Source organism: Nannobrachium achirus, assembly GCF_963921795.1.
Source record: "Nannobrachium achirus genome assembly, chromosome: 20".
NCBI lineage: Eukaryota > Metazoa > Chordata > Actinopteri > Myctophiformes > Myctophidae > Nannobrachium > Nannobrachium achirus.
In genome coordinates this window covers 11,601,102-11,703,601 of record NC_137827.1, presented here as the reverse complement: position 1 = coordinate 11,703,601, position 102,500 = coordinate 11,601,102, and the positions used below count along the sequence as shown (strand labels likewise).

At 42.4% G+C, this 102,500-nt stretch overlaps 2 protein-coding genes across 2 annotated transcripts; both read left to right on the top strand.

The window, feature by feature from the left end:
• Window positions 1–2,065: 2,065 nt before the first annotated feature.
• On the top strand, window positions 2,066–2,623 carry LOC308305931 (dynein axonemal assembly factor 6-like; the record flags this gene model as incomplete). Its single annotated transcript, XM_080750828.1, has 1 exon — window positions 2,066–2,623. One exon carries the CDS (start codon window positions 2,066–2,068, stop codon window positions 2,621–2,623), a length of 558 nt encoding a protein of 185 aa, XP_080606954.1.
• Window positions 2,624–10,239: 7,616 nt separating this feature from the next.
• On the top strand, window positions 10,240–74,099 carry scaf8 (SR-related CTD-associated factor 8). Its single transcript, XM_080751460.1, is given in 24 exon segments — window positions 10,240–10,376; window positions 14,690–14,773; window positions 43,768–43,812; window positions 45,427–45,588; window positions 46,584–46,743; window positions 49,774–49,863; window positions 50,403–50,536; window positions 51,728–51,904; window positions 53,335–53,414; window positions 53,526–53,646; window positions 54,563–54,694; window positions 56,284–56,399; window positions 58,613–58,806; window positions 59,508–59,608; window positions 60,463–60,576; window positions 61,025–61,181; window positions 63,297–63,433; window positions 66,578–66,722; window positions 67,796–67,843; window positions 68,430–68,663; window positions 69,459–70,332; window positions 70,334–70,759; window positions 71,011–71,231; window positions 71,833–74,099. Coding segments are annotated over 24 exon segments (4,650 nt in total). The 5' UTR covers window positions 10,240–10,346; the 3' UTR covers window positions 72,501–74,099.
• The last annotated feature ends 28,401 nt before the right edge of the window (window positions 74,100–102,500 follow it).

Sequence of the window (102,500 nt, the reverse complement as noted above, 5' to 3'; positions counted from 1 at the left end):
ACTTGCTCGTGCCCATACATGTTGACCATGATCCATGTAAAGCTATTTTTTGTTCTCCCATGTCAACCAGCAAGACTGGAATAGAGCAGAATATCCCACTGCACGGTGCACACCCTAATGCCTTTGCCTGCACAAAGCCAGTCTTGTCAGATTGGCTTAAGCTGTACTCCTAAACGCCGAGCACCCATGGTCCAACGCTGAGCAGATCATGCCATATAAAACATTATATTACTTTCTCACATTTTCTCACTGTTCTTTCCATATGATTCCTCCATGTCACTCCTTTCATTGAGGTGCATTACTACAAATCTGACCTCTTTAGCCCTCTCTAATGACTTGCTCTTTGGGGAGCATATACTGTAGGTCAGGGGTGCCCACGCTTTTTTGACTTGAGAGCTACTTTTAAAATGACCAGCTCAACATGATCTACCCGCCCCAAAAACAATGTACCTGAGGGGGCTTTGGTAAAGACAAAGAAATGGGGAAATAGCTGGTAAATGTCATTGCAAGGTAACTGACAGGTCCTATTTTTATGTCAATCAATCATGTCACCTTAATTCAAGTGGACAAGATAGGGGTTTTGTTTCTATTTTAGGGACATGTCATGTGATCTACCTGCACACAGCCTTTGTGATCTACTGGTATCATGATTTTGGGCTGGTTCAGTGTTGGGCGAGCTTCTCTGCTTCCTTCCAAAATCTTCCCTTTTCCCTGCTGCAGCCATACAGTCTCAACCTCAACTTTTCCTAGCCGTTTCTGTGTCTTACTGGTTTTCTTTCCCCTGAGGGTTCCAGGTTAAAAGGGATATTTCACTTTCAAAAACACTTTGGTCATAAATAAACACTCACAAGCTGGATATAATACTGTTTTGTATCTAATTTGAGAATTAAATATACATGTATAATTGAACTACTGTCTCCCATCACAGACTTTTTTCTCTTATTCATCTCTCTCTAGTGTCTAGTCTTACCTGCAGCCTACCGTAATTCATGTTTTGTTGCTGCTATGACACCTGAATTTCCCCACGGAGATCAAAAAAGATCGATCTGTCTGTCTGTCTGTCTTTTTATAGCAGTGGTTCTCAAATAAAACGTTTTCAAGTGAAGGATCTCCAAATTAATATGTATTTCTTTTGACCCCCATCTGAAAATATTTTGTGAAATCTTCTTTTGGTGGTGCTAAGCGCTCCTACATCTGGCTTTGTCTGTTCGTCCCGTGTCTGTCCAGACTGTCACTGGTCAATTGGAGTCTGTTTGTATGGCCAGGGTCACATTGGTCAAGCTTCGCGGGACCCTTAATGAAATGTACTCCTAAATAGCACCGCTCACTTCACACACTGGGTGTGAACACAGTCAAATCCTCACAGAAGAGAACAGTACAACACTCATCACCCTACTTGCACGCTCTGCCGGTCGCGCTTGTCGTTTCTTCGGAAAGTGACTATGAGTGCGCAAGGCGCAAGTTGGCACCTTGACAGAGCGCAGTCTAGTTTCTTGTTTTGATGCAGGGCCGGATCTAGGCATAGGCAAGGGGGGGCAATGCCCCCGTATTTGCCCTGTCTGCCCCACCAAACATGATGGCATGCAAAAATCTAAAATTTCAAAAAATATTAAGCTATTTGAAATGTTATGCTACAACTAGGTAGATCGATAGATAAACTGATAAGATATTAGAGAGAGAGAGAGAGAGAGAGATAGGTGCAAGACCTGTTGTTTGTATTGCGTGTTATAGGTGTGCCAAAATGCTTAGTTTTCTATGCATTTTGGGTGTTTTAGGGGGTTTGTCCCCCCATTTTTCCAGCCTCATTTCTTCCTGCCCCACCTAGTGCTAAAGGCTAGATCCGGCCATGCTCTCTTGGAAAGGTTATTGGTAGAGTCGGGGCATCATTACGTCATCGTATACGTCATGACAAGCCGGGTGTCCTATATACGGTCGTCCAACTGTCTAATTGCATCACCAGATGGATATAATTTCAAAATAACATGACTATGATAACCTGCATAACCTAACAGTTTGTCCTTTGTTTCATTGTGTTTCTATAGTAGATCGAAAGGCCAATTACAAAATGGAAGGTCTTGGAAAGTCCTTGAAAAACCTACGGGCGCTCTCTGCCTTGCTATCTCCTAACGACGACGAGGATGATTATCAAAGTGCGGCTCCTTCTGCGCGCTTGGGTCCAGGACACATAGGACCTCCGACCACGACCAGGAAAGAGGTGACGGCTGCGCGCGAGAAGAACACCAAAGACATCTGGAGAGAGGAAGAGGTGGCAGAGGGCCCCCGTCACGAGGACCTTGCTGACCCCCGGCCTCAGCCCGACTACGAGATCGTCCTGAAGCAGAGCGTGGGGACCGAGGACGTGTTCCTGGGCGTGAGCGGCAAGGACCCGTCGTCCGCGTGCTGCGAGGCCATGCTGGTGAAGGTCAAACTCCCAGACACCAAAGCAGCAGACGTGGTCTTGGACGTGAGGGAGGCGTTCCTCGACCTGCGGACGCCAAAGTATAAACTGGCGCTCCATCTTCCCCATGCGGTGCACGCCCGAGAGGGAAAGGCCCGCTTCTACGGTGAAAAGGAGGAACTGGAGGTCACGCTGTTCATAAACCGTACCGACATTTTTAAGTAACATTAATTACCCGCGGCAGCAAAGTACCCAGTTAAGTGTTTCTGTCAGCATCCTTGGTGACGTCACCACCAACATGTGTTACCTGATATAAATAACACTGGGCAAACAGATACACCGGACGCAGAGCGCACACTGCTGGCACACAAGTAGGCCATACATGGCCATTGGCCACGAGTGCGCAAGATGCAATTTGGCACCTCGACAGAGTGCAGTCTAGTTAGTGTGGTTTCCCCGCAGGGCAACCAGACTATTGTTCTTGGTGTTTTTACCACCTGATTTAACCCTTCACCCAATCATACATCACGATACCTTGATATTATGATGTCATCCTTTTCCCCCTCTCTGATTGGCTCCCAATTAGAGTCAACGGCTACCACACTTGCAATTTCCAATTGCATCTTTCTAGTTACATTGTTATACTGTACATTCCATTATTCCATTTCTTTTTCTACACCTAGGCCCGAAAGGGGCTGGTGTTTAGTCATTTGAACTGTTCTGTTGAGCTGTTCAGCCTGGACAACCTGACCAGCGGATGTCAGAAACCAAATGAGAATGTGAATCTGCTGCCTGTGCTAGAGGCCACTGAGCCAAACAAAGTATCATAGTGGGCGTCTTTGTTTTTTCACGGCTCTGAAAAAGGTGGTCATATATAAGTGTCTGTCTGGGCATAATCTCACAAACTGCTGGACTAATCAATGCCACATTTCTCGTGCACACTGTTACTAGGCTGACCTAGTTACCTATTACTGTGGTTGCTATAGGCAACACACTATAGTTATTGCCCAACTTTATAGAGTGATCCCCCAAAAACTTTATAGAGTAACCCAAAAGTTTGCCAGACTACTCCTCCCACAGTTTGGGCGGCACACACTCAGTGGGGTCATTTATGTCAAATCGACCGGCTTCTTCTGGAATGCGTGTGCTTGCATTTTGGGATACGTTGTTGTTGAATGTATTCATGAATTCTTTTTCCGCATTGACTTGAATGGGAAAACGCAAAAGCGGCAACCACACTTGCAATTTCTCAAAATTGCATCTTTCTAGTTTTTGATCATTTGTTCCATTCTTTTTATCTTTTTAAAAATCACATTGTATGCTGCTGGTGCAAACCAAGTCTTGCTATAGTCAGGGCTTGGAAGGTGGTTATCGACCAGAGGACCCCAACAGAGGACCCCAACAATACTTTTAGTATAGGGTCCCCAACAACCTTGGGCTGGCACTGGTTGGCACTTACAACCTGGCGGAAAACCCAGCCCAACTCTAACCCTAACCTCAGTAAAACTACGCCTAAACCTAACCTTAACCCTAACTCTAACCTCAGTAAAGCTATGCCTAAACCTAAACTCACACCTAAACCTAACCCTATCCACCTTCGGGGTAATTAGATGTCTGACTTAGAGTATGGGCAGTCGGACTTATGTGCAGAACCCACCTACCCGGGATGCCTATATATAGGATACAGCTCAGGCTAGGGTTTAAATTCCAAGGATGGCTGAGGGGTTACTGTATGTGAGGTGTGTTGTCTGTCTCTGTATGTCAGTACTCTGTTATGCTGTGTTACATGTAAGTAGTACTGTGTTATGCTGCCCCCAGATCCTGTGGCCTCGGCCCTGTATGTATGGCTACTCTGTCTGTGTGTCTTAACAGGTCCTTGCATGGTCGGAGCTGTGATGCGGATTTGGAGTATCTTACATGGACAACATCCACCTGCAACTCCCCTAACCACTAGAACATGCACCACTGATCTGACATTCACACCTCATGATGTGCTTGGCACGCATGGAAGGGTTAACCATTCAATCAGGGAAAGCATCTGTGTCATTTGTTTTTTTTATTGTTTTACTTTGGACATTCAAAGAAGAAGATACTGTGCTATGAGCTTGTAGATCTGCTATTTTCGAAAGATCTTGAAACATTTTTAACTAAAATAATTGCTTCTGGGGGTCCCTGAAACAAAATATTTTGAGATAATTTCAAGGACTCTCAAAACTATCAGGGTTACCTGTAAGGACCATTTGGACCCCTTCAAGGAACCCTATCCTTTTGATGTTTTATCTGTACATTGCTTTGTTTTGTGCATATTGTCAGTCAGTCAGTCAGTCAGTCAATCAATCAATCAATCAATCAATCAATCAATCAAAGTAAAGCTTGTAGATCTGCTATTTTCAATAGGCTATTTGTGTAGCCAACACATTTGAAAACTTGAAATGGGACATTCTGCCTATTAGTACCGACGATTGATTCATTGATTAGTTTATTTTCGTGTCCTGCACACAGAGTGCCCCACCCTCATGGGTTTATAAGACACCATTTTCAAGTTTACAGCATGTTTTACAATATAGTCATACATTAAGTTACACAGAATTAAACAAAGTGTTTTGTCTTCTCTCCCAAGCTTGACCAATACAATCTGACACAATAAATGCTCCTTTGGCAAAACATATCTGAAGTTTTTCATAATTGTCTAACTCAAGGAAATCATCACAGATGGAAGACATCTTGTTAACAAATACCTCTCTTATATCAACATATTTAGGCCAATAAAACTAAAAGTGAACCTTTCAATTTCACCAAGTTCACAAAAGATCTCTCCTGAGTGGCATTAAACCTGCCTGTCTCAAAGGCTAATGTTCCAGACGTCTTTGTGCACACAGAGATCATTGTCTTTTACTTAAATATACTTCACATAAGGTTTCTACAGTGTATATGTCCTTTATGAGATAATAAGTCCGCAACTTGGGTTTATAAGTTACCAAATATCACTACGCCACTTTTCTTTATCTGGAAAAAATTGTAGGCCTATTTCTAATTATCTGAAGAACATCACATATAGTAGCTTGTTTTGGCAAATAAAAAACAAACCATTAGAATAGAATAAAGATCTCAATTCATTTGTCCAGGGTTGACCAGATCTAAGATCCCAGTTAAAAATATTATAGTAATAGTACTCTTTTAACCAATACTTTCGTACTTTCACTCAAGTCCATTTTGAATTATTGACGTTTACTTAAAGCTGAACTTGCAGTTTAAACACTACTATTCAATAGTATACAGTGCACACCGTTGTTATTTCAATTCATTATTTATTTTTTGTCCAAATGACGGACAGCTTTTAGGTTGTTTTCTTGCTAAATGAACAATTTAGGCATAACCGGAAGTTATTTTCATGAAGATAGAATTTTTTTTAATCAAAATTGACCCAGTTTTCACGATTTTATCGAATATTTTCGCATTTCCTTACTGGCCCCCTTTCAGGACCTTATTCTGGCACGCCATTTCCTGTCTATGTGAAGATGACGTCAGCGTAGGTTTCTGTGCAGCAGGTGGCGCTGCTCTATGCTATGGCACCACTGCTCAGGCTCAGCTCTGTTGCACAACACTGACTCTTCTTGTTCCGGGTTAGAGTTTGTTTACCATGCGGGAGGTGCTGGAGCTTTGTCGTGGGCAAAACAATTCATTTCAGTGAACACACGCAATGATCAGTGTGAAAAGAACTGCTGGATAGGCACAGGAGGATGACATGTCTGGATCCAGTCGGTCGACGATCCTTCTGCAGCCGTTCACAAACTTGGATCTGTCAGTAGGCTTTGGCTTGTTTACGCTATCATCTGTTAGCATTAATTAGCATTTTACATCCGAGACTTTATTTTTATACTATCTCAATTGTATTGGGGGTAACATAGCTCTGGTCCATAGCGTTAGTGGAGTTCTCCCTAACGCTATGTTCCTCTACCTCCGTATTCCTTGGCAAAACCGGAAAACCCCGCCGTCTGGTCCGAAAATAACAAAAACTGTTTCGCCCCTCATCAAACCAAAGGTATCGGTGGACAGTTGAAAGTTTACTCTACTTAGTGGACGCGGGCTGAGCCCCCCACCACACGATTAAAATACATTTCTAGGGCAAAATGAAAAATATTCCACCGGATGGAGACTCCATTTCTTCTCGTTTTTCACTATTTGTCGTCGCCATCAAGGTGCCAACTCACTACTGCCGCGCAGGTCAGAGGACCGAATTACACTGAGCATTAGTCTCACTGGGTGTTATTCAACTCTGCGACGTTGGAAGCGCTGTTTCGTAAAAACCTGGAAGAGCGTCTCCATCCGGTGGAATATTTTTCATTTTGCCCTAGAAATGTATTTTAATCGTGTGGTGGGGGGCTCAGACCTCGTCCACTAAGTAGAGTAAGCTTTCAACTGTCCACTGATACCTTTGGTTTGATGAGGGGCGAAACAGTTTTTGTTATTTTTGGACCAGACGGCGGGGTGTTCCGGTTTTGCCAAGGAATACGGAGGTAGAGGAACATAGCGTTAGGGAGAACTCCACTAACGCTATGGACCAGAGCTAGGGGTAACAATGCTATTTGTTCCAAAAGCTTTATACTCTATATAAAATGGCAACATGCGGCATACTGTAACTCTTTTACACAATGCTGTAGGCCTACCCCCTCCAACTATATGTCCCCCCTTTTCAACCGTTTTTATTTTTGACACTTGCTTTGGCAATGTAAATGTATGTTTTCTCATGCCAATAAAGCTCCTTTTGAATGCTATAGTAATTTGGATGAAAACAAGGATACCTGTAGGCAGTGATAATTTAATACATTACTGATTTTGTGGCAGCTTACTGGACTGATGAGGGAGGCTACTGCATTGTAGAATTACATTTATAGTAGACGTCCAGAATTCAATATCTACTTGAGTAAAAGTACGAAAGTGTTGGCATAAAAATGTACTTATAGTCCAAAGGTAAAAGTTCAACATGTTTGAAAATGGCAATCTACATGCTTATCGGTTATTTTGGGGACCATATATTTATTGGTGTCAGGCATAATCGCCTATAACATTTTCGCCAGGTCTTTTCGCGGGGCACTTTTGCCGTGGAGGAGAGTCTTTTCACCTACCTGTCTGAGCCATTTCGCCTACCCTCAATTCTGCTGTCAGACTGTCCATGTTTTCATATTATCTCTTTGTCATTTAAATATTAGAGTGACTGTGACAGTGGTGTTACATGTCAAACCTACACACGGCTATCCTATGCACTCCATAGTAATCACACAAATACAGAGCTATTGGAATCAGGTGCGCCCAAATAATGAATTAATCCATGTCCCGATACTATACATTCTTTGGTGCAGTATTGAACAGTATTGTAAAATGAACAGTATTGTAGGCCTATATTGTTTTAACATTAGGCTATACAACATATATAGGCTATTAGCCTATATAGGTCTATATAAGATATGCTACACCTAAATAGCCTATAGAATCAACCTTGCCTGTCAACAGGCATAAAAAACTATTTTGCCATTTTTTAGGAATAAAATGTGATGTAAATAATAAATGTCAAGTAAACTGTTAGATTCACTTGACACCACTGTCACAGTCACTATAATATTTAAATGACAAAGAGATAATTTGCAAACATGGACAGTCTGACAGCAGAATTGAGAGTAGGCGAAATGGCTCAGACAGGTAGGTGAAAAGACTCTCCTCCAAGGCGAAAATGCCAGGCGAAAGGACCAAATGCGTGTAGGCGAATATGTTATAGGCGAAAGTGCTGGTGACCTATTTATTATATTAGATTTAGTACACCTACAACTCTATAATATTACAGTGGGGAGATATAATGCTGGAACTATCGTGGTAGATTAATAATTACATTCTCTCATTGAGTAAACATATAGCGGTAGCCGCAAATTGCAACACTAGATTTTTTTTATAATCGGATGAATCTAGGGTTGCAATACCTCCCATAGGCAGCCAATGCATCAAAACAGTTTTTTGCTATCTGATTGTATTAAACAACTTCAAACTCACCAATATTGTGGCTCTATGGAAAGCTTGGAATTTACTCTTTCTATCTGCAAAGTGTTTGTTTCAGAAAAATCCACATTAGACATGTTATGAGTTACTTTCTATCCAAGAAATTTGGTTCAGGTGATAATATTTTCTAAGTCCTGGAGTTTGGAAGCGCTCGTGGAAAATCCCTCAACGGTCCTGTGACCACCTGGTTCTAAATGTCACATTATGCAGGAGGGGGACATGGCGTTATAGAAGACAAGCGCTTCCGAAGTTCAACACTTAGAAAATAAACCATGTCTGCTCGGATTTCTTGACAGAAAATAAATCATAACAATTATACGGTGGATTCTTCAGAAAAAAAACACTTTGCAGATAGCAAGAGTAAATTCCAAGCTTTCCATAGAGCCGCAATATTGGTGAGTTTGACGTCGTTTAATACAATCAGATAGCAAAATAACGTTTTGATGCATTGGCTGCCTATGGGAGGTATTGCAACCCTAGATTCATCAGATTATAAAAAAATCTAGTGTTGCAATTTGCGGCTAATATAGCGGGACAAACAAGTAGCCTACTACCCCAACCATAGTGGTGAAACTCCATTCATTGAATCTTTGACATGCTATTTCTTTGACATGCTATTTTTTTACAACAGATACTGATAGTTTGAATATATTCCATATATTCACAGAAACATGCCTGCTGCTGAGTGGAGAATTGCAGACCTTCAGAATGCTGCCGAAGGATTGTCTTCATGCCATTTGCAAAAGATGATGAGGACAACAGAAGCACATATTGACATCCTTCATTCCACGAGAACCCATCAATAAAATGTTTTACATTTGGCAGATTATACTTGTGTTGTTTAATCTTTAGATAAGAAACTTTGTTAATGCATTTTGACAACCTGATCACAAATACTGTAGGTGAAGGGGATTCAATTTAGATAGATCAACACATGCATATCTATGTGCAAGCAATAGATGACAAATTAAAATGGTGTTGGGTTGCATGCTTAATCTCCAATTGTTTTGCCATTGTATTATCAATCCATATGGCCATATGCTGTTAAATATATAGATGTCATATAGTATTTTGTATCCTTATAGTAACAATGTTTTTCTTAGCATCTAAGCAAGGAAACATGAATACAGTAAATTAAATTAAATAATTTTATTTGCCACTTCATCAAAGGAGTTATCATTTGTAGGTTTTGACTGATTAAGAGTTTATTAGAAGGTTGCATGGAGGTGGCTCCTGGAAGAAGAATCCATGCTCCATCCAGGAAACGGAGGATGTCAACAGGTCTCTGGGAGGTTCTAGAAGGGTTCACTCCCCCTGCATCTACAGTCGTGGTCCAAGTTTGACAGCGTCCTGAAATAAAATAAAAAAAGGAGTAGTTCACCCTCAAAATGACTTGTTTTCTATTGATTACTCACACCATGAAGACTTGAATTACATTTTTATTTGTCGCATTCCAACAACAAAAAATGTATTCGAGTCAAATCAAATTATCGTCTTAGGAATGCAACAACAAAAAACATATTATTGAATTCAAGTCTCCATGGTGTGAGTAATCAATAGAAAACAAGTCATTTTGGCGGTGAACTTTTAAGTAAAACATGTGATTGTGAGTTACTTTTTTCCAACCACTGCTGGTGTAAATCATAGACTGTATGGTGTAAATACACAACAGCCAATCTCCCTGTAATGCCAGATGTCGGCCACGAGGGGCCGCTGCTCTCCGTGTAACCACTGGGTTACGTAGTGAGAGAGAATGAGGTGCGCCATATTGGCCGCCAGTGTGTGTGTGTGAGCGAGTCAGTCTCCATCTCATACATGTTTCCTCCTTCGGGAGATTGATTTTTTTCCCGTGTAAATAACTCTTCTCACCGCCAAACTGCGAGCTGAAACAACCGCCACCATGGAGGCCGTCAAATCCTTTAACCTCGAGGTTTGTTGGGAACGCACTGGGGTGTTTTAAAGCCGGAGAACTGGGGGTCGGGTTGTGTTGTGTCGAGGTTGGGGTTTTTGCGCTGCCGTTAGCATTAGCACGAAGCTAAAGCTAGCAGAGAAGAGAACGAAGGGAGAGAAGGGCAGGCTAGGATCAATGTACCAAGGACACGACCGTGACGTCACATACAACCGACACGGGTTTTTCTCCAGGCCATTATGTATTATTTTGTGTCTTTATGTCCTAATTTAGATTAGATATCTGAGGCTCAGAAAAAAATGGACGTATTTATTTCCAATACTTAATTTCTACTTTACTAGGCCCTACGTCTCGGATCCAAATATTGTACTTTTACCCCATTAGATGTATTTGAAAATTTGAGTTACTTGTTTGATTATGATGATCATTACAATACATTTATCCACTTAAGCGCTATGTTTCTTCCATTTGAAAATAGCCGATCTGCAAGTCTGTGTCGCTGTGAGCTTGTAGATTTTATTTGAAAACGTGAAATCGAACGTTCTTTGGTACTTGACTTCAAGTACATTTTAATGCCAATACTTTTCTACTTTTACTCAAGTACATTTTTTTACAGAGTATTTTTCTACATTGCAGTGTTGATATACTTTTGGTATTTGGTAACAACAAATGTGGGTATTTTTTTCCGCCACCGAGTTGTTTCCAAAGCGTAACGCCGGCGCTCCTTTGTGACGCAGTGTACGCATCCTTGGCGTCCTTGTAAGGGGGGCGACAGTCAGGCCGCAGTTAACAGTTAACCGGTGGTCTGACTGACTGACGTTAAATAAACGGTGCTTTTTAATGCCTGGCTCAAACCGTTACTAAGCAACACGCACCCTGCCGTGCACGTGTTGGACATGTCTTTATTAATATGCCAACATTTTAACGTTTGTTTCCCCATTTCTTCCCCCCGCAAACGTGTTTTAGAAAACGGTAGATCTGCAAGCCCACAAAGGCGTTGCATCGCAACGCTCTGTGGGCTTGTAGCCTAGTAGAATAATAACCCAGGCATTAAGATAGGGCAGTATGTGGCTAAACGACACAAATAATAAGCCCTTAATATCTGCAGTGCACTGCCTTTGGTGTAAAGTAACTAAGTACATTTACTTACGTAACATTTTTAGGTGTTTTATTTTGTACTTAAACTTTTGCTACTCTAAGTACATTTTGATGCCAATACTTTTGTTCTTTTACTCATAATACATTTTGAATTCTGGACTTTTACTTGTAACAAGAGTATTTCCCGCATTGCAGCATTGATAATTTTACTCCTGATAAATCCTGTTTAAAATAAAACAAATAAATAAAAAAGATACTTTTTCCACCACTGCAAATAATAAGCAAGTAAAGCAACCATCAACATTTGGCTAAGAAGCTAGCTAAAAGTTAAAGCTAGCTAAACCGCCTTGGTAAGGTTGGTTGTTGATATTATTTAGCTAGTTGGCTAATTTCTCTTCCTACAGGACATATTTCTACTACTCGTAGAAATAATGATCTTTTACAGATCTTTTAAACAGCAACATACATGACTCCCTACTGATATAAGGTCAGGTGTACTGTATACTGCATCTGGTGTGTGTATACATGTTATTACCATGGCTATTACGCATTCATCCATATATGCGTTGGAAGATTCAGCTAACTTAGCTAGCTAGTTAGCAACTGCTAACCTACTGTTGTACCACACACACACACACACACACACACACACACACACACACACACACACACACACACACACACACCATCATCATTCTGCATTGAGAGACCTGATCCTAAAATGTTGAAGTGGTTTAATCAGGCTTAAAAAGAAAAAAATGCATTCTGGGAATATGTTATGGGCTCTTTGGGATGCAACACTGAATTATATTTTTTGTTATTCAGTGTTTATTATAACCAGGGTTCCCATGGTCATGAAATTCCTGGAAATATTTTGAAATTAGAAAAATATTTTTCCAGTACTGGAAAAGTTTTGGAATTGATCAAGGGTCCTGGAAGGTCCTGGAAAAAATAGATATGCATTGTCTTTGGTTATTGATTTTGTTAATACCTCTAAAATGACAAATTAAAAATTGGCCAAATTGTCAAATATTAGAGTCAGAAATTGTGAAAATAAGCTATTTTCACAATAGAACCGTGTTATACAAAATTCTTCAACTCTTAGTGCTCGTCAGGGTGGGGGGTCCCCAGTTAAAACATGATTATTTCGGGGGTCACAGCCTGAAAAGGTTGAGAACCACTGGCACTGGTATACACTAACACTACCTGTCTTTGTGCATTGCGCATAGGAGTAAGCGACTCGTTATTGAGCTGAATTATTGTTATATTGTCCCGGAAATCGGGTTAAATATTCTGGAAAAGTTTTGGAAATTAATTGGTAAAAATGTGTGGGAACCCTGTATAACTCAAAATGTCTCCAGACGCGGGAGGTGGTACGGTAAAGGAGACAGGATATTACAGTATCTCACTGATTCATTGGACACCAAGAGCCTTGGAAGTGAACCGTCTGGCCTCAGGCTCTGTCTGGTCTGGTGCAGAACAGCACACTAAAGGCCCATTCCCACTGTGCCAGATAACAGATATCTGGAGATATTTCTCCAGATATGTTTCCATGCAAAGTGGATGGTAGATACAGATAAAAAAAAATCTACCACAGATATTTGCCACAGATACTTTTATCTGTGGCAAATATTTTTTTTATCTGTATCTACCATCCTCTTTGCATTGAAAAATATCTGGAGAAATATCTCCAGATATCTGTTATCTGGCCCAGTGGGAATGGGCCTTAAGGGATGAGACACTATGAAAATATCATGTCATGATTGTTGTGAGTGACCTAAATAATTGTGATTCTTTTAAAATATCAGCCCGATAATCAAAATATCCCCAACATCCATTATTCTGAGGCGGAACATTTGCCCCAAAATAGTAGATCTACAAGCTCACAACGCGTCGTATTTGCAACACGTGAATATCAAGTATGTATTTCCAGGTCCGTTTTACCAATTATAGAGGGTTTAAGTGGTACCGGATATGCAGTTTGGCAAATAAAAGGTGAATTGATCCCAGTGCATGAGGGAGGATAATTAAATCTCCACGATACGATTATTGTGAGTGTTTTTTATCATGATAATAACAATCGTCCCCATCTACTAAGGATGCATGGGACGATAATCGTTAAAAAAACAAACAAAAAAGCTCACAATAATCATAGCTTGGAGATTTTAGTTTATCGTGAAATTGTCCTCCATCACACCATACACGCAGCAGTACCACTCAAACCCTCTGTACTTGGATAAAACAACGCTTTTGGTACGATCTTTATTTCCCTACACAAATCGACTCGCCAAAATAGCACATCTACAAGCTCACAACGCTTTGCAACGCATTGTGAGCTTTTAGATCTGATATTTGCAATTTGATGCAATTAATGGGTAAAAAAAGTACACAAGGCAAAGTGGCGTTCTATGCCTTTCTTTAAATAAAAGAACGCAGAGGACTTTGCTGTGTAAACAATTAAACAAAGTCTGTAGCAAAACAAGTTCTTCATGCCAAGGCAGCTGCCGTTAAAGCCGTTTTGTAAAGGATTCACAAATCATATTCTCTAGTCTCAGACAATACACGTGTTGACAATAAAACAGAAATAGAAACGCTGATTGGTCTTGATAGGGGCCCGATTCATACTCCACTTTTAGAGACAAATTTATTTTAGTTAGGCTCTGTCTAATTTACAATATGATTCATTCAGAGGTTTGGAATGACCCGCCATTAATTAGTCTGTTTGGTGCCACCGAGATTTTGAGATTCCCAGAACCGAAATACATTCGGCTCTAGTGGAGTGTGAATCGGCCCTATTACAGAGGCGCTGCCGGTCAGCGTATCAAATACGATATTGGATATATATATATCCGTAATCAAAATCCTGTGCATTGTCACATGCATTCATTGTCACATCAAATTGGTAACAAAACCACTGTTTTGTAAATCAACTTCAAAGTTCTGGAAAATGAATGACAAGAAAACCTTGTAATGGCCTGACTATAATCTTGAAATCACATTTGAAATATTTGTATAATCACTCTTAGACTTTGTCAGTATTGTTTCAGCCCTTGATTCTCTCTCTCTCTCTCTCTCTCTCTCACACACACACACACACACACACACACACACACACACACACACACACACACACACACACACACACACACACACACACACACACGTGCACACACACACAAACACACAAACTATAAAAGATCGATGACTGAGATGTTTTCATTTGTGTCCTCTTCCAGCTGTACTCTCTGAATGAGTACAAACCTCCCATCTCCAAGGCCAAGATGACAAACATCACCAAGTCGGGAATCAAAGCTATGAAAGTAAGTATGTTCAGGTGAAGAATGAGACACTAGCAGGCTAAACATTTTTGTAGTGACAAAATAATCGGTTTGAAAAGAGAGATGAGAGAGATCCTTGCCTGGATAATAAATCTAAATCACTTTTAAAATATTCTTCACATATTATCCAAAACTAGAGATGTGCCGATTGATCTGTGAGTTTTCTCGATCGGCCGATTATGCCTCTATCGGCTTTGATCCGTATCGGCTTTGCCGATCTACAAGCTTAGATCAGCTATTTTCACAATATTTATCTGTGGGACTGAATGTAACCTCAGCTTCAATTCCTTCAAGTTGAATTGGATACTAAAGGACCTCAGCCTGCAATCTCCTAAAGTTTATACTTAATATACAATATCAATGTTTTGTTAGAAGAATCATTAGATATATAAATGCTGGTCCAGTAACACAATAAATAGAAGAATCTATTGATTTGATGCTGTGATCGGGAATATCTGTATCGATTCGGCAGATACTAATTCCAGTTGATCAGTGATTGGTATTGGACCCAAAAATTGCAATCGAAGCATCTCTATCCTAAACCACTATGCAGAAAGATAAAAGTCAGTCCCTTTCTCATTCAAGACATGCAAATATAACATTAAAATGATAAGCCCATAAAGGATATCCAAAACCTTTTTTTGTGTTAATCTGCTGTCATATATGGGATTTGATTCATTCAGATAAGACATTTTACGCACAGACTGCCTTTATGTCTGGTTTGAACCTTTTTCTGGTTCAAACCAGATGTGGTACATTTAGAGCAGATGTACACCATTGCCAATTTTGATGAACTGAAATAAAAGTCTCTTATCTCGTCAGTGGCACACAGGACAAAGACATATATCTTGTTTATCTCGTCATGTGGCAGTCAATGAGTTGATAGTAGGGGTGTAACGATATAGTAACTGAATCAGAAAATCATTTTTAATTTGCAATGATCTATATCGATATGCAAAAGCAAATATCGTACCCTTTGGCTCTGTGTATCGTTTTACAATGCAAAAAAACGGTATCGAATCGTTTTGCAAAGCAAATAATCGATTGTTAGGAAACTAAGTATTTGTGCCTTGTATTTAGCCATTTTAAGAGGGAAAATGTAAAAGAAGGGTCTAATTACTTTTCCATTCCATATAGCTACTCTTGGTCTATGGATAAATGTGTGTAATCTCTGTACTCATGTCAAGGTGCAGGTTTGTCCATTTGTTGTAATATAATGTCCATGTATTTGCTAAATGATCACAGTGTTTACTTATTTATATCCATAATAATAGATTTTCCCCTTAAAAACCTGCTCTATTGACACGTTTCACACAGATTTAATGTCTTGCTAAATGCTAAATAGTTACTATATCGAGTTTAAATCATTGAATCGAATCGTATCGCCATGAATGAACCAAATCCATGTATCGTATTGTCAACCATGTACGTATCGTGATGCGTATCGTATTGTTAAAACTATATCGTTACACCCCTTGTTGATAGGGTAATACTTTTCTGTTTTAAGAGTTTGTGACACTTGAGCCACCGTGGTTACCCATATGAAGGAACACCATCCATCTATTTTCAATGTGGTGGGCAGTCTGCCAACAATCTGTACTCATGACTTATTTGTGGTGCTAGACTAGCCTAGTTGATCTGATATAGCAGCTTTTCAACATCCTGTAGGCTTCATATGTAATGTCATCCTGTTTAAAAGACTAAACAGAACATGGAAAACTGATATGACATATTATGTTATTATCATGTAGCACTTTAACCACATGTTAACCGCAAAACCTTTGGTGTAGACTAGAGGTAACTACTAGAGAGCCGAGTATAGAGCCGTGGAGTACCTCGGTCAACTAAGTATATAGGGATAAGAAGGTGCTTGTACATTACCTTGTTAGTGTTGCTTTGCTCAAAGTTAACCAGTGAATAAAATTCAGCAGCTCAGGCTTTTTTTCCTCGGCTGAAAACATCATACCAAAAGCGCTTTCCAGGCTGCAGGGTGCAGGGCGCCCGAGTTGGAAAATATTTAAAAAAATGTCAAGCAGGGAAAAGCGCCTCACTTGCACATGCAAGTGCAAGGTAAAGGGCATCGCAACACCAAGCTGCTGGAGTTTACAAAAACGCTCCCGTTATACAGGTATAAGCAATCTCAAAAGGTGTTGCGCTCAGGAAGAAACATTTTGGCGGACACGGGGCCTAACATCCTTGCATAGGATAATTAAATGTTCTACAGAACAGGACAAACAACAGTAACATTTTATTCCCTATATAAAGTCTGGGGAGAATATAGTGTCACTAACGAGTGACATACTGGCATCTGATATTAGTGAATAAACAAATATGCAATGAATAGTGTCATCATCAGACACCTCTGTTATGGCCTTAAATCTATTACCTGTATGTCCTTACCTGGGGTTCAAGCCTAGGCCCCCTGTGTGAGCGCTGTCATTTTTACCGTTGAGCTGAGACAGAAAGCCCATTTGGGCAGAGGACGTTTTCTCGCTTCCGAGTTTCATGCAAAACTCTTTGTCGGCAGTTGTGGTCCTAACTAATTGCAGGATATACATTTCTCATTGTAGGAAGACCCAACTACCACCACAAGTTGTGTTCATTATTGTATTTACGCTTCCATGCAAATTGGTCAAAATAACAATTTATTTGCTAGATATGTTGTGGATTGCAGCTTTATTGCTAAGTGCTTTGATTGTAATAATGTTTACCCTGTAGAGCGGAGGTGAAAGAAAAAAAAAAACATTATGAGTTGCAGTTTCCCAACTTGTGTATTTCAATAAGATTTAAAACCCTGACATAGCTCAGATAAAATGGTTGTGTGCCTGTTGAGGACAAACTCATTTCAAAGACATGTTGCAGCAGAAAAAAAACACTATTCATCCTTATTGGAATCCTAAATATTGCAAAATCATCGGATTCGGACCTCAACATATCAAATGTATTGTTGTAGATGCAAAAAGAAATATGTCCAATTTGTTAACATGGTACACTAAAACAGAAGCCACTATCCATTTTCTGTTCTCTGTGGCCTAAAATTGGCATACAACAAAAAAAAGAAGAAAATTCTCAGTGTTCCCCAAAGATTTGTAAGTGTTTTTGCAGCTGTTGTGTGAAGAGTGTGAAATGTGAATGCGACTGGAGGCAGCTGTGTTGGCAACGTTACTCACTTAGGACACCTGTTTGTATCTAGTCCCTGATAAATATGAAAATCCCGAGCCTTCCTATTCTGGGGGCCAATATTTGGCCAAAATACTCACGTTATGAGCTTGTAGATCTGCTATCTTCAGCCAAGATATTTATGGGACCCCAGTCAACTAACTATATACAATATGTGGTTTCATGTCTATAGGAAATACTAGGAGATCAAGAGATTACATTCAAGAGTTTTAAACATAAATTCATTGTTGTTGAATATTGTCCTTTAAGTCAGCATTAGCATTGCTCTAATTTCTCTTAAGTTGACTGTTTGCTGCAAAACAAACCTAGGTTTCTAATAAGCTGGACCTATGAAAAGACAGTCAGAATGACTGATAAATGGTCTCAACAACACTATCACTGGTCACGTCCACTTGAACGTCTTGTTCGACAACCGATTGAAAGGCAAAATCTCATAGCAGTCTTTCTCGGAGATGCTTGATGGGTTCGGGGGGTGGTCTTGAGATCAGTTCAGATCAAAGATTCACGGCGAGACAAATACTTTGAGAGCATTGTGGAGGAGAATAAGAACACAGTGTGAACTACGGCGTCTCAAAATGTCTGTAGCCGGCCGACATCTCGGGGAATTAAGCGCGTTGAACAGAGTCTTATCTGCTATAGGCCGATGTATCCTTACATTTTAAACACTGCAACAACCAATCATTGTAATTACTCCATGTATACTAGGATAGGCATTCATAAGCTTTCAGCTTCAGCCTATTGCTTTTGATCACCTGTAACAATGAATAAGTGGATGTATGACCTGATAAATGTATGTGAGTGATCAAATAAACTAAACTAAACTATGTTTTAGATATGTTGGCTATGTCAGGAGCATGGCCATGTTGGTTAAAAGAATCAAGAAATAAGTTTAGAAAAAAGGGAGTCGTTAAGTAAACTGTTGACCATGTGAAATGTTTCGTCTCATTGTGAATCCTACCCAAACAGGACAGCATTCAAATGAATAGAATCATACATCTTTTTGATTCTTTTGAGTCACCAGCATCTTTGCAGCCTTGTTGTAAATCTTTGATATGAACCAAGCTAATTTCTTTGCTTTTTAGTAGAAGCGTTCTTGCCACTAACACTAGTTTACGCAGGACTGCAGCCCTTGGAGATCGATCCACGACGATACCACAGACTTAACGATTAATTTAACCCAATTAAGACATGGAACGCATTATTACACATTGATACTTTAACCATTATTTTATGCTTTAACTTTAAAAAAAAATAGCAGATACACAAGCTCACAGGGCGGCTGCAAGCTTGTAGATCTGCTATTTTTGATGAATCGTGAACATACATACCAGATTCTATAATCTATACATGTCTTCTAAATCCTTCTTCTAAATTGGTGGTTCTCAAACTTTTTCACGTTAAGGACCCCCCAAAAGTACAAGTATTTGGCAATGGACCCCCATCTCAAAATATGTTGTTCCAGGGACCCCACAGAAGCAAATAGGCCTATTTGAGTTACAAATGTTTGCTCATAAAGATATATATCCACAAGTTTCCGCGGGAGTTTACTGGAGACTATCAGGACCAAACTTCCGGGTTTAACAGCAGACATACAAGCTCACGTCGTGTCGCAGATGCAACCCGTTGTGAGCTTGTAAATCGGCGGCGGAACCTCGGTGCAGACGTTTGCGCAATGCACTATGGGGCGTAGGAAACTCGTGGATATATAAAGGTATATTCAAAGATTTGATAAGAAATTCAAGATTGTTCAAATTACAAGCTCAGAGCGTGGCACCGAGTGCCACGCTGCGAGCTTGTATATCTGCTATTTCTTTTTAATATTTAAAGCATACCATAATGGTTAAAGTGGTTCCGGGTCTTAAAGGGTTCATGCCATGTTGTCATCATGTTTAATGAATCTTTGTTTTCGACCAGTTTTTCCTTGTGAAGGATCTTGTGTGATCTCGGTGTTGTGCGTGTCTGCGTGAATAACACATGTTTCCCTTCCCTCAGCAGCTCTCCCAGCTCCCCAAAAGCACTGAAAGTGAAGCAGGAGAGGATGGGGTGGAGACTGAGAGAGAGTTACAAAGAGATAAGAGAATCCCTTACCAGCTTAGGTAGGAGTATGGGTTGTTTCACAAGGAAGACGGACCAACAAAAAAACAACAAAATGCATTGAGACATAATAATAATTTGTTCCCACACACATTGGGGAAAGTGGGGGGCTTGGCTGGCTGTGTGGGCCTCTCTCTACCCCTCTGTCTCTGGATGTTATGCATTGGTCCATGTTTGCAGCTTTTTGAGCTCGTTTTCTCCTTGGTGGAACTTGAAGGATATCAGCTTCTTTAAAGGGCGGATTTACAGATTTTTATATTGTATATACAGTATATCGTCGTTGTCGGGTGAAAACCTTGCATGTCCAAAACCGTTTGTTTTGCATTTATCATTTTAAAAACGAGTGAAAACAGCCGATCTACAAGCACACAACGCCTCGTGGTGCGAGGCGTTGTGTGCTTGTAGATCTGCTGTTTTCACTACTTTTGTGCAACGGCCTTGTATGATGAAGCAGGGCTTTACTTTGCGAAAGAACGTACAAATTTGAAACTTGGAGATACGAGGTTTCCACCCGACAACGTCGATATAGAAACTGTATATATAAATGTATTTTTATATTTCTTCCTGGACCCTCTTCATTGTTTTTGTGGACATATGCAGGTCAAACAATAAAAACACCCAGCAAGTCACCCACACACTGTCTTCACATGCACATTTATGAAAAGCTTACCGTAATCACGTTTCAGTTTCGGTCAAGGACCGACTTAAGGCATTAGGCCAGTGTTTCTCAACCTCTGTGCCTGGGGACCTTTGGTGTGCCCCTGAGAAGGGTCAAGTGTGCCCCTTGAAACTGCTTGAAAGCCAGTATTGTATTTATCATTTTAAAAATGATTTAAACTAGTGAAAACAGCTGTTTTCACTACTGTTGTGCGACAGCATTGTATGATGAAGCAGGGCTTTACTTTGCGAAGAAACAAACACATTTTAAACTTGGAGATACAAGGTTTCTTCCCGACAGTGACGATATTTACACCCACATATTATGTTGGCGTGCCAATGGATTCTTGGGACATAAAAAGTGTGCCCATGCAGAAAAAAGGTTGAGAAACACTGCATTAGACAGTGTGTGCAGGCTTTTTTTAAAGTTTTTATTATTTGATCTGTATGTGTATCTTGTCTCACATTGATGCCACAAAAACGATTGCCTGCCAGCCTTCGTAAAACTGTCTCACTCAGATGGGTTTTACGTAGACGGGGGAGGTTCTCACAATGGAATGATGACAGGATGCAAAAACACCTGTGAAGTCGCCCTTTAGAAATGCTTCATTAGTGTGCATTAGTGCGGTTGAAAAGTGTCACCTTTTCAACCATTTAGACCGTGGATTTATCCCAAAGACAACACTTTATTGTGTTTGCTCAGAAGATAGACAACGTTACATATTTGTGGAGCTTGAATGGTTGAATGGTTGATAGTTGGTTTGGGATTTCTTAGCCAGGAGTGATGGTCATTGTTAGTTGTTGTTGTTCATGTTTTTGGCGTAGGTGACTTGTTTGGTTTGGAATAGCTCGTACCAGACACAGCGAATTGACATCTTTGAGCACATTTCATAAACAACACTTAATATTACACATCACATAATGGCTGTGTTCTTCTTCATTGCTCCATGGATGTTTGATAGGAAGTGCCTTGTGGAGAACATCAGGAAAGTTTGTTTTCTTCTGTGTGGAAGATTCTGCCCATTGGCTCAAAGTGTGGTCCGGAGGCCGCCAGGGGTCCTTGGGGTGGGGGTTCCAGGGAGTCCCCAGTTAAAGTAGCCTCACAATCATTGTCACCACTATCCATTTATATGTTGGCTATTCAGACTTCAAATTGAGGATCTACAAGCTCACAGCTGCAGCACTGAGCACTCTCTTCTCTTTTGGGGGTCCCCGGCACAAAACATTTTCGGGTCCGCGGCCAAATACATATCATTTTAGGAGTCCTTGCTGCCAAAAGGTTTGAGAACTGTGCTGACTTGGCCTTTTCCCCACTGCAGTACACACATTGTACCCAACCAGAGAAGAGGAGAACGAACACACACACACACACACACACACACACACACACACACACACACACACACACACACACACACACACGCACACGCACACACACGGCTCATGTTTCTAACACAATCACTGAAATGCAACGACTACATTTCCAATGTTTGGTGTTGTTAGAGCTGATGGTGGACCTATCTACGGCTACACTGTCTGCAGTGTTTTATTGGTTACATGCATTAGTATGCTGGGAAGGAGAGAGGCATAACACACACTCTGGCTGGCTTTCAGGGCTTCTACAAGAAGTGATCAGGCACAGACGCTCTGCAGTGCAGTCTGGGGCATAGTTCCGCCGATTTAAAATGACTCCAATACGGAACTAAAACTTCCTATGATTGGCCGCTAGTTGCGCTGTTTTCCCCCCCGGCAGATCGCATAAAGAATTGTTCTCCATTGGACCCCATTCATTTTCCCCTTTTGTTTTCTAACCTTAATTAACGCTTTCATACATACTTTATGGTTCCTTTCGCTAGTTAAAAATTGCCTTTCAATCACGATGATATGCGTTTTGTGAAAATAAGGTCCCATTTATGTTAAAATTGATGATAAAGTTGAGGGGTGCGTGGCCAACTAAACTGATACCAGCCGGCTGTGTTCTTCTTCGTGTGCTGTATTTCGGGAGGCTCCGACCACATTCTCCCATGTATCTCTGCGGTTGCACGTGACCGTTGGCAGCCAATAGCATCCTCTGGTGCCTTTACAATCTATGATGGCAACACCCATGCCAAGGACCCATATTGTGTCATTTGCGCTGCATAGAAACCAATGGCTTCGCTTTGTCCATATCTTTTATACTGTCTATGAGTGCAGTCTGGTGTTTTGATGAATGTCAAAATTGAGCGTTGTCATTCACAGTACTAGGGGTGCAACAGTTAATCAAACTAAGTGATTTAATAGATTACATAAAAATAATCAATTCTACGAAAATAAAACTTTTTTTAAATAGATAAAATAGCTGAAAATACTTGTAGTTCGGACAGTTTTGCGTGTCACAGTTGTATGACTAAATATTTAGGCTATCCACCCGTTTCCGCGGGAGTTTACTGGAGATTATTTGGACCACACTTCCGGTTTAACAGCAGACATACAAGCTCACGTCGCGTCGCAGATGCAGCCCGTTGTGAACTTGTAAATCACACTCGGCTGCGGTGCCGGAAGCTCGGTACAACGTCTGCGCAATGCACTATGGGGCGTTGGAAACCTGTAGATAGGGCTTAAGTTGTTAATCAATTTAGTCTGTTATAAAAAAAAAGGTAGCCTATTAAAATGTTCTGTTTACCGTACAAACAGTATGTTGATGAAGAAAACATTGACCCATTCAGAACGGGTACACATTATTGTGTATCATTATTTTATGCTTTAACTATTGAAAAATAGCAGATATACAAGCTCACTGCGAGCTTGTTTCTATGTCAGCAATCTGGCTAGCCATCGTCAAAGAAAAGGTCCTTTTCACTTAAATGGAGCCCAGTTGAGAGACTACTATGTCAGTGGTTCTCAAACGTTTTCATGTGAAGGACACCCAAAATGATATTTATTTGGCCACGGACCCCCATCTCAAAATATCTAGTTCCAGGGACCCCCCAGAAGCAAAATTTGAGTTACAAACGTTTGCTTTGAAAATACATGTATTCAAAGATTTGCACACATTTTCACGACAGCAAATAGCAGATCTACAAGCTCGCAGCGCAGCACTCGGTGCCGCGCTGTGAGCTTGTATATCTGCTATTTTTCACTGGTTAAAGCATTCAATAATCCTAGGCCTAAATGGGTTAAACATAAAGATGTGCTTATCGGTTATGCGATTAAAATGTGAATCCTGAAAGGTCAACAGTTTTGGAAATATGAGGTTTCCACCCGACAGAGACGATATGATGGTGTCGTGCAAAGTTAGTGAAAATATTGTCGATTTGCGGCAATGTGAAGTGAAGTACATTGATTGGATCCAGGGGAACACAGGTACTTTCTTTGCATCTCCTGAAAAGTAACAGGTTTTCAACCTGACAGGAGCAACAGTATTTTATAATCGACCAGTCTCAGTCTCTTGTAGCCAGACAACTATTCCACAGTCTCTGAATGCTATATAGCATATATGAATGCTGGAAATCAATAATGGAATCTGGCATTTCCGTTCATGAAAATATATTTTAAAATATAACTTGGTATGGTTTATTTCTTAATTGAGGGGAAACATTTCTACTAAGCAAGCTAAATATGATTATATGATTTATATTTATATTGGGATAAATGCGACTGTAAAAACGAAACGGAAGTAGGGAGGAGCCTTCACATCCGCTTTATCGATCCTCACGTCGGATACTCATACTTCCGTCTCCCACACTGACTGTATGACGGGAACAGTCTGGCCACGTGAGACTAGTCAAGAATAGGATTGCGAGTGGCCCTTATGATGGAAACCTGGAATCTGATTGATTTGGAAAGCCAGATCTGTCATTCAATCAAATCATGGTGATCATGTTTCATGAACTGACCCACTGACAGACCCTGACAACCCCCATGCTGTCCTCTTTTTGTTACTGAACTCTGAACAGTAGCCTGATGCGATTTAAGCACAGCGTTTGCTCTAGGCTAGATTATGTGTTATTATTGGAATAATTGAAGTGATTAATTTAAACGGCAGTAACATTTATTAATTATTTTTACAGACGCCACTTTTCAAGCTTGTGAAGGATCTGCTACTTTGCATAACTTTTGTTTGACACTATTGTGTGATCGAGTAGGGAATGCCCTTAATTTACAAAAAAACACTGTTAGAATATGGAGATGGGCGGTTTCTGCCCCTACAGCAACCGAGTGGCGAGTGTCAAGTTTTTCTAGCTTTAAAAAAAATAGTTTTAACAGCAGTGATCATTGGCGATGGGGATCAGGTTAGTGATCCTACCCAGATTAGCGCTCCTTCTCCAGTGTTGATGAATACAAGCGCAAATCTGTCTGTCAGATGCTGTGCTCTGGTTTCACTGTGTTGGGCTGTAGTGGACACTGGACAGCAGCACAAAATGTAATCTTTCCCAGCTGTGATGCCTGTGGCATGCTAGCAACTCATTCACACCAATTCTGATTGACGGATTCAGTGGTTTATAACTTAGAGCTACAATCCACATGGATTAAAGTTCTCAGTCGCTGATTTCAGTAATTTGGATTCCATAGAGGCAAGCATGTCTCATACGGAAGCATGTTGCCCCTGAAATTAGCCTATCTATTAACTCACACTGCGACTCGTAGATAGTCTATATTTGGTTATTAGTTATTTGATTAGAGTATTTGATGTGTTCAAACTAGCAATAGAATGAAATGTAAAGACCACAAGGGTTTCCTTATGGTCTTTACATTTCATAAAATGCTGTAGAACAATATTACCAAAACATCATAACTTTACATATTGTACTAATAGTTTATTAATACTGTGCCAGTGTGGGGTTCCTTTCATACTGCTTCACAAATTGTAGATCAGGACTTTGATTGACAAAAGGGTTACCTTGCTTTAATCCATGGTATTAATTGTATAGCAGTTTTGTGTCTATAATATTGCTTCAGCCCTCAGTTCATTGCCAGTAGGAGTTAATATAACGCTTATAGGAAGAGAATGAGATTATCCAGTCTTTTCATGAAAACACAATGTTTCTAAATTAGTCTCGATATGCACTGTACTGAGGCTGTTACGATTCTCGATTTTAGAAACTAAATTGTCGTTCGATTCAGTGAATCGAAAACTAACCGCGATAGTGAGAGAGAGAGAGAGATAGAAAGAGAGACAGCGTTCCGTGTGCGTGCGTGCTTCCGAAGGGGGAGAGAAAAAAATCGCAGACGAGACTCGCAGTGAGAGAGAGACAGTGTTACTTTACGTTACGTTCCACTTCACCATTAGCCTAGCTCTAGTTAGTTAGCTAGCTGCATTAGTATCTGGGCTGGTTATACCAGTCTACTTCACCTTGTCCGCTGCGGCACTCAGCCACAGAAGAATTGGAAAACCCTCCAGCTTCAGGTCAAAAGCATGAAATTGAAAATACTTTGGCTTCCCTGTTAGTTATATGAGGACACTCGACGGGTCGTTGGCCGAATGTTCTCCACACGAGTGCCGTATCCCTCCTCAGGCGACACTTAACACATCTGGTGCCAACCCCGAGTTTCCCGAGTTTGAAAAGGTACTACCGCTGTGCCAACCCCGAGTTTCCCGAGTTTGGGCCGTTTTTGAAAAAAAGAAAAAAAAGAAAAAATGTTTTTTTCTTTTTTTCAAAAAAAAAAATTTGGACCTCCAGAAATGTATTAGGCATGATCGCGAAATTGCATGTTTAACCCCCATACCAACCCATTCTTTCAAACATGGCAGCCATGTTTGTTTACATCTGAAGAAAACATAATGGCTGATAAATCATGAATGCCTGAACGGATTTCCAAGCGGATTTTTTTGTTTGAAAGCTGTGAACAGTCTGCACACACGTGGTGCATCATCTAGGCATGGGCGTACACTTTTTACACAATTGCGCAATTACATGGAAGTCTATGGTAACCATGGCAACGTGGGACATTGAAGAGAAAAAATCATAGCAACATAAGTGTTAAAATCAGGCTGCGTGAGGGGGCGTCGCACCTTCAAACTTTTTGTTATTCTCATTCTCATGTTATCATTCAAATAAAACAGAGTTATTGAGAAACGGGTGTTTTTCCTTACAAATCAAGACAATAGCCTAAATGAATAGACATGTAGCTCTCAGTGCTGAAAAAAGGATTTAATAGTATATCGTATCGAATGGAATCGTGATCTTAGAATCAAAAGTTGAATTGAATCGTGGATTAGGCATATTATGACAGCTCTACCCTGTACACAACCTGAGTCACTTGTAGGCTAGTAATTTCTGGGTGTCAATAGGTTTCTAATTGCTGTGGGATAACTTGGATGAATGATGGTGTGCTCCAGTGCAGTGAAGGGTTAACTTTCTGACAGCCATCATCCATGCTTCATGCTGCTTTTTCCCCTAAAGCAAGGAGTAATCAAAGTAATCATATTTTAACGGGGGAAGCTGACAAGCACTTGGAATTTCTAGGCATTACATTTAGTCTGACTCTATCGGTCACAGAAATATATCGTGAAAATAGCCGATCTACAAATTCAGCGACTCGCTCTTAGAGCTGGGGTGATATGGTTCTTTATTCATCACAGTAATAAATCACTCATTACCGACGGCATTGTGGTATCGACCCCAAAAAAACTTGTTTTATATTAAATACAACATGTAACAAATAATAATAATAATAATCCCGGTGATGAACTCGACACCGTGGTATTGCAGTTATTGCACCTAGCTCTAGAGGGTTGCACTCAAGGCGAGGTGGTTCTGAACCATGAGCCCATTGAGTCGTTTAAATATCAATATTACATTTAAATATGCAACTGAATAGTCTGAAAATACAAAAGATAACGTTCAAATTCTCATGATTACAAAACATGGTTTTATTCTGCAAAAACATGTTTGGAAATTAACATTCAACAATAAACTACTCCATCAGTCATAATGGTTATGGTTGATAACCGGTACCATACTAGAACCGGAACCACCACGTCCAATACCATTGATACTGTGTAGTAGTATACTGTAGTACCTAATAGGTACCATTTTTTGGTGCTGTGCAACTTATGTGATGATTTAAACTGATCTAGAATCAGCACCAAGTAAGGCAGCACTGGCAGCGGGCTCAGAATGAAACCAGTCAATTTACGTCATTGACCGTTTTTGTTTTTATATTGAAAAGTATCGGTTCTGAGTCTTCTGACACTGCTTAGGCACTGGCATTGGATAAAACCCAGTGGATACCCTTCCCTAATAAAGGGGTTGCTAGCATGCCACAGACATCACAAGAGAATTCTAGCTTGAAAGATAAGATCTGTGTGCAACAGAGTCACAGATTCTGACAAACGGATAAGCTTTGTATTTCATCAACACACGAGAAGGAGTGCTGATCTGAGATCACTAACTGGATCCCCATCACCAATGATCATTGATCGTTGCCACTACAGAAACAATAATTCTAGATTAGCTCCCATATTCTGGTTTGGAGTCACATTGTTTTTATTTTATGCAGTCTCAAAAGCATAAAATACAATAAATAAAAAACATTTCTGTCAGATAACTCATGAAATACATAGAGAACAATAATAGCTTTAGAACATGTAATTATTGTGTGAATATTATATTTTATCTTGGCATTCAGGCTCTGCTGACAAATGAGATTTGAATAACTTTCCTTTGTTTTGCATGAAACCGATTCTGCTCCAATCTGATTTGTGCTGCCTTAAATAAGAGGGTCTTAAATACTCATTGATTAAAGTTCTCAGTCACCACTACTGATTTCAGTCATTTGGAAGAATCTTGCGCACCGAAAATCTACAAGCACACAACACATTGCGCTGTGGCTTGTTGTGAGCTTGTAGATGGGCTATGTTCAGTTATTAGTTATATTAAGATTAAAGGAGTATTTGAAGAGGTCAAAATAACAATAGAATACATGTTTAGAAGAAACTTCCATAAACCCTGATATGTCATAAAAGGCAATGGTTAAAAGTTAAATCCTAAATGGTTGGCTGTGTTTAGTTTGTAGAGCAACAGGAGTGCAGGTTAGGTTTAGAACGATAATAACCCAAACATGATTCTATATTTTGCTAATTGATTAGGAAACGGCTCCTTTCATGCTGTTGCACAAATTGGAGGTTAGGACTTCTCCTAAAAAATGTGTCAGTCATGAAATTTATTTTTGCTTTAATCCTTGAACGCTGCTGGATGTTGTGTGATGGTGGTGTTGTTGTGGCTTCTAGTGTTGACACTGCAAGTGGCCAGTAGGTACTGCAGTGTGAGAGCTGTTGCCTGGAGACAGCCTTTAGGTGTGTGTGTGGTCTGTCTCCTGGTCATACTCACTATACAGACAGGGTTGTGCCTAGGGCTGTCACCATAATAACATTCTACTTGACGATTAATTGTCATAGAAATAATTTAATTGCGTGGCTTTTAGGTCTTGTAAAAACAAAGTTACACTGGGGCAGATATAACATAATCAAATACACAAAGAAATTACCGACAATGACCAATACAAATAATACGAATTAATCAATAATGTATTATACCATATGAAATATTTTACACTCAAAATGTGTTCCATAATAGTAAAAATAGCCGATCTCATGGGTTAAAGTTCTCAGTCCTGGGCACTGATTCCAGTCTTGAGGATTCCATAGGAGCTATTTCTGAGATCAGTGCAGATCCGCAAAAAAAAATAAAATAAGGGTGAGGTGTAGCGTTATAATTTCAAGATTATTTATTATTAAGAGAGTATTTTAATTGGCCAGACTAGCAATATAATAACAGAACAACAGAACGTCAGAACGCATGGATTGGCACACACACACACACACACACACACACTTTCAGTGAAAGGCAGTTCAGAACTTCATGGAAACACCCCAAATATTGGTGTGCGCTGCACGTGCCATGTTTCAAAAATCACATTTTGGGACATAGTCTGAAAGTAAATTTCAGTCTTGGGATTTTTTTTTTGCTTTAACCTCTGCGATCTACAAGCTCACAACTCATTGTATGGCTGCTCTGCAAGCTTGTTCTGATCTTGTAGATCGGCTATTTCCACTCATTTCTTTTAAATGTTTCAAAATGTATGAACGTTTCTCAACATGGAAACAGTTATGACGATTATGCAAATTATCTCAAATAATTGCGATTGTGACGATTATGTAATAATTGCAACAGGCCAAATTGTACCTTGTGTAAATGATAGGGCTGGCGATATGACTTCAAATCAGTATCACGACTATTTAAAACGTTTGCCTCGTTTACGGTTAATGAACCATTATTTAAAAACTACACTAAAAATAGCAGCTCTCCAACAATAGCTTCTCGATTAAGCACCATTTTGTTGAGTTACCAGTATACATTTTTGGCAGCAACCATACCTGCCTTGAGCATGTTTTTGGTGGGAGGGAAGGGCCCTTGTCTCATCAGAGCAACCACATATTGCTAAACAGCAATCTGGCTGAATATCACTTTCCAACTGTCTAGGAAAGCAATTGAATATATCTCCCTAGAAAGTGGTTAATATTGGACACTGCCAAAATAAATGTGACAGTGAACCCTCTGCAATAACAACATCTATCTCACACAGGGAAGACTGGTTTTTACAAAGTTTAGGTTTGGAGTAATGCAATCTGTGCAAAACTTTAAATTGGATCAATATATATCCAGAATAGGGATGGGACGATATGAACATTTCATATCACGATTATTGTGACCAAAGAAATCGCGATGTACGATATTATCGCGATAATCAAAACATCCCCAACATCCATTATCCTGGGGTGGAACATTTGCCAAAAACATAGCAGATCTACAACCTCACAATGCGTCGCTAAGCGATGTTGTGAGCTTGTAGATCTGCTATTTTTTGGCCAAGAGATTTGTTAGAGAGTGAAAAAAAGACTGTATCAACTATCAAGTATGTATATTATAAGTACGTTTTACCAATAGAGGTTGATTTTTTATTCACGCGCTCCGACATTTACCCGAAAAACGCAGCAGTGTGCAAAGACCTCTATTCCTAAACTTAAACTCGGTAAAACAAAATCTAACCTTATTTGTAACCTTAACTCTTTTACTGCCAAAGCTAGGCCAATCATCTTGTTTAAGATTTTATAGAATAATATTCAACCTTCATTTCCATCCGTGGTGTTGTTTAAAAGACGCCCGCAAGTCTTCTAGTGTCGGGGGGGAAAAAAATCAGACGGCCGCGAATTTCCAGTGCAAAGAGAGAGCCAGTAGAATGTGGCTTGTTTTCACCCCAAATCGGCACAAAGCAGAGAAAAATTGACCCATAGCCTCAAACGAAAATGAAAGTCAACAATCTGTGTGTTGTTCAGATCACATGACTTGAGGCTGCATGCACCGTCGCTGCTGGTGGATCACACACAGAACGCAGACACCTGTCACCTGTGCTTCCATGCTCCATCCATGTTAGGATTTGACGAGCAGAGTGGATGCTCGTCATACAGTAGGCTGTAAAAGAGTTTAGTTAAACAAATAGAAGAACCGCTGTGGGTGAGCAAACTGGGGGTGAATGTTCCGGTTACCTCTTAGACCAAAGACCATACATGGGCAACTGGCCCCACCTTCACTTAATGCGGCCCCCAGGTTAATACCGGAATACTGATATATTATTGATTTCAGCTGTTACAATTCCAAACATGACCTGCTTTAATTCCGTCAGTCTATTTTAGTAGCTTAATGTAGTATTACAATGTATTCTTTTATGTCCAATGTATTTGTATTTTGGTTCATGAAGTTAACATGAGTATATAACTAAATGCGTTTGAAATTGAATCAAAATCTTACATTTCAGGATTCCAATTAAAAAATAACAAAAAATAATTCAGGATTCCAATTCAAAAGAAGCAAAAATAGCGATGCGTTTTGAGCTTGTAGATCGGCTATTTTTGCCTCTTTTGTATGAGATATGACAAAGTAGGATGTAGCAATATGCAATGTGGCCCTGTGGAGTGAAGGTGGAAATATATTGGCCCTCGCCATCATCAAAGTTGCCCACCCCTGTCTTAGACTATGTATTTCTATGTGAAAACATGTGTGAACACACAAAAAATATTCGCACGGCCGGTGAGAAGGGCTGCATTCATTAACATGGAGCTTAAGAAATGTATCTTAGGTGCGCTTATGCTTCGCGTGTTAAACTGTGACTTTAATACTTAGTTGGTAATTTAGGCTTGTATATTATATATTTATTATTATATTGGAGCTGTCATTCATTTTCACTGCATGGGCAAGTGACCCTTGTCTGGGCAAGTCCCTCTGTGTTAGTAACCAATTATTGAATGGACCATTAACAAACTACTTTTAAAATACTAATGTTTTTAACACTTTTACACAATTTGTTTGTATTCTTGTATCAAAAGTCCCTGAAAGGCCAAGCAAGCCCATCTTGATTTCATTCACCTGTGTGATTCCCATAGCTGCGCGTTAATCCACGCACACCTGAATTTAATTTAATGACGCCAAGCGCTGGGTGGGCGTTTTGGAGAAACCAAAAAGAAACCAATCAGGGTCTGGCGTCGGCGCTCAGGGCCCTGTGATTGACAGATGCATAACAAAATTACTCAAGACAATGTCATACTCAAGGGTGATTTAATTTGATCGGCACTATTATTAATTATAAACCCCACAATGTATTATTTTATATCTACACACTAGGGCTGCACGGTATGGACACATTTTCATATCACAGTATTCATGTCAGAAGCCAAATGTTGATACCTATACGATATTAACGTACAGATTTCTTATTTCGATACCGATATTAATGTACAGATTTAATTTTAAAGTGTTGCAAGAGTGAAAACTAAGCATTATTAAAAAAACAGCATAATAATAAGTCACCGGGCGGGTGTGTGGTCAATGTAGTGAGTGTAGTGGGCGGTGAGGTTGTAGGATGCACTCAGTGTGGCTTATTTACGAACGACTAGTTAAGGGGCAGCGGTGCGCCTTTTCAGTCTGAACTCTGAAGGAAAACTTTCTGAAAAGCAGCAGTTGCTAACATAACGTTGCTATTGAAAGATAATTTCATTCATAACATTGGCTGTTAGTTTACACATTGATGTGTGTAACAATAAATCCCCAAGGACCTATCAAGCCGCAAATGGTGCATTTTGTGATAATTCCCCATCTTCTGAGTAGGGTCGTTCAGTGCGTGCACTCAGCACACCAGTGCGTTGAGTGTGCATTTCCGAACACACCCGGGTGACCTTCATTCCGGCGACTGTACTGCTATTCGATTTTAAAGGCTCAATGAGGAGGAGACTGGATCTTAATCACCTGTCCCCCACATACGCATGGACTGACCCACTAAATATTTCATGTTAACATTTAACACCGGTTAACGTCTCTCGTTGCTTGCCAAGTACCCAAAGCAAAGCGGTAGGCAGAGTGTCAAGGGGACTTAATGCATGCTCGTCACCCTACACTTTGATCCCTGCATTTAGAATCGACTCATTTGAACAAGATATACGGTTGTGCTCAAAATTATTCAACCTCCCCTCTCTGCAAATCTGGTTTATTGGCTAAATTCACAAACTGAAAACTGAATGAAATAAATAAATCATACAAGAACAATGTAAATAGCTCAAAAGTAACATTTGTTGTGTTTTTTTTTCCAAATTCAATGCTAAATGCCACTTTCAACACCACTTTCACTTTCAATTATTCAACTCTTAATTATACCTGAAAACATCTGTAATCAACTGCAATCGACTAATGAAGGGCTTAAATAGTTGCATCAGATGTGCAATCTGGCCTGACTAGAAATTTGTTGACGTGTTGACTGTGATTAGAGCAGTTAGAAACATGGCTAAGTTTAAGGAATGGTCAGAAAAGTTCAGAGGAGAGATTATTGCTTTGTAAAAAAAAAAGGAAAAGGATATAAAACAATTGCAAAGACACTGAATGTTCAAAAAAGTACAGTTATGACTTTTGAGCATAGTTGACAAGTCAAAAGTACAGTGGAGGGTTGAATAATTTCGAGCACAACTGTAAGTGGCAAATGCAGCGAAGTAAAAAGTAGAATAAAGTAGCTCAGAAATGGTAGACAGCATTTAAATAAAGGAAAAGTAACGTTCAAAAGAAAAAAGTTTCACATTCCTATACACCATTCTTAGCATTTGTGGTCAAGTAACCAGTATGTCTAGTACAGGGGTTCCCAAACCTTTCTGTGTCAGGGCACCCCATAAATATTTTTTTTAATCCGAGGCACCCCTACATTATAATTTTCACTCCCAGCACCTTATATTTATAGAATATCGTCGTTGTCCTTGTAGGCCTATGTCCAAAACCGTTCGTTTTGTGTTATCATCTATAAAATGTACTAAACTAGTGAGAACAGCAGTTTTTGTGCGTCGGTCTTGTATGATGAAGCAGGGCAAAAGACGTACACATTTGAAACTTGGAGATACAAGGTTTCTGCCCGACAGTGACAATATTTTAGTGATTATGTTGAGAGGAAAACATTGAGATAATAGCCATTTTGGTTAGAACTGACTGAAAATAACTTTGTACTTAAAATTATACTAAATTATATTTTTAGAAGTGTCCAAATAAATTCCAAATATTATCAAATTATCTCGCGGCACCCCTGGACTGCCATCGCGGCACCCCAGGGTGCCCCGTCACGCACTTTGAAAACCCCTGGTCTAGCATATGTCTGCATAATAACTAACACCTTATAAAAAAGAAATACTGTAGGTGACATGAAGTAATATAAGAAAAGTAGAGTGCTAGGTGTGAGTTGGAGTCCATCCAAAAATCCATCAGTGTGCGACTAGAATTTTTAATTGGGTGCACCACTGCAACCTAGCATTAAACAGGTGTCTGCCCTAGTATGCCCCCGATTGGCTAATATTCATGTGAGAAACCGCGCCCCCATGTACTTCACTCAGCATCGTGTGCATCTGATGAATCAATGGTACGGAAGCTTAAATATTTACAGCTGTGTGCAATCAATGGTCAGACAACTCTGCTAGTACAACAATGTCTGTCAAATTACACTTCTTTGCCTTTCTATTTTTGTTTCAATGTTATTGAGTGGTGGAATGGCCAGTACTTTCTACCTGCAACAGATGTTAAGTGTTTGTAGAACGAACACGCATGCACACACACACACACACACACACAAACACACACACACACACACACACACACACACACACACACACACACACACACACACACACACACGTGACTAGGGCATTAACGAAAAAGTCGACAAGTCAACTCAGTCGACTTCATTACACAAGTCGACTCCCACCAGAGAAAGTCGAAGTTGAAAAAATATATATACTTGTGAAAATAGCAGATCTAGATGCTCACAACGCCTCGCGTTGCGAGGCGTTTTGAGCATGTAGATCGTCTATTTTCACAATTTCTGCCTCTATATATTTGACAATTTGGACAATGTTTAATTTGTCATTTTAGAGGTATTAAAAAGTCCTTAAATTGGCACTTTAGAAATGTGCAGATACCCTCTATACTTTATGTTGGTTTGTTTACTGTTGAGTGAGAAAACAATGTTTCACATTAAGTTAATCATCTGGGGACCCCCAAAACCCAAAATAATTGGAGGGTCTTGTGTGATGTGATGACATCATCAAACGATAAAGTCGACTTCAACTCAACTTTCTAATACACACACACACACACACACACACACACACACACACACACACACACACACACACACACACACACACACACTTAGGCAAATATGCAGCTGTATAAAATACTGTATTTTCTTTGCCTATACACTCTTTTCATGCCTTCCTGTGGTTCTCTCTGACTGCTTTTGTGTGCACTCGTGTGATGTAGCACTTTTTAACACATAGATAAGTAATGCTAACTACTGCAGGCACGTCTGTCATTTTCAAAATGAGTAGTTACTGTATGCAAAGAAGCACATGAGAGCTAGCAGGTTGAAAATACAAGGGGAGATGTTGCATTTTACCCAGTCTGGCCTGGCCTCAGCTTATACACCTTGCACAAGCAAGCATTATTTGTTCAGTTACTTCAGTATCTGTAATAGTAATCTAATGAGGGAAAAGACATCTGTACTGTATATTCTGCATAAAGAAGTATGGCGTGTCCAGCCACCTTTGAATGAGGGGGCTCAATTGGGACTTAATATGCAAGAGTGGCATGGAGTATGTCATCTCTCTCTCCCACACACACACACACACACACACACACACACACACACACACACACACACACACACACACACACACACACACACACACACACACACACACGTACACACATGTACAGACTTTTCATTACCCGTATCTACTTGAATTGCTGAAGTAATAGTGTAGTTGCATTTGGTGTCCCTGCTCTTGAATTCCATTGGGACATTTTAGAATCTGTGCCTAGTTAGACAGGAACTTTAAAATGAGCCTCTTCATAGATCGACATTGATTTTGCAGCATGAAGTGTAGTGGTGTCAAAATGTTTGTCTTTGAAATGTAGTGGAGGTTAAAAGAGATTGACGTGTAGACACCTCGTGGGCATCCCATGAGTTAAGTATCCATAAATAGAAATACTAAACTAAAGTACATACAAAACAATACTTACTTTAGTACAGTAAGCACTTTGTTACTGTCCACCACCGTGTGCTGCAACCAGGCTAAATGCTTGCTATTTGTTGCCTCCCATCATTTTCCGTCATACAGTCTGAAAACGATCAGAGCATAAAGAGGATGTTTAGTTCCAGACTCTATATAGCATGGAATGGTTGTCTGGCTATGTGAGACAAGGGATGGGACGATAATCGGTATTCTCGTTTATTGAGATAAAAACACTTAAATTGGTAAAACGGACCTGGAAATAACTTCAATAACTGTATCAATAACTTGATAGTCTTTTTTCTTTTCTTTTTTTTTTCTTTTTTTTTTGAGCTTGTAGATCTACAATTTTTTGGCAAATGTTCCACCCCAGGATAATGGATGGTGGGGATATTTAATTGATTTTCGTGATAACATCGGAAATCTAAATTTCTTTGGTCACAATAAAATTATAATTACAGTACCGTAATCAAACTTCACTTTTTGGCTCAACAACCAAAGTGTCTGGTTAATTAAAAAAATATATATATATCTTTTTAGTATATTTGCCATGCCCATGAATTAACATGAACTCTGCATAAATCAAGTCTGCCATACCTTTCTTACCTTTTAACGTGGGCGTGTCCGTGTCCATTGTGCACAGATCATGCAGACCTGCATACTCATGTGGGCTGAAGAAGATGACAAGTTACGAATATGGCTTGACAATCTACCCTGGCAACTATAAAGCAGCCTATTGGATAAAAAAAAAAAGTTAGATCATTTTTTTACATAGCACTATATTGCAATTAAATCTACACACACCCTAACTAACTTGTGTGCGTGCGTGCGTGCGTGCGTGCACGCGCGCGCAATCTGCAGCCCCTATGTAAACGGTGTCTGCGAAAGTGCTCTTTCAGCAAGTCTAGCTCCAAAAAGAACCGATCTACAAGGCAACATCACTTTGCATTGCGAGGCGTTGTTAGGTTGTAGATCTGTTCTTTGTTTGGCCTGGGAATCCCTCTAAGCTTAACGACAGTACTACAACTGTCTCAATGTTGTACACTGGCCAACAGATGCACTCATTCGAGGACACTCTCCCATTGCATGCTAAGAAACACACACTCCCACATGCATGCGCACAAAACATGTCATGTAAAGAGGCGTTTACGGCAGAATCACAATCAGACACAAACACAAGCTGTTTCTTAAGTTTGTTTGAAAATAGTGTGGGGATTTAAGGAGAGCAAATGCTAATTTCGTGCAATTTTGACTTAAAGCGCAAAATTTTGCACAGATGTAGCCCAGGGCTTGCTCTAATGATTTAGCTAGGGCGCCCGAGTCTGTGATCTTCGGGGTCGCCACAGCGGCCAAATCAAGTTGGGCTCCCATTGACTTTCTATACTGGAGGAAAATACCCAGAATACATTTTTTTCTGGGTATTTAAGGAGGATCTGAGGGGTCTAACTAGGGGTTTGTCATGATGCTGAATCCATTGCAGGCATTTGTTTTGCACAAAAAACATTCAGTGGGCTAGAAATGGCCTCAGAAAACAATACACGTATGGGTGAGTAATGTTAGTCGGAGGCCTTAGGGTTTTTTTTCTCGTGCTAATCAGCCTAAAAGTGCAACATTTTGCACAGATGTAGCTCAGGGCATGCTCTAATGATTTAGCTAGGGCGCCCGAGTCTGCGACATTCGGGGTCGCCACAGCGGCCAAATCAAGTTGGGCTCCCATCGACTTTAGTGATGAAAAGTGATGAGTCATCACTTTTCAGAGTTCTGTGGGTGCTGTGGTGACCCCGAAGGTCGCCGACTCGGGCGCCCTAGCTAAATCATTAGAGCATGCCCTGAGCTACATCTGTGCAAAATGTTGCACTTTTAGACTGATCAGCACGAGAAAAAAAACCCTAAGGCCTCCGACTAACATGAATACTCACCCATACGTGTATTGTTTTCTGAAGCCATTTCTAGCCCACAGAATGTTTTTGTGCAAAACAAATGCCTGCAATGGATTCAGCATCATGACAAACCCCTAGTTAGACCCCTCAGATCCTCCTTAAATACCCAGAAAAAAAATCTTTTTCTGGGTATTTTCCTCCTGTATAGAAAGTCAATGGGAGCCCAACTTGATTTGGCCGCTGTGGTGACCCCGAAGGTCGCAGACTCGGGCGCCCTAGCTAAATCATTAGGGCAAGCCCTGGGCTAAATCTGTGCAAAATCTTGCGCTTTAAGTCAAAATTGCACGAAATTAGCATTTGCTCCCCTTAATCCCCACACTAAAAGGGGACATCGGGCGTTAAATCTTGTTCCCTGGGTGTAATGCAATTTCCAGATCTTGATTTATCATGTTTGTGACTTACTCTAAAGGACAACCTTTCTTCTACAACAAGGGTTCATGTTTTAGATTGTAATTAGATAAAAGAAAAGATGAGTGTTAAAATGTTTTCATTCACTTCTTTCTATAGTTTTAGCGATTTTAATGACTTGTGTGGCTAAATATGTCTTTTTAGGCACAATAAGCCAGCGATTTCTTTGTTATTATTTACTACAACACTACTAGCCCCCATGAGTCACATCTGCCCTTGAAGGATTGTGGTGCATCTTGGGAATGGGCTTATTGTGTCTAAAAATACATATTTAGCCACATGCATGCATGCCCCCAACCACTGAAATCAATGTCATTAAAATCGCTAAAACAAAAGCAGTAAATAAAAACATTTTAACACTCATCTTTTCTTGTCTCTAACTACAATCTAAAATATGAACCCTTGTGAGTGTTAACACTCAGTGAGTGTTAAAACACTGAGCAGTGATGTCATTACGTGCGCGTCCCGCGTCTCTGACGCATTCACGTTGCCTAGAGACGCATTCACGTCAGTGTTCTGGGGTCCCACGGACGCATCACCTCCATTGGAAAATAACTTGGAATAAAAAAAGAAACTGAAAAAGTATCCAATTAAAATATAACTTACAAATGTAAACGTTTGCTGACGGCGTCACGTGTATTTTCCGACAGCATTAAATTCATGATATTGTATTTATTATGTTAGTGTATACTGAGTGAGTCTGCTCACTGCTCAGACAGCGACCCCGCCTCCTCTCCCCCTGTCCTCTTCATCCTCTTCATTCAATAACAACTGGATGCACGCGCTATAGTTAGTTTATAGATGTGGTGGACATTGGACAACGTGTTGAAGCCACACAGGTCTTCATTGCGTCTTTACAACAATAGCGACGATTAACGCCGTGGTGAACATGGTCAAATAACCTTTATTGGCTCAACTACAACACGGAGGAAGCAAGCTAGCCTAGCATGTATGCTATCTGAGACAGTATGTATGTTGCCTAGGCTGCCTAACTGTTTGATTGATTATAGCGTTTTCGTGGCGGCGCCGTCCCTGTGGTGGTCCGCCGGGGCCGCGGACCACCGCGGCCGCCTGTGCCTTGCCCTCCCGCATCCATAGAGGGGCGGCACGTCCCTCTATGATCAACCGTTCAAAACAAAAGTAGCCGATCTACAAGCAATCCCAATCTACTGTTTTTGACCCAGTCCACTGGTTCTCTGTACAGCAGAGCAAACACAAGCACGGCAGATAGCATTTCCCCCATTCCATAGAAGCAGTAACAGTACAAATAGGATACATCTCACTGAGAAGATCCATATATTATCGATGTATATAAAATAACAGGTGGCTGTTGATTATGAAGACTCGGTAAAAGCTTCTATCTGCGCCCCCAAGTGGTCAACATCCGATATTACCGGTGAACATAACCATAATAACCAATTCAATGCACTTTGTCCAAAATGACATGACGTGTTGAATTTTTGTGGGACCCATAAAATATCCCTGGGACGCATCCGAAAGATACTCCTTGGGTCCCGGGACTCATTACATTAAAAACCTATTAACATCACTGACTGAGTGTATCTGCAGTGTCTGTGTGTGGACTGTGGATGTGTTGCTTTTCAGCCCACTCATGCTTTTCTGTTTTGATTCTTCTGCGAATTTTCTTTGTCCTTTGGCTCCATCTCCAGGCAGAAGAATAAACTGCATCAATTAGATACATTATTGTGGCACCACAGGATGTGTAACTCTTTGAGGACTGATTGAGTCGCAGTTGATCATGTTGTCTACACTTTGTTGCTCATTTTGTCTGAAATGGTGGGTTTGGGTATAATCTTTGCTAATCCATTATTCAAAGGCAATTCACTTATTAGGCTATAAGCAGTTTTTCTGTAAAATAATTTACATTATTCTTGGCATTAAGCCTAGTACTCTGTGTAATAATATATGTTATTATACACCTTTCTCTAGCTGTATTGATTCAGCTCTCTTCATGCAAATTACACATTCCATTCTCTCTTAATGTTTACCTTGGCTCCAGACGTATTGGAATTCTAATTACATTTTGATCGATTCCGAGGGATCTCTTGGTCACGCATAAACGTTTATTGGATTTCGCTGCCCTAGGCTTTGCCAACTTTCAGCGTATGTAAATGTTGCCCCCATGAAAGTTATCTTTATCATCATTAAAAATGGCAGTAATCCTTTTGAAATGGAAATAAGGTAAATGGGCAAAATTGGAAGAAGTTAATGGAATAGAATGAATTGTTTTGTTTTCACAGAAAGTCATTGCGAGTTTAGAGCAGGAGTCAGGCCAAGGACCCCTTAGCTGAGAGAGCGTTGAAATATTGACCACCCCACACACACACACACACACACACACACACACACACACACTGCAGTGCATATTGTATAAAATTGTGTTGCAGATACAACTTTTTCATATATTTTGTAGATAGTTTCATAGACTAGTTTGACAGCACTATCTTCAGTGTTCTGTTCATGTTTTTTTGTGCCAATGTGCATTTTCAGACATTTAACCACTTTAACCCTCAATACTCGCAACACAAGGCGTTGTGAGCTTGTATATCTGCTATTTCTAAATGTCCCCTCAGAATAGAGATGCTAAGGTTCATGTAAAAATTCAGTCAGCCCCCCCCAGTAGTAACTCTCTGACACCCTGTTGAAGACCCCTGGTTTAGATTGCATTCACCACCTTCCTGTCAAATCCATTGTGTGCAAGAGACCCCATAGTCAACAGCTAACCTGCACGCACACACACACACACACACACACACACACACACACACACACACACACACACACACACACACACACACACACAGTAGCCAGCCTGAGCACCTCTCTGATTGCCTTCGTTATGCTTAGATCATTTCTTTTCTCATTTATTTCTCTTGTTGAACTGAACTGCTGCACTGATTCAATAGATATAGGTGGTTGTTTGGTTGTTTAAGCTGCAGCCGCTCGAAAATAATTAAATAATAATAATTAAATAAATAAAAAAGGTATCGGGCTTCAGGACGGGCTTGGGCTGTAAATAGCGGCATGATTTTAAGTCCACGTTTGCATGTCAAACTAGAATGAATAAAACAATTTAAAGGACAACTTTAGTTTTTTACAACAAGGGTTCATATTTTAGATTGTAATTAAAGAATATAAAAGATGAGTGTTAAATTGATTTAATTTACTTCTTTCTATTGTTTTAGAGATTCTTATTTCAGTGGTTGGGGGCATGCGTACAAGTGGCTAAATATGTCATTTTACACAGAATAAGCCCATTCCCAAGATACAACGCAACCTTTCATGGTTGGATGTGACTTATGGGGGCTAGAAGTGTTACTGTAAATAGCAATAAAGAAACTGCTGGCTTATTGTGTCTAAAAAGACATATTTAGCCACTTGTACGCATGCCCCCATGCGTACGCATGCCCCACATTTTAGCACGATAAAAGCGATAAAACAATAGAACGAAGCAAATGAAAACATTTCAACCCTCAATTTTTCTTTTCTCTAATTACAATCTAAAATATGAACCCTTGTTGTAAAAAAACAAAGTTGTCCTTTAAAGTGACGTCTTATTCTTTTTTATGCTAAAGAACCTGACCTGATATATAATGACATGACAATGTCATTTCTAGTTTTCACTTTCTCCGGACTGTGCCCCGGGCCAGTCTAATAACTGGATGGGGCGCCCTACACAAATGCCGAACATATGAACCTATAAGTTTGGTCTTACAGCATGCCTAGCATGTGTCTAGAACATGCAACTTGCTGGGTTCGGTTGTTAATAGGGTTTTTAACTGGTCAATCAGTCAAACTTCTTTGGGCATATCTATAACCATCTCTAGATCTATAACTAATGTTTTATAAGGGAAGTGGAAGTACTCGTTAACATTAGGGCAGCAAACTTTCACTCACTCTGTGTTAAAACAATCCATGAGTTACATTTCAGTCAATTTCAGTTTTATTTACAGTTTACAGTTTAGGCATTTAGCAGACGCTTTTAATCCAAAGCGATTTACAATAAGCAGATAAAACATTGCAATAATAAACAAGATAATAATATGTCAGTACATCAACAGCAATATAACAAATGCAAATGTATATCTATCTAGAAAACAAAATAATCAGCCAAGAAAAAAGGTTCTAAAAAAACCTTATAAAGTACCAAATCACAAGTTATCTCAGGACACTTCATTTCAGGCTCTACAAATCTCAAGCATAATGTGTCAGGTGTTTGGAAACTGGAACAGCGAGTGTTTACCCTATTATCCTATCTTGACGGCATATAGGAGTAAATACATATTCATTCATTCCACACAAGCGAACCAATAGAGTTTACCGGTGAACGCCCAGTTGATCTGTCAGTGGCTTTCCCCCATTCTTATAGTCCAGACCTTTCCAAGACTAAAGTGTCACTGACCTAGAGGAAAGAAAATGGAACAAATTATTGTTAGATGAACTGGGATAGTGATCTGTGACAATACAAGAATTGTCAGACAAAAGGCATAGCTTTACAAATGGATTGGACAGGGACTGAATTTCTTCCTTTAACTACTTGAAACCTAGTGGCTCTGTTATGGGGCAAACATTCAGTGTAAATAGCAGATCTTCACTCTATTTTCTGAAAAGAGATTCGATGAATTGTAGGGGTTTATGTGGTTTGGGAAATTTAGCTTTTGAGGACACCTGGTTGTACTTACGTGATAACTTCGTATGTGTATAGCACCTTTCAAAAACAAGTTACGAAGTGCTTTAAAGTAAAAAAAGAAAACACAGTGGGCACGGTGGCGCAGTCTGTATAGCGCTGTCGCCTCACAGCCAGAAGGTCCTGGGTTTGATTCCCGCCGTAGGACGCTGTGGGCGCTGGGGGTGTGTTCTCTCCTCTGTGTCATCAACGGCCACAACCTGTGACGCTTAAGTGTCACCGAAACGTCCTTCCAAATTTCTCCTTACGTTGTGCAGTCTTTTGATCAACAATGCATTTTCTGTTTCTCTCTAGGGTTTTGTCTAACAAAGGTGCTATCCTGTTGAATTTTGTTTCTAATGGCCTTTACCAGAAGATGATGTGGGGATGTTTTTCTTGGGTCTCACAAAATACCTTCTTCTCTGTTGTCTTTCAGTTCTACAAGCATGTTGTCCAGAGTGTGGAGAAGTTCATTCAGAAGGTGAGTTGTCCTTACTACAGATACAGTGGCTTTAAACACGGATAGTACATAGTCGTAACCAGAAATGCAGTTTCTAACTTGCTCAGATAGACATATTAATCCAGGCGTCTTCAATGTTTTCAGGCCAAGGACCCCTTAGTTGAGAGAGAGAGATGAAGCAGGGACCCCCCACAACCTTTTCATAGATTCCATATAGTTTCATTGTTTGACAGATATTTAACCACTTGAACCGTCAATGCTTAATAAACTTGACCTTTCACGCTGTACTTAGTCTGCTCTTTTTCCTGTCTACACCAAACCTCTTTGCAGAAAATAGCCGATCTACAAGCTCACAACGCCTGGCAGCGCGAGGCGTTGTGAGCTTGTAGATCTGCTATTTTTGGCTAAAGTTCTCAGAATTTGGACAATGACAAGTGGTTAATATAAAAAAGGAGAACAAGTTTCTATCACACAAAGATTTGGAGGACCCCCTGCATTAACTCTGAGGACCCCCTAGGGGTCCCGGACCCCCTGTTGAAGACCCCTGTATTAAACTGTAGTTGTAGTTGTATAACCTGCAGTCTATGAACACGATTATTATGCTGTTTTTGAGTTTCAAGGGACTGTACAAGCAGTCACTCAAAAACTGCATAATCATGGACTTGGAGGACTAGAGAGAGAGAAGCCTATTTTCTTTTTCATAATATATTATTCTGTTCATTAGAGAGGGTAATCAATTCTTGGTGCATAATTTAATCCAATTTTCATATAAATTGCATTTGGCGCACTTGGTCCTGTTATTGTTTTATAATACTTGTTGACACATGCAACTATAAATCACTAAGTACTTTCTTATATTAATGCTCATATCTACTTAACAAATCGCTCAGCACACAGATTGGCTCTGAAATGTGTCTGGGTTCTTGTCGCATTGCATACAAACGACGACATAAGTAGAAACTCCCCATTTGGCTACACGGCACGCATACAAAGCTTATAACGAAGGGTAAATTATGCATTGTTAGACAGAATGTGTCCTCTAGCCGTCTAAACAAATTAATTGCTTTTAGATTAGTTCTGTTATCAGTAGCCTCTTTTACTCTTATCACCTCACTTGGGAAGTTGAAGTTCCATGTCTTGAACCATCCGGTTATCTCTTCCAGTGTAGGGATGGGACGATAAGCGATGTTATCCTTTATTGTGATAAAAAACACTATAATTGTATCGTGGACATTTAATTTATTGTGATATCGTCCTCCGTCATGCACACGGATCAATTTACCTTCTATTTGCCGAGCTGCATATCCGCTACCATTTAACCCAAGCTCACAACGTGTCGCATTGTTTTTACATAGTAAAATTTACTTATAATATACGTACTTGATAGAGTCTTTTTTTCACTCTCTACCAAATCTCTTTACCAAAAAAATAGCCGATCTACAAGCTCACAACGCGTCGCGTTGCGACGCGTTGCGACGCGTTGCGAGCTTGTTGATCTGCTATTTTGTTGGCAAACGTTCCGCCACCAGCATAATAGATTTTGACTATCGCGATAACATCGTAAATCGCGATTTCCTTTGTCACAATAACCGTGATGTGACATTCTCATATCGTCCCATCCCTGATCTCCTCCAGTGCAAACCAGAATACAAGGTCCCCGGCCTGTATGTGGTCGACTCCATCGTCCGGCAGTCCCGGCACCAGTTTGGCACGGAGAAGGACGTGTTCGCTCCACGCTTCAGCAAGAACATCATCGCCACCTTCCAGCAACTCTACCGCTGTCCTCCGGACGACAAGGTTAGACAGGCCTTTAGGGGACATTTTTGTATTTATTTTGCCTGTAGTTTTCTTGCATGCAATGTCATTTACGTAAATAACTATGGGGTATGCCTTAGTAATCGATGGCTATCTGTTTAACTACATGAACCCTAGCGTCCCCTATTCTGGGTGCAGATCTACGAGCTCACAACATGCCGTGTTACAACGCGATTTGAGCTTTTAGATTGGTCTAAGATATTTGATGTAGAGAGGAAAACGGAGCAGACGTAGTATAGAGCCCTTGGACTCTGTTCCTTGAGGGGGTCTACATGGACCCTGTAACTCTTAACTCTTGACACTAGCTCTGTAACTATTGACAGCGTACAAATGGAACCAAATGGACCCTAATGGGTCCATTTGGTTCCATTTGTACACTGTCATAGTTGAGGGGAGACCTTGAAATTAAAGGTTTGAGAACCATTAAGGCAACTATGGGCTCCCAAACCTTTCAGGCCACAACACCTCAAAATATTTTCTTAACTTAATATTTGTCAATTTGGCATTGAACTTCTCATGTGCAGATACCCTGTATACACATATACTGTGTGTTGGTTTGTTTACTGTTGAGTGAGAAAACAATGTTGCACATTAAAGGGGAATACCAGTCATTTTCAACATTGAACTATGTCATTAGCATACCTTAGTGTTGTAAGAAAAAAAGTCACCCAAAAACTCTGGGAAACTCGTGGCGGCGTCAGACAACGGGAATATCTCATGAGGGTGCAGAGTGCAGAGTATGAGTTAATGACATAGTTCAAAGTTAAAAAAATAGTTCAGGAACCGCTGGTTTGATTGATTGAAGAATTTATTAGAAGTTTGCATAGGAAAAAACTACAGTTTCATGACGGTACAAATCACTGGTACACGGTCAACTAAAAAAAAGAGATCCTAGTAAGCTTTTCAGCTTATTTACACCAGGAACCACTTGAGGTAACCGGTATTCTCGTGACTGACTGGCTTTCTGTGTTTTGCAGAGTAAGATCGTGCGAGTCCTCAACCTGTGGCAGAAGAATGCCGTCTTCAAGAGCGACATCATCCAGCCGCTGTTGGACATGGCGGCCGGCCTGCCCCCGCCCAGCGTCACCCCGGTCCTGCAGTCCAGCAGCGCTCCACCCGTCAACAACGCCACACCCGGTCAGTATTAACTATAAAGAAAATAGCAGATATACAAGCTCACCGCAGCTTGTATATCTGCTATTTTTGAGAAAAGAAATCGTGAAAATGCGTGCAAATCAAATATCAGTGATATTTTTGACCCGATTCTATAAATGTCTTATAAATCCTCTTCCAAAGGTTTTTTGAAAAATACTTGTTTTTTTCTACGTTAGTGGTTCTCAGACTTTTTCATGTCAAGGACCCCTAGAATTATGTATTTGGCCGCCGACCCCCATCTCGAAATATTATGTATCAGGGACCCCCCAGAAGCAAATATTTGAGTTACAAATGTTTGCTTTAGAAATACATATATTCAAAGATTTGCACACATTTTCACGACTTTTCAAAAAAATAGCAGATCTACAAGCTCGCAGCGCGGCACTCGGTGCCGCGCTGTGAGCTTGTATATCTGCTATTTTTCAATAGCTAGGCCAATGATTAGCTCCAAATAGAGTACCGAAGTACCTGACGTCACTCCTTCATCCCCTGGCTCGCGGAAGTAATTTCTCCACGGAGAACAACATTGGGTCATCTTATTATCGTCTCCTATAAGAACTGTGGTCCAAAAATAAACAAACTACAGTATATTGTCGGTCGATGGCTCTGTATCGTTTACGATAGTCACTCGTATTTGATACAGTCTGTTTCTGGCGAATTTTTAACTAATTTGGCGGCGGTAACATTAGCGTTTTCTCTCCGCCAGTTGATTCTTCACATCCATATGAGTCGCTGAGCTCATTTGTAACCTTTTGGAACACAGTTCTTATATGACGCGATATGAAAAAAAGTCTAAGGGAATTCAGAATGGGGGAAAAAACGTGAACCGGTTAGAATGTGTGAATTACGTCAGACTTCGGTGCTCTATATTATCATTCTTAACCCAAGACCTGAGGCCTAACAGTTTTTCTGAAAAACTTACAGTATGTTGCTATATATATATATCGTTGCTGTCGGACAGAAACCTCCTATTTCCGTATTTTTAGCATTCTGTGTTTTTTCGTAAATGAATGCTCTACTTGATCATATACTACAGAAGCATCAGAGGTAGAAGATCCACAAGCTCGAAACGCTGCGTGAAGCGGCACGTTTCGAGTTTGTAGATGTGGTACTTTTGCTACTTCCTAAAAAGTAACAGTTTTTGACATAATGAGGTATCCACCCGACAGAGACGTATATACAAATCTCAAATGACACGGATGCTTTTTAATGTGTCAAAGTATTTAACCGGTTTCAGTTAAATAGCTTGCATTTAATGGGGGCATAAGTGATATTTCTTGTTAAAATAAGTGCTCTATAAGTAGCTCTATAGTTTGATAGTAATCATTGCTATTGCAGTGTTTTAAGTAACGGGGCTCTCCAGCTCTTTAGTAAACATCCAATCAGAAGAGAGAACTCACACAGGATACAAGAATACAGCAATAGACAAGTGAAAGTGATGGAAAGAAAAAAAAGAGCAGACAAAGTTTGAATTGAAACACATAAATGGGTTCTTTCTCCTGGTTGGATGATGACATTTGTAACCCTGTTTAAAATGCATTTTCTGTTTATTAAAGAGATGGGAGAGCCTTGTTACTGAACAAACCCTCTATAGCAACGATTACTATCAGCTTTAAAATTCATACTTTACTGTTCATTAAGTTGCACTTTGTCGTTGCGCCTGCTAAAAGTACTCTCTTCATTAGTGTCAGGTAACTGCATTTGACCTTTTAATTAGTGTCCATCTCACAGACACTTCTTTAAAAAGTGCCACAGAGATTATGTGTCTTTGTATGTCATCCTAGAAGCCAGACAATCAGAGATGTCTGCCTACTGATAACGTCTGTTAAAATGAATGGGCTTGGATGGCCAGATGGCCAAAAAACAGCCTTAACTAACAAACCTACGCTACTACGCTCACTGCTTTTGAAAACCAATCCTGCTACTAACTCTGTCCATAGCGTTAGGAGTTTTCCAAACACCCTTGGTACTTCAGCGGCCGCAGCCTCGCGTCTATAGTTAAAAAAAATAATAATAATACACTTTTGCTACTCACCAAAACAAAGACGGCTTTAAGATGTTTAAAGCCTACTTTCCTTAGTGGGGAAAAGAAATGTACACCAAAATGTAAAATAATCCACCAGATGGGAAAAATGTTTTAGTTACTACATTGCGTCCTCTACAGATCTTGTCAACAGAAAATATCAATTTATTTTTTCTACAGACGAGAGGTGTAAATATATTCTGCATCTTGGTTACAAAAAGACCCGCCTGCCTCCGATTGGCCAGAGCTTGTTGCGCCCCCACATAAAGCGGACCATGTTAAATAACTCCCAAAACCCCTGCGATACCAGATGACACCGTGGCGTCACCATTGAACATTAGTCCACCAACCCCTGCGCCTTGGGATTAAATCCACCCCATCGCATTGTTTATTTATTATCTAAATACAAGTCGCAAGTTATTTTATTGGGTTTAGGCAAAGTTTTTGTCGCCCCCAGCGAGGTGGCCCAGCGAGGTGGCCCATTTGGTAAGAAAAGACTAAAAAAACAGTTACAACATCAGAGGCGAGCCGTCACTAACGGGCTTGAGCAACGAGACGCACCACCGAGCGAGGCGAGCGAGTTGCCGTGCCGAAAGTTCGGAAGGCCCCTAGAGCTGACTCCGCGCTGTTCGAGTTATGTCCCGATAGGGACAGAACCGTGAATTATTGCCCACCCCAGGCTATGCCAGCACCGAGCACTATTTTCCGCCATGGAGGACAGCCAAGCAGTGCTGTCCTCCTGGTGTGTGAAGCATGACTAGGAAGCAGTTCCCCGTAACTGAGATGCAGAGAGTCTGCGGCCTCGTAAAAAAAAAAAAAAGTGATTGAAAGTACCATAGCGTTAAGGAGAACTCCTTCTAACTCTATGGACCAGGGCTTATCCTGCTACCCAGCCCCCGTGTGAAAGGACAGCCCTGAAAAGTCTTTGCATTGGTTCTGTGAAGCTGATGTATTTTTCTTTTCAATTTCCCCGAATTGTTTCCACCCAGTTTTGGCCCCTACGTTGAAATTAGATGTCACCAGACCACGTATCAGTAGGCGGAGATATCTGAAATCCTGGCTACGCGAGACTAACAAAGGTATATGATATTAACACATTTGTTAATAATAGAATAGAAACAAACATCTCCACAAACCCAACACATAATGGCTTTTTAACAAAAAGTCAACCACGTTGAGAAATTCATGATGAATTGATTCATGTCGTAGAACAAACAAAACGTGAATCTGTCTTAGGCTTCATGCTAAAGCAAAGACCTTGTATTCTGTGCATCTGTCGTAAACCCTTATGGTGAAAAACAAACAAAAAACTACATTAAAACTTGGCGAGGGAACCTACGTTTTTTTTAGGGCTGCAAACAAAATGAAGCACTCTTACTTGAACCCTTCTCTGTGTGTATCGCATTATTACTTTAACCATTACGTTATGCTTTAACTATTGAAAAATAGCAGATATACAAGCTCACAGCGCGGCACCGAGTGCCGCGCTGCGAGCTTGTAGATCTGCTATTTTTTTTTAAATCTTGAAAATTTCAAATTTGAATGTTTTTGACCCGAAAACTGACTCTTACTTTAACCCCTCTGTGTCTGTCTGTGTGTGTGTGTCTCTGTCCACCAGGCACTCCGGCCACGCCTGCCACTCCGGCCACCATGGTGCAACACAGCGGCCTGCCGGACTGGGCCTCTCAGATCTCCAATACGGACACGGTGGCAGCCGTGGCCCAGATCCTACAAAGCCCACAGGGACAGCAGGTCAGTCATGGACACAATGAATGCACTAGTAATCCATTTAGGTAACATGTCATTAGGTCGAACACACTTTGGATCTACCACCAAACTCTAACCCAAACCCTAATCCTAATCTCAGTAAAACTATGCCTAACTCTAACCTCAGTAACCGTGACGCGGGTGATTATCTAACCTGCCGACGCTGTTCGACCCAACGGGAGTTCGACCTATGGGGCAGTCCCCATCCATTCATCCTACCATAAGAATGATTCCGAATTTTGTCCCTGTCATTCGTTGATATATTCATCAAATAAAGTAATTTAACAAATTTACTGCCTCCCCTGATAGTCCCGTTAAAAGCCCTATGTACCTCTCCCGATAGTCCCGAGACTTTAATGTGCTTTAATCACTATAAAACATTAACAAGTAAAAAACGCTGTTTTATCGGATAGCGTTGTCTAATCGCCCGACCGGAAGTGCTTCCGGTCGCATTTCCGGTCTGCGCCGGATATGACTTCTGTATCCTGTCGGGGGCGGGACCACAGTGCAGCTACCGTTAGCTTCCGTGTAAACAGTTGCAGATGGAGCTCAACGATGGAGAGGGTTTTTTTTTTCAATCGATTTTTTTTATTTGAAAGCTGTGATCGGTTCTACACACGCCTGGTACATGATCCATGACACGCACGCACGCACGTCCCTCTCTAATATTTGTGTCTCACTATTATGTCTCCCACAGTGAGACAGTATGTCTCGCTGTGTGTTGCATTCTGTGATGCATTAATGTCCCGCCGTGTTTCGTTGTTATTCTGTGTTGGACTCACTCATGTCTCACTGTGTTGTTTTGTTATGTATTCACATCTCTCTGTTTTGTGTTATTCTGTGACGGACTCATGTCTCACGGTGTGTGTTCTGTGACGGACTCATGTCTCACGGTGTGTGTTCTGTGATGGACTCATGTCTCACGGTGTGTGTTCTGTGACGGACTAGTGTCTCACGGTGTGTGTTCTGTGACGGCCTCATGTCTCACGGTGCGTGTTCTGTGATGGCCTCATGTCTCACGGTGTGTGTTCTGTGACGGACTCATGTCTCACGGTGTGTGTTCTGTGACGGACTAGTGTCTCACGGTGTGTGTTCTGTGACGGACTAGTGTCTCACGGTGTGTGTTCTGTGCATGTCTTCATGTTCTCAACCCATGTGTTCTGTGCATGTCTCCAGCTGCAGCAGCTGGTCCAGAGCCTCCAGATGCAGCAGCAGAAGCCTCAGCCCTCCCTGCTGCAGGCTCTGGACGCGGGCCTGGTGGTGCAGCTCCAAGCCCTGACCGCCCAGCTCACCGCCGCCGCCACCGCCAACAGTCTGAACCCTCTGGAGCAGCGGGTGTCCTCCTTCAACAAGGTAACGCCTGGCCTGCCCTGACCACTAGTGATGGAAGGAGCCACGCACGTGTTTTAATTGAACGTAAAAGTATCAATACTTCTGCCAACGGCACGAGCGGCACTCGCCCTCAGGGGCGTCACAAGGGGAGGGAGGAAAGTGGGACTGAGTCACTAGGGCCCAAGGTGGAGGGGCTTTAATTATTTTATACTTTAGCTATTGAAAAATAGCAGATATACAAGCTCGCAGCGCGGCACCGAGTGCCGCACTGCGAGCTTGTAGATCTGCTTTTTTGAAAAGTCGTGAAAATGTGTGCAAATCTTTGAATATTTGTATTTTTTAAGCGAACATTTTTAAATAAAATTTTGCTTCTGGGGGGTCCCTGGAACTAAATATTTTGAGATGGGGGGTCTGTGGCCAAATACACATCATTTTGGGGGTCGTTCACATGAAAAAGTTTGAGCATCACTGACTTAGAAACATAGGTTTTTCAAAAAACCTTAGAAGGATTTGAAATATTCAAAGACTTGCACAAGTTTTCACGACTTTTCAAAAATAGCAGATCTACAAGCTCGCAGTGAGCTTGTATATCTGCTATTTTTCAATAGTTAAAGCACAACATAATTGAAGTGAATCCTTGTACCCAGGGCCCCGAATTTGGTGCAACACCCCTGCTCGCCCTTAGGGCTCGTGCCTGAGGCAACGCAGGCGTGATGATAATCACGATAACACACACCCTCTTGTGTAATATTGGAAAATTAATTACATCAAACATATAATTTTCGAAATGTCTGAGTGAGTGTCTGTCTGTCTGTCTGAAACAGCGTTTCTCCTCAGTGGCTGGAGCAATTGATCTGAAATCGCATCACCATTAGCATATGAACACACCTGACATAACTGTGAAGCCCGTTTTTCACTTTCACAAATCATATGCTGTATATTAGCATTTTTATGGTGTATCTACTATCTATTCTGCGTCTAGCATGAGGCATATCTATTCTGCATCTAGCATGAGGCAACATGTTTAACCAGCTGTGTGTGTGTGTGTGTGTGTGTGTGTGTGTGTGTGTGTGTGTGTGTGTGTGTGTGTGTGTGTGTGTGTGTGTGTGTGTGTGTGTGTGCGCGTGCAGGCAGGCGGGTGTGTGTGTGTGCAGGCGGGTGGGCGGGCGGGCTGGGGGGGGACGGACACAGTATCTCTGTAGCCATTAAACGAAACGGGTATTTCTTACATTGATGCTCCTACATATTATCATGCAAGCACCAGTTAAAGTTACTTTCCATCCCTCATATACTGTGTGCACAGTGCACATCCCATAACCCACACACTGCACATCATTTCGGAGCTCATATCTTTGAACGGGTAAGGGCTAGTTTTATACATTTGAAAGCCTCTCCAAAATGCGAATTAATCGAATGACTTGTTTGTCGATGTGCTTCTGTGTTTGATGCAGAAACTTCTGGGTCAGTTTGACTTTGGGAGTGACTCTGAACGCGGCGAGGACGCTAAAAAGGACAACTCATCGTCTCAGATGTAAGTACGGAGCATAAATAGCTTCATACTGACAATGGCAATAATCAATGACAATGATTAGATGTACATGAAAGCTCTAATTGAAGCGTGGCCCCTCCCTCCCCCGTGCAGGCCCATGGTGTCTGACTCCATCAACAGTTCCCTCTTCCACCAGCTGGCGGAGCAGTTGCAGCAGCAGAACCTGGAGCAGTTCCAGAAACAGCTGATGGAGCACCAGCAGCACCAGCAGAAGGTCAGAGCAACTCACTGCACTCTAGACTAGTGTTTACACGGAGACTAGAATACATACATACACAAATAAAATACAGTACAAGAAACAGTAGTTGCACAGTGACATGTACAGCCCATCTCGATCTACACATCCTCCTCCCGCATAATAATTAAAAACATCCCAGCCAACATTCATAGTCACCTCAAAACCTCCGTCTGCCCTCAAGGAGTGACAAAAGGACAAAGGAGCACTTGTACCTATTATAGTTATACTTAGGGGTGTAACGATACATTTTAACAGCGACACGTTACGCATCACGATACATGGTTGACGATATGATACATGGACGATATTGGTTCATTCATGACGATGCGATACGATCCGATTCAATGATTTAAAATCGATATAGTAACTATTTAGCAAAGAAATGAAATCGGTGTAAAACGTGTAAAAATGTAATTAAACACTGTGATTATCTAGAAAATACATAGACATTATATTTCAACACATATGGACAAACCCACCTTGACATGAACACAGAGATTACACACATTTATCGATAGTCCAAGAGTAGCTATAAAGAATGGAAAGGTAATTAGACCCCTCTTTTTAATTTTCCCTCTTAAAATTGCCAAATACAAGTCCATAATTCCATACAATCAATTATTTGCATTGCAAAACGATTCGATACCGATTACCACATTTTAAAACAATACGATACAAAGCCAAAACGGTATGATATTTTGATTTTGCAAACAATATAGTAGATCATTGCAAATTAAAGTTGATTTTTCGATTCAGTTACTATATCGTTACACCCCTAGTTACACTTATATGTCTCGTACCTCCTACCTGACGGCATTAGCTAAAGTATAAAATAATTCCAGGTCTTATGGGTTTAAAGAAACAAGTGTTAACTGTGGTGTAACTGTTACAGTCTATGAGCATGGAGGGACAGGACTCCCTCTTCGGCTCAGAGAACTCAGTGACGACGGGCCAGAGCAGCAACCAACCACTCCTCCCTGAGCCAGAGAACAAGATGGACGAATCCATTGACAACCAGCAGCAGGTATGAAACTAAATCACATTCTTATACTGATGGCTGATGACTGATGACTGCATATTTCATTCAAGTTTGAATATGATGATTTCAGCTTGGCATAAAAATCATTGTTGGGTGTCATTGTTTTTTTTTTTTTTTTTTCATAATCAAGGACAATAATTAGATGTACATGGCAGGGCTTTACATTAACTTTTTGAGGCACTTTTTGGGGAAGTACATTTCCCATTCAGTTGTCCGGGAACAAAAGTCACCTTTCCCGATAAAAATGAGACATTTCACAGTCATTTATTTCTTAAATGCATGCATAGGAGTCAGACACTGAAATAGGACGAATAACAAAAGGACTGTAACGACCCCCCCTTAGTATGGGCAGTCCACAGTCTGTATACAGCACAAAGCTCCTTAGTATGGGCAGTCCACAGTCTGTATACAGCACAAAGCTCCTTAGTATGGGCAGTCCACAGTCTGTATACAGCACAAAGCTCCTTAGTATGGGCAGTCCACAGTCTGTATACAGCACAAAGCTCCTTAGTATGGGCAGTCCACAGTCTGTATACAGCACAAAGCTCCTTAGTATGGGCAGTCCACAGTCTGTATACAGCACAAAGCTCCTTAGTATGGGCACTCCACAGTCTGTATACAGCACAAAGCTCCTTAGTATGGGCAGTCCACAGTCTGTATACAGCACAAAGCTCCTTAGTATGGGCAGTCCACAGTCTGTATACAGCACAAAGCTCCTTAGTATGGGCAGTCCACAGTCTGCATACAGCACAAAGCTGCTAGGAGCGTCACAGAAAAAGTGAAACCAAGAGCCACTTGTCCAATGGACGAGTACATTTTGAATGAGCGTGTACATTTTTTATGAACTTTGTACTTAAAGTTTAAAACTATACTAAATAAGTGTTCAGATAAATTCAGAATATTATCAAAAGATCTCGTGTCACCCCTGGACTGCCGTCACGGCACCCCAGGGTGCCCCGTCACCCTCTTTGAAAACCCGGGGTTCCCACGGTCATGAAATTCCTGGAAATATTTTGAAATTAGAAAAATATTTTTCCAGTACTGGAAAAGTTTTGGAATTGATCAAGGGTCCTGGAAGGTGCTGGAAAAAATAGTTATGCATTGTCCTTGGTTATTGATTGTGTTAATACCTCTGAAATGACAAATTAAACATTGGCCAAATTTTCAAATATTAGAGGCAGAAATTGTGAAAATAGCCGATTAGGCGTTGTGAGCATGTAAATCTGCTATTTTCACAATAGAAACGTGTTATACAAAATTCCTCAACTCTTAGTGCTCGGGTGGGGGGTCCCCAGTTAAAATATGATTATTTCGGGGGTCACAGCCTGAAAAGGTTGAGAACCACTGGCATACACTACCTGTCTTTGGGCATTGCACATAGGAGTAAGCGACTTGTTATTGAGCTGAATTATTGTTATATAGTCCTGGAAATTGGGTTAAATATTCTGGAAAAGTTTTGGAAATGAATTGTTAAAAAAAAATGTGTGGGAACCCTGAAACCCCTGCACTAGGGTGTTATAAGGAAGGTTTGAAGGTAGAAAAGGTCTTCTTACAGAACGTCTCTGGTGTTTCAGGACATGGACATGGATCTGGACGACGGTCCAGAAGTTGTGGAAGAGGAGATCTTTGAGGCAGAGGAGAAGAAGGCCGTCAGTGCTCGCTCCAGAACCCGCTCCAGATCACGCTCCAGGTCGGGCTTTGTCTTTTACTTATGTATTTGTGTCTCCAAAGTGTGTGAGTGGCTCTAAGGATAGCTCTGTCTGTCTGTCTGTCTGTCTGTCTGTCTGTCTGTCTGTCTGTCCATCCATCTATCTGTCACTTTGGTTCCAAACAATGAATCATCTTGTTTAGTTTTTACTCTGAGGAAGACGAAGTCAGTCACCCCTGCAAAACTATAAAACACGTGCAGATGTGCTTTAACCAGTATTTTATGCTTCAGCTATAAAATAAAATAAATAGCAGATATACAAGCTCAGAGCACAGCACCAAGTGCTAGGCAGCAAGCTTGTAGATCTGCTATTTTTGAAAAATCTAGATTTTTTTTTTTTTTGCTAATCCTTGAATATATAATTTTTAAATACATTTGTACCTGAAATATTTGCTTCTGGGGAGGTCCCTGATACATAATATTTTGAGATGGGGGTCGGCGGCCAAATCCATGTAATTCTAGGGGTCTTTGTCATGAAAACGTTTTGAGAACCACTGATATAGAAACATAGGTACAACAGGCAGAAGTCTCGCTTGTCCAAACCATTAGGTTGGAATTTGTTGTGCACTTACATGAACTCTGGAGTATGAGCTCCTCTCTACACATTTTGGTGGCCAAATGGCCTTTCCTTTAGCGCCACCCGCTGGCCTAATTTCCCACACAATATTCTATATCTCAAAATGTAATTCACCCTTTGTCAGCCTTCTGATTCAGGCTCCTTCTGCCTTGTCCCGCCCTGGTTCCGACTTTTTTATATTGAATTAGCTAAAACATAATTTTTTGAGAAATACAACCATTTAAAAACCATTTAAAAACTTGCCCAGTCACTATACTGCACCTGAGAGGCTCCTTTTACTGAAACCAAGTTTAAAATGAGAATAGAATACATAAAATATCAATAAGAAGCAACTGAATTGCAATGGTAGTGGATGAAGAGAAAGGACTTATGACAAGACAAGCAACCATTTGGTGCAAAGAGGGGCGGACTTGACAAAGGGTGAATTGCGGGGGGTTGCCATGAAACTTGATGAGACTTGATGACATGTATGCCTCTCAGAGGCATATGAACTCTTACCTGTTTGAGTGACACCATGCCCTTGCCTTTAGTGCCACCCTTCAAGCCAAAATGTCAGCTTGGCGCGCGAGATGCCTCATGATCTAATAGGCAGTTAACTGTTGAGAGAATGCATGACAATCTCAGTTGACTATATCATTAGCGGGCGCTAGCAGGGCTTTTAGACTCTTAATCTTGTTTTCCTTTGGGGTCCCTCTCTCGTTTACATCTCAGAACGGTATGGCTTGTGTATCTGGATCGAATCCAGCGCTTAACTTAAGCCAAGTGTGTTGTTGTTTTAAGTTCCCACAAATGTACTTAACTCTGCTTTCAGAGTCAGACGACTTAATTAGACCGGTGATTATTTGGCCGACCGTCTCCGAGCCCGTCACACGAGTCCGCCACACTCTGGCGGAAAGCAATTAGGCTGCGAGCCGAGTCTTAATGAGTGCTCAAGTGAGCGAGAATTAAACGGAAATATAGACCAGGGGTTTTCAAAGTGGGTTACGGGGCACCCTGGGGTGCCGTGATGGCAGTCCAGGGGTGCCGTGAGATAATTTGATAATATTTGGCATTTATTTGGACACTTAAAAAAACATTTAGTATAATTTTAAACTTGAAGTACAAAGTTATTTTCAGTCAGTTCTAACCAAATTGGCTATTATCTCAGCGTTTTCCTCACAACATAATCACTAGAATATGCTATAAATATAAGGTGCTGGGAGTGAAAATTATGAATATCGTCTCTGTCTGTCAAAAAACCTTGCATCTCCAAGTTTCAAATGTGTATGTTTTGTAGTCAAATAAAAGCCCTACTTCATCACAAATAGTGAAAATAGCAGATCTACAAGCACACAACGCCTCACATCGCGAGGCGTTGTGTGCTTGTAGATCGGCTATTTTCACTATTTTAAAATAATAACACAAAAAGAGAAGGTTTTGGACATACAATGTTTCCACCCGACAACGATGATATAATATAGGGGTGCCTCGGATGAAAAAAATATCATGGGGTGCCCTGAGACAAAAACGTTTGGGAACCCCTGATTTAGACCACTTGCGTTGCGCCTGTGGCGTTGAATACTTTGCCAAATAACTTTCTTCCCCGACCGCTGGGGTTTCTCTCTCTCTCTCACCGCAGATCCCCTAAGAGGCGGAGGTCCCGGTCGCGCTCCGGCTCCCGCAAGCGGAAACACCGCAAGAGGTCGCGCTCGCGCTCCAGGGACCGCAAGAGGAAGACGTCGCGCTCCTACTCCAGCGAGAGGCGCGCCCGCGAGCGCGAGAAAGAGCGGCAGAAGAAGGGACTTCCCCCCATACGCTCCAGGACGCTGAGTGGTAAAAGAAAATGATCTTTTCGATTAGAACAGGGGTCTTCAACAGGGGGTCCTCAGAGTTACTACAGGGGGTCCTCCAAATCTTTGTGTACTAGAAACTTTTTTTCTCTCTTTTTATACTAACCACTTGAACCCTAGTGTCCTTATGTTGAGAACTCTAGCCAAAAAATAGCAGATCTACAAGCTCACAACGCCTCGCGCTAGTTTATTAAGTATTGACGGTTCAAGTGATTAAATATCTGAAAACTCAAATTGACATGAATCCAAAATACACTGATGATCGTGCTCTCAAACAATGAAACTATATGGAATCTCTGAACAGGTTGTGGGGGGTCCCTGCTTCGTCTCTCTCTCAAACTAAGGGGTGCATTGCCTGAAAACGTTGGAAGACCCCTGAATTAGAAACCAAACGTGTCATAACCCCCGAACTTGGATTCTTTTACATTCTGGAGTGTCTGCCTTAAAGGTTTTTTTCACAACAAGGGTTCATATTTTAGATTGTAATTGGGGGCATGCATGCAAATCAAAATCGTTAAAATCCCTAAAATGATAGAAAGAAGTAAATGAAAACTTTTTAACTCTCAGTTCACATCTAAAATATGAACCCTTGTTGTAAAAAAAAAAATGTGTCCTTTAAGATTCCTTTTTTGTTGTATTGTAATTATTTTTACGGATTATGAATGTGTTTCTTTTTAAACCCAGTGTGCAGCACAACCCTGTGGGTGGGCCAGGTGGACAAGAAGGCCTCTCAACAGGATCTCACCAACCTGTTTGAGGAGTTTGGACAAGTAGAGTCCATTAATGTAAGTACAGCTGCGGCCAGCAGGCCACTGTGACCTCTGAAATATTAACCCGTTTAGGCCTAGAATTATTGACTGCTTTAACCAGTGAAAAATAGCAGATATACAAGCTCCGGTGCCGCGCTGCGAGCTTGTAGATCTGCTATTTTTGAAAAAAGACGTGTGCAAATCTTTGAATATATGCATTTTCAAAGCGATCGTTTGTAACTCAAATTTTGCTTCTGGGGGGGGGGGGGGTCCCTGGAACTAAATATTTTGAGATGCGGGTCCGTGGCCAAATACATATCAGTTTGAGGGTCCTTGACATGAAAACGTTTGAGAACCACTGACATAGTAGTCTCTCAAGAACAGACTAACTGAGCTCCATTTAAGTGAAAAGGACCTTTTCTTTGACGATGGCTGGCCAGATTGCTGACATAGAAACATAGGGTTTTTCAAAAAACCTTAGAAGGATTCAAAAGACACTTATAGAATCGGGTCAAAATTCAAATTTTCACGATTTTTCAAAAATAGCAGATCTACAAGCTCGCAGCGCGGCACTCGGTGCCGTGCTGTGAGCTTGTATATCTGCTGTTTTTCAATAGTTAAATTATAAAATAATAATAACGTGTACCCGTTCTAAATAGGTTTAATAACCTCTCTTTGTGAGATGTGAACACTGTGTCATTAGCCGTCTCCGTTCTCTCTCCTCTGCACTCTGAAAACGTTCTCTCCCCCATCGCGCGTGCCCTCTCTCTCTCTCTCGCCTGCCATGTTCATTTTCACATTGCTGCTCCTCGTCCATTAATCACCGCTCCGCTGTTAACTCGTCTCGTCGCTTATTAACCTGGCTGTCTCTGTGTCTCCTGCCCTTCCAGATGATCCCTCCCAGAGGCTGTGCCTACATCTGCATGGTGCACAGACAGGACGCGTACCGCGCCCGCCACAAGCTCAGCACCGGCTCCTTCAAGATCGGCTCCAAGGTCATCAAGGTATACACAGCATGTCCCCCACCTCCTGCCTGTGTGATTTGATTTGAGCGCACGCACGCATGCACGCACGCACGCACGCACGCACACACACACACACACACACACACAGTACCACTAATATGATTGTCCTTGTACTTCAGCAAGGTCACACCTTTAAAGCGATTACATTAACTGCCGTGTTCTCTCTCTCTCTCTTTTTTTGCTCTTAACCCTATCTGGGAGATATATATTTGGTTATCGTGAACAAAAAACCGTGGTCTGTTCAGATAAATGCCCTTTGAGATGTTTTCTTCCCCTTAACATTCCTGTGTGTGTGTGTGTGTGTGTGTGTGTGTGTGTGTGTGTGTGTGTGTGTGTGTGTGTGTGTGTGTGTGTGTGTGTGTGTGTGTGTGTGTGTGTGTGTGTGTGTGTGTGTGTGTGTGTGTGTGTGTGTGTGTGTGTGGTCCAGATTGCGTGGGCTCTGAACAAGGGAGTGAAACAGGAGTACAAGCAGTTCTGGGACGTGGACCTGGGCGTCTCCTACATCCCCTGGGAGAAGGTGAAGATGGACGACCTGGACGACTTCGCCGAAGGCGGCATCATCGACCAGGAAACGGTCAACGACGGTGAGAGAGAACAAAAAAACACTCCAGTCATATATTAGCCAGGGGCATAGTTCCGCCGATTTAAAATCACTCCAATACGGAACTAAAACTTCCTATGATTGGCCGCTAGTTGCGCTGTTTTCCCCCCCGGCCGATCGCAAGAAGAATTGTTCTCCATTGGACCCCATTCATTTTCCCCTTTCGTTTTCTAACCTTAATTAACATTTTCATAAATACTTTGTGGTTCCTATCACTAGTTAAAAATTGCCTTTCAATCACGATTATATGCGTTTTATGAAAATAAGGTCCCATTTATGTTAAAATTGATGATAAAGTTGCGGGGGGCGTGGCCAACTAAACTAATACCAGCCGGCTGTGTTCTTCTTCGTGTGCTGTATTTCGGGAGGCTCCGACCACATTCTCCCATGTATCCCTGCGGTTGCACGTGACCGTTGGCAGCCAATAGCATCCTCTAGTGCCTTTACAATCTATGATGGCAACACCCATGCCAAGGACCCATATTGTGTCATTTGCGCTGCATAGAAACCAATGGCTTCGCTTTGTCCATATCTTTTATACAGTCTATGATATTAGCCCCATATAGTACCTCACCCTCCGCTGGCGATCTGTTGTTAGCTCCGAGATGAGGTCCTATGGACCCGTTGCGGCGGGGATCACCCTTTTCGCGAAAACATATATTCAATGGTAGTTCCAAGTTCCCCGAGTAGGATTTTCCTTACACCAGCACATGAAAAGTATACGTCGGGGTTGGAGAAAATGGTTTGAATCACTTATTATATTGAATCACGTGGAGAGGTTCATAGGACCTCATCTAGGAGCGAACAACAGATAGCCAGCGGAGGGCGAGGTTCTATACTGTATGGGGCTAGTCTTACCGATGTCTCTGGTTGACATTGGCACATTTCACTCGGGTTTAAAAATAAACAAAAATTGCGCTACATTGCGGATGCTTTTTTGAGAGTAAAAAACTAAAAAAAAAGAAGAAGACATGCATGACATGCATGATCTGGGCAGATTGCCCCAGGAAATGTGCCAATGTGAACCAGAGACATCGGTATATGGCAAACACGAACATTATGCTAGTAAATACACACGTAATGACAAGCCTAATGCAAACACTGTGGATTTTATATTATCTAAGTGGATGTTGAGTCCCTGCCCAGTCACTCACTTGTTTTGTTTTGTTAATTGATCAACATCCTTCCAAGAAATTGTCTTGAGGGAAACGCCAAGTCAGAGATTTAGATGTGGTGCGACGTTGGTGCAGCGGTTAGTGGTGCATGTGCCCTTCATGCTGAAGGTTGAGTGGTTCAAACCCTGCCTAGGCCCACGTCAGCAAGGGGGAGAAGACGACAGCCACCTCATGGCCTCCCATAAGCAACAAGACATCTGGTGAAATAATAATGTCGTCAACCAATCATCATCAATCACGAAAAAAGAAGATATTTAGATGCAAAAACCTATGCAAACAATCCAGCATGAAACGACAGAGACTGACCCAATATGTCCATATATGGGCATTCCCAAATATGGGCTTAATATTGATGACTTCAGGGATCTCCATATATGGGCATAAAAGGGACAAGGACGGAATTAATTTGCAAGTGTGACTCACGTCGCGACCACCACACTGGTTATCATGAGATGTCCATATATGGGTATTCCCAGATATGGGCTTGACACTTTGACTGCCAGAATTATTTAATAATGTACATTACTGCCGTCGTGTTTTGTAGTGTATTTTTTTTTACCAGATTTTCGAGGGCTCCACAAACGCTCCATGTGTCCATTATATCACTGGAGACGAACGTTCCTTTCTGTCACGCGTGATAGAAAAATAAATACAACTGCGTCATCCGTGAGCGAGTTATGGTCCATAGAAAACGGGTAGTGTTGACCAAACACGCAATCTGGGACTAGAGGTGAAGTGAACGGACAGCAGGATTTCCCAACTACATTATTTCCCGATGCATCGTGGGAAACTGAGTCATGTTCTGCAGGTTCATACTAAATGCCGACCTACGGTCGCAATAACTGCTGTAGAGGAATGTTTTCAACAGTCTCCTCTCCTCTCCTCTCCTCTCCTCTCCTCTCCTCTCCTCATCTGATCTGCAGAATGGGAGGCTGCCAAGCATGCAGAGGCAGCCAAGGATGCTCCGAGCAGCCAGCCAGCCGCTGCAGAAGCCTTGGTAGCATCTCCTGCCCAGACTGAGACCGCCTACAGCCAGCAGGTCACCATGATGCCTGTTCAGGTACAGATTCTCACCCACAAGCATATTCAACGACGAGTGGCCTGTATTAGCGATGGGACGATATGAACATTTCATATCACGATTATTGTGGCAAAAGAAATCACGATTTACGATATTATCGCATTAATCAAAATCCATTTTCCTGGGGCGGAACATTTGCCAAAAAATAGCAGATGTACAAGCTCACGATGCGTTGTGAGCTTGTAGATCGGCTATATTTTGGCAAAGACATTTGATAGAAAGTGAAAAAAGACTGTATATTATAAGTATCTTTTACCAATTATAGAGGGTTTAAGTGGTACTGAATATGCAGCTCTGCAAATTAAAGGTGAATTGATCCCAGTGCATGACGGAGGACGATATCACGATATGTTAAATCTCCACGATACGATTATCGTGAGTGTTTTTTTATCACGATAAACGATAATATGGCTTATCGTCCCATCCCTAGCCTGTATAAATAATGCATGTTGACCCAACAACAACTCCTCTCACTGCTGCAGTGCAGCTGCAGAGGGTGCTGCTTATAAATAATACATGTGATTATTCTCTTTAATTGTACATCCGTATCGGTAAAGCCAAACAAGGGCAATGTTTTCTGCTTTTGTCTGTCGGTTTATACCCGATGGCATAATCCAGTGTGAAACGCGACACCTGATGTCTTCCTGTGATTCTGCGTAGTAGCCGTGGTTTGCTCTAGTTCAGGGATCGGCAACCCAAAATGAGCCATATTGGACCAAAAAAACTAACAAAAAACAAATCAGTCTTAAAAGCCTTATATAAGCCTTATAATGAAGGCAACACATGCTGTAAGTGTATATATTAGCTATATTGGCCTACTATCAAAATGACTAAGTAGGCTACAAATACATAATGAGCGTTCATGATTAAATGTTTATTTTCCCTGAGCACATCCTGGAGAGAATGTTGACATGCAATATTTATTCTACACATTTTTACAGCATTGGAAAACTTTAAGAATGTTTGTGTCATGTCTGTCCTCCTACAGAAACCATATTAAAACAAAAAAATATATATTTCCCCCCCATCTTTTTCCATTTTCATACATTTTTTAAAAAGCTCCAGGGAGCCACTAGGGCGGCGCTAAAGAGCCGCGGGTTGCTGACCCCCGCTCTAGTTAGTGTTTTAGACTCTCAGGTTTCCCCTTCCTGGGGTTCTTTGTTTTCGGGGTCTCTAATGGACATGCTGAGTGAGGCCAGGATACACGGGCAGTGTTTGTTTGGACACCGGCCGGGGCTACGAGTGGAGCTTGGCTCCGTCACACCACCACAGACTGTTTAGACTGAAGTCTTGTTTAAGCTGCTGCCGGCTAAACTGTTGTGGATTAGCGCGTTAGGCAAACCATTTGTTATCAGTCTTTAGGGTCGAGCCTTGACAAAGCCCCCCCTTAGCGGAATTGGTCTGTCAAAGCACTGATCGTCCTTGACTAGTGTCCGGTTTGTAACAGTTTGACAATCTAAAGTTTCCATACCCTGAACCATATTATTTACCTGCCGAAACATAGTATTTTTTTAACTCTGCATCCCATAATAAAATATTGGCACTTTTGGCTACAGTGTGTGTAGCCACCTTCTTATCTCTTGACCACTATTTAGTCTATGTTTTTACAGTTTAGGCATTTAGCAGACACTCTGGATACAGAGCGACTTACAATAAGTAAGGTAAAACATCAATACATCAACATCAGTGCATCAAATGCATAGAGATATCAATCTAGACAAAAACACGTAGGTAGGTAGACCGAGCACCTAGTCAGTAAAAAGCTTTATATAAAAACCTAAGAAAGAAATGCTATGTAGCTTTCATGTATGGTCAATGGGGGGTAGGTGAGCTACAGTAAGTGCTATTAGCCGGGGAGCCACTGGGCCAAAAGCTCAAAGAATAGGATGTTACCTGTGATGTCATGACATACTTTTAATTTTTGTTTTTTCTATTAATTTGGTCATCAAGGTCCACAGAATGAGAGGCCTGCTCTGCCGGAAATCCTGCGAAAAAAAGTTATGGCCATTTGTATATTCACTCCATCGACTTCAATATACAGGAAAGAAACACACCAAAAAAAATATGCTTTAAGTAGCATGTGAGAGGTCAAACTAGGGGTTCTTGATGATTCTGAATCCATTGCAAGCATTTGTTTTGCATGAAAAACATTCCTTTGGCTAGAAAAAGGACCAAAATAAAAGTGAAAAGTGATGACTCATCACTTTTCACAGGTTTGAGAGGCTGAAATCTAACCCAAGGAATGTTTTTCGTGCAAAACAAATGCTTGCAATGGATTCAGAATCATGAAGAACCCCTAGTTTGACCCCTCACATGCTACTTTTTTTGGTGTGTTTTTTTCCAGTATAGTGAAGTCAATGGGAAACTTTTTTTCGCAGTATTTCCGGCAGAGCAGGCCTCTCATTCTGTGTACCTTATTGACCAAATTAATAGGGAAAACTACAATTTGGAGTATGTCATGACATCACAGGTCCTCTCTCATTTTGGCCCAGTGGCTCCCCGGCTATATGGGCCTAGGTGGAGTCTGAAGAGGTGAGTCTTCAGCCCACTGCGGAAGCTGTGGAGTGAGTCTGTTGACGTGATCAAACAGGAGAAAGAGCAGCACTATTCATCTCTCCAAATGCACCCGTCTCTGTTAGAAACTCTAGGGGTGGGCAGCTTTGATGATAGAGAGGGCCACTACATTTTCACACTCACTCCAAAGGGCCACGATGCATATACATAGCAAAAATAGCCGATCTACAAGCTTTGAGCTTGTAGATCTGCTATTTTTGCAATTTTTGAATTGGAATCCCGAAAAGTAACTTTTTTTTTTCCTTCTTTTGTTTTAAAATTTCAAATGCATTATGTTCTTATGTTAACTTTATGAACTTAAATACAAATACATTGGACATAAAAAAAATACAATAACATTTTAATAATAGTCATTTAGCTACTAATATAGAATTAAAGACGGTAATTTTTTCCATGTTTGGAATTGTAACAGCTGAAATCAATAACATATCAGTACTCCAATATTAACCATTAAGTGAAGGTTGCCCATGTATGCCCTGTATGATCATTTTTCAGGTCATTGACTCTTCATGCTTTCTTTCCTTCTCTCCTTCTCCCCTGGTCTTAAAGCAGCTGCCAGTGAGCCAGGCTGTACCCGCCGCTGTGGGCCTGGTGCCTCCGTCCTACCCCGTCTCCATGGGCATGCCCCCGCCAGGCTTTGGCCCGCCTCCGCCTTTCATCAGGGCAGGATTCAACGCCTCGCAGCCCCCTCCAGGTAAACGCCTCTCTATAAGCACCATCAAATATTGTTGCCTAGTCCAGTGGTTCTCAACCGCTTTCAGGCCGCGACTCCCAAAATAATCACATTTTAACTGGGGATACCCCCAGTAGGGTTTTTGGATGTCAATGCGCAGGTTTTCAGCTGTTATTTTTGTGTCATGACTCCATGGTCTTCGCCTGTATCCGAAATGCTTAAACAGTGATGTCATTACGTGCGCATCTCGCATCAAAAACTCATTCAAGTCACCCAGGGACTCATTCATGTCATGGTCCCGGGGATCCGCCTCCATTGGAGTCCATGTTAAAATAATTTACCGCGTTGCGGTAAAAGAAAAAGAAAATGTCCACAGACACCACCATTGTTCATGGGTGAAAGCATCCTACTTTACCCTACGTTAACACAAATAAAATCCACGTAGAAAGTCTTAAACAGGCGATAGAAACGTCAATGTTTTGATTCCACCGACGTCCGACGCCATTTTGCGTGTGTAAACTTTATATTGAGGACTCATAAAACATTTCTGGGACCCATTTGAATGACCACCTGTGGGTCCCGGGACCCATTACTTTGAAAACCTAGTAACATCACTGCTTAAATCTTTTCCTCCTCTTGGCCTGCTGCTGTGCTGCGGCGTTGTGTTGTAACTTGATCTGACTCAGTCTGACCGGCATCGTGGCTTTTTATTGTGCACTGCACCGGCACCAGGTCTTTATTTGTCAAAACTTGGGAGAGATATCTTACTACCCGATTTATTCCCTGCTGTGTGCAGATTTGTGCGCACAGCAGGGTTGTAAGAAGAACTGCACATCGTGTGCAATTTTGGGCTGTTTATCGTCAAGGTCATAAATTCCTGCTTCTGAGCATGTAGATCTGTTTTTTTCACAATAGAACTGTAATGTAAAAAGTGCTTGTCAGGGTCCCCAGTTCAAATATGATTATTTTGGGGGTCACGGCCTGAAAAGGTTGAGAACCACTGCTGTACATAACTGTCACAAAGTAACCAGGCTGGTAGACAGTGATAAGGTAAGTGACCAAAGAATGACCACGGTGTACTTCCTCTTCCACAGGTTTCATGCAGGCTGCGCAGGCCGCAGGCATCAACTCAACTCCTACATGTAAGTACATAGAACTATGTTGTTAACCGAATTAACACTATAGCAGGGGTCTTCGACAGGGGGTTCGGGTCCCCTAGGGGGTCCTCAGAGTTACTACATGGGGTCCTCCAAATCTTTGTGTGATAGAAACCCTTTTTCTCCTTTTTTATATTAACCACTTGAACCCTAGCGTCCATATTCTGAGAACTTTAGCCAAAAATAGCAGATCTACAAGGTCACAGCGCCTCGTGCTGCCTCGGCGAAGAGGTTTGGTGTAGAGTGAAAGGTCAAGTTTATTAAGTATTGATGGTTCAAGTGGTTAAATATCTGAAAATACAAATTGACATGAATCCAAAATACACCAATGACTGTGCTGTCAAACGATGAAACTATGAATCTATGAAAAGGTTGTGGGGGTCCCCGTTTCATCTCTCGCTCAATTAAGGGGTCCTTGGCCTGAAAATGTTGAAGACCCCTGCCCTATAGCTCTCCCACTTTATTTTCCTTCACAAACGACACATTTAGGACTTGGTCATACACATTTTTATTTTTACTTCAATCCATGACATTCCTTCCCCTCTCCTCTCCTCTCCCAACCCGTACACAGCTCTGGTTCAGCAGCAGCAGCCCTCGGGCCAGGACAACGTGAAGGAGGGTCCGTACGGAGCCATGGTCAGGGCTGAAGGTAGCTTCATGCCTTCAGCCCTCCCTGGGGCTGCTGTCTTCAACCCACTGGGAGTTCAGCAGCAGCAGCAGCAGCAGCAGCAAGCAGCCGCCAGCGGTGATAAAACACCGCAGTCTGCCGACGGCATGGACGCTGCGGCAGAACTCACTCTGCAAGGTGAGCCAAATGACTTGCTTTTAATCTGTCCGATTCTCCCCTCGTTGTGGCTGTGGTGGATCTCAGGGTTATTTATGTCCTTCATAAATAACGTCTTTATTCAAATTAACTTATTTTTATTCGTATACGAGCAGTGGTTCTCAAACTTTTTCCGTTGTCGAGGACCACCGAATTGATATTTGTTTGGCTGAGCTGACCCCCATCTGAAAACATTTTGTGCCAGGGACCCCCAGAATAGCAGATTTTTGTGGTTAATTAACACATACTGTAGGGTGCCCAGGATTATTCAACATTTAATCGGCAGATGCCCATGGCAACCCACCATTTTACTTTCTTTTGAAGTCCTGGCAAAAAAGTAATCAGAGTAAATGTAATCCAAGTATGTCCTGTTTATTTTCACGTCAGGACAGTTTTCTAACAATCGCGGGCATCGGTGCTTTTGTAACAGCCGGTAGAGAAGGACCGCATTTTAAACATGAAGGTGATTTAAAAGTTAGATTGGAGAAAAATGCATGTTTGTGCAGCAGCGTTACACTGATGTGAATGAGGGAGACAGACTTCCCGGTCATGTGATCTCGCGCTGCATTTTGGGAAATGGAGTGTTTTTCGTCACTGTGGTAGCTTTGTACAGTAGCTACATATTAATATAGTTTACTGTACAACACGTCAATGGGCACAGGGACACGCGTGTTGACAGTTGTGGACCTCCAATGAGTTAAAGTGGTTAAAATGATTGTGATTTAGCTGGGACTCTTATCTTGACCTCTTCTGTTATGTGCTCCTCTCTCTCCCCAGGCATGCAGAACGCTGTCCGCAGCGGCATGGGTCTCCTGGGCATGCACCCCCACCCGCTGCACCAGGCCGGTGCGGGCCAGAGGATGCCGGGCCTCATGCCCCTGGAACTGAGACCCAACCTCATGCAGCAAGGGGCCGCCGCCGCCGCTGCTGCTGCTGCGGCCGCCGCGGCCGCAGCCCGCTTCCCTCTCCTCATGCAGCAGAGCCTGTCCCAGGCCACAAACCTCCTGGAGGCCCAGGCCCAAGCTCAAGCTCAGGCCCGAGCCAGGGCTCCCTTCCCCCAGATGGACCCCTTCGGCCGGGCCCCCAACCCTCCCAACGACAGCCTGCAGCTCCGCAAGTCTGAAGACGAGCCGTCCGGCGCCGAGGAGGGCAAGGACCAGGACTACCGATTCCCTCCGCCGGAGAAGCCGGGCACTGGCCTCCTAAGAACCCCTCCGCCTGACCACAGGGAGCGCCACGGAGGAGGAGGAGGAGGAGGAGGAGGAGGAGGAGGAGGCAGGCCTGCGTTGCTCCAGACCCCCGGGACTCAGCCTCAACAGCCAGGGAGAACCAGCCTGGTGGGGCGCCTGCAGGCTCTGGCTGGTTTCACTCCCGATAGCCGGTGGGGCCAGACGCGCGGAGACTTTGACGAACGGGACAATATGAGAGGAGGAGGAGGAGGAGGAGGAGGAGGAGGAGGCTCCCAGGCTCCGAAAGGCTTCCAGGAGGAGCAACCCGGCCCGGGGCAGAACCAGAACTTCCCCAACCGCTTTGAGAACCGGCCCGGGGTACCAGCCGGGGCTCCGGCGGCGGCGGCGGCAGCGGGCGGCGCCGCCACCGGAGCAGTCGGGGGTCCCCCACAGCCTTGGAACCGCGGCGCTACCGGCGCCACCCCCGTTCGACAGTGAGCTGCATCAAGACCTGGACGACCGCAGGCGCGCATGGGACCGTCAGAGGGACAGGGACGAGAGAGAGTTTGACTTCAGGAGAGAAATGAATGGCAGTCGGGATCGCCATAGCCGCGAGAGAGAGCGGGAGAGAGACAGAGACAGAGACAGGGAGAGGGAGAGGGAAAGAGAGAGGGAGAGGGAGAGGGAAAGGGAGAGAGACCGGGACCGAGACCGCGGTCGCGACCGCACCAGAGAGAGAGACAGAGACCGTGACAAAGAGAGAGAACGTGAGCGGGAGCGCGGGGGCTGGACACCACTCCTGCCACTGCCCACGCCCCTCCTCCCCACCCCGACGCTCAACCCAAACCTTGCCCTGAACCAAGGCAAGCTCTTGGCGCCGCTCAAACTGAACACCCAGCTTCAGCCCAGGTATGGTCCTATTGCAAGACACTTATATACTTATATATTTTCGCCCCCTCTATTGTTGCACCTTCTCTTTATTGGTACTGTACTGCTCTTTTTTTTGTTTTTTTTGTTTCTTTCTTTCCTCTTATCCATTTTTTCTTACGTCTCTGTAACTTTGTAAATAACTGTATACTGCTGTGCTACTACTGGACAACTGAATTTCCCCCTTGGGATAATAAAGGTATATCTATCTATCTATCTATCTATCTATCTAGGTTCCCCGGCCTCCTCCTGCCTCAAGGCCAGCTCAACCTGGCCAAGCCATCTCCCATCATCCCTGCCCTGAACCAGGCCCTGCTTCGGCCTCCCATGAGGCCTCTTCTCCTTCAGGCACAGAGCCACGTAGCGCTGCCTGAGCCGCTGTCAGAAACCCGCGCGCAATCTCAGGCGTTGCCCCAAGCCCAGTCTCCACCCATGGCCCACAGCCCTCCCACATGTAAGTACATGAACCCTATAGCTATAGCTTTCCCACTTTAGCTTTCCCACTTTATTTTTCTTCACAAATGACACATTTAGGACTTGGTCATACAACATTTTTGTCTATGAGACTTTTAATTTTTGCTTCAATCCATGACATTTAGGGCTGTCACAATTATGACCTATTCGTCTAATCGCAATTATTTGACATAATCGCAATTGTTTGACATAATCGCAATTATTTTGTGATAATCGTCATAAACGTTTACATGTTGATTTTTTTTTTTTATATATGTTCAAACATTTAAAAAATAGTGGAAATAGCAGATCTGCAAGCTCACAACGTGTCGTTGTGGCTATTTCCACTATCAATGTTCTTTTAAAATGCAAAGTTGTCAAATATGTCCTTCATTTCTTTGTATATTTGGGTTATGTGCCATATCTGCCATGTGCAACTTCAAAGCCTACAAACCAAACAGCAATGTAATTGTCAACGACAAAAACACAATGAAACCGTCAATTGCAATTATTTGAGTGACGATTAATCGTCGCGTAAAATGTCATAATCGTGACAGCCCTGATGACATTTCTTCTCCTGTCATCCTTCAACCCGTACACAGCTCTGGTTCAGCAGCAGCAGCCCTCCATGGCGTCCTCGGGCCAGGACAACGTGAAGGAGGGTCCCTGCCAGGCCCAATCGTCACCTCCAACTGAGTCCTCCCATTCGTTAGCCCAGGATGCAGTGAAGTCACCCTCCATTGCCATGTCCTCTCCCCAGGCCCCCGACACCCCTCCCATAGCCTCACCGCTGGTCATGGCCTCTGCCCCGGACTCTCCCGTCGCCTCCCCGCAACGAGCCTCTGGCTTCCTCCCCGAAGAGACGAGCGACTCTCTGGCGGAACGGGAGGAGACGCCGCCGCCGCCACGGGAAGAGCAGGAGGACGAACCCCAGGAGAGACCCGCCTCGAACCGACCCCAGTGGCACAACGGACCTGGGATGGACTTGAACGCGTGCGCGGCAGAGCCCACGCCGGAGCCTTCGCCCGAACCCGAGTCCGAACCCGAGCCTGAGCCCGAGCGGGCTCCCTCACCTTCCTTCTCTCCCACTTTCAGCGCCTCGGCAGCGTCGCCGCCGCCGGGTCCGGCGTCGGACCCAGAGGAGGAACCCCAAGGCGAAGAAGAAGCAGCGGCAGCGGCAGCGGCCTCTCCTATGGACACAAACAATGAACAGAGTGAGCCCACGGAGGAAGCTGAGAGTCAGCCAGTGGTAGACACTGAGCGGACATAATCATCACTCAGTAGGTAAAAGATCATTTTGTAAAGTTGTCCTTTCTTCTCTGTACTCATGTCAGCAAACCCACCGCCACCCCCACCCCTACCACCACCACCACACCACGGGTGGGGACATGGTGGGGGGCGATGGGGCGATACTGACTCACACCCCATTATACCATTATACTGACTGATAACTTAAAAAAAAATCAAATTTATCTCACAAATATCAGTGTACTTAAAAATAGATGGCTCCACTACTATCTGATTTTAGATCAATTATGTTTGTGTTTTATTACTTTGTCCTTTTTCTTTTGACTTTTTTCTTTTTTTAGCTGTAATATGCCACCCCCCCGCCCGAATTAAATTAAGCTTGGTGAATTTTGATGAAGTTGCCTGCCAAAATGTTTGTAAATGGGGGATAGAGGTTGGGGTGGGGGAGAAACTAAAAAGAGCTTTGACCTTCCTATGGAAGTGAGTAAAAGAATCCTGGCTGTTCCAACAATGGATTGAACCTACATAGTCAAACACACAAGTACTTGAAGGAAAAAAAAGAAAACGGCAGTAGCTGCTGGCCTCTCTCTTGTCTCCTCTTCTTTTAAAATGCTGCTGCAACCGTTTTAAAAATGAATGCTTTCATGGTGTCTTCTACTCTTAATGCCTCCTCCTGTTTTCCCAGTAGAAACCAGTAGTCACACACACAGTGAGACCAGTACCAGCTGCTGCTGCTGCTGCTTAAATGGGGAAAAAAAGAAAAACACATAAAAAAAAGGAAAACGTGACAATGATGTATTATCCCCCCAAAATAAATGTCTGTGATTTGTTTTTTCCATAATCTCCGTGACTTTAAAAACCGCAAAGATTAACAAAAGCCCAGGAGGAGCCGAGAGGGAAAAGGAAAGAAATAATGATGGGGTGGGGGGATGTGTGGATGTTGGCTGCAATTTTGTTATTAGTTTGAAATAAACATGCTTTGTTTGTTGTACCACGTTGCTTTAGGACTGTGTTTTCTGATCCCGGACCAGTGGACAATAATAAGACTGATCTCACACCGATTTAGACTTCTCTCTCTCATAACTCCACGTTGTGCTGCGTTTGACATCTTTGTTGGATGCGACCATGATGGGGAAATATATAACTCATAGGTCTTTTTTTGTTTAATTTTAGTTTGTGATGCCTTTATTATAATCTCTTCCTGAAGCTTTTTTGCTGGGTGACTTGTGTTGGACGGACGGGGGGATTGTGCCTTTGATTTCTTTGTGAATGGATTCGCGCTCATGTCGCCGGCGGCAGCCACCCCTCCCCTGATTACTACTGGTTTGTGATTCACGCATCATGAGACTATTTCAGACGGGTCCATTCAACCGCACCGCTGGCCTGCACAGAGAGTTGACCGGCATAAGGGGGTCGCTGACTCGCAGTCGTATTATAGGAGGGACGACAAGTCAAATATACTCATAGTTCCTGTGCATGCAGGCCTGTAGCCTGGTCCCCACACCTCCTTGTCTCTCTCTCTCTCTCTCTCTCTTGTTCATTTCATATCTGTAGTGCATTTCTGTTGAGACATTCTATTCTACCAGGAAACCATTAGTAGTCTGCTGTTTTCTCAGACCAAAAAAATGTCTACCGCAGAAGTTGTGATGTTGAATAAAAGTTGAAGGTGCATCATTTTTTGCTTTATATACCCTCCTGTTGTCATGATGAAAAAAGCCAGTCAGGTGACTCCCTGGCTTGCGCGCACACGCACACACACACACACACACACACACACACACACACACACACACACACACACACACACACACACACACACACACACACACACACCCAATCAGGTGTGACACTGTGACTTCCTGGCTTTGCACACAGGGCCAGTCAGGTGACTTTCCTTGCACACACACACGACCATGTCACTGTAGCGCTGCTGAATCCTTAGCCCAGACTAAACGTATTAGTGTAACCGGTGTAGCTTTGATGGCTCTACGTTGTGATGAAGTGGTGACAGACCCAGAACTCTCTTTGGAGACGACACTCCTTTTAATTCTGACAGAAACATAGAAAATGCATGTCCCCCAGGCAGTTAGTGGCTTTATATACAGCATGGACTACTTTCTCGTTCAACACGGAAATACAGAAGGAAGGTAACAATACATAAAACACAACATACCTGACAGAGACATAGAAAATGCATGTGATGTCTCCAAGTTAGTGGCTTTAACCCATTTAGGCCTAGCATTATTGAATGCTTTAACCAGTAGAAAAATAGCAGATCTACAAGCTCACGGCGCGGCACTGAGTGCCGCGCTGCGAGCTTGTAGATCTGCTATTTTTGAAAACGTCGTGAAAATGTGTGCAAATCTTTGAATATATGTGTAACTCACATTTTGCTTCTGGGTGGTCCCTGGAACTAAATATTTTGAGATGGGGGTCCGTGGCCAAATTCATATCATTTTGGGAGTCCTTCACATGAAAAGGTTTGAGAACCACTGACACTGACATAGTAGTCTCTCAAGAACAGACTAACTGAGCTCCATTCAAGTGAAAAGGACCTTTTCTTTGACAATGGCTGGCCAGATTGCTGACATAGAAACATAGGTTTTTCTAAAAAATCTTAGAAGGATTCAAAAGACACTTATAGAATCGGGTCAAAATTCAAATTTTCAAGATTTTTCAAAAATAGCAGATCTACAAGCTCGCAGCGCTGCACTCGGTGCCGCGCTGTGAGCTTGTATATCTGCTATTTTTCAATAGTTGAATCATAGAATAATGATACACAAAATGTGTACCCGTTCTAAATGGCTTTAATACAGCATCGACTCCTTTCTAAACAAAGTTTTCCGATATTATTTTGTTTACAGAGTGAGCCACCCACCTTGTTCACTATTAACGTATGGAGAATTGAGTCGGGTAGAAAGTAACCCTTATTTGTATACCATTTTGTGTAATTATACACATTTATAATACACATTTATAATTAATACTGTCACATTCGTACTGCAGTCATATAAACCATGGCATGTTAAGCACGACGCTCTCTGACAAATGTAACCACTTCACCCTGTTATACATTGTTGACCGGAGTCCCCTAGTGCAGCGTTTCTCAAAATTGGGAGCCTTAGCTAGAATATCAATATGGATTCAGTTTAACCGCATAATCCCTTTCTATCTACAGCAGGGGTTCCCAATTAGTTTTCCCCAAGGGCTGAATTATGTCTAGGGTACCAAGCCGAGGGCCACAACATTGCAGGGGGCGACGGTGGCGTTCCCGCTACTCCAGCGACAGTTCAGATATCGTCGTTGTCGGGTGAAAATCTTGTATGTCCAAAACAGTTCGTTTTTCATTTATCATTTTCAAAAATATTTTAATAATGAAAACAGCCGATCTACAAGCACGTGCGAGGCGTTGTGTGCTTGTAGATCTGCTGTTTTCACTACTTTTGTGCGACGGCCTTGTATGATTTGCGAAAGAACGTACACATTTGGAGATACGAGATTTCCACCCGACAACGACGATATACTAGTGTTGTTGGTGTTGTTGCTGTTGTTGCTGCTCTTAAACCACCATTATTACTGGGGTTGGTGTGGGCCAGACAGTAACCCCCCGTGGGCCGCAAATGGCCCGCGGGCCGCCTATTGGTGAACCCTGATCTACAGTATACTTAGTAAAACAGACCTGAGTGGCATTGTACACTTGGTGCGTTCTTTTTTTGATCTTCACCAAAAAAATGCAGATCCACAAGCTCACAAAGCGTCACAACATGACATGTTGCGAGCTTGTAGATCTGCTATTTTGGGTGAATGTTCCCTCCCCAGAATAGGGATGCTGGGGTTCAGTGGTTAAATGTCAATGGAAAGTGATATTCTCCCAAGTTCTCCTCGTGACATACTGTATCTTAGGGGAAAACATTCACGTTTACCATAATATCACACACATGTCATTCAGGGGTCCGTGGATAAAAAAATATATTTACAGGGGTGACCTGAGCAAAATAAGTTTGAGAATCACGGCCCTAAGGCTAATGTTGTACTTGCTTCATAATCACAAATTACACAGGGCAGATATGACAAATAACTTAAATATACAAAGAAATTACTGATGCATTTAATACTGAATACAAATGCGGAAATGGCTTGCAGATCAGCTAGTTCTGCTATTTTTGGAAAATGTATGAACATTTTTCAACATGGAAACGATTGCGCAAAATAATTGCAATAATCAATCCGTAACTACAATTATACGATTATGTAATATGTCAGGCCTAATTACAAGCTATTACTCTGACTATTAAATATTGAAGACATTTAAGGGCCTTTAGAGACTGTAAGGGGGGGGGGGGGGATATTTACTGTCTTATTTTTGACAGTGAATACTGGGGGCCATCTGATAAACCTAAGGTCACCTATTTGCCTCCCGGCCCGCTCTGTAATGCATGTCCAGGTGTCCCTGAGTACCCGGAACGTGCCCGAGTCGCGTTAAGATTTTAACCACTTTAACCATTATTTTGTGCTTTAACTTTTGAAAAATAGCAGATAGCAGATATACAAGCTCGCCGCGCGGCACCGAGTGCCGCGCTGCAAGCTTGTAGATCTGGTATTATTGAAAAATCGTGAAAATGTGTACAAGTCTCTGAATATCTTTGACCCGATCTTTGACCCGACTTCTAAATCCTTCCTCTAAATCAGTGGTTCTCAAACTTTTTCATGTCAAGAACCAACAAAAAAACATGTATTTGGCAGCAGACCCCCATCTCAAAATATGTTGTTCCAGGGACCCCCCCAGAAGCAGAGATTTGAGTTACAAAAGTTTGCTTTGAAAAATATATATTTGAAAGATTTTTGCACACATTTTCACGATTTTTCAAAAATAGCAGATCTACAAGATCGCAGCGCGGCACTCGGTGCCGCGCTGTGAGCTTGTATATCTGCTCAATAGTTAAAGCAGTCTAACCCTAACCCTATATAATTCATTTTAGATCTTAGTGTTGGCTATTAAAAAATCACAGATGTAGGCCTACAAGCTCACATCGCGGCACAAAAGCTATTTTTGAACATTTTCGAAAAATCTTGAAATTGTGAGAGAACTACAGATTTTAGAAGGCACATTTTGTAGACTCTGCCTCTCAGGTCTTTAAAAGGGGATAATGGAGCCTTCGTTGATTTCATTCCCCGCGAGATTGCATGCTGACTGTTTATTTACATACCATACATACCATATAGAAGCCGTGGACTAACCCTCAACACACACTACACTCAAACAGTCGAAGTCCATATTTTACATTTTTTAATATAGATATGTTTTTGATTTACCTGACTGTAAACCACAAACTAGACGTTTTTTATCTGTTAAATTCTTAATGCACTCCCCCCTCACTTTGTTGAATTGGATTCTTTTTACTTAACTCATACAGTATATATTAGGAATTATAAGACATAATACTGTACTTATGGAAAGTGGAACAACAGTATTAGTCCGTGCAAGATAACATTAAAACAGACAATTGAACAAAATGAGGGGGGAGTGCATTAACAATTTAACAGATTTAAAATGACTAGTTTGTGGTTTACGTTCTGGTAAATCAAAAATCAAAAAAATATATATATGGACTGTTATTCGTTTCAGGTACTCATTTAGCGTGCTTGGCCTTGAGGCACTCATCCAGCTAGAGCTGTCACGATTTACATTTCACATGACAATTAACTGTCACTCAAATACTTGTGATTAACGATTTAATTGTGTTTTTGGCGTTGACAACTACATTTTGGCTTGTAGACTTTGAAGTTGCACAGGGCAAATATGACATAACCGAAATATACAAAGAAATCACTGACATGAGAAAAAAAGGTTAGGCCAAGGCACTCTTGGGGGAAAATTAAAATACCTTTCTTTCAGGGCTAATGCATTGCAAGAATATATATATTTTTTAAATATTTTTGCCAGACCCATGAAATGGGTAGGCCTACATAAGCAAATGTCGGTCTGTCTGTCCTGGTTTTCTATATAAAGGGTATATATGATGATGACATGATGATGACATGCCTACAAAAGGCAGACAAATGATGTCATAAATGATGATGACAGGGGGTCTGGCACAACCAGGTTGACCTGGTCTAGTTTTAATATGCTTGCTATGCATTAGCCCTGAAATTAAGGCTTTTTAACTTTGCCCCAAGAGTGCCTTTGGTCTAGCCTTTTTTCGCATCTGTCAGCTTTGCACCAAAGAGCACCCTGTTTGGGAGATGTTTACCCTATAGCCAAACAGATGCACTCCTTACTTTTCTTTTTTTTCTAAATTACTGACATATTTGACAACTTTATACTTACAGGGTTCCCACGGTCATGAAATTCCTGGAAATATTTTGAAATTAGAAAAATATTTTTCCAGTACTGGAAAAGTTTTGGAATTGATCAAGGGTCCTGGAAGGTCCTGGAAAAGAAAACTATGCTTTGTCTTTGGTTATTGATGTTGTTAATACCTCTGAAATGACAAATTAAACATTGGCCAAATTGTCAAATATTAGAGGCAGAAAATGTGAAAATAGCTGATCTACATGCTCACAAGCATGTAGAGCATGTAGATCGGCTATTTTCACAATAAAGCCGTGTTATACAAAATTCCTCAACTCTCTACAAATATGATTATTTCGGGGGTCACGGCCTGAAAAGGTTGAGAACCACTGGCATACACTACCTGTCTTTGTGCATTGCGCATAGGAGTAAGCGACTCGTTATTGAGCTGAATTATTGTTATATAGTCCTGGAAATCAGGTTAAATATTCTGGAAAAGTTTTGGAAATGAATTGGTAAAAATGTGTGGGAACCCTGTACTTAAAAAAAGATCTACAAGCTCACAAGCAGCGTGAGCTTTTAGACCTGGAGGTATTTCCACTATTTTAGAAAATATTTGAAAAATATATGAAAACTTTTCAACATGGAACGATTATGACAAAATAATAGCGATTAGGACAATTATGTAATAATGCTGACAGGCCTACTTATCTGCAGATAAAGGTGTGCCCTACAGTACTTTCTGGTTCTTTTGAACCGCGCGCCAGACGCCACACGCTCACAGAGGCTGATACAGCAGGGGTTCCCAAACTTTTTTGTCTCAGGGCACCCCATACATATTTTTTTAATCCGAGGCACCCCTACATTATAATTTTCACTCCCAGCACCTTATATTTATAGCATATCATCGTTTTTCGGGTGGAAACCTTGTATGTCCAAAACTATTTGTTTTGTATTTATCATCTATAAAATGTACTATGCGAGGCGTTGTGTGCTTGTAGATCGGCTGTTTTCACTAGTTTTGTGCGACAGAGGTTTCTGCCTGACAGTAATGATATTTTAGTGATTATGTTGCGAGGAAAACGTTGAGATAATAGCCATTTTGGTTAGAACTGACTGAAAATAACTGTGTACTTCAAGTTTAAAATGATAATAAATATTTTTTCAAGTGTCCAAATAAATTCCAAATATTATCCAATTATCTCGCGGCACCCCTGGACTGCCGTCGCGGCACCCCAGGGTGCCCCGTCACCCACTTTGAAAACCCCTGTGATACAGTACGTCCACGTCAGATGTAAACCTTGTATGTCCAAAGACTGTTACTACAGGAAATGAACCTGTGTTCCAGTGCAGTGGTTCTCACCCTGATTAGATGTCGATGAAGTTACAATTTAAGGACTTTCAAGACCTTTATTTTTTACCTAAAAGAAAGAAAAGAAAGAAAGAAAAAGTCCATTACTGCATCAAAAGTAATCAACAAACTATACTACAAAAACTGGTCAAACATTGGCCCAATTGTCAAATAATGTAAAAAGAGGCTAACATGGTGAAAACTGCTGTGTCATAGTGTACAATGCAACGTGAGCTTGTCGAAGAATCGCCTATTTCCACTGCTTTTTGCACAACATTCATATGACAAAAGGACCCACGGGGTTCCTTGAGGGGTTTCTAAATGGGCCTTCTACAGGTCTGTAACACTGAGGGGCCTTTTCAACCGGCAAAGAACCGGTTCTGGTTCTTTCTCCCACCTATGGGATGAACCAGAGGTGTGCTTTTCCACCGAGAACCGGAGTTGGTTCCGAACCGTAAAAGTTGGTTCGGAACCGGAACCACAAAATCCTTGTTTTTTTCAGTGAACCACCATCTGAACTGGGGGACAATGGCTCTGGTTCAATCTGGTGGAAAGTTGAACCGGCACTGGTTCTGGAACCAAGGTTCTTTGGGTGGAAAAGGCCCCTGAGAGCATACAACATGTAACCAAATGGACCCTTACGCTCTCAAAGAGTTATGGCGGGTGCTCGAAACAAAAACGGACTGAGTGAGAACCACTGAACTAGGGAATCGATTCATATGAAAAACTAGCAGATGAAATATGGAGATTACAAGGCTTCTGCCCCGACGAATGGAGGTTAGATAATGATGATGTGCACCGAGCAAGGTTCCTCGTCATCTCACAAGGGAGCGCAGCAGCTCCTCTTGAAATGGCCAGAACATTAACACTTCGACACCGTGAGCGCATTATTACACATGACTTTAACCATTATGTTATGCTTTAACTATTGAAAAATAGCAGATGTACAAGCTCACAGCGCAGCACCGAGTGCCACGCTGCGAGCTTGTAGATCTGCTATTTTTGAAAAATCTTGAACATTTTGTGCAAGTCTTTGAATATTTATTCTATAACCGTCTCCTAAATTCTTCGAAGGTTTTTGAAAAACACGTGTTTCTACACATTACGTCAGTTTTTCCTCAAACTTTTATGTCAGGGACCCCTGGAATTATATATGTATTTGGCCCGCCGACCCCCATCTCGAAATATTATGTATCAGGGACCCCCCCAAGAAGCAAAATGGCAGATCTACAAGCGCTGCGAGCTTGTAGATCTGCACATTTTTAGTAGCTAAAGCATGAAATAATTCCAGCAGGTCTTAACAGGTTAAAAAGGCGTCCATCTGTCGCTGGCCTCGCAACAGAACAAAGGAGGGGGTGAAGGGGGAGATAGGAGGAGGCTGAGGATAGCTGCATGGTGGGAATGCTTACTCAGCACTCGGCAGTAGCAGCGCGCGCACGCACACACACACACACACACACACACACACACACACACACACACACACACACACACACACACACACACACACACACACAAGCGCACACACACACACACACACACACACACACACACACATGCAGCGCTGTCCTCAGATCGGCTTTCGCTGCGTTTAAGGACCTGTGCGGTGTCAGAGAACGGGAGCTTTAGAGAGAGGAGTCGTTTGATTAATCAGCCGCGTCCCAGTGTGTCTGTGTGCGCGAGAGAGCACCGCTTCAGCACTTTTCAGTTGCTATGGAGAAGAAAGGCCACAAGGTGGAGGAGGAGAGGGGAGAGGAGGGAGCAGCAGCAACAATGCTGCGGCAGCCTCCTGATTCCTACAGTACTATCTCAGCTTCCATCAGAATGTCAATACACATAAATTAAGTCTGATTTGACCCGGATTTAGTCACTTAAGACCTGAGAGTGATGAGCAGCAATTAAGCCTTTCCTGGAAATAACCAGTAGGCCAGTCAATCTAAGCTAAAAAAAAAAAGGGCCTGACCCAAAAGAATTTGCAATAGTAATCATTCAGTGTTTTTTATGATCCTTAGGGTCATCCAAAAAACATGTTATAAGTTTCCCATTATATTCATAGTGGATCAAGGTGAATTCACACAACTATGGTTTAGTGATGGTTTAGTGATGAGTCATCACTTTTCTGGGGTCAGCTCAGTTTTATGGGGTCCATGTTTAGCTTGAGGAATGTTTTTTGTGCAAAACAAAATGCTTGCAATGGATTCAGAATCATGAAAAACCCCCAGTTAGACCCCTCACATGCCACTTAAAGAAGATTATTTTGAGGGTCTGTTTTCCTGTATAGTAAGTGAAGGGACCCAAACTTGAACCCCCTGAATTCACCTTGATCCACTAAGGATATAATGGAAAACCTTAAACATGTTTTTTGGATGACCCTAAGGATCATAAAAAACCTTGAACCATTATTATTGCAATCTTCTTTTGGGTCAAACCTCAGATTGACTGGCCTACTGTGTGCATGCATTACTATACAGGGGACGAATGTCTCCACAACAACATGTGGGGTCGTGGGGACATTATTCTGTTTCTCAAATTATGCTATACGTGTACATGTGTGTGGCACAAGTATGATAGTGGAATTTGAGAAATAGACATTTGTGAGGATAATTTTCCCTGTCGTTTTGTGGTTTTGTGGTGTCGGGATTACTGTTCAGGAAGAAAATCAGGATTCATGCAATGATTCAAAGGTTAGGTTCAGGGGTTTTAGATGTCAGGGGAATTAGACTTTACACCTATTTTACACTTAGTTGAGCTGTGGAGTTGTGTGTGTGCGTGCGTGCGTGTTTAGTATTTATACAATCTGCATACTCATAGATCCCACCTGTTCCAGCAGGCAGGTCTGATGGCAATTCAGAACTCCCCAGTAGGCAAAAGACGAGCTGACACTCCCCCCACCCCTCCAACAAAACCTTCCCATCCACCTACCCTGCAACACCACACACAGATGCAGCCTGTTGTTGGCTTCTGTTGCCTTGAACAGGAAAGTATAGACATAAACCTGAACAACTGGCTTGCTGTGATTTTTACATACTGTGGCAGTCAGAGCTGCAAAGGGCGTGTCTGCTGCTGCTTGGCTTGCACAGTCTTTGTGTCATCATGGGAACTTTGTGATGATTAATAAGCGTAGATGTGGGGGACTACGTTATGGTCTGGTTTTGACGCGTCGTGCCGTGAGAACAATGTTCCACTTCTGTGGTGTCTCTCCCTCTGCCATCCCTACGTTTAACCCCTTAAACCCCAGCATCCTTGTTGTGGGGAAAGCTTTTGCTGATAATAGCCGATAGACGAGATTACAGGGCGCCGCAACGCACAATATCAGAAGAACAGAAAATACACTAGTATAGAGCCCTGAGGGACTCTGGTGAACCATATAGGGCAACGGTCTTCAACAGGGGGTCCTCAAAGTTACTACAGGGGGTCCTCCAAATCTTTGTATGATTGAACATTTTGTTCTCCTTTTAACCCTAGCGTCCATATTCTGGAGTTCAAGTTTATGATGTATTGACAGTTCAAGTAGTTAAATATCTGACAACACAAATTGACATGAATCCAAAATACACTGATGATCGTGCCGTCAAACGATTAAACTACATGGTATCTATGGTTGTGTTCATATCTATGGTTGTGTTCATCTCTCTCTCTCGACTAAGGAGTCCTTGGCCTGAAAATGTTGAAGACCCCTGATATAGGGTTTAAGTGGCTAAGTCTGCATGCTAGGTTGCAGGCCGACAGACCTGTATTTCCCAAACATAAGGCCTGTTTTTATGGGTAAATGTTGTGTTTTTTTTTACCTTTACAACTTTCCCCAAAAATCATTTTTTCACGATTGTCAGAAATGTAAAAATGTAAAATCATCTCGAAAATGTTTGGAACACTGTGCAAATAGCAGATCTATCAAGCTCACAATGCATCGCGATCATCCGACGCATTCATTTGTTCCATTTTGTATTCATTATGATTGATGGATTGATGCGGTTTGGGCACTTATTATAACTCTATGGGTTTGGGACTCCGGGGGAGACGGTCACAAACTTCTCTTTCGGGGTCTCGAGCTGAAAACAAAGTCTGTGAACCTGGCTCTGACATAGACCTTGCTCAGCTTGAGTGTGGTGTTGTGGTGCCGTGCCAAGCTGTGCTAGACCAGGGTTGCCAGATTTTTAAATAAGCAACCAGGTCTAAAGCACATTGATACTCATGAGCCATAAAAACAGGAAACACTGGTGGTCTATTAGGGCTGTTAACTAGTTTGCAGACTTAACCATTGTATTTTCTGTTCTCTGTTATTGTGGAGAAAGCTTTCACTGAAAATAGCCGACAGTATATGCCCTTTGAAAATAGACAATCTGGAAGCTCACAGCATGTCACATCGCAGCGTGCTGTGAGCCTGTAGATCTGTAGACACCTGCTATTTTCAAACAAATGTAACATTTTGAATATCATTGGTACGGTCCCTGTATGGTCCCGGCCTTGATATGAAAATGTTTGAGAACTATAGGAAACAAGCCCAACAATAAGCAACTACAATTTTTACAAACAAGCCCAGAAAAAAACTCAACCCCAGCAGCTACCAATAATTTACAAGCAACTTTACTGGAAAGAAGACGCTTGTAATAAGCAGACCTGGCGAGTAGCGGTCTAGACTCTAGCTGGACTCAAAGGAACCCTGCACACAGTCAGACTCCTCGAGGGGCCGTGAGCAGCACGACACTGGCTGACCTTTAGTTAGAGGAGGATTACCCCAGCGTGGGCCGTGAGGATGGCAGAGCCACACAGAAGGGCATTGGATTAAATCATTAAGACCTGAAAAATCACACCAAATGTGAACTGAGCGGTGGAGGCTGTGTGTGTGTGTGTGTGTGTGTGTGTGTGTGTGTGTGTGTGTGTGTGTGTGTGTGTGTGTGTGTGTGTGTGTGTGTGTGTGTGTGTGTGCCTGGCCTGAACAACAGTGCCCCTCCCTTAACATGTGTGGTCAGCAAAGGTATTGCAGGCTACATACAGACTCTGTAGCAGACACGCATACGCATACCCGCATACACACACGGCCACGTATAGGAGACGGTGTGACCACCTCTCAAAAATACTACATCAGTGGTGCTCAAAGCTTTTTCATGTCAAAGACCCCTTGAATTACATGAATTTGACCGCTGACCCCCATCTGAAAAAATATTTTGTTCCATGGACCAAGAGACAGAAAGATTTGAGTCCCAAATGATCGCTTTAGAAAAATATATGTTCAAAGAGTTGCAAACATTTTCACGATTTTTCAAAAAATATCTACAAGCTCGTAGATCTGCTATTTTTTAATAGCTAAAGCATTAAAAATAATGGTTAAAGTGGTTAAAATCTAGAGTGACATGGGCACGTTTCCCGGCCTTGGTAGGTTAAATCATCTGCCGGTGTTTCTCAGATGGCAGTGATTATCTCTAGAAGGAGGTACGTTGTGCCCACAAAGTTCAGACAGGGAGAAGTTCCCTGCTATGAGGAAGTCAATTAAAGTGTCTAAGGGGGAGGTGAGATTAAGACATGCCCTGCAAGAAGGGTTTTTTACTGTGGTATGTTGATGAGGAACTAACTAATCCCTTTTCTGTTTGCTAGTGAAATGCAGTCCCGTGCTATTTATCTCGCTCTAAGGCAGAATATGAACCTTTTGTGTGTTTTTTCTTTTTTACGCCCTACTTGATCATACTACAGCGTCCACGCAAAAGTATCAAAAATAGCAGATCTGCAAGCTCGAAGCGACGCGTTTCGAGCCTGTCGGCAGTTTCTTTTTTTTGTTGTTGCTGTTTTTGAATTTGAATCCTGACATTTTGGACATAATTATGAGGTTTCCACGCGACCCATTAAGACATGAGGCCGATTCTACAAAATGTCTTCTAAATGTTGTCTGAAAAACCTTTCTGAAAAACGTGTGTGGTTAATATATCAGTGGTGCTCAAGCTTTTTCAAGTCAAGGATCCCCAAAATGATATATATATATGGCCACAGACCCCCATCTCAAAATATTCTGTTCTAGGGAACTCCAGAAGCAAAGATATGAGTTGAACTAAAAAAGTTGAACTTCTGATTTAAAGCATCTATAATAGGAGGACCCAGAGCCTTCTAATCAGAGAGTCCTGCCACTGCGGGGTCAGAAACAGTGCTGGTCACGTGGTTCATTGTCACTTTACACCTCATAGACTTCAATGCATTTTGTAAACTTCCGGTTCGCCGTTTGTCACTATACGCCAATAGATGTGTGCGTAGAAGACCTGGCCCCATGAAGTGAACGGGAGTGACGCAACTCTTCATTCTAGGGCTCTGGGAGGACCTACAGTACATTTCTTAAACACCATCATAAATACAGGGTATGCGTGTGACATCATCATCATCATACCTGGAAGTAATGTGGGAACGCCTACTGCAAGTGGCAAAAAAAAACTACTTTCTGGCCTTGACAAGCCCATACAACCGAAGAGAAAAGTCCTATCTGATTGTATTATACGACGTTAAACAATGTAAAACTCACTTTCCAACTCACTTTGCCACTCATGAATAGATAAAAGAAGTAGAAGTGCTGCGTGGATCCGTGAGTGATAAAAAGAACTGTAAACAGGTGCTCTTTGGCTCACTTTGCCACTCACTTTGCCACTCGATTTGCCATTCACTTTATGCATGCGCATACCCTCTCTATACTAATGTTGAGCTTCTCTGAGCCTAGAAGAACTGCCAAGAAAGAGCCAACCACTACAAGAGAATGACTATAGTATTGCTTTTCAACTAGGTGTTTTTATGGGCATATTATGTGTGCTTTTTGGATGGACAACAATTCTTGTATAGTGCGTCTCTAGTATTGGAATGACTTATTAGCAAGGGTTTGTTCTGAGCATGTTCTGAGCAAAGATATTTAGTTTGGGCACAGCAACATAACAGGATCTGCCAGTCCATCAGTGGTGTCAGTACCTTGCCTGGCCATTAGAGGTCAGTATGGTGCTGTAGTAGGTGTCCAGTTTCTGCTTCTGAAGATGAGAATTGTGTTGTGTGTGTGTGTGGTAGCAGGTTTTAAGCCACAGAGTGCTACAGAGCATGAAAAACTGCAAATTTTTCTTACTCTGTCTCCGTCTTTTTTTTATGCGTCTTTACTTGGCGGCAAGATTAATGAAAGACAGCAAAACCCTCAGCAATTCTATATATTCAAATAAAACCTGTCTTTGGAAGTAGAACTGACCAGAATTCTTTATGTAGGTCTGTCTGCGCTGCAGCATATAATACTGAAATTAATTCATCAGATACTTATTTCTGCCCTTTCTTTCTTTCTGCCTTCTTTTTTTTCCGCTGATCAATACAGTAGCAGAGAGTGTGATTAATGGCAGGCGTTTCTTCTAGTGTGAGACCTGGGCTGTGTGTGTGTGTCTCTCTCTCTCTCTCTCTCTCTCTCTCTCTCTCTCTGTGTGTGTGTCTCTCTCTCTCTCTCTCTCTCTCTCTCTCTCTCTCTCTCTCTCTTTCTCTCTCTCTCTCTCTGTGTGTCTCTCTCTCTCTGTCTGTCTGCAGCCTCTCAGTTGCTGCTGCATTCTCAATTGATTTGAAGCTATTGATTGCATATCCTCTCCGAGCCCCCAAACTAAAATCAGCCTCTATCCGCTTGCAGGATGCCCAGCCAGCCATCATAATGGCACAGCACAGGTCTTAGACGGTCGTCTGTGCCAAGTTTCCTATAGATTGGGAGATACATGCCCTGAGAGAGAGAGAGAGAGAGAGTGTGAGTGTGTGTGTTAGTGGCTGTGCAAAACTATCTGTCCCATTCCATCCACCATGGTGTGTGTGCGCGCGCGTGCGTGCGTGTCTGGCCTTTATAAAGTCCAGCCTCTTATCAGGACTGGCAGATTCCGAGGGCCTGGCCTGGCCCGGCCTGGCCCAAACATATGGAACAAAGTTCCCCTCACCCAGGCATTAAAGCCCAGGCAGAAGTTCAGCCTTAATGTAGGGATGGGACGATATGAAAATGTCATATCACGATTATTGTGACAAAAGAAATCGTGATTTACGATATTATCGCGATAATCAAAATCCATTATCCTAGGGCATTTGCCAAGAAATAGCTGATCTACAAGCTCACAACTGTGAGCTTGTAGATCTGCTATTTTTTGGCAAAGACATTTGATAGAGTGAAAAAAAGACTGTACCTTTTACCAATTATTAGAGGGTTTAAGTGGTACTGGATATGCAGCTCCGCAAATAAAAGGTGAATTGATCCCAGTGCATGACGGAGGACGATATCACGATATATTAAATCTCCACGATACGATTATACGTTTTTTTATCACGATAAACGATAATATCGCTTATCGTCCCAACTCTACCATCTCTGTCCATCGTATCCCATGCCAGTTAGCAGGCCATGGAAACAAGGCCTCCCCAGTCCCCTGTTCAAGCGATGAATGAGTATAGCTGTGGCATTTATAAGTACGTACATTTGGTTCTAACCCACTACATCTCAGAGGAAAATATTGTACTTTTTACTCTACAGTTATATACGAAAACATTAGTTACTACGTGGATTTGGATTATTATTGCAACCACTTCACCAGATCTCAAGTGGTTAGTGTGGAGATCAAATAGCAGTTGCATTGTACAAGCTTGCATTGTGAGTTTGTAAATCGGTTATGTTTTTTGGGGGACATGAGGAGTATTACTATTGGTACTTTTAGTATATTTTTTCATGCCAATACTTTTGTACTTTTACTGCATTTTGAACCCGGGACAGAGTATTTCTACATTGCAGTATTGATACTTAACTAAGTAAAACGTGTGAGTACTTTCTCCATCGCTGCCTCCCAGTTCGAGGTACTGTAGGAATAGCTGTGGTATTGTATACATTGTTACTGGTTTCCAACAGCTAGGGGAAATATCTTCGATACTACAGGGTTAGGCTAGCCTCAGAGCCCACATTCCAATTAAGATTAGCAGGGTTTTTTTTTCCCCCCCCGTTTCGCTGCAGATAGAAGAGAATATTTCATTTCACCCTCTCATGGAGGGGAGAAAAGAAAGAAAAAGAAATTCAATAGCAAATGATTTTCTTTTCTCTTTTTTTTTTCCTTCTTGCGCTCGATGCCTGGAGCAGGACCTACCACCTGTGCCCTGGATCCAATCCCTTCTCCACTCTTCCAGACGATCGCACCTGACCTACTCCCCTTCATAACCGCCATCATCAACAGTTCTGTAACCTCAGGCTGTGTCCCAGCTGCCTTCAAGGCAGCCAGAGTATCACCACTCCTCAAAAAACCAACTCTTGACCCCTCGGACGTCAAGAACTACAGACCGGTATCCCTCCTCTCATTTCTTTCAAAAACCCTTGAACGTGTGGTCTCTAACCAGCTTTCTCTCCATCTCTCACAGAACAACCTGCTGGATCCCAACCAGTCAGGTTTTAAACCGGCCCATTCTACAGAAACGGCACTCCTAGCAGTCACAGAAGCACTCCATGCTGCCCAGGCGGCCTCCCACTCTGCAGTCCTGATTCTTCTGGATCTATCAGCAGCATTCGACACAGTGAATCACCAGCTGCTCCTGGACACCCTTGCTGACCTAGGCATCACCGGGACGGCACTAAAGTGGTTCGCCTCCTACCTGTCGGACCGGACCTACCAGGTCTCATGGAAAGGTTTGCTTTCATCCCCCCGAACCCTCCACACGGGAGTCCCCCAGGGATCCGTACTTGGCCCTCTGCTTTTCTCCCTGTACACCAAATCCCTTGGTGCTGTAATATCTGCTCACAATCTATCCTATCACTGCTACGCTGATGACACTCAACTGTTTTTGTCCTTCCCCCCTTCTGCCACCCAGGTGGAAGAACGCATTGCTGCATGTCTGGCCGACATCTCACAGTGGATGTCAGCCCACCACCTTAAGCTGAACCCGGACAAGACGGAGCTACTCTTCTTCCCAGCTAAGTCTTGCCCCATGCAAGATCTCACTATTTCCATAGATAATGCATTGGTGACTTCAGTTCCTACTGCTAGAAACCTTGGTGTGGTCCTGGACAGCCAGCTATCATTCAAGGCACACATTGCATCAGTCACCCGGTCCTGTAGGTTCACACTCTATAACATCCGTAAGGTCAGACCCTTCCTCACCCAGGAGGCAGCCCAGCTCCTCATTCAGACATCTGTCATATCAAAGCTTGACTATTGTAACTCTCTCCTCACTGGTCTCCCGGCATGTGCACTTAAACCTCTCCAACTGATCCAAAATGCCGCGGCACGACTGGTCTTCAACCAGCCTAAGTTCTCACATGTCTCTCCCCTTCTCCGCAGCCTCCACTGGCTCCCGGTTGCGGCCCGCACTGAATACAAAACACTGATGCTGACCTTCAAAGCAGCCAAAGGTATGGCTCCTCCATACCTCCAAAACCTGATCAACCCCTACACCCCCACCCGCTCACTTAGATCAGCCAACACAGGGATGCTGACAGAACCCTCGCTAAAAACTCCAGGGCAAAAATCCACTCGTCCGAGACAGTTTGCCCTCCTGGCCCCCAAGTTGTGGAATAAACTCCCTGTCGCACTTAGAACAACGGACTCACTCGCTAGCTTTCGCCGTGGACTGAAGACTCACCTTTTCAGACTCCACCTAAACCCATAGCACTACAGAAAAGTCAGTGACCATACATGAAGCTAGTTAGCATTAGTTTTTTGTCTTTAGGTTTTTAGAACTTTGATTATACTGTGTTTTTTCTAGATAAATATCCATTTGCATTTGTTATATTGTTGATGTTCTGACATATTATCTTGTTTATTATTGTGATGTTATCTGCTTATTGTAAGTCGCTTTGGATTAAAAGCGTCTGCTAAATGCCTAAACTGTAAACTGTAAACTGAAGACAACTCCCAGTCTGAGTTTTGCCAGCCAGAGTGGAGCAGTGTGGTGGTGTTTGCATACGCAGAGGCGTCACAAGGGGGCGAAAAGTGGGACTGAGTTACTAGGGCAGTGTTTCTCAACCACTGTGCCTGAGTACCGTTGGTGTGCCCCTGAGAAGGGTCAAGTATGCCCCTTGAAAGCCAGGATTGTATTTAGCATTTTAAAAATGATTTGAACTGTTGTGCGACAGCCTTGTATGATGAAGCAGGGCTTTACTTTGCGAAGAAACGTACAAATTTGAAACTTGGAGATACAAGGTTTCTCCCTGACAGTGACGATATTTACACCCCATATTATGTTGGTGTGCCCATGGATTCTTGGGACATGAAAAGTGTGCCCATGCAGAAGGTTGAGAAACACTGTACTAGGGCCCAAGGTGGAGGGGTCTTAATTATTTTATACTTTAGCTATTGAAAAAAAGCAGATATACAAGCTCACAGCGCGGCACAGAGTGCCGTGCTGCGAGCTTGTAGATCTGCTATTTTTGAAAAGTCGTGAAAATGTGTGCAATGTAATTTTTAAGTGAACATTTGTAACTCAAATTTTGCCTCTGGGGGGGGGGGGGGGGGTCCCTGGAACTAATTATTGTGAGATGGTTGGTCCTGGCCAAATACATATCATTTTCGGGGGCCTTCACGTGAAAGAGTTTGAGCGTTGCACCACTGACATATACAGTAGGAACATGGGTTTTTCAAAAGAAAACTTTAGAAGGCATTTATAGAATCGTGTCAAAAATATTCAAAGACTTGCACGAATGTTCACGATTTTTCAAAAATGGCAGATCTACACGCTTGCAGCGTGCTGCATGTGAGCTTGTATGTCTGCTATTGTTCAATAGTTGAAGCACAAATAATGCTTAATAATGCGTTCCCAGTCTAAATGGGTTAAACCTTGGAGTGAATTCTTGTACCCAGGGCCCAGAATTTGGTGTGACACCCCATGTGCTTGTGCTTTAACTATTGAAAAATAGCAGATATACAAGCTCACAGCGCGGCACCGAGTGCCGCGCTGTGAGCTTGTAGATCTGCTATTTTTGAAAAATCGTGAAAAGGTATTTTTATCTCAAATTCTTCTAAGGTTTTTTTTTTTTAAAACCTATGTTTCTATGCCAGTGGTGTTCAAACCGTTTCATGTGAAGGAATGATAATGTATTTGGCCACGGACCCCCATCTCAAAATATTTAGTTCCAGGGACCCCCCAGAAGCAACATTTGAGTTACAAACGTTTGCTTAAAAAATACATAATATTCAAAGATTTGCAACACATTTGCACAACTTTTCAAACATAGCAGGTCTACAAGCTCGCAGCAATAGCTAAAGTATAAGAAATAATTAAGGCCCCTCCACCTTGGGCCCTAGTAGCTCAGTCCCACTTCCCCCCCCCCCTTGTGACGCCCCTGTGTGTGGTGGTGTTTGCACACGGATGGAGAGGAGGTGGGAGAGTTGTGTTATCAGTCGTCTGCACGCCTGGCCACTGAATACCCCTGTCCTGCTCTCATATGAGTGCAGTGTTACTGCTGGGCGCTATGTCAACAAGATTACTGTACCGCGCACTGCAACCTGAATTGACCTTCTTTTCTTCTGCACTGTAAACACGGGGCTTTGAAACGCACCGGCTGGCGACACCGCGGTAAATGATTAGACGCATATTTTTTCCCCGGCGTTTTCCATCCTTAAGTGGAGACGTTTGTCTCTGTTAACGACGTTATCTCGCCCTACCGCTTCCCTCATCACGCGGACAGTTTCTGGAACGCGCGGGAAACATCAGTAAACAGCCGTTAGGCGTGTTAACAACAAATTGCTTCCTAATCCAGTGTTCTCAAACTTTCAAATTTCAAGGTCTCCCCTCCCATTTGTACACTGTCAGAGTTACAGACTTGTATGTGTCAATTTAGACCCCCCTAAAGGAACCCACAGAGTCCCTGGAATCTGTCCACTGTCCCAAGTAATATGAGCTGTGGGGCATCTACAAGCTTTCAGGTCTGCTGTTTTCCAAAAGAATCTTGAATAAATATGAAGAATTTGGAACGTTTTAACAACACGAATGTTGTATGAGGGAGACAAAATCTTTTCAGATGAGGGTCCGTGGCCAAAATACATGGGGGTCCTTGAACATGAAAAAGATTGAGAACCACTTCTTTTACATATCAGTTTGTCTCGCTATAGTCGTGAAAATAAGCAAGGAATACCGTTGAAACACCTTCTAAGCCTGGTCGTACTCCCTCGGACTTCCTACTGGGTCCCATCAGCCACACGTCTATTCCCGGACTTTTGATATAAATGATAATAATAAAAAAAAAAAAACATCGGCCATTCTTCTCTGTGTCTTTTTGGAGCTATCTGAAACGGTTAATATGCTCTCACAGTCATTTTCTGGTGCTGGGTGTGATACTCGTAATATCCAGCAGGCCACGCCGTTGACTCACATTCTGGATGGATGGCTGGCCAGGAGTGGCCTCATACTCTCCCCAGTGTTGAAACTCGACAAGAAGGACACACAAGATGGCTACTCTTTGTCTCTGTTCGTGGATCGCGGTTTCAATCACGTTCGGTGCGCCGCTTCTCTATCGCTCCTTTCCCTGCTTCGCCGCACGTAAACGAATGGAATTGATCTCCCCTCCGCCTCGCCAAAGTAAGATCGCCGACCTCTGCAGGATGAATATACACGCTGTATCGAGCACTCCATTACGTGTTGTTATCATGTGGGCTTTGTTTTTTTAAAATATGTTTGTAAATAAATGGCTTATTTCTTCGGCGCTACCTCTGTTCAGAGGGTTCTGCCGCGGCTTGCAACGTGTTAAAGGAGTAGTTGACCCCCAAAATGACCTTTTTTCTATTGATTACTCACACCATGGACACTTGAGTTCAATATAATTTTTTTGTATTTGTCGCATTCTTAAGACAAAAATGTGATAGTAAATGTACCCCCCATTGATTCCGGATGGGGACCCAAATGCATTCGAGTCCCCATCCGGAATCAATGGAGGTACATCTATTGTTATCAAATTATTGTCTTAGGAATACGACAAAAAAATAAAAATATTATTGAACTCAAGTCTCCATGGCGTGAGTAATCAATAGAAAAAAAAACATTTTGGGGGTGAACTAATCCTTTGACTAAAGTGCCCGCTCAGTGTCCTTAGAGCTCTGTTAGTGAACCCTGGTGTTCCAGTCAAAACGGTTTGTGTGTATATTCTTTCCAAGGTCAAAGGTCACCCCCGGCCTCACGTTGTGTTCAGCAGGGTGTGTTGGCGGCGGCGACCAGAGCGGTGGTCTGGGAATGACGATGATGTCCCCAAACGCACTAACGAGCTGAGCGCTGCATATCCAGAGCGTTCTCAATCAGAATTCACAGCGGGCAGAGTGTGTGTGTGTGTGTGTGTGTGTGTGTGTGTGTGTGTGTGTGTCTTATCTGTGTGACTGGGGGGGGAGCTTATTAAATCTGCCAACAACATAAACCGGGAGGAAAGCGCGATATTGGGGCGTAGTGAAAGAGAGCAAAGATAAGTGGCTGTGTGTGTGTGTGTGTGTGTGTGTGTGTGTGTGTGTGTGTAAGTGCGTGCGTGTGTGTGTGTGCGTGTGTGTGTGTGCGTGTGTGTGCGTGTGTGCGTGTGTGTGTGTGTGTGTGTGCGCCGAGATGCTGTGTAAGCATGCACGGTATTGCATATTCCTGACAGCCCAGAATGGGGGAATGTCTCTGTGTGAATGAATGGTATCACGTGGGACAGGCAGGTATAGTACCGTGCCAGCTTGCATCATTCAGCACCTACTGTACCTGCATGGTGCTGGACATATGCACTTATACACACACACACACACACACACCACCATGATTATTTGTTTTTTGTTTTTCTTGGGGGGGAGTGCTACTTAAGCAATATTACACGAGAGGGTGTGCAATGCATTATCACGGTTATCTGGCACCACAGTCTTGCTGCAGGAACGAGCCAAAGGCAGGACTTTATTGCGATTATACAACACGTCAACTTCATTTCATTGTAATTAAGATATTCGATAGGAATTTGTAATTTTTTAATGCCACATTTAGCTACTATGTCCCTGAACTTCACATGAAAACTGCTAGCCTAGCCGCCTAGCATAGTGTGGGGAGAAGGAGAGCGCACAGCTGAATTCTTTGCTTGATGAGACAGTGCAGTAGTGCTCGTTATCTGCACTGTTGGAGAGCCTGTTTTTCATTGAGAGCCCGACTACCCGTTGTATAATGAAAGTTACTTACTGCATGGTGTGTGTGTGATATGAAATATAAGTAACATAATCACAATAGTCCTTAATCATATGCCATCATTTTCAAGGGCTTTGGAGAGAAAGTCACTTTCAAATTAGAGCGCTGCAGAGGGCAGGTGTTCGTGTGTGTCTGTGTCCAGCTGACACTCGTTGACGCTCGTTAATGTTGCATGCATCATGGCAATGGTTGTAAGTATAATATGCTTATCGGTGTTGCGGGCAGTGTTGCCAGATGTACTATAAATATCGTATTTGTACGATAATTTGACACTCTGTACTATATACGATCAATAATTCCAAAAATGCCCAAATGTACGATAATTTCAGCATATCACCAAAAAGAGCGTGAATTCACTATTTTCCCTGGCTGCTGATCTGGGATCTGGTTTGGCTTCTCAAATAAGCCAGGAAATCAGTCAATCTGACCCTAGATCTGTAGGCATTAAAAACTCCGGTTGCATCTTTCCAGACCAGTTTCAGGCTTTTATTTGTGTAAGCTCCAGGAAGTTGCCTGCCTCCACGCAACATATCTGATACGTTTTTGTCCGTCTCAAACAAGGTTGTTTCTTACACTAAAGACGCATTTTTTGGTGAAATTACTTTTTTACGCTATCTATCTATTTCTCTTTTTTGGCTGTGTACGATAGTTTCATGTCAAATACGATAATTCTGAGCCTCCGGTACGATAATTCAACATTTCCCATCTGGCAACACTGGTTGCGGGGATGAGGGGGTACCTGGAGAAAGAAGCGGCACCTGGGCCAAAAAAGTTTGGGAACCCTTGCACTAACATATACACACACGCACGCACACAAAATTGCAGATTGTAGTTTGGCTATTTCCGGAAGAAAGAGGTGTGAGTGTACAGGCTATTGGTTTGCAAAAGGTTCAGATGTATATAGTTATACGACCAGTAAGACGCCCTAAAGACGAGAAGCGACACATGGGTGTGTGGCTACGTGCACATGGGCGCGTGCACATGGCTGCTTTGGCATGTATATACACTAAAAAGGGCCCGGACCTCTGGCGTAGCGGTCGTACTGTAGCCTGACAGCACGTCGCGGGTTCGAGTCCCGATCCCGGCGGCCTTTGCTGCGTGTCACTCCCCGTCTCTCTCTCCCCATTTCCTGTCAGACTACTGTAGTGTACGATCAATAAAGGCTTAAAAAGCCCAAAAATACATCTTAAACAAAACAACAACAAAAACGAACAAAAAAAGATAACACAAAAAGCCCTGAGGGGCTTGTCTCCATTGTGGTCCTGTGTATTCAATTCAACAAGAAGGGGCCAGGGGGTCCTAGACAGTAGACCACCTATGGGGGACTCCGGTCAACCTAAGTATAGGGTTTAAGTGGTTAAGATCGACTTTGTTTGTCTGTCTCATACAGCCTCTTGTTCTCATGGTCTTGCGCACACAGACGCACACACACACACACACGCACGCACGCACGCACGCACGCACGCACGCACGCACGCACGCACGCACGCACGCACACACACACACACACACACACACACACACACACACACACACACAGTAGTAGTTTCCATGATGTCTGTCATGTCATTGTTTGGGAGGACGACCTCCTTGTGAAAGCTACTTATTAAGGTGACTCAACGTGTGCCTATAGGGAGAAGACACCTGGTTTGTCACGTCAAAAACTCTCATTGTTTCCATTAGGGACTGTGTGTGTGTGTGTGTGTGTGTGTGTGTGTGTGTGTGTGTGTGTGTGTGTGTGTGTGTGTGTCTGTGTCTGTGTGTGTGTGTGTGTGTGTGTGTGTGTGTGCGTGCGCGCACACCTGTGCTTGCGTGTGGGCAGGTTGAGCATGTACTGTAGACTGTAGAAGAACCTGTAAAATATAAATCAGAATGATTTACACCATTATCATTGTTAACACCATGAACCCTAGCATCCCTATATTATCTGGGGCAAACATTTGCCGAAAATAGCAACGCTCCATTCATCTCCTCAAACACTTACCACACACACGTTTGCTCTTGATATCTTTTTTTTTTTTGTGATGTCAATTTTAGATTTCTTGTACCTTTTGTATACTTATTTATTTTCTTCATTTTATTTTGCTGAGATAATTCATTTAAAACATGTTTTTTTTTATTATTATTTTACATTTGTACTTTCACATACTTGAATTTATTGGGGGGGGGGGGGGGGTTGTTGAGGGTTTGGCCATTTGCAGATGATACCCTAGAACAGTGGTTAGGACCCCCAGGTGTGTCCCCAAATTTTGGGGGGGTTCCCAGATGATTAACTTGATGTTGTTGTACATTGTTTTTTTAACAGTAAACACACCAACATAAAGTTTAAGTATATAGAGGGTATCTGCACATTTCTAAAGTGACTTTTTAATACCTTTAAAATGACAAATTAAACATTGGCCAAATTGTCAAATTTTAGAGGCAGAAATTGTGAAAATAGCCGATCTACATGCTCACAATGCCTCGCGTTGCGAGCCGTTGTGAGCATGTAGATCAGCTATTTTCACAATAGAACTGTGTTATACAAAATGTAATGCTTCAACTCTTAGTGCTTGTCAGGGTGGGGGGTCCCCAGTTAAAATATGATTATGTTGGGGGTCGTGGCCTGAAAAGGTTGAGAACCTCTGCCCTAGAAAATGAATGTTCTTTCTCACAGCTCAATGTTGGAAGGTATGCATCTACTGTAAGTATATAGGCCAGGGTTTAAGCCAAGGAGTGGTTAAGAAAGAGTTAGGAAATGAGTGAGGGGTTAAGGTTATGGTTCAGTGCCTCTCTTTGTGTCTGTGTGCGTGCGTGTGTGCTCGCGCACACACGCTCGCTTGCCTGTGCACATGCGTCTATACATCTTATCAGTGGTGGAAAAAGTACTCAAATGTTGTGCCTACAAAGTACCTGTAAGCAAAAGTATCAATTCTGCAATGTAGAAGTATTCCTATAAAAGTAAAATGTAAAGTTTTCAAATAAGTGGAGTGGAGTAAAAGTACAATGTATCTGAAACGTAGTGGAGTAGAAGTAAAGGTACTGGAAATTGGAAATACTCAAGTAAAGTACAAATACCTAAAAAGTTTACTTACTGAAAGTATTGATTGAGTTATTTGTTAGAAGTTTTGCATAGGAAAAGGTACAGTTTCATGACAGTACAGTTCACTGATACAAGGTCAAACTCAGGTAAGGCAAGCTTATGTCCGTTGCAACCCTTCTCTGTAACTCATGTAACATTGAATGACGGACGGATAGAACACAGTACTATGCAGTAGATATCTTCAGCAAAAAAGAAACACTTGTAAACAAAAGAACAGAAAAAGAAAAAAAGTACAGTACTTGAGTAAATGCACGTAGTTACTTTACACCACATATGGGTAATCTCCCTTTCAGTCGCTATGCACCGTCTTGCTGAGTGATATTAGCCCTGAAGGCTATAAGTCCTGCTTCCTCGTCGTCTGGGTGCTTGTTTACCACGCTGGCTGCCTGGGAGCTCACTTCTCTTCCTCTCCTGGGACCGCCGAGGAGGAGGAGGAGGAGGAGGAGGAGGAGGCGCGCGAGGAGAGAGGAGCGAGCGAAGGCGGTGACAAATTAAAGATGGGAAAATATGTGAGTCACCTCCGCAGGCAGACCGCAGGGGGCCTACCCTATGCTACACTACAGACAGACAGACAGACAGGTAGCACAGATCTGTCATGTTTTCGCGGGGTTCCTTTCATAAAAGCTGCATTTAGAACGTGTGCTGTGATCAAACCTGAGCTGTCTTCTTCTAGGCACGGCACTGGTTCTGAATCTCTGACAGACACAGAGGAGTCACAGGAGACATTTTTGTGTGTCTGTATGACAGCCGACAGATTCTATATTATAATATCGTCGCCGCCGGGTGGAAACCTTGTGATATTTCTGAAACACCATCTTAACAACACAAATCTTGTATGGGGAGCTTTTCAAATACATGAGAACCACTGGATTTTACAAATCACTTTGTCTCTCACATGAACAAGCAAGGAATATGTCTGTTGTTGTTACCAAATCAAGGAATATGTCTGATGTTGTTACCAAAGCAAGGAATATGTCTGTTGTTGTTACCAAAGTGCCCACAGTTATCATTTAGTCACAAGCTCCTGTTAACTCATTGACCGCAACCGCACGAAGAACCAGAGAAATCCCTGTGTCTTTAATTGCCTTATACCTTTTAACGTGGGCGCGAGAGTTTCCATCGTGCGCGATCGGATACGGACCATGCATCGTTCACAGCTTCAAAACGAAACTAACCCGGTGAAAATCCGTCCATCCGTTCTCTACCTGCAAGCCATGTTGTATAAACAGAAAGCAAACGGCCCCAATAGAGAACGGACCAAAACTGCTTCCGTTTCCGTAATGTCCCATAAAGGGTCTGTGTAGAAACCATTTAGTTCCAGACGATTTTTTGCATATCTACAAGCTGTTCTGCTATTTTGTGAGACCTTTATTTGACATTAATTGACACTTCATGGCATTAGATGATGGGAGTGAGTACTCTACTCATACATACAATGGACAGACATAATGGACAGACATAAAGACAGACAGTCATACATTCACACTCGGTCAAATGTTGGAGCGGTAGGCACCGCTCGAAATATGAAACGTGGAGCTACAAGGTTTGTACCTGACAGAGACAGTACACCTTATGGTATTCCAGTGGAAAAGGCACTTAAAGAAGATGTGATCTTAATCCAGATGGAATTCATTACCGTCAGGAAACTTGACTCGGCACCTAACATCCGGGGGGTAAATCGCAGGTTAATACAATTGTTTAAATTCAGCATGTTTAAGGTGAAAAGCAAAACTGGACTTGTGGTTAGAGTGTCCGCCCTCAGACTGGGAGGTCGGGGGTTCGATTCCCCGGTGGGGTCCTACCAAAGACTGTAAAAATGGGACCCAATGCCTCCCTGCCTTAGCCTAGTTCCAGACCTTGAATCACTAGCCACAACCCTTTAAATCTTTATTTTGGCGATTCAGGGGTCTAGATTTGCTCTCATTGAAGAGGCTTTCTTCATTCGAAAATCCGTACAGCGAATCAGCGTTATGAATCAGCGTCTTGTGATCAGCGTGGGTGGGGCTTTCCCAGAACTCATGTGCGTTTCCAAGTAAACAAGCGCCGCCGCCGTACCGCGCATCGTGTCGCCCGTTGCAGTAATATGCGATCGTATCGATCTCGCTATGAAACACCAGTAGCAGGCATGTTATGTTGTGTTTGATTCCTAGTTCGTAGTGCTCCTATTCTGCCTGTTTCTTTGGTTAGCAAGTAGCACTAGCAAGCAACAGGCTAGCCACTAGCCAGCCACACATAACAACACTACGTCATCTGCTTTGCTACTGTTGTGTTGGTCAGACGGTGAACCAATCGCAGAAGACTGCCTCTTTGGCAACGCCCATCCTTGAAATTGCCTTAGATGAGAGCGAGTTCAGACTGAATAATGGAGTGAAACGAAATGTCAATTCATGCTGAGTGTCAGGCTATCCCTGCCTCGCACTCAGCATCAAGAGTTGGCTCACCGCTCCAAGAGATGGGTCAAAGGCAGAGAACATGTTTCAATTACAGTACATGTATCTGACAAATAAAGACATTACTTTTAATTATTATAAGTGAACTTCCAGGGAAAGGAGAGAGGCAGAGGTATCGTTGTCCTTGTTTTGACCACATGATGTTAACAAAGGGCCACAAGTTAACCCCCAGTGTCCAGGGTCTCAAATCTCCCCCCTGCCATTACTCCAATCTGTCACGCCTCAGTGTGTGTGTGTGTGTGTGTGTGTGTGTGTGTGTGTGTGTGTGTGTGTGTGTGTGTGTGTTTGTGTGTGTGTGTGTGTGTGTGTGTGTGTGTGTGTGTGTGTGTGTGTGTGTGTGTGTGTGTGTGTGTGTGTGTGTGTGTGTGTGTGTGTGTGTGTGAGAGAGAGCATCAATATCACCCATGGGGTTTCCCATGCCACCCCTGCTGATTGACATTAAACATTCATGATCATGTTTATTAATGTCCAGCAGGCAAGTTGGACCTCCTGTGAGTGTGTGTGTGTGTGTGTGTGTGTGTGTGTGTGATTCTCCGCCACAATACTCAGAAACCCGCCAAGCCATTAGGGGCTTGAAGAACAATAAAAGTCCAGGACCCGATGGCATCCCGGCAGAGGTCTTCAAACGCGGAGGGTACCTACTAACGCACCGCCTACACCTACTGATCTCAAACATCTGGGAGCATGAGACCCTCCCACAGGATTGGAAGGATGCCAACATTGTGGTCATTTACAAAAACAAAGGCGACAGAGCGGTCTGTGGGAACAGCCGTGGAATATCTCTCCTCTCCATCGCAGGGAAAGTGCTGGCTAAGATTATGCTCAACAGGCTAGTAGAGCACATCTCAGAAGCTGCTCTCCCGGAAACACAATGTGGATTCAGGAAGAGTAGATCCACCACCGACATGGTCTTTGTCTTAAGCCAGCTACTGGAAAAGAGCAGAGAGCAGTGCAAAGATATACACATTGCCTTCATTGATCTCAGCAAAGCCTTCGATACCATCAACCGTGAGATGCTCTGGAAACAACTCTCCAAACTTGGGGTACCACCCAAGTTTCTTTCTGTCCTGCAGCAATTGCACGATGGGATGAAAGCCAGAGTACTCACAGGAGAACTCCAGTCAGAGTTATTTGGGGTAAATGTTGGGGTAAAGCAAGGCTGTGTCTTGGCACCAGTGCTATTTAATCTCCTCCTCTCTGCCGTCACCTCACTCTTCCACCGTGCCCTGGGACACGAAGATGGTGTTCAACTTCAATACCGTCTTGATGGAAGTCTTTTTAATATCCGGCGACTCCAGGCCCATACCAAGACAAAGACCTGCCAAATCTGTGAGCTGCAGTATGCCGATGATTGCGCAATCTTAGCACACAGCCCAGAATCCATGCAGCATGCCCTCAACACAGTCTCCACTCTGTACCAGTCCTTTGGACTTCAAGTCAACATCAAGAAAACTGAAGTCATGTCCCAACTCACAACCCAACCCTCTTCACCCCCCAGCTTCCATATAAATGGTGTCCCCATCAAAACAGTGGACCACTTCACCTACCTTGGCTCCACACTGTCCTCATACTGTTCACTTGACACTGAAATAAACACCCGCATCAACAAAGCCTCATCGGCCTTTGGACGTCTGCGCAGCAGGGTTTTCGAAAACCGCAACCTGAAGGTCAGCACCAAGGTAGCAGTCTACAAGGCAGTGTGTGTATCTACATTG